Source organism: Hippopotamus amphibius, chromosome 9 (genome assembly GCF_030028045.1).
Source record: "Hippopotamus amphibius kiboko isolate mHipAmp2 chromosome 9, mHipAmp2.hap2, whole genome shotgun sequence".
NCBI lineage: Eukaryota > Metazoa > Chordata > Mammalia > Artiodactyla > Hippopotamidae > Hippopotamus > Hippopotamus amphibius.
Genome location: NC_080194.1, coordinates 112,897,659 through 113,003,049, shown reverse-complemented (window position 1 = coordinate 113,003,049; position 105,391 = coordinate 112,897,659). Strand labels below are relative to the sequence as shown.

At 49.4% G+C, this 105,391-nt stretch overlaps 6 protein-coding genes, 2 long non-coding RNA genes and 1 other non-coding gene across 25 annotated transcripts; 7 read left to right on the top strand and 2 right to left on the bottom strand.

The window, feature by feature from the left end:
* Positions 1-3,798: 3,798 nt before the first annotated feature.
* Positions 3,799-36,193, top strand: SRCAP (Snf2 related CREBBP activator protein). 10 transcript variants are annotated; one of them, XR_009047463.1, is made up of 37 exons: positions 3,799-4,103; positions 5,538-5,611; positions 6,170-6,432; positions 7,832-8,083; positions 9,494-9,679; positions 9,917-10,057; positions 10,839-11,061; positions 11,177-11,454; positions 12,097-12,190; positions 12,333-12,422; positions 12,903-13,091; positions 13,181-13,509; positions 13,612-13,789; positions 14,695-14,831; positions 15,062-15,231; positions 15,356-15,548; positions 17,218-17,354; positions 17,443-17,629; positions 19,264-19,433; positions 19,826-20,091; positions 20,307-20,594; positions 21,113-21,277; positions 21,553-21,738; positions 21,957-22,223; positions 22,569-24,076; positions 27,104-27,369; positions 27,505-27,707; positions 29,868-30,037; positions 30,187-30,383; positions 30,480-30,594; positions 30,789-30,908; positions 32,005-32,199; positions 32,354-32,437; positions 32,547-32,594; positions 33,365-33,456; positions 35,790-35,832; positions 36,056-36,132. XR_009047463.1 is itself a non-coding variant. In XM_057695374.1 (37 exons), exons 3-36 carry the CDS (start codon positions 6,379-6,381, stop codon positions 35,826-35,828), a joined length of 7,305 nt encoding a protein of 2,434 aa, XP_057551357.1. In that variant the 5' UTR covers positions 3,799-4,103; positions 5,538-5,611; positions 6,170-6,378; the 3' UTR covers positions 35,829-35,832; positions 36,056-36,193. The 10 variants fall into 10 exon arrangements, 9 of the variants coding, with proteins under 9 accessions (XP_057551357.1, XP_057551359.1, XP_057551358.1 ...); XM_057695374.1 differs by having other exon boundaries at positions 32,547-32,682; positions 36,056-36,193; XM_057695376.1 differs by lacking the exon at positions 33,365-33,456 and having other exon boundaries at positions 36,056-36,193.
* On the top strand, positions 11,876-12,006 carry LOC130829565 (small nucleolar RNA SNORA30/SNORA37 family). The gene has a single exon (XR_009047589.1). It is a non-coding gene; the product is annotated as a small nucleolar RNA SNORA30/SNORA37 family (small nucleolar RNA).
* On the top strand, positions 36,102-39,244 carry TMEM265 (transmembrane protein 265). Its single transcript, XM_057695383.1, has 3 exons — positions 36,102-36,237; positions 37,296-37,466; positions 38,757-39,244. The coding sequence occupies exons 2-3, from the start codon at positions 37,299-37,301 to the stop codon at positions 38,916-38,918; spliced, it is 330 nt and encodes a 109-aa protein (XP_057551366.1). The 5' UTR covers positions 36,102-36,237; positions 37,296-37,298; the 3' UTR covers positions 38,919-39,244.
* PHKG2 (phosphorylase kinase catalytic subunit gamma 2) lies at positions 37,329-53,840 on the top strand. The gene is made up of 11 exons (XM_057695382.1): positions 37,329-37,466; positions 42,798-43,144; positions 43,476-43,588; positions 49,031-49,206; positions 49,462-49,516; positions 50,536-50,601; positions 50,685-50,848; positions 52,639-52,729; positions 52,828-52,981; positions 53,054-53,179; positions 53,278-53,840. Exons 3-11 carry the CDS (start codon positions 43,494-43,496, stop codon positions 53,569-53,571), a joined length of 1,221 nt encoding a protein of 406 aa, XP_057551365.1. The 5' UTR covers positions 37,329-37,466; positions 42,798-43,144; positions 43,476-43,493; the 3' UTR covers positions 53,572-53,840.
* A 72-nt stretch (positions 53,841-53,912) lies between these two features.
* Positions 53,913-57,741, bottom strand: CFAP119 (cilia and flagella associated protein 119). Of its 5 annotated transcripts, XM_057695380.1 has the most exons (9): positions 57,481-57,741; positions 57,118-57,149; positions 56,482-56,547; positions 56,146-56,315; positions 55,522-55,592; positions 55,222-55,338; positions 55,071-55,140; positions 54,904-54,993; positions 53,913-54,140 (listed from the first exon to the last, which is right to left on the bottom strand). In XM_057695380.1, exons 1-9 carry the CDS (start codon positions 57,682-57,684, stop codon positions 53,962-53,964), a joined length of 999 nt encoding a protein of 332 aa, XP_057551363.1. In that variant the 5' UTR covers positions 57,685-57,741; the 3' UTR covers positions 53,913-53,961. The 5 variants fall into 5 exon arrangements, with proteins under 5 accessions (XP_057551363.1, XP_057551361.1, XP_057551360.1 ...); XM_057695378.1 differs by having other exon boundaries at positions 55,222-55,592; XM_057695377.1 differs by having other exon boundaries at positions 55,071-55,592.
* A 428-nt stretch (positions 57,742-58,169) lies between these two features.
* On the top strand, positions 58,170-71,343 carry RNF40 (ring finger protein 40). Of its 2 annotated transcripts, none has more exons than XM_057749715.1 (20): positions 58,170-58,268; positions 58,370-58,573; positions 58,999-59,166; positions 59,301-59,442; positions 60,126-60,332; positions 60,892-61,013; positions 61,135-61,281; positions 61,382-61,456; positions 62,162-62,281; positions 62,379-62,558; positions 62,761-62,896; positions 63,734-63,855; positions 63,942-64,369; positions 64,455-64,572; positions 64,695-64,844; positions 65,023-65,235; positions 65,316-65,441; positions 66,657-66,797; positions 66,878-66,979; positions 70,650-71,343. In XM_057749715.1, the coding sequence occupies exons 2-20, from the start codon at positions 58,442-58,444 to the stop codon at positions 70,884-70,886; spliced, it is 3,066 nt and encodes a 1,021-aa protein (XP_057605698.1). In that variant the 5' UTR covers positions 58,170-58,268; positions 58,370-58,441; the 3' UTR covers positions 70,887-71,343. The 2 variants fall into 2 exon arrangements, with proteins under 2 accessions (XP_057605698.1, XP_057605699.1); XM_057749716.1 differs by lacking the exon at positions 70,650-71,343 and adding an exon at positions 68,920-70,189.
* Positions 71,344-73,554: 2,211 nt separating this feature from the next.
* ZNF629 (zinc finger protein 629) lies at positions 73,555-98,358 on the bottom strand. 3 transcript variants are annotated; one of them, XM_057748045.1, is made up of 5 exons: positions 98,160-98,358; positions 97,622-97,733; positions 96,514-96,793; positions 79,601-79,708; positions 73,555-79,447 (listed from the first exon to the last, which is right to left on the bottom strand). In XM_057748045.1, the coding sequence occupies exons 4-5, from the start codon at positions 79,671-79,673 to the stop codon at positions 76,914-76,916; spliced, it is 2,607 nt and encodes an 868-aa protein (XP_057604028.1). In that variant the 5' UTR covers positions 79,674-79,708; positions 96,514-96,793; positions 97,622-97,733; positions 98,160-98,358; the 3' UTR covers positions 73,555-76,913. The 3 variants fall into 3 exon arrangements, with proteins under 3 accessions (XP_057604028.1, XP_057604027.1, XP_057604029.1); XM_057748044.1 differs by lacking the exons at positions 96,514-96,793; positions 97,622-97,733; positions 98,160-98,358 and adding an exon at positions 82,178-82,331; XM_057748046.1 differs by lacking the exons at positions 96,514-96,793; positions 97,622-97,733; positions 98,160-98,358 and adding an exon at positions 81,495-81,936.
* On the top strand, positions 86,988-88,645 carry LOC130860193 (uncharacterized). The gene is made up of 3 exons (XR_009055382.1): positions 86,988-87,061; positions 87,216-87,557; positions 88,528-88,645. It is a non-coding gene; the product is annotated as an uncharacterized LOC130860193 (long non-coding RNA).
* LOC130860191 (uncharacterized) lies at positions 93,050-96,522 on the top strand. The gene is made up of 3 exons (XR_009055380.1): positions 93,050-93,444; positions 94,817-95,017; positions 95,945-96,522. It is a non-coding gene; the product is annotated as an uncharacterized LOC130860191 (long non-coding RNA).
* Positions 98,359-105,391: the final 7,033 nt, after the last annotated feature.

Genomic DNA, 105,391 nt, shown 5'->3' with positions numbered 1-105,391 from the left:
CCAACACAGGCAATAATAATAATAATAATAATAATAATAATAATAATAATAATAACTTAAAAAAATAAAAAAGAGTTCTTTGTATATTTTGGATAACAATCCTTTATCAAATGGATCTTTTGCAAATATTTTCCCTCTGTCTCTGGCTTATCTTTTCATTCCCTTGACATTGTCTTTCACAGAGCAGTTTTCCATTTCAATGACGTCCGGTTTATCAATCATTTCTTTCATGGATCATACCTTTGCTCTTGCATCTAAAAAGTCATCATTGCCACATACGAGGTCATCTAGATTTTCTCCTGTTATCCTCTAGAAGTTTTATAGTTTTGTGCTTTACATTTACATGTATGATCCATTTTGAGTTAAGTTTTGTGAAGGGTATAAGATCTATGTCCAGATTAATTTTTTTTTTGCATGTGGATGTCCAGTTGTTCCAGCGCCATTTGTTGAAAAGATTGTCTTTGTTCTATTGTATTGCCTTTGCTCCTTTGTCAAAGATCAGTAGACTATATTTACATGGGTCTATTTCTGGGCTCTCTACTCTGTTCCATTGATTTGTGTCTATTTTTTTGCCAATGCCACACTGTCTTGATTACTGCAGCTTTATAGTAAGGCTTGAAGTCTGATAGTGTCAGTCTTCCAATTTTGTTCTCCTTCAGTACTGCTTTGGCTATTCTGATCTTTTGCCTCTCCATACAAACTTTAGAATCAGATTGTTGATATCCACAAAATAATACTTGCTTGGATTTTGATTGGGATTGCATTGAATCTACAGATCAAGTTGGGAAGAACTGACATTTGACAATATTGAGTCTTCATCATTCACTTTTCACTCAACCAAAATTTCATTTGTCTAATGGAACAATCTCTTCTTCACAGGGTTGTTTGAAATGTTTTTCATATATTAATTGTCTAGAGATACTGTGAACCCTGTGACAATGTCCCTGCTCTCAAGGAGTTTATCTTCTAGTGGAAAGGGGGCAGAAAATAAACAAGCTTACAAATAAATTAATAATTTCATGTAAGTGTTGTGAAAAAGGCATGTGATAAAGAGTGACAGGCAGTGAAGGGCTATTTAATGTCAGGGAACTTCTCTCAAGAGGCAACATTTGAACTAAGACCTTCATGAAAAGGGAGAGCTGGCCATGAGAAACATTATTATTATTATTATTATTATTATTTTTTGGCCTCACTGCATGGCTTGTGGGATCTTAGTCCCCTGATCAGGGATTGAACCTGGGCCCATGGCAGTAAAAGGGCCAAGTTTTAACCACTGGACCGCCAAGAAATTCCAAGGGAAATTTTTATTATTTATTTATTTTTTAAATTTATTTACTTATTTATTGGCTGTATTGGGTCTTTGTTGTTGCATGCGGGCTTTCTCTAGTTGCAGCAAGTGGGGGCTACTCTTTGCTGCAGTGTGTGGGCTTCTCATTGCAGTGGCTTCTCTTGTTGCAGAGCACAGGCTCTAGGTGAGCAGGCTTCAGTAGTTGTGGCCCATGGGCTCAATAGTTGTGGCTCACGGTCTCCAGGGCACAGGCTCAGTAGTTGTGGCACATGGGCTTAGCTGCTCCGAGGCACGTGGGATCTTCCCAGACCAAGGCTCAAACCCATGTCCCCTGCATTGGCGGGTGGATTCTTAACCTCTGTGCCACCAGGGAAGCCCCTCTGATACATTTCTAGGATCCCCCTTGTGCATCTTCCCAGTTAAAACCCTTCTCCCTCAATGGTTATTGTTCTGGTTTTTATCACCATCAATTAATTTTGCCTGCTCTTGAACTTTATATAATTGGAATCACATGCATTTACTCTTGTTTCTGGCTTCTTCAGCTCAATATAATGTCTGTCCTATGGGAATTTTAAGCCATGATACATAATTGTCACTTAAGAGGACTAAGGTGCCATTTGGGGAACTTTAGTGTGAGAGCATCATGATGTGACTTTATATGAAAGGTCACTCTGGCTGCTGGGTGGAGAATGGAGTAAATGGAAACAGGAGTGGAAGTGGGAGGCCCAGTCAGGAGTAATCCAAGCCAAGACATAATGGTGGCTGGACCAGGGTTATGGTCATAGACACAGAAGACAGATTTTAGACTTATCTTGAGTTTGAGCTCACATATCCAATACCAGTTATTTTTGTTTTTAATAAGGTGTGATAATACTAATAAATTTCTTGAATAATCTGAGACTGGCATGATGAGTTGTCATGTATAAACCATGTTCCTACCCTCAGGGGGTTAACAATGGTTTTGGGGGTGGGGTGGACAGACCATGAATCCAGATACAATGCAATCAGTGCTTTATGAAGGAGGCTATGGGAGCCAGCAGGGGTATTAAACCAGCCTGACAGGGCTTCCTAGGTGGCGCAGTGGTTGAGAATCCGCCTGCCAATGCAGGGAACACGGGTTCGATTCCTGCTCCAGGAAGATCCCACATGCCACGGAGCAACTAAGCCTGTGCACCACAACTACTGAGCTTATGCTCTTAAGGAAAACAAACAAACAAACAAACAAACAGCCTGACGGTGGTCAAGAGAGATCGCCTGCGGGTTGTGGCCCTTGAGCTAAATTCTGAAGGAAAAGTATTGAAAAAGGATGAAAAATGTACATGGCAAGGCCAAGAAATGTGAGATCTCTTGGGAGCTCAGTGTGGGGAGCTCAGTGTGGTTCTATGATGGGAGTCTCAGAAATATGGAAAGCTTGGCCTGGAAAAAAAGACATTGAAATGGATGGGTCTTTATCCACTTTTTCAATCAATCTATCCTGGATGCTTCTGTGTGTGCCCTGAGGCTCCAGCATAGGAGAGCGGTAGCAAACTGACAGCCTGTGACTGAATCTGATGTATTTCGGCCCACATTCTTGTAGGGAGACCACAGGAACAGTGGTATGAACAGTGGCTATTCCTTTTGCACAGAGCACATCGTCTCCTGTTCCTCACATTCCTCATCTGCCCCTGCTTTATTTACACTACCTTCCTGGTCCTTCTAAGCTTTTGAGTTTTCAATTCCTGGTCTTTGCTGTAAGAAAAATAGGACTTCAAATCATGGACACACAGAGAGAATAATCAACTCTTTTGAGTAAATGGGTAAGAGCTAAACTGAGTGGATGAAGAGGAGCTGATTGCGAGCTTTATCTGGGATTCCTAACCTGGCTCCTAGGGTGGGCTTTAGGTGGTCAACTTTGTGACAGTGTTTGTATCCTTGTGACTTAGACTGCTTGGCTATAAATCTTGGTTTGAGGCTCTGTCACTGGTTAATCTTTGAGCCTCAAATCATTTGTAAAATGGAGCATTGTTGGGATTAAAAGAGATAATCAGTGCACAAAGTGGCCTCGGTAGAAGGTATGTTATTATTCTTCTTCTATTCCGGGGTGAAGGTATCAGATTCTTAAAGGGGTTCTTAACCTAAAAAGTTGGCGAATATACGGCATAAGTTCTTAGGAGCTGTTGGGAATACCACCTTTGTGTAAAACGAAGCAGCTCTACATAAGTTGACTGCCATGGGAATCCAGAGGCCCAGGTTCCACTGTTAACTTGCCGAAAGTACGTGAGAAATTGCTTCCGCTCTCCGGGTGATCAAAAAAAAGTGGGGGGACTGATGCGACTTGGCAGCCGCAATGCAGCTCCAGTGGCAGCTTCCGTGATGGAGGATTAAAAACTCTGCCGCGGGGCAAGCGCGGAGCCTCCCTGCAAACTACATCTCCCAGCATGCCTTCCGCTTCGGGCAGCGCCCTACGCTAGCACGCGAGCCTCCCCACTCCCCCAACCTCCAGTTACTGTATCTCGCGAGAGGACGGGCCGCGCCGGCGGTAGCGATAGTGAGCTGTGGTGGTGGCGGTGGTGTTGGTGGTGGCGGCCGAGACGGCGGCGGCCATTTTGGTGAGGCCTCGGAAGCGGCGGCGGCGGTTCGCTGCGAGTAGCGTCTCCTATTTTTCCCACCCACCGCCTGCATCTCTGTGCCGCGAGAGGAAGCAGTGGAAGCAAGGCGGTGGCAGTAGCCGCGGGCCCCAGGGGAATTTAAAGGCCGCAAAGGCGGCGGCCAAGAGGGGGCCCTCCCCCCTCCTCGGCGGGAGGGGGGGGTGGTGCGCACGCCCCCGAGGACGCAGGTAAGGAGAGGAAGACAAGATGGCGGACGCCCCAAAGTTCCCCCTCCCCTGACGGGTGACTGCGCGCGCATCTTTCCGCCACCGCCTCCCCTCCCACCTTCCCGGGGTGCTGCGCGCGCACCTTCGGCCGGGGCCCCGGGGCCGGTGTGCGAGGCTGTCGGCGCGCGCCCATAGAGACAGGCTGAGGGGGGCCAGGCCGGCCGGCTCTGGGCCCGGGCGCGTCTCCTCTCCTCTCCCGCCCGTCTGCGCACGCGTGCCTGAGCGAGCGAGCCCTGAGAGGACGGACCCAGGTGCGCTCCTGCCCGCCCACCAACCCCAGCCCCCCCTCAGGGGCGCGCGAGAAGAGGAAGGGGGGCGTGGGACGAGTAGTCGGGGCGCGCGCCCACCACATCCAGTCAGCAGCCAGGACCTGGCGGCACGAGCCCTCCCTTATCTCAGCCTTTTGCGGTCTGGTGGTGGGGGGCTCCCTGTCGGGCAGGGATGAGAGACTTCCTAGCCCTGCGACCCTCGTGTGCGTGGGTTTGGGTTCTGGCGGGAGCCCCCGGGCGGTGCGCGCAGCCGGCTCTCTCCGCCTCCAGGCGCGCACGCGCGGGCCCCTCCCCCAGCCGCGCACGTTGGGTGGGGTGGGAGTCTAGGAGTAGGCGGGGCTATCTTAGGGCTAGTGGCAAGTTGGGGCAGAGGTCAGGGGTCACGCTGGGTCAGGCTGTTGGGACGGGTTGGGAGACGGTGATGAAGCCGGGGGTCGAGAGTTCAAGCTTCTTGGATTTTGGTTAGCTGGATCCCAGTGATTCTGTTGTGGAAGATGGAGTGAATCGAAGGCTGCACCGTGGTTAAGGAATTTCCTTAAACACTGGGAAACACTTCCGGGCCTTGTGTGGGTTTATCCTGCCTGTTTCCGGGGTATGGTTCTTAGCCGATCCGCCTTCCTGACCTCTGCTCCTCTAAGGTCTGCTGCTCTAGTTCTGGTGTTTGGGGAAGTGTCTTATGGAGCAGGTATAGGAGTTGCAGGGCCTGCCCTGAGGAAGGGTGGATTCTCCTGTGTTCAGCCCTTTGGAAAGGAGAGCGGGCTGCCAGGCAGCCAGCCCCTTTTGAGCTTCTGGATGTGACAGCTTTTTTGGCTTTGTTAATTTGCCCTCCATTCAGCGGTTGGAGCCTTTTACCCTTAAGCATCTTAAACTTTTTTGGGGGGCTTCACTTCCCTGCTTCTCCCGAGCCAGAATCTCATGTCCCTAGGGAAGTCTGTTTTCACAAAACATGGTTTTTATTTTTCTGAAACGTGATCTTTTTCTACTACTGTAGTTCTCTTCAGCCTTTGAACCGATTTGGGTATATTTAAAAGCCTCAAAAGTTGATGCAAAGAAAACTTTGATGGGTGTTGGTAAATGTGAATTAGTTGTTCCTCACTCCTGTTTTCTTCCCTGTTTGATGTTTCAGGCGTGATTCCCCTCAGTACGGCGACACCGTGGAAGTACAGACTTTCACAGGGGGTGTGGTCTCAGCTCACACAGGTGAGGGCTCAGATACCATTTTGTATAATGATACTAATGCGAGAGATGTTTGAATTAATGGTTATGGTGCAACAACAGATCTGGGACTATGGTTAGAGAAAGATCTGATCACCCTGGCACTACCAAGGAGAGTAGCATGTTCTCTGTTTTTGGCATCAGACTACCTAGGTTTGTCCTTCTCCTACTTCTTTACTGTGTGACCTTATGCAAGTCATTTGGTTTCTTTGTGTTCTAATTTCTTAACTTACAAAATAGAGGAAATAGTAGAGTATAAGCTCCATTTAGGTCAGAGGTCTTTTCTGCATAGCTCTGTTTTCAGTATGTAGCAGGAACTAAATGAGCATTTATTATGGTATCTGGTTTATAAGGTAGATGTTAGGGTTATAGAACTCATGAAGTAAGTACTCAGTAAAGTATTTGTCAGGTAGTAGATGCTCAAGAAACGTAATCTATAATCACTGTGTTCTGTTATCTTTATCTATTACTGTTGTTCCTCGTTTTTAAAAAGACTCTTTAATCTTTCTAAATCCCACCTCTACTCTTTTTACCCTACTTTAGGTGCTCCAGAGGCCGGTGGACCTGAGCGGAGGCTGGGACGCCCTAGTGGGCCCCGGGCCCTGGAAGGCGGGTCCCGGTGGCCGGTGGCCCAGAATGAGGCCAGCTCCCAGCATGCCCTGCAGCCGGACGCCAGCCCCTCGGCCAGCAGCAGTGGTGATAACGACCCAGTCGTTCTTCAGGCATCCAAAGAGGAGCCTGGGAGAGGGACCATGCAGAGCAGCCCCTCCCCTGCTCACCCTCAGCTCCCAATCTTGCAAACACAGGTTTGAAAGTGGGGAGGGTTCCTTCTCTGCTTCTGCTTTGTGGACTGCTGGCTTTGAGGCAGAAGAAATGTGGAAGGTCTTAGTCATGTTTCCATGATACTAGCTACCTGAGTAGCTGAGTTCAGGAAATCTTTGATGCTCAGGGGGGCTGTCGAGCCTGTTGGATACTCATATTCTACTTGACATTTGTGTAATGTTGATCTCTTAAGAGCATGGAAACTCCTCATTACGTGAAAAAGATTGAATTAGGCCAGGTTGGAAATGGAGTTTGCAACAAAATGCTTTTAAGACTGTGTGCTTTGAGAATAGCTCAGTTTCGTTTGGAACTAGAACGAGGTAAGCCTTAATGGATGGTGTGTAGTAGTCATTCATTTTTTTTTAATGTTTATTTTTATTTACTTATTTGGTTGCACCAGGTCTTAGTTGCGGCAGGCAGCCTCCTTAGTTGTAGCCCACGAACTCTTAGTTGCTGCATGTATGTGGGATCTAGGGATCGAACCTGGGCCCCCTGCATTGGGAGTGCGGAGTCTTATCCACTGCACCACCAGGGATGTTCTGTGTAGTATTCATTCTCTTCTTATACTGAGGGAGTGCTGGAGGTAGGGGAAAAAATCATGACTTTTAGAACTGGACAAACCTAGGGTTCTGTACAGTAGGCTTTTGATGGTTATGTGTTTGATATTTGTAATTTTCCTGAGCAAGTTGGAAGTTCTCTGACATAATGTCTTTCTTCATTCAGTTGAGGTAGGAATTTGAGTGGCACACTGTGAAGCTTGTGTGCTAGAGTGAATTTCATGAGTTCCCTCAATATCCACATTTAAGTAGGACTTTGTTCTCTACTTATTATTGCTTGTGCAGTATCTTGTAATAGGTGGATGTTTAAGAACAGTGACCAACCCTCCCTTTTCCTCTTCTTCCTCTCCTGTAAAGGAAACTACCAAGACTGCTGATGAGCATAAAGAGGTTTAGGTGATCTTGGGCTTTTTTGATGCCTTTTGAATTTGGTGATAGCTCACATTTATTTGTGTGGGTGAATCTGCCATACTTGCTGTGAAAAGGAGGGGAAAATAGGGAGTTATTTATGTGAGTGAAATCATTGAGGTTCTGAAAAGACCATAAAATTTGAAATCATTTGCTATAGTGGTATTCTTGAATTTGGGAATTGTGTAAATGTCAGGTATAATTCTGTACTCTTGCATGCCCAGTGTTTACTGGAAACTTGGCCTTGCTATCTTGAGTACCTTATTAAAACTTTATCCCAAATGCTGTGTTTATAAAAATGAGATTGATACCTTACTCCAGAGCTTTTTCTTGTGAAGATAGAATGAAGTAATGTACTTAAAATCCTGGTAAAGTGCTGCTAAGTATTCATTTCGTCTATCATTTACTCCTTTTCTAGATGGTGTCGGACGGCATGACAGGCAGCAATCCCGTGTCACCTGCCTCATCCAGTTCCCCAGCTTCTAGTGGGGCAGGTGGCATCTCCCCCCAGCATATAGCTCAAGATTCCTCTTTGGATGGACCTCCAGGGCCCCCAGATGGTGCCACAGTGCCCCTGGAAGGGCTCAGCTTACCCCAGGCTGCTGACCTGGTTAACAAGGGCCCAAAGTGGGAGAAGAGCCACGCTGAGATTGCAGAGCAGGCCAAGCATGTACGTATTGGGAAGGCCCCTGAGGGTTCTTGGGAGTCTTCTTCCCTGAACTATGTCCCATGGATGTTTTACATTTCTTGCCTTGTCTTTGATTTAGAATATAGGCTCTGCTTTGACTTACGTGATCTTGAGCAAGTTGCTTGAACTCTAAGCCTCATTTTCTTTTCTATAAAAGAGGGTTGGTGTAATAGTCAATAGGCTGTTCAAAGGTTTTAAGTTAAAGGAGAAAATAGACACGAAAGTGCTTTGTAAGCTATGAGGCTCCTAAGACTTACTGGTTTCTACTTCACATTTCTCTCCTGTAGTCTTTGTTACACTGATCAGAGGTAAATGTGGTCTCTGGGTCAGCAACATCAGCACTACTTGGAAACTTATTAGAAATGCAAATTATTTGTATCCTTTTTCTACCTACGATTTAAAACTCTAGGCATGGGGTCCAGCACTGTCTTGAAAAGTGCTACAGTGCTGCAGATGATTCTGATGCATGCTTAAATTTGAGAGCCATTGGTGTAATATCCATGTTTTTCTTGGTGTTTCCTTGGTGACCATCAGGCCATTTAGTTTCCTGTCTCATCTGTGGCTGTTAGTTCTTTTGATTTAGTTTTTGTCAGAAGAGGACAAAAATAATGAGGGCAATTGTCCTGAGTTTTTTTTTTTTTTTTTTTTATTTTATTATATTTTTTTTGTGTCCTGAGTTTTTAAGTCACTTCTGTTACGTAAAAATTTCGAGTGTGTCCATTTTTCTTCTTATGAGATATAATCAGTGTAGAAACAGTGTTATCTTTTTGTTATACTAACCACTGTTAATCTTTTTGTGTATAACTTTTCAATATTTTCCATTAAAAAGTACATTTTTATAACAATAGGTTTTTAAAACAAACAGGATCATGTAAATTGGATTTTGTAGCATGTTTCTAAGTATGAACATACTCTTGTGTAAGTAGAATTCTACAGCAATGAAGATCCCTTGTATCTTGAGTTAGTAAGGAAACATGCTTTCCCTGCTTCTCTGGGAAGCTCTCCTTGGGATATATTTTTCTGGGTCTTGCCTGTATTCATAAGGTATGGAGTGTGAAATAATGGAAAGAGCATGAAATCTGGTGTCTGGAGTCATTAGACCTAATTTTTTTTTAAGAACTTCTATTGAGATACAGTTGACATATAATAAACTGCATAATTCCCAGTCCTTATCACTTCCTACCTGTGTAATCTCAGGTAAATCAATTTTCCTGATCTTTTTTTACTCACCTGAAGAGTGTGTAATATCAACTCATAGGATTGGTATGTGGACTCAGGACAAGCATATAACACTCAGTCCAGTCAGTGCCTATATGTAGTCAGGGATTCAGCCATGGTCATGAGGTGTAGTATATGTCCAGTAACTTGATTGACCTAGCTCTCCCTCATTAGGAGGCTGAGATTGAGACTCGGATTGCTGAGCTGCGGAAGGAGGGTTTCTGGTCACTGAAGAGGCTGCCTAAAGTGCCCGAGCCTCCCCGCCCCAAGGGCCATTGGGACTATCTCTGTGAGGAGATGCAGTGGCTCTCTGCCGACTTTGCTCAGGAGCGCCGTTGGAAACGGGGTGTGGCCCGTAAGGTATGTCCTTAACCGGGCCTACTACCTTCCATTTCGTTTTCAGGTTTGCTCTTCCTTTATGGGTAGGTTGGTTGGAAGGGAACCAGACATAACAGTGTAGGGTGCTTGTAAATGCCCCTCATCTCAAGAGGCAAGCTCTGACTTCCCAGGTTTCTTGGCTTTGATTTTTCTCTTTGCTCTTGACTTGGGGAGGAGCCAGTGGTCTGGCCTTGGAGTGTTTTCACCTCATTCCCACAGGTGGTGCGAATGGTGATCCGGCACCATGAGGAGCAGCGGCAGAAAGAGGAACGGGCCCGGAGGGAGGAGCAGGCCAAGCTGCGCCGAATCGCCTCCACCATGGCCAAGGACGTTAGGCAGTTTTGGAGCAATGTGGAGAAGGTATGCAGCAGAAATTGGGAAAAGCAGATGCCTTGGGGTTGATTGGTGCGGAGCATGGTAGCAGTAATGATCAACAAGTTCTCCTTGAAAGAGTGTATAATTATGATTTCATGCAACTCTAATGACATTTCTGTTGTGTGTTGGACCTTTCAAGCATTGACTGTTATGAGGAAGAGAAAAGTACAGTGGAAAAATACAGGCCCTGACTTTGCGGATTGTTAATAGGACTTCTTGACTCCTTTACACCATTTGTCCTTTGCAGGGCATTCAGCATGCTTTTTCTAAAACCTGTCTTTGCCATTTATCTGTTTAAGTACCATCGAAGTTCTCATTAATTTAATTGTTCCTATATATTAAGCTATAATTGTTTCTTAAGTATTACCTGGCTCCTGTCTATATTTTCATTCTTTTATCCTGCCAGTTCCTTTCCTTTTTTGCACTTCAAACATTCTCTTGTTACATCCGTGGCTGTTTACACATGCTTTTTCTGCTGCTGGGAATGCCTTCCTCCTCATTTTCACTTAGGGAACACCTACTTAATCTTTAAGATTCAGCTCCAGATACACTTGTAAGTCTTTTCCCACTGCCTGAGACTAAGCTGACCCTTCTCTCTCCTGTGCTTCCTTTCTGCTTTCCTCAGAAGCACCCTTAAGGTCATGTAGCTCTTGCTCCTGGAAAGCCAGCCCAGGGTCTAGCATAGAGGAAATGTCCCTAAATGTTGAGTAAGAGTTCATGAGTAGAAGATTATCTTGGTGACCCCTTCATTGCATCCTTGTGGCAGGTGGTGCAATTCAAACAACAGTCACGGCTTGAGGAAAAGCGGAAAAAAGCCCTGGACCTGCACTTGGACTTCATCGTGGGGCAAACTGAAAAGTACTCAGACCTTCTGTCTCAGAGCCTCAACCAGCCACTAGCCTCCAGCAAAGCTGGTTCCTCCCCTTGCCTTGGCTCTTCCTCAGCTGCCTCTAGTCCTCCACCCCCAGTTTCCCGGATGGATGACGAAGGTGTGTGTCCTCTTTAGCTCTATTACTCTTCCTCATGTACCCTTTCCAGAGCTGAAAACCCACCCTGTGGCTTGCAGGGCCCCGTGGACTTTGTGACCTTGTTCTCCTGCTATAGATGGGGACTTCCAACCCCAAGAGGAGGAGGAAGAGGATGATGAGGAGACGATTGAGGTTGAAGAACAACAGGAAGGCAATGATGCAGAGACCCAGAGGCGTGAGATTGAGCTACTTCGACGTGAGGGAGAACTGCCACTGGAAGAGCTGCTCCTTTCCCTCCCCCCTCAGCTGCTAGGAGGGCCTTCCAGCCCCTCAAGAACCCCCTCATCTCGTGATAGTGACACCCGAGATGGGCCTGAAGAAGGTGGTGAAGAAGAGCCCTCTCAGGTGTTGAAGGTATGGGCAGAAGGGGATAGAAGATGGGTTCAGAGTGGGAGCAGAGGGAGAGCCTCAAGGACTGAGTTCTTTGGTCTGTAAGGTTGGTTGTGGTTTTCAGGAGTTCTCTCTGGTCTGAGCAGTTGGGCTCTCGTTTGAGGATGGATAGGAAAGAACCTGGGTTTGGGGCAAGTTACAGTCTGAGGTAGGCAGATTTCTGATGCGTGGAAGAGTATACTGTACTCTACTCTTTGAGTTGCTGCTATAACCTTGCAAAAAGACTTCCTTTGGCCCTTGTCGCTTGTAGGAAATGGCCTAATACTTACTTGCTGGTTTGTAGGTTTGGAGCTGGGATAGTAACCTTGAAGTCTCTTTTGGACCTAAGCTCTCTGTTTCTCCATGTGTCTGAGTGCATGGGGTTGGTGTTGGGGGCCTGTATTTTCTAGCACTTTCGCAGGTCCTCCCCTAGGCAGTGGGGCCAGGATTTGGTAGCTGGTGCTAAAATTGAAAACCCTTGATTGTTTTCTTGCCCTGAGACTGTGTCAGTGGCAACTGTCACTCAATGGGACAGAGAAGCTATTCTGTGACATCTTATTCAGTGTGGTGTCTTTCTCTTGCCATTCTAACCGTAGGTCTTCTGTTTTTCCATCCTCTGCCGTACAGGAAAAGCCCCCCACCCCCGCTGTCACCCAGCGCAGCAAGCAGCCTTGGCTTCCAGATGAGGAGGATGAAGAGTTTACTGCCGATGAGGAGGAAGGTCAGGCCTGTTCTCAGTCCTGTTGCCTCTTAACCCTTGAATTGTCTGGACCTGATGTTTCAGGCTTCCTCAACTCTTCCACTTGGACTGACTGTGCCCTGAGCCTCTGTCCCCACTGATCTTGCTTCATTCTCTTTCCTAGCGGAGGATGAAGAGGATACCATAGCAGCTGAGGAGCAGTTGGAAGGGGAGGTGGATCATGCCATGGAGCTGAGCGAGTTGGCTCGAGAAGGTGACACCAGACATTCTACTGAGTATCCACTTGGTGTCTCTGTGCAGAATGCCAGAGATAAAGAGATGAAGAAGACACTTTTAAGCCTCCTGGAGGAATTCCAGATCTAATGACAGAGATAGATTTATAAATGAGTAGTTATAAATAGAAAATTGTGACAGGTTATGATGGAAGTTTGAACAAAGTGATGTGAGAGTTAAGTGGAGGGAAGAGCTATTGGAAGAGGATAGTGGCCATGTTTGACCTGAACCTCAAAGGGGAGGTTCCTCAGATTGATACTGTCCTTCCCAACAGAAGGCAGCGCCATCCACGGTTCTAGCCCATGTTACAGGGCTTGGCTGAAAGTAAACTCTTTTGCCTCCCCTCAGACCTGAGCCTAGCAGTGTCTGCAGAGCCTGAGGTAAAATGAACTGGCACCGCCCAGACCTCCCTTTTTTCCCCATGAAGCATCTAAAGGCTTACCCTTCGCTTCTCTTCCAGGTGAGCTGTCCATGGAGGAACTACTGCAGCAGTATGCAGGAGCCTATGCCTCTGATGCCTCTGCCCCAGGTTCTGGGAGTAGTGAAGAAGAAGATGAGGATGAAGTTGAGGCCAACAGCTCTGACTGTGAACCAGAAGGGGCCACAGAAGCTGAAGAGGCTCCTCAAGAGGATAGTAGCAGTGAATCAGGTGAATGTGTGGTCATATGGCAAGAGCTAGGGAGGGCAGGACTGGAGGAGCAGGTGTGGTCAACACTAAGCGTTGATCTTGTGCTTTAGACTCTGCTGAGGAACAGAGTGAGGAGGAGGAAGATGAGCATTCAGAAGAGGAAGAAACAAGCGGGAGTTCAGAATCAGAGGAATCTGAGTCTGAGGTATCTGAGGAGTCCCAATCACAGAGCCCAGCAGACGAGGAAGAGGAAGAAGATGATGACTTTGGGGTGGAGTACTTGCTTGCCCGGGACGAAGAGCGGAGTGAGGCAGAAGGGGGCAGTGGACCTCCCACCCCAGGGCCCACCACCACTCTAGGCCCTAAGAAAGAAATTACTGACATCGCTGCAGCAGCTGAAAGTCTCCAGCCCAAGGGTTATACCTTGGCCACTACGCAGGTATTTCAGGCCTGAGCTTCTGCTTTCTTATATCTTGACTTCCCTGTTTCTCAGTGACAGATGCCTCAATTCCATTGTGATACCTCTCTTCCTCCCTTCTAGGTGAAGACACCCATCCCCCTGCTCCTGCGGGGCCAGCTCCGGGAGTACCAACACATTGGACTGGACTGGCTGGTTACTATGTATGAGAAGAAGCTTAATGGCATTCTTGCTGATGAGATGGGGCTAGGCAAGACGATCCAGACCATTTCCCTGCTTGCCCACTTGGCCTGTGAGAAAGGTAACTAGGCAGGGCCCTTCTTGGGTCTCCCTGGCCAATTTCCTGGGAAGCTTGTTTAATGACTTCAGCTGCAGCATGGTAAAATACTCTTGCTGCTAAGTAGCTTCATTGACTCTGGTCAGTAACTGTATAGAGGTCAGTGTAGACACTAGGATTTTCCCCACTCTACCCCAAATTTTGATTTAGTTGATTTACAGTTTTGGGTTAGTTTCAGGTGTACAGCAAAGTAATTTGGTTATACGTGTGTATGTATATATTCTTTTTCAGATTTTCTTTCCTTTAGCTTATAAGATACTGAGTGTTATTCCTTGTGCTGTGTGGTAAATCCTTTTTGTTTATCTATTTTACATACAGTAGTGTGTATTTGTTAATCCCATACTCCTAATTTATCCCTCCTCCCCTTTTCTTTTTGGTAACCATAATTTTGTTTTCTGTGTCTGTGAGTCTGTTTCTGTTTTGTAAATAAGTTTATTGGTATTATGGTGCTAGGATTCTTAGGAAGGGCCATTAGGACAGAATGGTCAGGGTTTATATGTGAGGAACAGAACCCCGAAGTTTGTATTTCTTTACTATCTCTCATCTTTTTAAAAATTCCTCTGCCCCAAATCTCTCTGAATCTTATTTTTAAAAACTGAGATATAAGTAACGTGTAACATTATATTAGTTTCAGGTGTACAACATAATGATTCAGTATTTGTAACATAATGATTCAGTATTTGTATACACTGCAAAATGATCATCATAGTAAGACTAGTTAACATCCATCATCATACCTAGTTACAAAACATTTTTTTTCTTGTGATGAGAACTTTTAAGCTCTACTCTGTTAACAATTTCAAATATACTATACAGTATTACTAACACTAGTCACCGTGCTGTTTATCTCTCATTCTTTCGCTAAACAGGTAACTGGGGTCCCCATTTGATCATTGTCCCCACCAGTGTGATGTTGAACTGGGAGATGGAGCTGAAACGTTGGTGCCCCAGCTTTAAAATCCTTACTTACTATGGAGCCCAGAAAGAGAGGAAGCTCAAGCGGCAGGTTTGCTCCACCATGTGATTGCTTCCCTCCCCTGTTGATGCCTCCTACACTTTTAGGCCCTTTCCTCAAATGAGTTCTATTCCCTTCCCTTTCTGTTACCCCATTCTGCTCCTAGGGCTTTTCTCTTTTCTCTCAACCTGATTTCTGTCCCTTGAAGACCTTAGGATGTTTTTTTTTCCTCTTTCTTTTCTTTTCACCCCACTTTCTGCTACTTTCTCCTGATACTGCAGGGCTGGACCAAGCCCAATGCCTTCCATGTGTGCATCACATCTTACAAGCTGGTGCTGCAGGACCACCAGGCCTTCCGCCGTAAGAACTGGCGCTATCTCATTCTGGATGAGGCTCAGAACATCAAGAACTTCAAGTCGCAGCGCTGGCAGTCACTGCTCAACTTCAACAGGTGGAGATGGAGATGGAGATATCCAGGATTCATGGGAGGGTTGACTTGACCTGAAGGGTGGGATGCATAGACGATTGGGACTTTGCTGACCATCTTCCCTCTAATTCCTTCTGTCTCTCCGCAGCCAGAGACGCCTGCTCCTGACAGGAACACCCTTGCAGAACAGCCTCATGGAACTGTGGTCCTTGATGCACTTTTTGATGCCCCATGTCTTCCAGTCTCATCGCGAGTTTAAAGAATGGTTCTCTAACCCCCTAACTGGCATGATTGAGGGCAGCCAAGAGTACAATGAAGGTCTAGTCAAACGCCTTCACAAGGTAGGGCCTGTACCAGTTTGTCAAGGGCATTGGGAATGGCAAGGAACTAAGGGCAATACCCAGAAAACCCTTAGGGAGAGGGAAGTCAGTGCTAGGCTGAATTTACCCAGTTGTCAAGCTGCAGTGTTTCAGTGACTAACTCATTGCCGAATTGAGTGACCTCATCTTAGTCATCATTCTGCTTGTTTTCTTTAATGGTAGCATTTCTGTTTTTATTCCTTGCATAGAATGATAATGCTGATCAGTTCCTGGTTTGGATTTCTCTTTACCTGACTTTCCACAAGTTCATATTTTTGTTGTGTTCTCTTTTTCTTTTCTTTTATTTTTTTTCTTGGTCTTCCCTGGCTCCTCTTCCTTTGTCCAGCATCCAGCTTTTAAATAACATCTCTCAGCATTCTGATCTTTTTTGTCTCTCAGTTTACTTATCGGCATACTCAATTGTAATTCTTTAACTCTCTAGACCACTCAACTTACGTTTATATTTCTGATGTCTTTAATTGAAAGTTCCTCTTTTTTAAAAATTTTATTTATTTTGTTACCTGCCCCCAACCGCTTTGACCCCCGTTTGATGGACATTTTTATACAGAAAACAATAAAGATTTCTCTCTCAGCTTAGCTTTCAGCCTGACATTTTTGGAGTGCATGAGGCACTCCCCTCTCTCCTTAGCCCCTGGGGCTCAGCCCCGCCTTGGCAGCTCTTGCCCACCCTGCCAGAAAGTTCCTCTTGAACTCACTCTGTTATAAGCCAAACATGTCAAGACTTGTAGCCTATTATTTCTACTCCATTTTGGTCAATCATAGCATCATTTTGGTAAATCAAACTAGAAACCAAGAAGTCTTCCTTGGGACTTCCCTGGCAGTCCAGTGGTTAAGATTCCACACTTCACTGCAGGGTGCGTGAGTTCGATCTCTGGTCGGGGAACCAAGATCTCACATGCCACATGGCACAGCCAAGAAAAAAAAATTAATAAAAATAAATAAAATAAAAAGAACTCTTCCTTAACTATACCTCCATCTTTTTAAAATTTTGAAATATCTTTAAATTATTTATTCCTGTTTTATTGAGATATAATTGACATAAAGCGCTGTGTAAGTTTAGGGTGTACAACATAATGATTTGACTGCTGTACATCATGAAATGATTACCGCACTAGGTGCAGGGAAACTATACCTCTTCCTTCGTTTTCTCTCTTTTCTGTAACTTCAGCCATGTCAGCTTGATGACTGTGTTCTATCAGATTTTACCTCCTGAGATCTCAGATTTGCCTTTTGTTTTCTGTGTTGCTGTCATTGCCACAAGTTTGTTCTCAGCTTCTCGGCTGGATTTACTTTCATAATCTTGTGAATTTACAGTTACTCCTTGGAAATGTAGTTTGACTCATCCCTTCTGCGTAGTTAGTTGCTCTGTCCTAAGGCTTCCTATATCACTTCTTATGTTGTGGTATTATCTTTATGTCTCTTTCATTATAGTGAATTCCTTGAGAGGAGGGCTTGTATCTGACTCATCTTTGTGTGATTGGTTTCCGGCTTGCTGCATGGCTCCATGAGTGTTTATTGATGGGCTAAGCCAGCGCTCCACTGGTCATCAGGCCAAGACCCAGGTAGAGGGTCTAGGCTGGGGCATAGTGCCCGCTGTTCTCCTGTCAGCCTCCTGCTTATTTGCTTTTAGGTTTTGCGGCCTTTTTTGCTGCGCCGAGTTAAGGTGGATGTTGAGAAGCAGATGCCTAAAAAGTATGAGCATGTTATCCGCTGCCGGCTCTCCAAGCGCCAGCGCTGTCTCTATGATGACTTCATGGCACAGACCACGTAAGGGAGGACTGAGGGTGGGCCTCGGACCCTAAACTGGAGCAGAGGTGACTATCAAGATGCCCCATTTGTTTCTCCTTTCTCCTAGAACGAAGGAGACACTAGCCACGGGCCATTTCATGAGCGTCATCAACATTTTGATGCAGCTGCGAAAAGTCTGCAATCACCCAAACCTGTTTGACCCTCGACCCGTTACCTCCCCCTTCATCACTCCAGGCATCTGTTTCAGCACCGCCTCTCTGGTGCTAAGGGCCACTGATGTCCACCCTCTGCAGGTAAGCAGTTGCCCCCAAGGTTATTGGCCCTACCCAACCCTGCACCTGTTTTCTTTAGGCTGAAGTCTGACCTTATGCATCCTTACTTCCCCTGTCACCTCAGCACAATTCCAGTTTCATTGTTTTCTGTGTCATTTTGGGCAAACTAATTACTAACCTCGAATTCTAGGTTTGCTTGCCCTTCAAAATTGGGGTTATAAGGCCTATTCTGCAGTATGTTTGTGAGAATTGTGTTACTATTTTTAGAAGTGCCTTGCATGTTAATAGTACTTAAATGTTAGTTTGTTTTCCTACTCCTCTCTTTTTGGCCACTTCCCCCCCCCCCCCCGCAAATTTTGTTTTTATTGTGGTAAAATACACATAACAGATTTTACCGTTTAACCATTTCTAAGCATATGGTACAGTGGCAGTAAGTACATTTACATAGTTGTGCAGCCATCACTATCATCCATCTTCAGAAATTTTTTCATCTTTCTAAACTGAAACTCCACACTCATTGAATCATAACCCCCCATCCTCCCTCTCTTCCCAGCACCTGGCAGCCACCATTCTACTTTCTGTCTCTATAAATTTACTCTTCTAGGTACTTCATACATGTGGACTCATACTGTATTTGTCCTTTTGTGATTGGCATATTTCACTTAGTAGAACGTCTTCAAACGTGTCCGAATTTCCTTCTTTTTTAAAGTTGAGTAATGTTTTCTTATATGTGTTTTTGTGTATGTGTATACACGTGTCTGTGTATATGTGTATTTATGCACACGTATACATATACATACATGTAGACACAAGTATATACCATATTTTGTTTATCTTTTCATCCATCAGTAGACACTGGAGTTATTTCCACCTTTTGGCTACTGTGAGTAATGCTTTTATGAGCATAAGTGTTCAAATATGTGCTCAAGTCCCTACTTTCAATTCTTTTTGGTGTATACCCAGATATGGAATTGCTGGATCATATGATAATTCTGTTTTTAATTTTTTGAGGAACTGCGATACTCTTTTCCATAGCAGCTACACTATTTTACATTCCCACCAGCAGTTTGCAAAGGTTCTGAGTTCTCCACATCATTGCCAACACCTGTTATCTGTTTTTATGATAATGGCTATCTCAGTAGGTGAGGTGGTATCTCGTGATTTTGATTTTGATTTCTCTAATGAGTAGTGATGTTGAACATTTTTTCATGTGCTTATTGTATATTTTTTTTGGAGAAATGTGTGTCAAGACCCTTTGCCTTTTTTTTTTTTTTTTTTTTTTTGCCACACCATGTGGCTTGTGGGATCTTAGTTCCCTAACTGGGGATCAAACCTGAGCTCTCGCGAAAGTGGAGTCCTAACCACTGGACCGCCAGGGAATTCCTAACAATTTTTTAATTGGGTCATTTGGTTTTTTGTTGAGTTGTAGGACTTTGTGTGTTCTGGATGTTAGCCTCTTATCAGATACATGATTTGCAAATAATTTTGGTCCCATGCTATGGGTTACCTTTTCACTTTATTAATAGTGTCCTTTGATGCAGTCCAGTTTATCAGTTTTTTTTCTTTTGTTGTCTCTGCTTTTGGTGTGATATCCAAGAAATCATTGCCAAATTGGCTCCTTTGACACTATGCTTTTGTGTTCCTTCTTACGTCAGCGCATAGACATGGGTCGATTTGATCTCATTGGCCTGGAGGGTCGTGTCTCTAGATATGAGGCTGACACATTTCTACCCCAGCACCGCCTTTCCCGCCGGGTTCTGCTAGAGGTGGCTACTGCTCCTGACCCCCCGCCCCGGCCCAAGCCTGTCAAGATGAAGGTCAACAGGTACCAGGGCTGAGGAATAAGGGGATGGGTTCCCAGAAGAAAGTGGCTACAGCTGGCTGGGGGGGAATTGGGGTGGAAAGGAAAGAGTTGGAGGCTAGGATAGAATGTTTCTATGGATGGATGAAAAATACTTGGAGGGATTGGGGGAGAGAAGAACCAGAAGATGGTCCTGCAGAGGCCCTTGTGTTGTCATTGATTTTTTGTCTTTTCCCCTGCCTGTGCTTGGTGCTTTTTGGTTATCGGATTTCTTTCCCTCTTTCTCCTTTGGGTCTTACCTTTCCCTCCTTTGCTTTTATAATGTCTGTTTTTCTGCCTCATCTTCCTTATTTATTTCTTTTCCTACTCCTTACTCTCCCTCCTTCCTTACCCATCCCCTTGTTTTTACCTCATAGGATGCTGCAGCCAGTGCCCAAGCAAGAAGGCCGGACAGTGGTGGTGGTGAACAGTCCACGGACCCCCCTGGGCCCTGTCCCAGTCCGACCCCCTCCAGGCCCTGAGCTCTCAGCCCAGCCCACCCCTGGCCCAACCCCCCCAGTACTGCCAGCACCACTGATGGTGTCGGCCTCGCCTTCCGGGCCCCCACTTATTCCAGCATCCCGGCCTCCTGGCCCTGTTCTTTTGCCCCCACTACAGCCAAACAGTGGGCCTCTCCCCCAGGGTGAGTTGCAAGGGAGTCAGGATGCTGGGGGGTACTAGAGGCAGATTGTTCAGGTTGGGGGGAGAAGTAATGAGCTGGGAGAAGTGTTTGAGGAGCTGGGTTGGAGACGGGTGTGGTGTGTAATGGGCTACAAGGGATTATGTATGGAAGCTTCTAGGAGCAGGCTAAAGTTTTAGTCAAGGTGTATCTGACAGGTGTTTGCTTTGTGTTTGCAGTGTTGCCATCCCCTCTGGGGGTCTTGAGTGGGACCTCACGGCCTCCCACGCCAACCCTGTCCTTGAAGCCAGCCCCACCTGCCCCTGTTCGCCTGAGCCCTGCCCCACCCCCAGGCTCCTCCAGCCTGTTGAAGCCCCTTACAGTGCCACCAGGCTATACCTTCCCTTCTGCTGCTGTCACCACCGCCTCTACCACCACAGCCACTGCTCCCACCACGGCAGTGCCAGCTCCTGCTGCTGCACCACAGCGCCTCATCCTGTCTCCTGATATGCAAGCTCGCCTGCCCTGTAAGTTCCCAAGGCTCTGTAAGGGAGAAGGACTTGAGATGGGAGAAAGGCCTTTATGCCATGGAGCTGGAGAAGAAAAGCTTGGGACCACGAGTGTATCAAATTCTAGGTAGCTAACATAGGTATTTTGCCAGGCATTGGTAATTCATAATCAAGTAAGAGCCCTCAAGGAATTCACAGTCTCTGGTTGGGGAGATGACCCAAGATGAGTAAATATGGTAAGCCTAGCAGTAGAAAATTATTTGGGGTAAAGGGCAGCGTAGAGGAGGGGGGTGGTGACTAGCTCAGTAGGGTGGAAGGCTTTTAGAGGATGCAAAGGAGATTGCAAAGCAAACAAGTCGGATTGGAAGGAGTAACATGTCAAAAGCTCAGAGGCTTTAGGTGGAGGCTGAGCATATCGGAGCATGGTACATTGAGGGGAGGGTTGGGAAGCTGGAGGCTTGTGCCTTATGGAAATCTGTGACGTGATGTTAAGCAGAAAGAGCCCCATGTACATTAAGCCTTTTCTTTCTTCATAGCAGGTGAAGTGGTCAGCATCGGGCAGTTGGCCTCACTGGCACAACGTCCAGTGGCTAGTACAGGGGGAAGCAAACCTCTCACCTTCCAAATCCAGGGCAACAAGCTGACTTTGACTGGTGCCCAGGTGCGCCAGCTTGCTGTGGGGCAGCCCCGCCCGCTGCAAAGTAGGTAAAACCCACCCCCTGTCCTGCCTTTTTCCTCCTCTTCCTTGTCCCTTTGTTTTTGTGGCTGTTTTCAGATGTCAGCCTGTATGTTTCTTTCCCTAGCTTTTGGCGGGTAGGGCCAAGGGGAATGGTTGGAGGGGGTCTTTTTGATTAAGCTAGGTATGAGGTTATTCTGGAGAAGTTACTCCCTCTCTGTTCTTTCTCTCTTCTCTTGCCTCTGCCCTCCTCCGGCTGATAGCTGCTTCTTTCTCTCTTTCTCTCTTCCCTTAACCCAGGGAATGTGGTGCACCTGGTGTCAGCAGGGGGGCAGCACCACCTCATCAGCCAGCCTGCCCATGTGGCCCTCATCCAGGCCGTGGCCCCGACCCCTGGCCCCACCCCTGTCTCTGTGCTGCCTTCTTCGACCCCCAGCACCACCCCTGCCCCCACTGGCCTCAGCCTTCCGCTTGCTGCTAACCAGGGTGAGGCTTCTGGCCTTCCTACTTACTTAGCCCTTGCTGGCCTTGGTCCTTCCAGCCATGCCCTGGGCTTCTGTCTGTCTAGCCTTCCCTCAGTGTTGTTTTCCTTTGCCAGTATCTCTGATATCTGTCTGCTACCCTCTCCTGCCCTTGGACTTCTTCCATCCTTTGGGTCTCTTGTTTCTTTTCTACCTTCCCCTCAATGTAGCTTCCTCTTGCAGTGCCACCAACCATGGTGAATAATACGGGCGTGGTGAAGATTGTAGTGAGACAGGCACCTCGGGATGGACTGACTCCTGTTCCTCCATTGGCCCCAGCACCCCGACCTCCGAGCTCTGGGCTTCCAGCTGTGTTGACTCCACGCCCCACGTTAACCCCTGGTCGGCTGCCCACACCTACTCTGGGTACTGCCCGGGCCCCCATACCCACATCCACTCTGGTGAGGCCACTTCTCAAGCTGGTCCACAGTCCTTCGCCTGAAGTCAGTGGTGAGTCCAGGTGGCTGAGACCAAAGATTTTTGCCAGGATTGGAGATAGGGTGGCCCAGAGGGTTTCTAAGTCACAACAGATCCTTTTATTATCGGTATACTAATTTGCATTGCCCCCCAAAATGGGCTGCTGAGCCCTTGCCTAATTCCAAGATACATTAGTTGGAACCTTGGAGGGAAAGGAAATGTTAAATTGTTAGATTCCTTGAATCTTTGATCTCATGGTTGGGAGTGAAGGTCCTCTGGGAAACAGGTGAAGCTTGAGGGTAAGGGCAGGGGCGGGACAGGTTAATAGAAGGAGCAAAAAAAAGAATTTTGGAGCTAACTTATCCTCTGTCTCCACAGTTTCAGCGCCCGGAGCTGTTCCCTTGACCATCTCTTCTCCTCTCCCAGTGCCATCCTCACTCCCTGGGCCAGCCTCTTCTCCAATGCCAGTTCCCAACTCCTCTCCCCTTGCTAGTCCTGTGTCTTCTACAGTTTCAGTTCCGGTGTCATCTTCACTCCCCGTCTCTGTCTCCACAACACTTCCTTCCCCAGCCTCAGCTCCACTCACCATCCCTATCTCAGCCCCCTTGCCTGTTTCGGCTTCGGGCCCAGCTCTATTGACTAATGTGACTCCAACACTGGCACCTGTTGTCTCAGCGGCTCCTGGACCTCCCTCTTTGGCACCAGTTGGGGCTTCTCCATCAGCGTCAGCCTTGACTCTAGGTTTGGCCACAACTCCATCCCTGTCTCCATCTCAGGCACCTGGTCACCCTGTGTTGTTGGCTCCAGCTTCTTCACATGTTCCAGGGTTGAACTCAGCTGTGGCCCCAGCATGTTCACCCGTCCTGGTGCCAGCTTCTGCTCTGGCCAATCCTTTTCCGGCAGCACCAAATCCAGCTCCAGCTCAGGCTTCCCTTTTGGCTCCAGCACCTACTGCATCTCAGGCTCTAGCCACCTCTCTGGCTCCCATGGTGGCTCCACAGACAGCAATCCTGGCTCCTTCTCCAGCTTCTTCTCTGGCTCCTCTTCCAGTCCTGGCTGCATCACCAGGTCCTACTCCTGTCCTGGCTCCATCGCAGGCTTCGGTTCCAGTTCTGGCTTCATCATCTACTCCAGGAACTCCTTTAGCCTCAGCTTCCTCACTGGTGCCAGCCCCAGCTCCTGCGTTGGCCCCATCATCAGCTCAAACTATGGTACCAGCCCCAGTTCCGTCACCTCTCCCGAGTCCAGCTTCTACGCAGACACTGGCTTTACCCCCAGCTTTAGCATCCACTCTTGGCGGCTCATCTCCATCACAGACACTCTCTTTGGGAACTGGGAATCCCCAAGGTCCCTTTCCAGCTCAGACGTTGTCATTGACTCCAGCATCATCCCTAGTACCAGCTCCAGCCCAGACACTGTCTTTGGCACCAGGACCACCACTGGGTCCATCTCAGACGCTATCTTTGGCTCCAGCACCCTCTCTGGCTCCAGTTTCTCCGATGGGCCCGGCCCCAGCTCACACGCTGACTTTGGCCCCGGTATCGTCAACTGCTTCACTCCTGGCCCCAGCTTCAGTGCAAACACTGACCTTGAGCCCTGCCCCAGTTCCAGTGCCCACCTTGGGCCCAGCGGCAGCTCAGACTCTGGCGCTGGCCCCAGCCTCAACACAGGCCCCAGCTTCCCAGGCATCTTCCCTTGTGGTTTCGGCATCTGGCGCCGCTCCCTTACCCGTTACCATGGTATCCCGGCTGCCTGTTTCGAAGGATGAGCCTGAGACACTGACATTACGCTCTGGTCCCCCCAGCCCTCCCTCCACTGCTACCTCGTTCAGTGGTCCCCGACCTCGACGCCAGCCCCCACCACCACCTCGTTCCCCTTTCTATCTGGTAAGTTTTACTGCCTCAAAGGAGAGGGAACAGGAAATTGAATTTCTTAGGAATGTTGCTGTGGAGTGGATGGAACAAAATAATGTCACTTTTATCTTGGTAAATTACAAAGCCCAGTTTTGCGAACCTAATACTTGAATGCCATTGGACAAAGCCCTTCCCTGGGCCTTTATTTTAATCTGTAAAATGGAAATAATTATTCATGTTCTACTTTTCACAGAGAAGTAATTGAGGGCATAATGTGCTTTTAAAACTATTAATTACTGATGTGTTCTAGGCTTGCTTGTTAACATTTGATCTCTCTGGTTCATGGTTACTCTTTTTGAGTTAGTGTTGGCATCTAATTGCCCCATTTTACAGATGAAACTAACCCACTAAATGATGTTTTAAAATCTACACAACTTGTGAGAACAGATGTGCTGACTCCATTGCTTTCTCCTCTTCCCCACAAGAGGCAGTCCTCAGAGAGGAAGATTTTTCTCAGTTACTAAAACCATCACCATCAACTATTTGAACTTCTAAGGGAGAAAGGACACCATGGAATACAGTTCCCTAAAGATCATGAGCCTTTGACTTTGACAGTCATCTGCTGTAGCTTTTTACCTCCATGATGATTAAGTGGGCAGTAAAAAGAACTTTTCTCGGTCCCTTCATGAGCTTTCTGGTAGCCATTTTTTTCTGTCATATATATAGTTCCATATATGTTTGGTTAAGTTTAAAGTTGCAACTCAGAGTAAGTAAGCCAGGATCTCATAAGGAGAAAGATCTAGTGAGTCCTTCCAGGCCCTCTTTGTCTTTTTCTCACTCTGATAATAGAGCTGCTGCTTATTCTTTGCCTCAGCCCTAGTCCCCCACCTTACGTCAGTGCCGCTGACTACATCTTTGGTCTTTCTCTAATGCTGCCAGGTTGGTCTAGCTTTTTGGAAGTATAGAGAGCCTAGATCCTAGCCCAAGGGTGCAACCCCATGGTCTGTGTTAAATTTTCATTGCTCTGCAAATAGATAGCAGCTTTTTGACACTTCTTCGTTAAACAGTTTGAGATATAAATCACACACCATACAGTTCACCTGTTTAAATCGTACATTTCGTTGGCTTTTAGTATATTCATAGAGTTGTGCAACCATGACCACAATCAACTTTAGAACATTTTCATGGGCCTAAAAAGAAACCCCACACCCTTAGCCATCATCCCTGAACCTTTCCATCCCTCCTAGCTCTAAGTAACTACTAATCTGCTTTTTGTCTGTATTGATTTACTCATGGAGGCGTATATATGGTCTTTTGTGACTGGCTTCTTTCACTTAGTTGAATATTTTTGATTCATCCGTGTTATATATAACTGCTGTATATATATAGAAATATATATATAATCAGTATTTCATTTTTTGTGTGTATATTTTTTTGTTTGTTTTTGTCATGCCATGCAAGATCTTAGTTCCCCTACCAGGGACTGAACCCATGCCCCCTGCATTGGGAGCATGGAGACTTAACCACTGGACTGCCAGGGAAGTCCTAGTACTTCATTTTTTAAAAAAATTGTTGAATAATATTCCATTGTATGGATATACCACATTTTACATATCTATTTGTCAGTTGTTTGGGGGACGTTTGATTTGTTTCTTTTTGGCTGTTATGAATAAGGCTGCTATGAACATTCATGTACAAGATTTTGTTATCTTTTCATATGTTTTCAATTATATTGGAATTGCTGGGTTATGGTAATTATGTATGACTGTTTAAGGAACTGACAAACTGTTTTCCAAAGTTGCTATACCATTTTACGTTCCCACTAGAGCTTGTGGGGGTTCTGGGTTATCTATGTCTTTGCCCAAAAACTTATTATTTGTCTTTTTGATTATAGCCATCCTGGTGGGTTTGAAGTGGTATCTTGTGGTTTTGATTTGCATTTTCCTGATGGCTAATAATGTTAAGCATCTTTTCAGTGGTTGTTAGCCATTTGTATATCTTTTTTGAAGAAATGTGTTCAGATCCTTTCCCTTTTTTAATTGGGTTATTTTATTCCTTTTTGTTATTGAGTTGTTAGAGTTCCTTATATATTCTGGATACGAGTCCTTTTTCAGATGATTTGCAAATATTTTCTTTTTTGCTACTACTTTTGAGAGCTGGCCTTAATGGTTTTTCCCTCTGCTAGGATGCTTTCCTTCCTCACTTAGACCACCAGGAGCAAAGAGGTCAAGCTTAAGGTAGCAGGCAGGTAGGGAGATTTGGGACACTGCTTTTTTTCAGGACCGTCTTGTAGGGTCCAGTCTCTTTCATTATTTGTTCATTCTAATAACAGATACTATTGAGCACCTACTTTGTGCCGGATACTGAGCTGGATACTGGATGATTACAGTTTAGTGGGTAGAAGATGTTAATCAAAGAATCATACACATGTAAAACTACATGTGATAAGTGCTACAAAAGAGGTAGTTTTATAGCCTGTGAAACTGGAAGCACAAAGATGGGAAAGGATTGGGTCAAAGTCATACAGTTATCCTGTCAGTCTGGGCACACCTCTTTTCTCTCTCAGGGTGATGGTACCTAGATGTCTGCTTAGCTGTTCCCATCCCACCCCATTCCAGTCTGACCTTTGACAGAAACCTCCCATGGATTTGATTAGCCTCTCTGTATCCTGGTCAGTGATTTGAGGAGGGATTTTAATAATTGTTTTGGATCTACTGCAAGAAGATAAATTAACTTGGATATTCTGGGGTTAAGTGTTGTATGGGAAAATTCACACAAATCATCCGTTCTGTAAGTTTGTCAAAGGTATGGATCTTAATTTTGAATATTCAGGCATCTGCTTTGGTAGTGTACAGGGAAGGTCAGTTTTCTCTTGCAGAGAAGTTATTTTATTTAACACTGAAAAGAATAACTTCCATTATTGACAACTTGGAAGAACTAAAATAGTGTATTTTTGAATCTTACGGTTTCTATAGATTACATTTAATTCTGGAAGGAACTGCCACATTTCCTATAAGGACACTGATTACTTTTTCTGTGTTTTTCTCCTCTTATCCTCAGGACTCTCTGGAGGAAAAGCGGAAGCGGCAACGGTCTGAACGCCTGGAACGGATATTCCAACTTAGTGAGGCTCATGGGGCCCTGGCACCCGTGTATGGGACTGAAGTCTTGGATTTCTGTACCCTGCCCCAACCTGTTGCCAGCCCCATCGGCCCTCGTTCTCCTGGCCCCAGCCACCCCACCTTTTGGACTTATACTGAGGCTGCCCACCAGGCTGTACTGTTTCCCCAGCAACGACTAGACCAGCTGTCAGAAATCATTGAGAGGTTGGCAGGGCTAAGTGCTAATGGGAAGTGGGTCTTGGGGCCTCTGAGTGGATGTAGTGGTTAGGGCTGGTAAAGGTGCTGACTTTGGGACCATTCAGAGTTCCATAGTTTATACTGCTTGCCTTCTTTTTACAGGTTCATCTTTGTCATGCCTCCTGTGGAGGCACCTCCCCCTTCCTTGCACGCCTGCCACCCACCTCCTTGGCTGGCCCCACGTCAGGCAGCCTTCCAGGAGCAATTGGCTCGTGAGCTCTGGCCCCGGGCTCGTCCTTTGCATCGTATTGTGTGTAACATGCGTACCCAGTTTCCTGACTTGAGGCTTATCCAGTATGATTGCGGTGAGTTCATTGGCCAGGGAGGGTCCCTTGACCTCTTTTCTTGTCTTAGCCTAAAGACTGTTCTATCAAAGGGATGCTGTATGTAAGGTCTCTGTGGATTTCATTAAACATTAGTCTTTTAGGTTATGCTTATGGATGAGATGAAGAAATGTAAGCCTTATGATGGATTCTTGGCATTCATGAATTTGACTTTGATGAAAGTTGAAAATGTTTGCTAACTCATTTATTCAGTGATTATTTTGTGAACATCTGTTATACAATTTGAGATGCAACGGCAAATGAGATAGCATAGCGTGGAGTTTTCAGATTTATGGGGAAAGGTGTGTGGTGGTACAAGACTGCACAGTAAATAATAGATTTGGGGGAATTCCCTGGTGGTCAGTGGTTAGGACTCTGTACTTTCACTGCCGAGGATGCAGGTTCGATCCCTGGTCGGGGAACTAAAATCTCGTAAGCAATAAGCTGCATGGCCAAGAAAAAAAGGTGAATAGTAGATTTTGTTTTGGGGAAAGATTTGGACAGGGATCCTTATTTTTTGGTTAGATTCTTATTGGTTAGAAGGAATTGGGCTGCAAAGAACAAAAAACCAACCAACAGTGGGATAAATCACAAGATCATTTATTGTTTTCTAAATGAGAATGGTGGTGTATGGCTGGTTCAGCAGTTTAGTGATGTCTTCATGGACCCAGGACTTTACCTACCATCCTTAGCTTTTTTTTTTTAAAATTTTTTTAATAACTATTTATTTACTTATTGGCTGTGTTGGGTCTTCGTTGCTGCACATGAGCTTTCTCTAGCTGCAGCGAGCAGGGGCTACTCTTTGTTGTGGTGCACGGACTTCTCATTGCCTTCTCATTGCCGTGGCTTCTCTTGTTGCGGAGCTTGGGCTCTAGGTGTGTGGGCTTCAGTAGTTGCGGCACACGGCTCAATAGTTGTGGCTCATGGGCTCTAAAGCACAGGCTCAATAGGTGTGGCACACAGGCTTGGTTGCTCCGCGGAATGTGGGATCTTCCTGGAGCAGGGATCGAACCCGTGTGCCCTGCATTGGCAGGCGGATTCTTAACCACTGCGCTACCTGGGAAGCCCCACCATCCTTAGCTTTTATCTTTTTATTCTCATGGTTATTTCCTCATGGTCTTAAGATGGCTGCTGTAACTCCAGGGAGCACACCAATGCTCCAAGCAGGAAGCAAGGGGTTGAGACAAAACACTCCTAGCAAGTCTTTCATTTTTTTTCTGGCAAAGAAAGCCCTCCCAGTTGACTTTGACTCCGAATTCATTGGCTAAGATTGGCCCATATGCCCATCCCTAGAGTAATCACTGACAAAGGGAAAAGGCAAAGATGAACTGTGGCTTATTTAGACCAATAGTGATTCATCTTCTGGGGTTGGTTTGGGGTGTGCCTTCCTTGGGATTCAAGGGATCTCTGCTAGGTATCCACAGGATTAATTGGGTTCTGTTAACTGAGAATGGCTGTTGGACAGTAGTGAAATAGTTTCTGCCACAACTCTGCACAGATATTTCTATAGTAACTTCTATAGTTGTCTTAAATGTCTTAGAAAATAAGAAGCCAGCAGAATTTTCATTAATATATGTTCGATAAATATTTTAGTAAAATAATTTTATAACATTTTAAACCATTCAGAATAGGTGAATTGAAAGTCTTTGTTAAAAGTGTTCCAACTGATTGAATCAGAAGTTATTTTTGTGTTTGATGGGAAGTTAAACTAGATAACCTCATAAGATCCTACCTCTATGGTTCTGATCTCAGTGACCTTCCATCCTCATGAGCTGTGACATCAACGGATTTGTTAATGTTCATCTTGTGAATTGCTTGTGCTTCAGCTGGTATAATTCAGTGTAGTACTTGAAGGTCCCTTGCTCATACACCATTGAGGATTTCTTTCTTTTCCCTCGAGGATCTGGGGATCCTACCCTACCTCTAGTTAGACCAAAAGAAGTCAGATCCAAGACAGGAGCAGACTGAAGAGAAAGAACCCGTAAGGGAAGAAAATATATAAAGTTAAATATTTTTGATCCCCTGGGTTAATTGAAACCCTGGCATAAAACTCTCTTTCAACTACACAGGCTTCCAGTGCTGTGTTCTTCCCACTCCAGCTTATAGCCAGCTAGCTCCCTGTACCCCTTCATATCTCTTTAGGAAAGTTGCAAACGTTGGCAGTGCTGTTGCGACAGCTCAAGGCGGAGGGCCACCGGGTGCTCATATTCACCCAGATGACCCGAATGCTGGATGTGTTGGAGCAGTTTCTCACCTACCATGGCCACCTCTACTTGCGTCTGGATGGGTCTACTAGAGTTGAACAGAGACAGGTAACCCAGGCATCTGCAGCCCTTAGAGGCTCGCCTCAGCTCTGTCTCCTTTTTCCAGAGCTCAGAGTCCCAGGAGGGGCCCCACTAAACCTTGGTCTGTTTTGGGGGATGTGTCTCCCAATACTATCTTTTTTTTCCTTTTCCTCTAGGCCTTGATGGAACGATTCAATGCAGACAAACGCATATTCTGCTTCATCCTTTCAACTCGGAGTGGGGGTGTGGGCGTGAACCTGACGGGGGCAGACACTGTTGTTTTTTATGACAGCGACTGGAATCCTACCATGGATGCTCAGGCCCAGGATCGCTGCCACCGAATTGGCCAGACCCGAGATGTCCACATATATAGGTATTGGCTAGTCTCCCTTTACCTTACTTTCCCTTTGCTTAGTAGGGTTTTACTGGTGTATTTGACTGTTTATATTTGTCCTTCATCACCCCCTAGGCTTATCAGTGAACGGACAGTGGAAGAGAACATCCTAAAAAAGGCAAATCAGAAGAGAATGTTGGGAGACATGGCGATTGAGGGAGGCAACTTCACCACAGCCTATTTTAAGCAGGTACTAAGATCTTCCAGTCTGTGCGGGAGAGAACTGCTGTGCCTGTAGGAGTTTACTACTGCTTATTAAAAAGGACCCTTTGGCCTCCACAGATCTGCCTCTTCAACCACTGGTGCTTCTGATACTATTCATAGCTGTAGACCTGGGACCAACATTCCAATGGCTCTGACACTTTTCATATGTTCTTTCTAAAGCAGACCATCCGAGAGCTATTTGATATGCCTCTGGAGGAGCCATCTGGCTCATCTGTACCCTCTGCCCCTGAAGATGAGGAAGAGACTGTGGCCAGCAAGCAGACCCATATCCTGGAGCAGGTGAAAAGAGTGGGCAGGGGCTTCACTGGCAGACCAGTGGTTAAGACTCTGTCCTTCCATTGCAGGGGGGCACGTTCGATCCCAGGTCAGAGAGCTAAGATCCTGCTGCAAAAAAAGAGTGGGCAATCCCTAGGGTAGAGCTAATGTTACAACATGTGTCGTTTCTCAGTCTCTTAAGTTTGTCTAAGGGGAAGGAGCTATTTCTGCTGCTTCCAAGATTACAGTTGGCCTTTGATAGTTGTGTGTAGATTGCTTATTTGTTCACGTGATTTCATAGTTAAAATACAGGATCTGAAGTCCACGGTTCTAGGTTTGAATTCCAGCAGCGCTTCTTAATAGTGTTTGTTAAGCCACATCCATTTAATCTTCTGAGCCTCATTTTCTGAAATGCTACATTAGAAGGAATTAACTGAGGGTTAAATGGCATAGTGGATGTAAGAAGTGCTTCATATATTGTGTAAAACTCATTTCCCAAACATTAATGCATACTAGAATCACTTGCAAGGCTTTGAAAAAGATTGATTGCTGGGCTCCATCTCAGAATCTACTTAAATCATGATTTTGAGAGGTGAAGTCTGGACATTTGTATTTTTTCAGAAGTAGATATTTAGGAACTACAGGTGTGGATTATCATGGAGAAATTTTCCAAGTGCCTTCCTCTCATGCTCCATCCAGGCTGCTTCCCTCAGTGACTTTGGTGTGATCTCCCTTGGTATTCATCTCAGGGGAATGATCAGATGTTAGTCTACTTTCATGAGGCTTCTCAGTGCAAAAAAAAAATTGTGGATTATTTTGCATTCAAAAGTTTTGCGATTGCTTTTTTAAAGAGATTTGAGGCTGACTTCATGAATGGAAAGTATGCGGAACTAGAGGCCTCTAAAACAGTTATTTTGTCCCTGGTGGGACTCCTGGTTGAATTCGTTCCCATCCTATGTGGACCACTTGTTGCTTTGACAATTTTGGGGGCCCATAAGAGAGTTGAGTTCTGATGTAAATCTGGTTTGGTGTAAATGTGACCTCAAATATTTGTCAGAATCAAATCACAGGTTGTAAAGCTCTCTAATTCTCATGATTTTTCTTCTCCACACCCTCATAGGCATTGTGTCGGGCAGAGGATGAAGAGGATATCCGTGCAGCCACCCAGGCTAAGGCTGAACAGGTGGCTGAGCTTGCAGAATTCAATGAGAATGATGGGTTTCCTGCTGGTGAGGGAGAGGAGGCTGGTCGGCCTGGGGCTGAAGATGAGGAGATGTCCCGGGCTGAGCAGGAAATTGCTGCTCTTGTAGAACAGGTCAGTGTTGAATCCACTAGTTCTCAACCTCACCCTCCACAGCTCCTTCCTCTGGACTCTGACCGTCTTTCTATCTTCTCTGGTGAAAATAATCAAGGGTGATGGCCCCTGGGCACCAGGTCCCCATGTTCAGCACCACTGCTCTTCCCCACAGCTGACCCCCATTGAGCGCTATGCCATGAAATTCCTGGAAGCCTCACTGGAGGAGGTGAGCCGAGAGGAGCTCAAGCAGGCAGAAGTGAGTACTTCTCAGGGGTGGGGTTAAAAGTGGAAAGTGGCTGTTTTCCACCTACTCCCTGTGCTGCTTGCCTCCCTCTGACCACTCCTTGGGCTCTGTTTTTGGTTAGGAGCAAGTGGAAGCTGCCCGCAAGGACCTGGACCAAGCCAAGGAGGAGGTGTTCCGCCTACCCCAAGAGGAGGAGGAGGGGCCAGGGGCTGGGGATGAGGTTTCCTGTGGGACTGGTGGAGGCAGCCACCGGCGCAGTAAGAAGGCCAAGGCCCCCGAAAGGCCAGGGACTCGCGTCAGTGAGCGTCTTCGTGGAGCCCGGGCTGAAACTCAAGGGGCAAACCACACTCCTGTCACATCCACCAATCAAACCCGCAGCACCTCCACACCCCCCCGCTGCAGCCCTGCCAGGGAACGAGTTCCCCGGCCAGCGCCTAGGCCTCGACCCACTCCAGCTTCAGCTCCTGCTGCAATTCCTGCCCCAATCCCTGTCCCAATCTCTGCCCCAATTCCTGTTTCAGCCCCAAATCCAATAACCGTTCTTCCTGTCCATATCTTGCCTTCTCCCCCTCTTCCTTCTGCACAGATTCCTCCCTCTTGTTCTTCTGCCTGTACCCCTCCTCCTGCCTGTACCCCTCCACCAGCTCATACCCCACCTCCAGCCCAAACTTCTCTCTTAACTCCTTCCTCCCCTCTCCTGCTTGGTCTACCGTCTGTGCCCATTTCCCCACCAGTCACCAACCTCCCCTTGGGCATGGGGCCTGAGGCAGAGCTGTGTCCACAAGCAATGGCATCTACTGAGTCCCTGGAGCTGGCTAATATGGCCAGTTCCGAGACTTCCCCAGTTACTCTTGTGCCCCCTAAGGATCTGTTGCCAGTTGCTGTTGAGATCCTGCCTATGTCAGAGAAGAACCTTTCTCTCACCTCTTCTGCACCTAGCCCAACCCTGGCGGCTGGCAGCGTCCCCAACGGTCAAGAGCAGGAGGTGCCCGAGCCTGCTGAGGCGACCACCCTCTCAGTGCTGCCTGATGGTGAGGAAGTGCCCACGTGTCTGAGTGAGAGTAATAGGCTGGAGCTCCCACCCTCAGCAGCATCTGATGAGCTACTTCAGGAGTCACTGGAGGCTGACAAGAACTCAGAAGAATTGGTGGAGGCCCAGACCCCAACCTCTACCCCAGAGAAACCACAGGAACTTGTTTCAGCTGAGGTCACAGCCCCATCAACCTCATCCTCGGCCACCTCCACACCTGACGGTCCTTCACCTGCCCGGCCCCCTCGGCGTCGCACCAGTGCTGATGTAGAAATTAGGGGTCAGGGGGCTGGTCGGCCAGGGCAGCCTCCAGGTCCTAAAGTGCTTCGCAAGCTGCCAGGACGGCTAGTGACTGTGGTAGAGGAGAAGGAACTGGTGAGGCGACGGCGACAGCAGCGGGGAACTGCCAGCACCCTAGTGCCTGGGGTCTCTGAGACTGGTGCCAGCCCGGGAAGCCCATCTACCCGCAGCATGTCGGGGCCAGAATCCTCACCTCCCGTCAGTGGTCCCTGTGAAGCTGCTCCCCCATCCACACTGCCCACCCCAACCCAGCAGCCCTTCATAGCTCGCCGTCGCATTGAGCTGGGGGTGACTGGCGGGGGCAGCCCGGAAAATGGAGAAGGGGCGCTGCTTGCCATCACCCCTCCTGCTGTGAAACGTCGGAGGGGGAGGCCCCCCAAGAAGAACAGGTCTCCAGCAGATGCTGGGCAAGGGGTCGATGAAGCACCTTCATCCACCTCTAAGGGAAAAACCAATGGGGCTGACCCAGTCCCTGGGGCTGAGACCCTTATTGTTGCGGAGCCTGTCCTGGCACCCCAGCTTATTCCTGGGCCCCAGCCTCTTGGACCCCAGCCAATTCATAGACCCGAGCCCATCATCCTATCACCTGTGGAGAAGAGAAGGCGTGGGCGGCCCCCTAAGGCCCGAGATTTGCCCATTCCTGGGACCATTTCCTCTTCAGGGGATGGCAACTTAGAGAGCCGGACACAGCCACTCCCGCTACTGCCACCCCTGCCACCACTCCCACCACTCCTAGCCTGTCCCACTGCTACTGTCGCCAACACTGTCACCACTCTCACCATTTCAACATCCCCACCCAAGCGGAAGCGGGGCCGACCTCCCAAGAATCCACCGTCACCTCGGCCCAGCCAGCTCCCTGTCTTGGACCGTGACAGCTCTTCTGTCCTCGAGAGCTGTGGATTGGGGAAGCAGCGGCAACCCCAGGGCCAGGGGGAGAGTGAGGGTAGTTCATCTGATGAGGATGGAAGCCGCCCCCTCACCCGCCTGGCCCGCTTACGTCTTGAAGCAGAGGGAATGCGGGGACGAAAGAGTGAAGGGTCTATGGTGGTGGCTGTAATTCAGGATGACCTGGATTTAGCAGATAGTGGGCCAGGCGGGTTAGAATTGACACCTCCGGTGGTCTCATTAGCTCCAAAACTGCGCTCGACCCGGCTGCGTCCAGGGTCTCTAGTTCCCCCACTAGAGACTGAGAAGGTGCCTCGCAAACGGGCAGGGGCCCCAGTTGGCGGTGGTCCTGGGCTGGCAAAGCGAAGCCGCCTGCAGCCCCCAAGTCCCCTGGGGCCTGAGGGTTCAGTAGAGGAGTCTGAGGCTGAAGCCTCAGGTGAGGAGGAGGAAGGGGATGGGACCCCACGGCGCCGGCCTGGCCCCCGCCGGCTTGGTGGGGCTACCAACCCAGGGGACCAGCGTATCTTGCGCAGCAGCGCCCCTCCCCACTTGGCTGGCCCTACCATTAGTCACAGAGGCCGTAAGGCCAAGACGTGAGTGGGCTGCCCCCTTCACCTAGGCTTTCTGCCATGGCCCCTTTCCCTCCATGACCAGGCCTGACTCTGTTAACCACTACTTGAAGTCTTTTGAGGGGGGATTCCTCCAGGGAGACATAGGGGCCTTCTCCCTTCTTTCCACCAAAGTAGGGGGTAGGCAACTGGTTGTCATGGAAATGGGGCTCTTCACATATCCCCTTCCCTTCCACCCCATGTGGCTGGGCAGTGTTAAGGGTGGTAAGATAGTCTCTGTCCCCACCCCCTTGTACTTGATTTCCCCAGCTGTCTTTCACAGCCCCCCACCCTTAGGGGAAGGGGGAGGGGCTTCTCTCTACAATGAGTTTTTTTTTGCTTTTTTTTTTTTTTTTTTTTTTTTTAAGAAGAAAAAAATAATAAACTTAGTTTCTGTATGAGCATCCGCGTAAGGAGGCTTCTGATTTTCTGGTCTGGTGGAGGGTCGGGTGGGAACTTGGGTGTCGTTTTTCTTTTCTCTCGCTCTTGCTAAGACCCTAGTACCTGATCTCTAACCGAGGATTATGTATCTTTGAGGCAGAAGTCTCCACCCAAGAAGAGAGAAGAATGGCAAATCTGATCTGGTAGGGTACCTTTCTCTAAAGTTTCAATTTTAAGTCATTCAGACTCATACTTCTCTCCTCCTCTCTATTCCTTTGGTTCCTGGACTTTCTTTGGGAGCTGATGCCTCAGACTTTTCCCTGCTTTGATCCCTCTTGCTCAGGTGCTTTCACTCCCTTTCCAGAAGGCAGGCGTCCTACCTCCAGTTATTCCATCCTTTGCCTTCCCTTGCTTTCCTCCATCTAGCCAGACTGGTTTGAATCAGCCACACCCCCTTCTGAGCTCCTGGGGCTCTTCAGATGGTGGCTGGCCACCCAACCCCACCCCTGGGCTTGGCTTGGAGCCCTGAGTCAGCTCCATCTCCACCCAAGCCAAATCAAACCTGAGGCAGGAGCCGAAACTCACAGTTCCTCAAGGCCTATAGCCAGGTAAGAGTCCCTGTTTGTTTTTACATTTCTCTGGCCTCAATTTCCTGGACCCTCTCCTTGTGTTCTCCCCCTGATGATTGTACCTGTGTTTATGTCATCTCAGTTCTCTCGTGTCTATTCTCCTGCAGCTTTGTGGCACATACCATTCTTGGCTCTTTGCTTGTCTTGCCTCTTCTCTTTCACCCTTCCTATCCTTTGTTACTTGTGTTCAGAGAACTGCAAATGTTTTCATTTTGTCTAGGGTGTAGGGGAATGGTTGGGGATGAAGGTAGAAAGGTGGTTTGATGCCAGAGCTCTGAGGGCTTGGGAAATAGGAGATGAGAAATGATTAAATAGGGCATCATTATGCAGGTTTCTGTGTGGCTTATGAGGTCATTTGGACTGGGTGTTAATCTGATTGTGTTGTATTACCTGGGTTAAAATGGAGAGAGGTGGTGGAAGGGAGTCTGCATAGCAAGGGAGGCTCTGATTTGGGGAGGTGAGGTCTTTCTGATGTTGAGTTTCCTTAGCTATAAAGAGAGCTTAGATGGGTACTTTTCCCCTATCCCCAGGACTATGTTTTCACATGAAATGGCTGATTTCCTTGAAGCGGAGTACAAGGCCTGGGGTGCCATTCTCTGATTCCTCCTTAATATTTGGGGGCAGCCTGTAAGGAACTTCAGGGCCCTTTGAAATACCGTTTAAAATCACTGACTTGGGTAGCCTCAGACTTCTAGCAATTTTTGAGATTCTCTGTCTCTCTTTCATCTCATTGTGCACCTGTCATTTTGCTTTCCTCATTTGTCAAAACAGTAAGTAATACAGATAATGCTATGTTCACACCAGTTTGACCTTAAAGACTTGGAACCTTAGGCTGAGGAAAAAGGATTTCAGACACACATTTCCTCTCTCGGTCTGTGAGTCACTAGGGGACTTCCCCAAGTAAGGCAGCAAGCATTCCTGAGAGTTTGACATGAGAGTAGGCCATGACATGATGAGAGAGAAGGGTAGAGTCTGAGCAAGGTAGACCAAGGGTTCAGTTGTTGGGCTTACAAGTATCCTGACTGTATCCCCTACAGGTGATGGAGGATGAGGAGAAGGCAGTGGAGAGCTTGGTGAGCAACATGGAAGCTGCTCGTTCTCCATCCCCAATTCGCTGCTGCTGGCTCCGCCTCCGCTACTTGGCAGCTACTAGCATTGTATGTGGCTGCTCTTGCCTGGGAGTCGTGGCCCTTGTGTTTGCCATCAAGGTGAGGAATGCAGTTCCTATGGGAGCAGGGCTGTGGGTGTGGTAAGAGTGGATTCGTATACCTGTTCTATCTACGTTGATCTGTCAATAAGTAGCTGCCAGAGCTTGGCTGTGGGCCGGGTGCCAGAAATAAGAATAAGTTATGGTTTCTGCCGTCAAAGGGCCCACAGTCTAGCAAAAGATATGGCTGTGAAAATGAGTAATTATTAATGAAATGCATCTCATCTGTACTATGCTAGAGGAAGCACAGGGTATTCTGGGAGCTAGGAGAATATATGTATGTGATTACGTGTACATGTATAATAGAGTAGGTGACAGGAAAGGCATCCTAAGGGAGTGAAAAGAAAGTAATCTTAAAGGATGAGTGAGTAAAAGGGCATTCCAGGTGAAGGGAGCACAGGCAGCCTACACAAAGGCAACATGGACTATTAGTTCAGCATGACTGAACCAGTAAGGAATAGTGAGAGATGAAGCCAGAGGATCCAGATTTCCAAGAGCCTCCAGTGCTGTGCTTAGGAGTTTCAGCTTTATCTGGGAAGTACTGGGGAGCCTTTCAAGGATTTTTACAAAGGAGGAGGACGTGGTCAGATGTGTGTTGCAGTAAGATCCACTCTCAAGGCCTATAAAGAGGATGAACTGGAAGGGGCAAGACTCAGGGCAGCTGAGCAGTAATTAGAACAATCTGTAGGAGTTCGGAAGCAGCTATGAAGTTTTTGCGAGGGCTTCACCATTTCAAAACATCTAACAGAAGCTGCACGTGTACCTTTTGAAAGGCCACACAGGCTGACCTAAACATCATACTGGAATCTCCTCAACCCTAGTGTTTTTATCAGAAACTGTTTTCTTATCATCCTAATTTCTGGGTTTCAATTGAGCAAAATCATAAAAACCCATAATGAAAAAGATAAGGCCCAGTGGGCTAATGAGAATGGAGTGTTGTTTGATTGGACATGAGTGAAATACTCCAAGATTGCTCACGGTTTCTTGCCAAGAATTCCAAATTCTGAATGAATCTGAAATGAGTAGAAAAGGATGAGGAATAAAATGATTGAAAAGTATATGATCCCATATGTAATCTTCTGAGCTAAACAACAGCCATCCTGAAAAGGAGGCAGAGCAGAGTGGGTACCTTACTTTGCAGTTGAGACATGAGCGAGAGAAACTGGAAAGGGAGGTGGTGGGTTTGGGTGTGAGATTTTGAGCCATGATGAGGGTGTAGGATTGGAGTGGGGCAGTGGGCATTTTGGGGCAGAAGCAGGGGGAGAACCTAACCAAAAACCTGCCCCCACAGGCGGAAGAGCGGCATAAGGCAGGCCGGTTGGAGGAGGCAGTGCACTGGGGGGCCCGGGCCCGGAGGTTCATCCTGGCCAGCTTTGCCGTCTGGCTTGCTGTCCTCGTTCTGGGCCCCCTGCTTCTATGGCTGCTCTCCTACGCCATCGCCCAGGCTGAGTGACCCTGGCTGGCCTTTGCTGAGAGTCAGCCGAGACATCCTGGATCCTGCAGTGCGGCATTGTTAGGGTCTGGTGCCAACAAAGGTACTTCCTGGCTGGAAGGATGGTGCCTCTCTCAAAGGGCTTTGGAAGAGGTCTTTAGCCCTTTATAAAAGGCAGCAGCTGAGACTCATGAGGGGCGGTCAGCCTGCTCTGTTCTTTCAGTGCCCACCATCCCCTATTCTCCCCAATCTACTCCATCCTAGGGGTCTCTAGGAGGTGGGGTTGCAGCCCAGGCCTGATTTTATTAGTGTTTGTTTTGTAATAAAAATCTTTTTTAGTGGTGAAATGCTCCTGTCTAATTGTTCTTCCCCTGCTTTTCCCTGGGCCCTTGGTGAGAGCCAGACTGGACATCTGACTGATAGCAGAAGCCTGCATCTCCCTTTACCTAGGAGTTTCAAGAGGAGGAAAGGATTTTCCCCCTCTTTTCCCTCCTTCTGGAAGTCTCCCTTCTTGGAAAGACCCAAGCTTCTCCCTCACCTATCAACGGAGACCCTGAGGCCAGAGAGGAAGAGTCATAGCAGCAGCTACTATTTATTGAGTGCTTACTATAGTCCAGGCTGTGTTCTAAGTGTTTTAACTTCTTCAGTCCTCAAAATCACTCAATAGTAGGTACTATTCTTATTTTATAGTTGAGGAAACAGGCACAGATTATCCAAGGTCACACAGTTAGTAAGTGGCAGATCTGGAATTCAACCTAGACAGTTTAGTTCCAGAGCTGAGAGAGGAGTGAAAGGATTGGATAATAGCAACCACCACCCTGTATGTGGAAACTTGTATGATTATAATGGGTTTTCATATCCTTTTTCTTGGGCCTTGTGATAATATTTTAATCATTTTAAAAATTGCAAGGTACATAAAGCAAAATATCCACAACAAATACACAGCTCAATAAGTTAACACAAAGAAAGCATCTGAAAAACCACCATTCAGTCAAGAATTTAACATTGCCAGCACTCCAAAGCCTCCTTTATACCCCTCCCAATCGCAATACCTTCCTTTCTTCCCACAGGTAACTTTCTGTTTGTTACCCACAGGTATTCTGACTTCTAACAATGTAGTTTAATTTTGCCTGCATTTGAACACTATATAAATGGAATCATGTATTCTTTTTATGTCTTGCTTCTTTTATTTAACATTGCCTGTGAGATTCATCAATATTTGGGGTAGCTGTGGTTTTCATTACTGTGTAGTATTCCTGTGTGACTATATTACTATTTACCCATTTTCTGTTAGTGGACTTGTGGAATGTTTCCCATTTTAGGATATTATGAATCATGCTACTGTGGACATTCTTGTACATGTCTTTTGAAGTACATGTACCCTGGGGATGAAATTTTGGGGTTATTTCACCAACAGAGAGACCAACAGAGCACCTAAAAGAATTAGATGTTGCACACTGAAGAGAGAAGATTAAAGGGGCAGGAGAGAGGGGCACATGATGGTTGTTTTCAGTGTTCCAGACTGTTTCAGGAAGGAAAAGTGAAGGGAATCCATTGTTGGTCCAGAGGTTAGAACTACAACAACGGGTAGAAGCCATATGGACAGCAGTGGTTCTGAACCCTGACTTCACAGTGGAACCTCCTGAGAAGCCTTAAAAAGTAACTTATGACTGAGCTTTACCCCCACCAGAGACTCTGATTTAATTCGTGTGAGGTGCTTTCTGGGCATCAGGATAACTCATCTTAGAGAGACTTTTTACAAAACAAAATTTAAAGCTAATATTTGATTAATTAGCAGCTACAGTTTACTAGAATATCTCATTTCCCCAAACTGATTACATGAGGTCTTGCTGTTTTTAACTATTTTGAAAAGCTTTCAAATATTTAGAACAATAAAAGAATAGTACAATGAACTCGTGTACTCTTAACCTAGATTTATAATTTTTAACACTTTACCACATTTGCTTTATATCTTTCTAAATATACATAACTGTTATTGCTGAACCATTTGTGGGTAAGCTGAAGGCCCTTCATCTCTAAATACATCATGATCTATATCTCCTAAGAACAAGGATATTCTCTCCCATAACTATAGTACAATTATATAATTCAGAGAAGTTGACATCAGTACAATATTATCTTCTAATATACAGTCCATATCCAAACTTGCCAGTTATCCCAATAGTGTCCTTTATAGCAATTTCTGCTTTAGGGTCCGGTGTGGGAACACTTACTGCATTTAGTTTGTCATATCTCTTTAGCATTCTTCAATTTTTAGTCCTCATCCTTTCTTTTTTTGTCTTTCATGATATTTTTGAGGTGAGGCCAGTTTGTAGAATGTCTCTCAGTTTGGGTTCTTATGATTGAATTCAGGTTATGCATTTTTGGCTGAAATAATTACATGAGTTGTATGTCCTGAGTACATCACATCAAGAGGCATATGCCAAAAAAAAAAAAAAAAGGCATATGCCAATTTGCCCTTTTATTGGTGGAAGTTTTAAGATAGTGTCTGTCAGATTTCTGCAAGGTAAAGATACTTTTTTTCCTTTGTAATTAAAAAGTTATCTGTATAAATCCTCAGCGAACTTTCACCACTAACTTTAATGCCTATTTTGGCCAAGTCAGTTATTACGAGGCTTGCAAAATGTTGATGTTTTAACTTTGCCATTCTTTTTACACTTATTAGTTGGCATTCTACTATAAAGATCTTTTCCTCCATTTATTTACTTATAATTTTTAGTGTCAGTATGGTCTCAGATTGTTTTAAAATTCAATTTGTTATACCCATTACTGTCATTAGCCTTCTTAAATTGTTATATTGAGGTACAATTTACCTGCAGTAAAGTACACAGATCTTATGTGCCGCCAACTGGTGAGTGTTTTTACAAGAACACATGTGTAATCACCACCTAGATGAACAGAACATTTCTAGCACATCAAAAGTCTCCCCCATAGACCTCTCAGTCTCATTATTCTTTTTGTCCCTGATTTCAACATGGTTCTTGTGTCTTAAGACCCCATCTTTCTTCAGTTACTTTCTGGCACAAATTATTCCAGGCTCATCTTGTACTTTCTCTGTTCCAGCCAGGGAATTGGCCATCTCCCAAGGAGCCCTGGTTCCTTTTACTGAGGACTGTTACTTTGAAGTCAGTATCTAGACACTAGCTATGCTCACTCTACTGGGGACATTACTGCTTCTAGGCCCTTTCAGAGGTTAAAGCTAGAAAATATCTAATTTTATCTGAAATCATTCTTAAAATCATACCTCCAATTTCAATCATAAGGTTCTCTCCTTTCCCCATTCCAAATTCCGTATTTCCACAGTAAGAACCTAGGCTGCCAACGACATCAATATGTTTATTCACTTGCTCAATTTCAGATTGTACTCATTATGCTATCATTAAGTGGATGCCAGGGTTGAGCTGTGCCCTGAGCTTTCGGAAGTATGTCGCTCCTGGCAGAATTTCATAACTTGGTAGGCTTAAAACAGAGTGTGGTATTCCCCAAGGCTTTTGGGAGGTGGTGGTGGAAGACTTGGAAAACGTATAACCCCAGATGATGAGCACTAGGGCTTTGGAGGTATTCAAGAGTTCAGAGCAGCCACAAGACAAGAAAGCCGCTTCTGGTTGACGGGCCATGGCTCACACAAGTTCGCACCAAGTGGCCAAGCTGAGGGCCAACCTGCGTGCTCCGCGCGTTTTAAGGGCTGGAGTCTGCCCCTCAAATCAGGCGCTTTGGACCAGCCTGCCAATGTTTTTAAAAGCCGAATTCTGATAGGGATTCTGAGAGACTGAGGGGACCATGCCCAAGGTTCGGGAGTCGGAGGCGCAACGAGTCCCACGTCTCAGCTACCCAGAGGTCACACTTACCTGTAAACCTAACTTCCGGGTCCCGTTCCAGGCCTCCAGCCCCACTGGTCAACAAGCTCCGCCCTCTGCTGGCCTCAGCAGATTCCGTGCTCTGATTGGCCATAGCTGAAGCCCCGCCTCAGCATCGCAACCTTAGGTGACTCGGAGCTCCAACTCCCGCGCCAGCCTCGGGACTCTCGGCTTCTTATTGGACTACCAGTTTCCAATCGGAAGGATTTTTGAACCTCAGTCTGGGTGGCGCTGGCCATTGGCGGACAGAATGGGGGCGGGGCTTGAGGTCGTCGCCGGCACAGCCTGTGGATGCCGTAAGGAGCTAGAGGAGAACCCCGGGACAGGGCTACCTCGCGTCGACTGTGGCTTGTCTCCCCGCCCGCGTGGGTGAGCCAGCGCGAGACCCCGCGCCCCATCCCCGCGCTCGCCCAAGTGCGCCTGCGCATCAACAGCCGCCCGCCCGAATGTCCCTTCCCCTCTTCCTCCGCACCTTTTCCCGTTCCCTCCCCTGCCCCCCTCCCTGCCTTACCACCCTGTCCCGACCCCTAAGGCCCTTTCGTGGGGTCTCCGCAGTCCCAATCCGTCCCCCACCCCGTCCCCATCCCCTAGGATCCTGGCTCCCCAGCCGCAAGGCCTGCGCCTCCGCGAGCCGCGATGTGCGTCCTCTCAGAGCCTGTGGGCCTCCCTGCCCTCATTGCCTTCCGTTTCCTCCACGCAGGCCCCCACCTCCTTCAGAATGACGCTGGACGTGGGGCCTGAGGATGAGCTGCCCGACTGGGCTGCGGCCAAGGAGTTTTACCAGAAGTACGACCCTAAGGACATCATTGGCAGGTGAGGCCATGGCAGGGAAACAGAAGTCCAGAGAAGTTGGGTCCTAGTCAGGATACGCAGTTCCCTCGGAGGGCTGGAGAGTTCTAAATGGGAAGGGTCAGTGGTGAGTGGAGGAACATTTGGTGACTAGACTCTGATTCTGGGTCAGCCCCCATTTTTCACAAATTAATTCGTTTATGTGTTCAACAAACATAATTCAAGCACATACTGTGTTCCAGCCATAGAGGTAAACATGAGGAGGATAGAAGAGATGTTTGTTTATGTCCTGGAGGTACTCCAGGTGAAGTGACTGAAAGAGACACACGAACATTCAAAAAGTATCAGGCTGTGTAAAAAGTATGTTGAGTCTCAGAAAAGCACAGCTTCCCAGAAGGGGTGGTATTTGCTCCTTGATGGAGGAATAGGAGTTCAGCATGCACCAAATAGAAAGAAGGCCTCACCTATAGAGGCAGGGGCCGACACATTTATTCATCGAGGTTTCCTAAGCATGTACGGTGTGCTGGGTGCACTGTGCTAGTCACTGGGGATGTAAGACCCACGTCTTACATCTTACAAAGTTTCTGTTCTCCTGGAGTTTATATTCTAGTGGTAGAGAGAGACAATAAACATGAAAACAAGTTAAAGTTCAGTGTAAATGCTAGGGAGGAAATAAATAAGGTTATGGAACAAGAGAATGGAGCTGAGACCTGAGGATGAGAATGAACAGGTCATGAGCTGAGGCAGGATATATTCTGGGCAGAGGGAATGGCAGTACAAAGGCTCAACACAGGAAAGGGTCTATTCAAGCAATGGAAGATCACAGTGGCTAGGATGTGGGAAGAGTGGGGGAAATTAAGTTGGAGAGGTAAATAGAGGTTGGATTATGTAGAGCCTTGGGCCAGGATAGGGATGTTTTTGACGTAGGCCATATTTTAAAATTTATTTATTCATTTTTTTATTGCCTGCGTTGGGTCTTTGTTGCTGCGTGCGGGCTTTCTCTAATTGTGGAGACTGGGGGCTACTCTTTATTGGTGCGCAGGCTTCTCATTGCGGTGGCTTCTCTTGTTGCAGAGCACAGGCTCTAAGTGCATGGGCTTCAGTAGTTGTGGCACACGGGCTTAGTTGTTTTGAGGCATGTGGGATCTTCCTGGACCAGGGATTGAACTCACATTCCCTGCATTGGCAGGAGGATTCTTAACAACTGAGCCACCAGGGAAGTCCCCTGATGGGGACCATTTTTAAAGTCTTTATTGAATTTGTTACAATATTACTTCTGTTTTATGTTTTGGTTTTTTGGTCACGAGGCATGTGGACTCTTAGCTCCCTGACTAGGGATCGAACCCACACCCCCTGCATTGGAAGGTGAAGTCTTAACCACTGGAACGCTAGGGAAGTTCCCTGGATAAGGAATTTAAAGTTTATTCTGGTGACACTGGTGATTTCAGACAAGGGTAGTAATACGATCTGATTTACGTTTCTGTGATTTGGGGCCTAGGAACTTAACTTTTCTATGCCTCAGTTTCTCCATTATAAATGGGAGAATAAAAGAAGATCCTACCTTGTTAGGTTGCTTTGAGGATGGAAAGAATTAATATGATACTGTTAGGACACATCCTGGCACATGGTGAGTGCCCAATACAGGTGTGTTATTACATTTAAAAAAGGTTATTCTGGCTCTTATGTGGAGAATAGGTATGAGAGGGGCAAGAATGGAAGCATAGAGACCAGCTAGGAAGCTTTTGATTCATTCAGGCTAAGGATGGTGATGGTTTAGACTAGAGTGGTAGTGGTAGAGTTGGAAACAAGTGGATAATTTAGGTTATGGTTTGAACAGAGACTTGATACAGTTTCCTGAAGGATTGAGTATGGTCCACTAGGGAAAGGGAAGAAAACAAGAATAAATTCTAAGGTTTGGATCTGAGTCCTTGAGTACCATTTACTGAAATGGAGAAGACTGGGGAGGATCAGTCTGCAGGGAGGGGTGCGCAAGTCAAGAGTTCCACCAACTAGAGCTGTCCAGTGGGCATGTGAGTCTGGAACTCAGGTGAGAGCGCTGTGCTAGAGGCATCAGCATATAGATAGTGGTTGGCAGGAGAAATGCAGAGATGTGAAAGAGGCCTAGGCTCAGGCCCTGGGGCATGTCACCATTAAGGGGTTAGAGAAGGAGGAGCCAGCAAGGAGACTACAGCGATGCCATCTGTGAGAAAGAAAAACACAAGGAGAATATGTTTCTGGAAGGTTGGCATGGTCTGCTGTGACACATCCCCCTTAGGCCAGGAAATCCAATGCGGGTGTGACCATTAGATTTATTCAGACTCCTTTTATTTTTTTTCTTTTTTCCTTTCCCAGTTTTATTGAGCTATAATTGACATACAGCACTGTAGATGTTTAAGGTGTACAGCATGATGATTTGACTTGCATATATCATGAAATGATTACTACAGTAAATTTAGTGAACATCCATTATCTCATATAGATACAAAACTAAAGAAATACAAAAATGCTTTTCTCCTTGTGATGAGAACTCAGGGTTTACTCTCTTAACCACTTTAATATATAATGTACAGCAGTGTTAGTTATATTTATCATGTACATTACATGTTGTACATCCCCTCCTGCTACCCCTCACTTCTGGTAACCACAAGTCTAATCTCTTTTTCTCTGTTTGCTTTAGAAGTACAGTTGACCTACAACACTTTGTTAGTTCCTGGTAGACAACATAGTGATTTGATATTCCTATGCATTTTTTTATCAGACTCCTTTCAGATAGCATATGGAGATGTCAGGAAGGTTTTTGGAATCAGGAATTCGGGAGAGGAATCAAGGCTTGAGACAGTGTAGCAGGAGGCATTTGCACATAGTTGGTATTTAAAGCCCCTTGGGGGGAGTTCCCTGCAGTGCAGTGGTTAGGACTCTGCGATTCTGCTGCAGGGGGCACGGGTTCCATCCCTGGTCAGGGAACTAAGATCCGGCGTGCTGCTCGAGGTATGGCCAAAATTAAAAAAAAAAAAAAAGCCTCTGGTTCTGAATGGAGGTCACAGGGAAGAGAGAATATCAGGAAAAAAAGAGAACTGAGATCCAAGTCCTGAGATGCTGCAGGGTTTCAGGACCAGGTGAGGGAAGATGCACTGAGGCTAGGAGGAGCCCTTAGGTGAAATTTCACTGCCAAGAAGGGGTACAGAAAGATGAGTTTTGAAGAATCAGAGGGTAGGGTCCTTATCATTTCATTCCAAGATTACTGTGTTAGCATCATCCCTTGTCTCTCTCTTCTATCCTTTCACTCTTGGTTTTTCTGCACAGTAAATTACCTGCACACGCTACCTAAATTACTTTTCCCAGTGTACCAATTTCTTCATGTATAAAGGCCTGAAGCTTTGAAAGAGCTTGGCACATTCTGATAATCTGTGATAAGTTGTAAGTCAGTGAAACAAAGGTTGAAGAGCAGGGTTATAGCGAGGGATGAGGCTGAGAAGAGACTAAGAAGATGGTGAAGGCCTTGAGTGACAGATGAAGGAATTAGGATTTGATTTTTATCTTGTAAGTAATAGGGAGACAGTATGGAAAGAAAACAAGAATTTTGAGTGCATTCCACAGATAACTATAACGTTGCAAGTATTAGGTATCATTTAAAAAGAGGACAGTTGCTCTAGGGGTACTGCTGAGAAATGAGGGGGCACTTAGAACTTAGTAGAGAATTTATTTTTTTATTTTTAATTTTTTAAATTAATTTTTATTGGAGTATAGTTGCTTTACAATGTTGTGTTATTAGTAGAGAATTTAAACTGGCAAGTTTTTAAGCAGCGAATGATATGACTGGGGCTGTTTTAAGAAGCTAATTCTTGAAGCAGTGTGGTAGATGGGTAGCAGTGGTTGAGATCAGCAGCAGGGAGATCAGTTAGGAGGCCATGGTGGTTGTGGGGGTAGAGTACTAGGAAACAGATTTGAGAGATACACAGAATGGGCTGGACTGGTTAGATGTGGTAGATTGTGAGGGAGAGGGCGAAGCCAAGAATGGCACCAGGGTTTCTAGTTTGGGAGTCGGATTAAATGGCATTGCTATTAATTGAGATCAGGAATTGAGGAGCTAGTGACAGGGGAAGATGAAGTGTTCAGTGGTCATGATGACAGTGTGATGTCTCTAGGACCGTTGGGAAGCAGTTCATTCAGTAAGACGTGTTGGCCTGACACTTAAGGGAGACATCTAGGAGTTCCCTGGTGGCCTGGTGATTAGAATTCTGGGCGTTCACTGCTGTGGCCTGGGTTCAATCGCTGGTCAAAATCCTGCAAGCTGCGTGGTGTGGGCAAAAAAAAAAGAGAGGAGGGTGTGGCGACATCTGGGCATGAATGTTGAAGTCATGGAGGTGGATAAGGTTACTGAGAGTGTATATAGCCTGAGAATAGGGCCAAGGATGCGATCCTGGGGAAGTCTTAACATTTAAGGGGTGGACAGAGAACAAGGTGGGTGTCAGACATTTCAAACAAAAGGAGGAGTTACATGAAGGCAAGGAGGCCTTGGGAGCACAGCAGCGAGGTTATGTGAAAGGCGGCCAGGGAACCAGCATGCGAAATGTGGTATGCGGTCAGATCCTAGAGAGATTTGCACGTTAACCGGAAGTACTTGTAGGGTCTTACGGACATACTGGTCCAGAGCCCAAGGAAGGAAATCCCGGTCTAGGACTTTATCTCTTTTTCTCTTTTTTCGGCCGCGCCAGGTGGCTTGCGAGATCTTAGTTCCCTGACCAGGGATCGAACACAAGCCCCCTGCCATGGAAGCGTGGAGTCCTAACCACTGAACCACCATGGAATTCCTTAGGACTTTGTCTTTACAAAGCCAAATGGACTTTCCTGTCTCTACCTCATTAATGCCCTTCAGCATCCCTTCAAGATATTGTTGGCTACATTTCAGAACAGGTGAAATGGAAGCCCAGAGACCTTGTGTCAGTGGGTCACTTGGAGGTTAATTAGTGGCAAATTTGGGGCCTAAACCAAGACTTACTTCTCAACTTTGGTCTTGTCCCAATATTTATTTGAAGCCTTCTTCACTTGAGGTGTTGTAGGGGAGCTTTGGGATTTAGATGGGGTAACCATAGAAGTGGGTAAAATCTGGAGGGAGCGTTAAGTCATTTCTTCCCACTTTCTCCTTGTGGGGTTCCAGGGCAAGGGGCAGCTTCTGGGGCTCAGTGCCTAGGCTCACCCATGGAGGGTGTGTCAGAGACTGGAACCCAGGACCCCTGCCTGCCTGCCTGCCCTGTGAGCTTTATGTTGCACCTTGCTGGGTGCCCAGGTTGGTTTCTGAGGCTGCTGCGAAGCTCCTGTAGGCCAGGGTGAGCTCCTCGGGAGGTCGCCCTTTTGTCTAGATGGGTTTCTAGAGTCTGGCACAGTGGGTGTGAGGCTGCCGAGGCTCCACTCCGTGTGGAAACGAGAGCAGGAGGCCCTGACTCGTGCACTGTCTGACTGTGGCAGAGGAGTGAGCTCTGTGGTCCGCCGTTGCGTGCATCGAGCTACTGGCCACGAGTTTGCGGTGAAGATCATGGAGGTGACAGCCGAGCGGCTGAGTCCTGAGCAGCTGGAGGAGGTGCGAGAAGCCACGCGGCGAGAGACACACATCCTTCGCCAGGTCGCTGGCCACCCCCACATCAGTGAGGCTGCCCTCCCCACTCCTGTTAGCCCTGCCCACAGCCCACTTTCCCCGGCACTGCCTCCACGCCTCTGCTCCCTGCTTCCTGGCTCCGCTGCACCTCAAAGTGTGGCCAGCCTCTGGGTCCCTACTGCCTCCTTTGGTTCTCCTTCCTTCCCAGTAACAGCCCACTGCTGCCTCAGGGTGGAAAAGGCCCTTTAATGTGCATCTGCTCCTTTCCATCTCTGTCTCTCTGCCTTTCTGCCTCTTTCCCCAGTCACTCTCATCGATTCCTACGAGTCTTCTAGCTTCATGTTCCTGGTGTTTGACCTGTGAGTATCTCCCAGCCCCGGTCCTCCTCCTCACCTCCATGCATGGCCCCAGCCTTACAGCACAGTGGGCTGAAGACCACCCTGCTCACACCTTCCTCTGCTCTAGCTCAGGCCTGCCTGCCAGTCCAGGGCTCTGGCCCTTCTCCCTAGGTGCCCTGATTGAGGCAAGTTCTTTAAGAGTTACAGTGACCAGCTAAATACAAAGGGTTTTCATGAGACCCTGTTTTAAGAGGAGAGTGTTCATCTGTGAGCTGACCACGTATAAACAGACTCTCACTCACCAGTCTCCCGGTGTTTAACACCTTCCACTGGAATCTCTCTCTGCCCATCAGTTCTTTTTCTGGTTGGTCTGAATCTGAATGTCAGATATTATACAGTGCTATAATGCAAACCAGTTGCAAAGGTACTTCAAAAGAGAATGGTTTGGGTACCAGATGTTTAAGACAGGCCCTTGGAAGAAATTTGCAAAGTCTCTAGATGGAAATGACCCTCTGCAAAAGTCAAGGGGAAGTCGGAAGTGTCTGTTACACCACCATGCAACTTTGCAGAACCTAATGTGTTCTTTATGTCAAGGATTGATGCAGAATTGCAATTACAACCTCAGTTTTTAAAGACAAGATAAAATAAGCAATATTCAAAATAAAGTCCTATTCAACTTTCTTACTACTATTAACTGTGAAATTTTGATCTGTGGTCTAAATAGATTCACTTCAAAAGGCCTATTTTGAGTGTATTCTCAGATAAGAAGGACTTCCTCTAAATGATTATCACAAGGCACTTGTGCTTGCTAAAATAGCCCCCTTGTGGCACAGTGCAGATATTTCGACCACCAACCCATTGGGCCAAAGTGCCCCTGACATCGGGTTCACTCTTAGAACGCTCTGTCTCGAGACCCTTTCATTTGTCTACAGAGGGATCTCTTTACTGGCCTCTTCCGCGGTATTTTCTGTGAGCACTGGCTTATTTTCTCAGCCACCACTGTGAGGTGCACCTATCTCCCAACCCCTCCTATCCCTTAGGATGCGGAAGGGAGAGCTGTTTGACTATCTCACAGAGAAGGTGGCCCTCTCAGAAAAGGAAACCAGGTAATGGCTGAGCCTGCAGCCCCTGGGGTGAGCAGGGGGTGGGGCAGGGCAGGGAGAAGCAGAGGAGACTGCACCTCCCCCAGGTCCATCATGAGGTCTCTGCTGGAAGCAGTGAGCTTTCTCCACGCCAACAACATTGTACACCGAGACCTGAAGCCCGAGAATATTCTCCTAGATGACAATATGCAGATCCGACTTTCAGATTTTGGGTTCTCCTGCCACTTGGAACCTGGCGAGAAGCTTCGAGGTGAGGGGACCTGGTGCCCTGAGAGGCTTGGGAGGGAAGGAGGCTCAGGCCTGGGGCTGGTTGGCTGGCTCTGAGAACTGGGTCCAAGTACCGAGGAAAGGAAAATCAGTGAGCACTTGCCAGGTACCCTCTGAGTGCACAGCCTAGTGTGCAAATCAAAGTGGGCTTCCTGACCTGGGGAGGATGGAGGCAGACAAGTGAGCAGATCATGGCACACGGCAGGCAAGGGCTCATGTCAGGAAAGCCAGCAGGAAGGAGCACCTGATTCAGCTATAGGGACCCACAGAGGAAGGGGCTCGGGCCTGGGCCTGGGGAGGCTGGGCTTGTCACAGGAGGGAAAAAAAGGGCTTAGCTGTGCCTTTGGGATCTGGTGGAGACAGGTCCACAGTGTGATGCTTGGGTGCTATGAGGAGCCTGGTGTGGCCCGACAGCACTTCTCACCTGGTGTCCTGGGACTCAGGGTCCCCTAATGTTAACACATTTGTTGTGACAACCATTTCTAGTGCAAGTGGAAAACTAAACAAGGTTCAACTGTGGGACTCCTCAGAGCCTTTAATATGCTACTTCCGCTCCTTCAGTGGCTCTGCACTGGACTTACTAATAGCTAACATTCACTGAGCACTTATTGTGAGTAAGGTACCACACTGATTTTTTTACATGGCTTGTTTCTCTATATCCTCTCAACAACTCTGAAATAGTATTTGTATCTCTATACATGGGCTTAATGAGGTGAGGTGACTCGCCCAAGGTCCTGTTAAGTGTGATTTGAACTAGAACAGTCTGACTCCAGAGTTCATGCTCTTAATCTGTGGATTGACATATCTACCAGATGCTGTGCTTTGTTTCCCTTTGGGCAGCCACACACACGTCCCCATTCAGAATCATTTTTGCCCCTGCCCACTCCACCGTCCCTTGGCTTGGATAATTCAGCTTTTACTTTTACTTCAGGTTAGAGCCCCTGCTTTTTGCTCTTATATCTCCTGCACTTCATGATACACGTCTTACTCTGTTATTTGTTTGCTTTCTGGTAGATGGTGAGCTTGGTAAGGGCACATAGAATTCACCACTGTGTCTGGTGTGGTGCTTGGCATGTGGTAGGCATTCAGTACATAGTTTGCATAGGAATGAATTTCCCAAGAGAAATTCAGTTTCTCAGTTCAGGCCTATTAAGAGCTCTTGGAAGCCTGCCATGGATCACAGTGTGGAAATTGCTGGGATGGAAGGACTGGTGCCAGAAGTGGTAGAAGAAACTAAAAATATAGGCTTAGATCAAGTCATGGAGAGCTCCAGACTTGATCCTGAGGCCATGGTGGGAAGCTAGGGAAGGGTGTTAAACAAAGGCCTTACCCAGAATGTGCCTTAAGAAATCCCAGTGGTGGTTCCACTAACCGTAGTAGAGATTATAGGAAGAGGCATAGATTTGGGCAGAAAGGAACACAGAAAAGATTTAAGTTTTGTTTTCTATGTGTGTATGTATGTTAAAACTTGGTAATAAGTTGTGTGAGGAGTGGGTTGGCTGGAGGGTTGGGGGAGGCAAATGATACAGTTGGATAGCACCTCGAAGTCAATCTAAAAATCACGTTTTCCCAGGAAGGCCACCAGGAGCCTTAGTGGGTTCTTGAATTGTTCAGCTGGGCTTAGGTCTAATACCGAGACTTGGCAGAAGGCAGGCAGGAGCAGACTGGGAACACTTGTGGCCCTGGCAGTGTTAAGGCTCCAGCAGAGGTCTGGGGTTAAGGGTCCTTGAGGGGGCTGGTGACATCCCATCAATCTCAGGCCTCTCTCCCCAGAGCTGTGTGGGACTCCAGGGTATCTAGCACCAGAGATCCTTAAGTGCTCCATGGATGAAACCCACCCAGGCTATGGCAAGGAGGTCGATCTGTGAGTTTCTGGCCTCCCCCTTCCCTCCTCCTTTGTGAACTGTCATTTAACACATTTGCTCATCCCCTAGTCCCCCCTGACTCTGGTCTCTTTCTCAGTTGGGCCTGCGGGGTGATCCTGTTCACACTCCTGGCTGGCTCACCACCATTCTGGCACCGACGCCAGATCCTGATGTTACGCATGATCATGGAGGGCCAGTACCAGTTTAGTTCACCTGAGTGGGACGACCGTTCCGACACTGTGAAAGACCTGGTGAGCTGGGGCCGTGAGAGGGCAAGGAGGGAGGCCCAGGAGCTGCCCCTCATGCTCTGGGGTCTCCCCTAGATCTCGAGGCTGCTGCAGGTAGATCCGGAGGAGCGCCTGACAGCTGAGCAAGCCCTACAGCACCCATTCTTTGAGCGCTGTGAAGGCAGCCAACCCTGGAACCTCACCCCCCGCCAGCGGTTCCGGGTAAGCCTGAGTGTGTCAGGGTCTGGGCCTGTTCCTCTGACCCGTGATTTTTTTTGTGGTGGATGCACCAGTGGAGCTCACACTGCCTCCCTTCCCAGGTGGCAGTGTGGACAGTGCTGGCTGCTGGACGGGTGGCCTTAAGCACCCACCGAGTGCGGCCGCTGACCAGGAGTGCACTGTTGAGGGACCCTTATGCACTGAGGCCAGTGCGGCGCCTCATTGACGGCTGTGCCTTCCGGCTCTATGGACACTGGGTGAAGAAGGGTGAGCAGCAGAACCGGGCAGCCCTCTTCCAGCACCGGCCCCCGGGGCCTTTTCCCATGATGGGCCCTGAAGAGGAGGGGGACTCAGCTACTGTCACCGAGGACAAGGCCACACTGGTGCTGAGCTAGCACTTCAGCCCTGAGGAATCCCAGGAAGCAAAACTCTCCAAGAGGAGGATTTTTATCATTCCAGCCCTTCTGGGCTCTGGCCTCAGGCCCCCAGGCCTAGCCAGACCCACCACTGATCATGCTATCATAAAGACCAGCCCCGTACACCTACCCCCACTGGCCAGGGCTTTGAGATCAGAGCTGAGGTGGAAGAGAGCCACCCAGAGTGCCACACCTGGCCTTATCTGTGCTGCCTGTGCCACGTATGCAATAAAATCTGCTACACGCCAGGGAGAGCCAGCGCCCTGTGTCTGGTGTCTGGCTTCGGCAGGGAACCTCGGAAGGTGCTCAGGAAGGGGGACGGGGTGGGGCCACTTTGGCCCAGTCCTTTATTGGGGAAGATGCTGGGGGTCACTTGGTCTTGTTCTTGCCTTTGCCTGGTGGTAGCTGGAGGGGCCGCTCAAGTGCAGTTAGCTTACTGCTGAGCCTTTCCTCGCTGGCCTTGAGCCGCTCCTCCACCAGTTGTTGGAGCTGCTGCAGCTCCTTGTTCATCTGGGTCTTGATGTAGGCTCGGAGGATGGAGACCTGACCTGCAAGGGCAGGGAAGAAGGGGCGGGTCAGGAGTGATGCTGTCCAGGGCTGAGGGATTACCCCTAGCCAGGCAAACAACCATCCAGGGTGCCCCTGGGGGCTACATGGGTGGCAGTGTTTCTTCAGGAAATGTCAGCCAGCCCTTCTATGAAAGAAAGATGGGCAGAGTGGCTATGCTGCATTTTCCGCATTGCTACTTAGTAGCTGTGTGACCTTAGGCAGGTGATTTAACCTTTCCATGCCTCAGTTTCCTCCTCTGTAAAATGCAGATAGTGATAGCACCTAGCAAGTAGGATTGAGAGAGGATTAAATGGGTTAATATATGTAAAATGTGGGAATTCCCTGGCAGTTACACTCCACAGTAGGGGGCACGGGTTCAATTCCTGGTCAGGGAGCTAAGATCCTGCAAGCCACGCAGCACAGGCAAAAAAATAAATAAATAATTATATATATACACACACACACACACACACACACACACACACACGGAAAATGCTTAAAATAGGGCCAGCTTGGCACATCGTATTGCCAAATGTGTGCTGGCTATTATTGACATTGGTTTTATAATCCTTTTCTGGAGCTCCTGCCTCATCCCAGCAGCTGTGCTTTTATCCATTTGCTATCTTGGACTTCTGCATGGGAATCATTTGGAGAAAGGACACCATGACTAAAACAAAAAGTCTGAAGTCCTGGTGTGGTCTAAACCCTTCATTTTACACCTGCCCAAAGTCACAGGGAACCCTAACCCCTCCTGGTCCTCACTTGGCTCTGGCTCTGGCTGGACCACTGTTTCTGGCTCCTCCTCCTGTGGCGTAACTGTCTGCTCCTCCACCTCTTCGTGCTCTTCTTTCTCTGCAAGCCAGAAGCAGGAGGAGGCTTCAGCCCCAGTCCCAGCACAGTCCAGCCCTCGCCCCGGCATTCTCCCATACCCATCTCATCCTCTGGCCAGAGCCTGGGTGGCTGTAGCCCCATGTAGGTCAAAGATAGATCCAGCCGCACCTGGGAATAAGGAGGAAGACATCTGCACCGAGGGAAAGGGGGGAGATGAGGGGTGGCCTCTTGTAGCCCATGGCCCAGTACCTGGGGTGTGAAGACATATTTGTAGAGCTTGAAGTGGCGGAAGTAGGTGTTGACCACATAATCTGCCAGGGCCAGCAGCTGTTCCTCCTTAAAGAGGTTGATACTGAAGGGGGGCCGCTGTGGGGATGATTGGGAGTTAGAGGACTGACCAGTTCCTGAAGCCCTCACCTTTTCTCCAAGTGCCCAGCAATCCAGGAGCAGGAAGAGCCCACTGTGGCCTTCAGCGGAAGATGAGGGTGATAAGTGTGAGAGAGGGTGGGAGGCTGGGCTAGACCTTATCTGAGGGAGAGTGAAACTGACCCTGACTCCATGGCAAAAAAGAACACTGGTGAAGTAGCGGTAACATTCCTCCATGTTGCCCAAGGGGGTTGCTGGGAGGGAAAGCAAGATGTGACAGTAAGTCCCCTCCCTGATAATCAGCATTCATTTTACTCACTCAACAGCTAATAACTGAGCATGAGCTTTAGAAGTTGACAGATCTAGGCAACAAATATTGAGTACCCACTATGCACTGTTCCAGGCACTCAACGAGACAGACCGACAAGGTCCTGCCCTTAAGAAACATATATTCTAGTGGAAGTGGCAGACAATAAACAAAGAAATACATAATTTAGCTCTCGTTAAACATTCTGTAGGAAATCGGTTCCAGGAATAAAGCAAGAACTGTTTTATTGAGCACTGTGTATCTATCTACATATATTACATATATTTCTCAGAACAGTTTCATAACCTTAGTGCTATAGCCTTACTATAGATAAGGAAAGAGAGGATTTCAAAGGTGAAATAACTTGTGTGTGATACTACTGCCAGTGATGACAGAACACAGATTTCAGGGGCTAATCCTGCTTTTACTTCCCCTGGTCACTTGTGCCAGCCTCCTCCTCTCCCTTGGACTCAAACCCCCGGGGTGCTTACTCCTCTTACCAATACAGGCCTTGTGGAGATCTTGGAGCAGGGCACAAGCCGTTGATGTCTGCTCCAGGGAGAAGCCTTGCTGGCGGCAGAAGATGAGTGCATGGGAGAAGAGGTCCAGGGTGATGGCGTCCCGCAGGCTCTGCTCAGGAGAGCCTAGCCCCAACAGCTCTGCCAGCACCCTTGGGAGGGAGAGAGGAAGGAATGAGGGACAACCGGAGCCTCCCTTCACTTCCCCACACTAGTGCACAGGCTTTGGAGCCAGGCATTCCTCATGCCTTCCCAGACCACCCCACTCAGCCTTCCCCAAGAGCTAGCTTTCCTTCTCCTCTCTGCTCCCCTCCATACTCCCTCATCTCCTCAACGTTGGCTGTCTTCTCCAGCCTGAGCATGGAATGGATGTCCAGGTACTTCCTGTCACAGGAAAAGAGGGAAAAGGTGTTGGTGGCCATTATGCATTAGTCTCATGATGGCTACGATGGCTAGAGCATTGGACTGGGAACCAAAAGACCTGAGTTAGAGGTTTGGCCCTTCCACTAACTTGCTGTGTAACCTTAGGCAGGTTGCTTCCCTCTCTGGGCCTCACTTTCTCCATCTGTAAATAGAGGGTATGGCCAAAATGAACTCTTATGATCCTCTTCATTTCTAAAGCCTAGGGTTAGGAAACGAGTTCTGGTCTTTGCCACTCCCTTGCTGTACAACAACTGGGCAAGTCTGCCTCTATGAACCTCAGTGTCCCCATTTATGTAGTATCATGTTCCATAGAGGCACTGATACTACATTTACATGTTCTTCTCACACTCTCTCTTTGAAATGGGGCAGCAGAAGACCTGGCTTATAGTCATTTTGGGTAATCGCATCTCGGCCTCAGTCTCCTCATCTGTAAAATGGGGATACCGTCGCTGTTTGACAGGATTGTTGGGAAGCCCTAAAGGAATAATACAAGTGTAAAGGGTAACTTTCCCCAAAGCTCTTCACACTCACCATATACAGATCCGGGGCTGGGGCAGCGGCGGCTGCGGAGAGAAAGCGGAATGGGAAAGGCAGAGCTGTGCTGTTCCTGGCCCCTAGTTCTTGACGCGCTGCCAAGCTCTAGCGGGCCTAAGAACGCGCTAACTTGCCTTCTCATCTTAAAGATTAGCTACGAACAATGCTGGAGGGCTAGGCTTCAGCGATCCCTAAGTACTATTCATGAGCGTATTAACAAGCGGGCTCACACACCCCTGCCTCTTCATCAGGGCAGCCCGGGAAACGTCTTAAACTTTAGTAAGCATAACAACGGGTGACGCCCTGCTGGGGGGCCCTTTTATAAACATTCATGAACGGACCACTCTGTCCAGTCCTCACCGGGAGCAAGTTGGCTGCAGGATCTTCATCCGCATCCACCGAGGCCACGGTCCCCGACTCGGTGCGCACACCTGTTCCCATCCGCGTGGCCGATTGATCCAATGAGCTGAGGTTTTTCTCCGGTTCCCGACGCAGTTCGCAGTGCTTTTCAAGCTCCGACTGCATTTTCAGTCCCTGGAATTGGCTGGACTTCCGGCGGATCATCTTTTCGCTCCTCTGTGCCGCGGGTCACCACAGGCTCTGTCCTGCCTCCGTTCTGGGACAGCCGGTTCTCGGGCAGCGACTGCCAAGGCCTGGCCCTCTATCGACGCTTCAGCCAATCTACGCTGCCGAGAGGCCCTGTGCAGCCAATCCGCTGGCGGCGTCTCCCTCCGTCTCAACGGTGACCGTTGCTAAGGGGGCTCTCGGAGCAAGGGAGAAAGTGTACAGCGCTCCCCAATCAGTGAGAAGGGAGTGCGCGTGCGTAATAAGCTGCAAGTCCCGCGTTCGTGCCCTCGCTTCAAAGTTGCGAATCGGCGGCAGGCGCTGCCTTTAGGACTGGAGAGTGGAAGTGTGTTGTCGGTTGCCATGGGAACTGTGTACTGGCCAATCACCGAGAGAAAGAGGAGGTGTTCAGAAAGAAACCAAACAGGACCCGAGAGGCGGGACAAAGTGCGACCAATAGAAACAGGAAATGGAGAAGAGTTCGGCACATCCGGCACTGCCTCTGGCGCCTGCGCTCTGTGCTGGGGAGGCCAGTGACGTCCGGTGGAGTCCAAGATGGCGGCGCGGGGCTGATTCTGCTGCCGGTGAGGGGCCCGGGGCGGGGTCCAGCAGGTGGGTGCGGGGCAGGCTCGGGGCCGCGGAGCTCCGGCCGCTTCCACATCTCTCTACTCTCTGTCTTCTGCAGGTGACGGAAGTGCCGCTTCCGCCTGCCTCTCGTCCCTCGGGAGACCCTGCGCCGCTTCTCGCTGCCGCGGCCATGTCTGGGCCCGGCAATAAACGCGCCGCCGGCGACGGGGGCTCGGGGCCCCCAGAGAAGAAGCTGAGCCGCGAGGAGAAGACCACAACCACACTTATAGAACCCATTCGTCTTGGGGGCATCTCTTCCACGGTTCGTGGGCTCCTGCCTCAGCCCTTACAACTTGCCAGAACTCCCATCTCTGTTCTCCGTCCACATCATCCAGAACCTTACTCCCAGTTCCCCAAGTTTAGCAAGATCCACTTTACAGAACACTGTTGAAGCCGACCGAGAACACGACGTCTGCTTTCCCTTTACAGATAGGAAGACAGGTTCCCAGTGGGCGCGTGATTTGTCAAAAACTTCCGAGTTAGAAAGTGGCAGAAGCAGAACATGATCCTCTTCACAACCGAGACGCTTTCTCTGTGGATGTCTGAGCTTCTTTACATCCTGATAGCAGTTAGTCTGGGGACACTCCCCTCTCCCATCCATTCCATTTGCTTTTCTTTGTCTCTCTCTATGATTGGATTCTTGGGCTCTGCTTGACCCTCTCCTTGGCCCTTTTGTTTCCTTGGTAGGAGGAGATGGACCTGAAGGTTCTGCAGTTTAAGAACAAGAAACTAGCAGAGCGGTTGGAACAGAGACAGGCTTGTGAAGATGAACTCCGAGAACGGATCGAGAAGCTGGAGAAGCGGCAGGCCACAGATGATGCCACACTCCTCATTGTCAATCGCTACTGGGCCCAGGTGGATGCCCCTCTGCTTTCCAAGACCTGGCCTTGATCCCGCCGCCAGTCCTCAGACTCCGCTGCTAGGAAAGGAGTATCATACTGGGAAGCACCTGAGGGATTCATAACATTTTTGGTGCTTTCTCCCTTCAGCTGGATGAAACTGTGGAAGCCCTTCTCCGACACCACGAGAGCCAGGGGGAGCTGTCTTCAGGGACAGAGGCGCCTGGGACCCAGGAGGGGCCGACCCGTGATGAGACCCCTCTCACAGAGCCAGGGACATCGGAGCTGAGGGGTAGGGCCAGAGCCCTTGGATCCGGGAAGCTTAATTAAGTTCTGGGAAAGGTCTTGGGAGGAGGGGACTTTGATATGAGGCTGCTGAATTCCCGGCCTACATACACATGCGCACGCGCGCGCGCGCACACACACACACACACACACACACACACACAGAAAATTGATTTCATATCTGGGCAGCAAAGACCAATGGGTAAGAACACGGGCTTTGGGATCTGAGTGACTGGTTAGGAGTGCAATTCATGTTTTAACACTGTCAGTTCAAAAAAGTACTAAATGTCAACTGTGTACTTGGCATTTTTGTAGACATGGAGGAGACAAAGATAATAAAGAAATACTTAGTGCCCCAACCATTAGGGAGGAAGTGATTATAAACTATAAGGAAAAAGTGTAGGGGCCCCTGAATGGGAGTTAGTGTGTGTGCATATTAGGTTGGATTGGGAAGGCAGAGAAGGCTTCCCTGAGGAAGAGATTTGGTAGCTCTTTGGCCTTGAGGAAATTACTTTTATCTCCTTGAACTTTAGTTATTTCACTTTTAACATGGGGATAGTGTGGTGCTGCACGTATTGGTTATATTGGTTCAGTGAGCCATAGAGAGCTGAAGGAGTCGATCTGGAACTTGGTACAGAGTGGTGATAACTGTTGCCGTTATCCTCATGAGGGTCTGTCCGTCCCTTCCAGAGCCCCTGCCAATGCAGCTGCGGCCCCCTCTCAGCGAGCCAGCCTTGGCTTTTGTGGTGGCCCTGGGTGCGAGCAGTAGTGAGGAAGTGGAGCTGCAGCTTCAGGGCCGCATGGAGTTCTCCAAGGCAGCTGTGTCCCGTGTCGTGGAGGCCTCGGACCGCCTACAGCGTCGGGTGGAGGAACTCTGTCAGCGAGTATACAGCCGAGGTTAGTTCTTTGTGTCCCCACCCCGGGGGTGTCCAACTCCATTTGCATCTTTACGGTATCCCCTCCTCAATGCTCCTAGCCCAGAGGCAGCCACAGTTCCCCAGGGAATAAATCAGCCATGTTCTTAGGGGAAGGGTTAGGCTATGGATCGATGGGGGCTCTGGCTTTGATTCCTGGAGCTGAGGTCTAGAGAGATGGGTGGGAAGATGCTGGGGTGGCCTCCCCCTTGTGTCTGGAGACCTCTTGGGAGTACTATGCACATATGTTGTTGGCAGTTGCTGATTCACAAGGCATAGCAGCAAGTGCCCGGGCTTTGTAGGCAGACTGACTTCTCCCAGCCTTAGTTCTGTCAGTCCAGCCTGGGCGTTCTGGGCAAGCGTCTCTCCTCTCTGAGCTGATTTCCTCCTTTGTAGAGTGGGGATAAAGACTCCTGGCTTTGTCATGAGAAAATGGCAAGACAGCTGGTGGATCACACTGGGCACATAGCAGACTCCAGAATGAGTTAGTACTTTGATCCATTGCTCTGGACTTGGCTCTTACCTGAGCCCTGCCTTCCCAGGGGACAGTGAGCCCCCCGGTGAGGCGGCTCGGGCACGCACCCGGGAGCTGGGCCGTGAGAACCGGCGGCTACAGGACTTGGCCACTCAGCTACAGGAGAAGCACCACCGCATCTCGTTGGAGGTGGGAGTTGGGCTTTTGGGGTGGGATTAAAACCAGGGCAGGGTTTGGATTAGATGGGCACTCAAGGATCTCAGGGAGCCAAGTCTCTCATCTAAGCATCTGTCCCCTTCATCATCTCCAGTACTCTGAGCTCCAGGATAAAGTGACATCTGCAGAGACCAAAGTGCTGGAGATGGAGACGACAGTGGAGGACCTACAGTGGGACATTGAGAAGTTGCGGAAGCGTGAGCAAAAGCTCAATAAGCACCTGGCGGAGGCCTTGGAGCAGGTGGGGCTCAGGCACTGGGTCAGATGGAGCCAGAGCAGGGTACTTGGGGCCCTCGCTTCTCTCCTCCACACCCATCTGTCCGTGTCTCTTCTCTCCACAGCTCAACTCTGGCTACTACGTGTCGGGGAGCTCCTCGGGCTTCCAGGGAGGCCAGATCACACTCAGCATGCAGAAGGTGAGCAGCAGCGTCGTCCTGGTCCCTCCCTACCCTGCCCTTGAACTTCCCCTCAGAATTATGGACAGACACCTAACTGTTGTCTTGGAGGTCTTTCTCTGTCACTCACAGTGCTCTTCATTTCATTCTTTCATGTGTGTGTTCGGTAAATAATGGCTATAGGGAGCAGGCATTTTGGAGAAAACAGACCGAAATTAAACTTGGCATGGAACTTAAGTTCTCGCTGGGGCACTAACAAGAAATAGGTAAAATCGTACATCAGTTGGTTAAAAGTACCGCTTGGAAAAGAGATGTTGGGGTATGCTGGAGTCATCTGGCATTCTCAGCTGTGTAGTGAGAATGGGCCTTGCTGCCACTATCTCCTTCCCTGTCCTGCTTTTGCTCTTTCTTCTTCTTGTTGCACACTTTTTTGGTGCTTCGGGGTCGCTGTGCCCCGTCTCCCTTTACTGGGCTTGCTCCTCAGGTCTTCCAGGAAGGCTTCTTTGACGCTGTCAGTTACAGGCCTTGGTTCTCAGCATTGACAGTGCAGTGTTGAGTTTTCTCCTACTTGCCTGGGAGCCCTTAGGAAAGTGCCTGGGTCTGGCTTGTCCCTGGGCCTTCAGAATACATCACTGCTCCACATAGGGGAGCTTGGGCATGTGGTGGGGCTGTGAGGGAAGCATGCCTCCTGGCCTGGCCCTGCCTCCCACTGCCCTTCCATTCCAGTTTGAGATGCTGAATGCAGAGTTGGAGGAAAACCAGGAATTGGCCAATAGCCGCATGGCAGAGCTGGAGAAGCTACAGGCCGAACTTCAGGGGGCTGTGAGGACCAATGAGCGCCTCAAGGTGAGCTGTGTTTGGAGCTGGGAGGGCCTGAGCCTGCACGGTAGGAGCTGAGCTCTGAATCCTCTTGCTGATTGCCTTTGGACATCCCTGCCGCTAGGTAGCCCTGCGGAGCCTCCCTGAGGAGGTGGTACGGGAGACAGGGGAGTACCGAATGCTTCAGGCACAGTTCTCCCTGCTCTACAATGAGTCTCTGCAAGTGAAGACCCAGCTGGATGAGGCCCGCGGGCTGCTGCTGGCCACCAAGAATTCCCACCTGAGGCACATCGAGCACATGGAGGTATGCCCTCGGAGCAGGGGTAGGGAACAGAGGTAAGGGCCAGACCCTTAGGGTTGAGATGTTCCTGGGTCAAGGGTGTCAGAGGCCCTGTGTGCCTGCTGGGGGTCCCTTGGGAATAAATTCTTCCTTAGCCAGGGTCTGAGGAGGGGGGACTTGCCGGGAGCTGAGGGGTTGTGTGGGTCCTTAATGTCTCAACCCACAGAGTGATGAGCTGGGGCTGCAGAAGAAGCTACGCACAGAGGTTATCCAGCTGGAGGACACGCTGGCCCAGGTACGCAAGGAGTACGAGATGCTGCGCATCGAGTTTGAACAGAACCTGGCGGCCAACGAGCAGGCGGGTATGTGGTGAGGACAAGGTTGAGGTGGGGACTTATCTGGGATTGCTGGGCCCGGGTGTGGCCAGATGCTCATCCAGATGTCAGAGGTTAAGTCTTTTCCATTCACAGAGCCTCATCTCCCTGTGGAAAACAGGGACCACACCACCTGGCTCAAAGGCGCAGTGAGGCTTACAGACAGCCGAGGTAGCTGATGAAGTGGACTGAGCACAGGAGCTGTCAGCCCCATCCATGGCTCTCTGGCCTTATGTTGCCTCTCTGAGATACTAATTTATTTTACAAGGATTTATTGAATCCCTCCTGTGATCCAGGCTTAGTACTAGGCTTTGGGATTATACCGGTGAACAAAACACAAAGAATCCGTGCTGTTGTGGAGCGATGTTGTAAGTGAGGAAAGACAGACAACAAAGGAGGAAAAAATTGAACGTCGTGTGTGTTAGGTAGTGACAAATATACCAAGAAAAATAAAGTAGGGAGGGGAGGTAGGAAGTATCCCTAGAAAAATGCCAGGAAAATGTAACTGAGACGATGACATTTGCTTAAAAAGCTAAAAGAAGTGGACCAGCTTATTTTTGTGAATGTACAGTTAGTTATGTGTTCCGTTGAAGGAAGTTTAGAAACATTTGAAAAATCTGCATTAGCGGAAGTAATACAGGCAGTGTCGAGTTATGTTTAGGTGAATTTTCTCCATTTATTTGATGAGATCACACTTTATTTAAGGCTTCAGTTGTCCTCTCCTTTGTAATGAGAGTGATGGCTCTGGCCCTGCCTCTTCCCCCACTGAGGGGGTGGGCCCCTGACCCTGGGACCAGTCCAGCCCTGGTTCCTGTACTCTTCTAGGGCCCATCAACCGGGAGATGCGCCACCTGATCAGCAGCCTCCAGAACCACAACCACCAGCTAAAGGGGGATGCCCAGCGGTACAAGCGGAAGCTGCGGGAAGTGCAGGCTGAGATTGCCAAGGTGTGGAGAGGGCTGCCTGGGGAAGGCCACGGCTAGACCCCAGTGAGCGCGTCTCACTTCACCCCTCTTCTCTCTCTGCTTTGTAGCTCCGGGCCCAGGCCAGTGGCTCTACCCACTCTATCCCCAACCTGGGCCACCCAGAGGACTCTGGCCTTAGTGCTCCAGCCCCAGGGAAAGAAGAGGGGGGGCCAGGCCCTGTTGGTGCCCCTGATGCCAGAAAGGAGATGGCTTCAGTGCCTGGTGCTGCCATTACTACCTCCTCGGTGAAGAAGGAAGACCTGGTCCCCTCTGAGGAAGAGGCCCAGGCCCTGACCCCTGGGGCCCAGGGCCCCTCCTCCCGGGGTCGAGAACCTGAGGCCAGACCCAAACGGGAGCTTCGGGAGCGGGAAGGGCCTGGCCTGGGACCCCCATCTGTAGCCTCTGCTCTGTCAAGGGCTGATCGGGAGAAGGCCAAGGTGGAGGAGGCCAAGAGGAAGGAGTCAGAGCTCCTCAAAGGTCTCCGAGCAGAGCTCAAGTGAGGCCCTGTTCCTTTCTCCTTCCCATCCCTACCAAGTGGCCTCCACCCTGCTCACCAAGCCTTCCTTCTGTGCCTCCCCCAGGAAAGCCCAGGAAAGTCAGAAGGAGATGAAACTGCTGCTGGACATGTATAAGTCCGCACCCAAGGAGCAGCGGGATAAGGTGCAGCTTATGGCAGCGGAACGCAAGGCCAAAGCTGAGGTGAGGGCAGGTGGGGCCTGTGGGATGTGCAGAGAGGCCACCCCAGGGGGTTCTGACTAGAGTAGAGTCCTGGGTCAGCAGGAAGCAGTGACAAGAGAGCACCCTCCTTCTGGTGGTTATAGGTCGATGAGCTACGGAGCCGCATCCGGGAACTGGAGGAGAGAGATCGGAGGGAGAGCAAGAAGATCGCTGATGAAGATGCCCTGCGTCGCATTCGTCAGGCAGAGGAGCAGATAGAACACTTGCAGCGCAAGTTGGGTGCCACCAAGCAGGTGCGACCCCCTTCTGGTCCCCTTCCTTCTGAATGTTGGAATTCCCTAAACCTCCTGTTCTAGCACATGGCCTGTGTCCACTCTGTGGTTCTTTGTTCAGCCGTGTCTTCCTGTGGTTTCCCCGCTGTTGTCTCACCCATCTGCTACGTTCTGTCTTGTCCCTGCCCACTTGCTTCAGGAGGAGGAGGCTCTGCTGTCAGAGATGGATGTCACAGGCCAGGCTTTTGAGGACATGCAAGAGCAGAATGGGCGGCTGCTACAGCAGTTGCGGGAAAAGGACGATGCCAACTTTAAGCTGATGTCAGAGCGGATCAAGGCCAACCAGATTCATAAGCTACTGCGGGAGGAGAAGGATGAGCTGGGCGAACAGGTTCTTGGCCTCAAGTCCCAGGTATGGCTGCCCTGGGCTTGTTAGGGTGGGACTGGAGAGGCAGGGGCTCCCCAGCACTGAGTCCCCACCGTTGTCCTCAGGTGGATGCCCAGCTGCTGACTGTGCAGAAGCTGGAGGAAAAGGAGCGGGCTTTGCAGGGCAGCCTCGGGGGTGTGGAGAAGGAGCTGACACTGCGCAGCCAGGCCCTGGAGCTCAACAAGAGGAAGGTGAGGCCAGACGTACCTGAGGGGACAACAACCTGGGATGTTGGCTCACAGCCTACTTTGTGACCCTGCCTAGAGAACTTGAAGCAGATGACCTGCCAAAGCCTGGCTCTGCTTCGTCTCACAGCCCAGCTCAGGAACACTTAATGTGTTCCAGACCGTGTGCTGGAGGACTTTCCATGCTTGGTCATATTTCAGTCTCAAAATAATCCTACAACAGTTTTTGTTGTTATCCACCTTTCGTAAATGAGAAGACTGAGGCTCAGGGAGATAGTTGACTTGCTCAAGAAAGAGCAGAACTGGAATTTGGGTCTGGGTCTCCTCGGCTCCACAGCCCACATTGGTTAGCTGTGCAATAGGCTTGGTGGTCTCTGTCACGTAGCTGTATTAAACCTAAGAAATGTCTAGGTCATGGTAGCTGTTCTCCTGAGAGGAACAGAGTCAGGAATAACCTGTGGCGCCCTGACTGTAACTCCTCTAGCTTATGGTAAAGGCTTACGGTTAATGTTGACTTTCATCTTTTTTCTTCTCCTGGATTTTTTTCTCCTCCATTTAGTTCATTCATTTAAGCAGTATTAGACATGTGCTTGCTGTATACCAGCACCTGCACTGAGTGCTGGGGAGATCAAGGGAAAAAGCCCTGCTGGAAGTGGGAACTTCCAGTTTTGAGGGGCAGCTAGCAAGCCAGTAATGCCACAGATAAAATAACGTCATTACGAATCACAGCATGTCTTTGGGGAAGGGGGGTAGTCGGGGGGGGGGGGGTGCATGCTGTGCGGCTTGTGGGCCACAGCAGTGAAAGCCTGGAATCCTAGCCACTAGGGAACTCACAGCATGTCTTATGAAGGAAATAGAGGTAGATAAAAGAAAAATAGGAGAGCTTCTCTCAGCAGGTGACATTTGAGCTGAGGCCTCAGGGAGTTGCAGGAAAAAAGTATGTGTGTTGAGGGAGTTAGGGGGTCAGAAGAGCCCTGTGGAGGCTCAAAGACAGGAGAGAGCATTGTGCAGGTGAGGAACTGAAAGTGTTGGGACTGAGAGAGAGTAGGAGGAGGTGGGGGTTCTGAGGCCAGGAGACAGGACCAGTGAAGATACTGGACTCATCCCAAGAGCAGGAGTCACTGGACGGTGGACACAAGCACCTGTGGGCCAAGACTCCACATGCCTGACGCCCCAGGCTCAGGGAAACTGTGCCCCTCCTCCCCATTCCACCCACCTCAGGCTGTGGAGGCAGCTCAGCTGGCTGAGGACCTGAAGGTGCAGCTGGAGCATGTGCAGACACGGCTGCGAGAGATCCAGCCTTGCCTGGCAGAGAGCCGGGCCGCCCGTGAGAAAGAGAGCTTCAACCTCAAGAGGGCACAGGTGTGTGTGGTGGGGGGTGGCGGGGCGGGAGGTTCAGATAGAGCACCCGTGCACTCAGCCTAGCCCCTCTCCTGCCCCAGGAGGACATCTCACGGCTGCGGCGCAAGCTGGAGAAGCAGAGGAAGGTGGAAGTTTACGCGGATGCTGATGAAATCCTCCAGGAGGAGATCAAGGAGTACAAGGTGGGGCTGTGGGGCTGGGGTGTGCTCTGCTGACCTAGGAATCTTTGATGGGGGGTTGGTGAGCGCTCCAGTGGGTAGTCTTGGGAGCCCAGAAATAGGATGGCAAAACCTGGGCAGAACCCTTTGTGGAGAATCAACGGTCGAGTGTGGTCCACATACTATGTGCCAGGCAGAGTGCCTGACTAGGTGTGGGAGGGCGAGAAACTGGACCTGGTCTCAGATTTCTTGAAACTGACAGTCTGTTGGAGGAGGCAGCCAAGTAATTCTCCCATCGGAGTGATGAGCAGTGTGATGGCAGAGCCCAGAGGGGCTGTGGGAAGTCGGGGAGGCCCTTAACAGCCCTGGTGGTCTGCAGGCTTCCTGGAAGGGATATCACCCACAGGAAAGCTGAGCGAGTCAGGGCTGGCTGTGAGGAATGGGGATGAAAGGGTTCTAGCAAAGGAAAGGCAGTGGTGGAGGCCCCTAGTTGAGAAAGGCCTGCTGAAGAACAGTGCTGGACAGCTGTAGTTGGAGGACAGAACCTGGGTTTTGTGGTGAGTGACAGACCTGGAGGGGATTGGGCAGTGTCAGACCCTGAAGGGTTTGTAAGCCAGGTTGAGATGCTTGGCATATCTGGTGGTCAGTGTGGAGACATCCGAGGATTTTAAACCAGAGAGCAGTGTCTCAAGGATGTTGAGAATGAGGTGCCCATGGGACTTCTTGGGAGGCTGTCTGGGAAGGCACTCAAAGCAAAAAGGCTGTTCTGGGGGACAGGGGTTTGGGGGATTGTCAGCAGAGGCAAAGGTAGAAGCCACGTATAACTGTGGTCACCCAGGGAGGGCCTGTGGCATGAGACAGAACAGGGGTCACTCTCCCAGAGGAACCTCAAAGCTTAAATGATGGACAGAGGAAGAGAAGCCTATAGCTTAGGAGGGAGGAGAGTGATCTAGAGGGAGTTGATTGGGGAAGAGTTTCAAGGAGGCACAGGTGAGCTGAGTCCGAGCTGCCAAGAAGGCAGATGAAGCAAGTGATGAGAGATGCCTCTTGGACTTGGTAGTCTTGGTGGGAATGGTTCTTAGGTGGAGGTGGTCAGATCACCTGGACTCTTACCTACTGGAGTAAGGAAAGGGTGGAGGGTGAGTCAGTGAATAGACAGCCTTTTGAAGGAGTTTGGTCAGAGGCAGCTGGAGGCGCAGCTGTGGGGGAGAAGGGAAGGGTTTTTGGAGAGGCAGCAGACTTTGGAGCCTATCAGATGCTGATGGGTAGGGCTCTGAAAGCTGGGGGAGAGGTGATGCTTGTGGGAGGTTGCTGAGGGCGGGCTGGGCTGGGATGTCAGGCCGGGCAGAGGATGAGTGTTGGGAATGCCGAGTTGAGGGAATCTCCTGTGTGGAGTTGGAAGTGAGACCTGGTAGCAGGTGGGAAGTTTCAGGATAGGAGAGGAGATTTGTAAAACCTCCATAGAGAAACATGAATCCAGGGACCCACAGCAGGATCTCTGGGCAGCACCAGGGCTGGGCCCCGTTAAGGGCTGAGAACAGCAGATTTCTAGTGGCACTGGCATGCCCAGCTGTGACATAGCAGGTGCAGGTGGAGAGAAGGGAGACAGTCAGCTTAAGCCAGGATTGGGATTTTGCCAGAGGGACACGAGCTGAAGCCCCAGGGCAGAAGAGCTCAGTCTGGAGCCTGTGGGTCATTGACCTTTAGAGGGGACATTTGACCATTGGCCGTCACCAGCCAGGTTAGAGTCTAGATGGTGCTACTTTCTAGTTTTGAAACCTGGGCTTCTGAGCCGCAGTTTCCTCACCTGGAGAGTGCTTATCCCCACCTCCCAGGGCTATGGTGAGCGTAAGGTGCAGTTTGCTGTGTGGTGGCCTTAGTCTGTGTGGACCACTTCTTGCTGTCAGCTTGGGATTTGGGCACTGTCAGGATTGTTCCCGAGCTGATGCCTTTGCCTGGCCCAGGCGCGGTTGACCTGCCCCTGCTGTAACACCCGCAAGAAGGATGCAGTCCTTACCAAGTGCTTCCACGTTTTCTGCTTCGAGTGCGTGCGGGGCCGCTATGAGGCCCGCCAGAGGAAGTGTCCCAAGTGCAACGCGGCCTTTGGTGCCCACGACTTCCACCGTGTCTACATCAGCTGAACCCGTAATTCAGGGGACTTTGGAACAACCGTGGACCCTGGGGGCTGTGCCTCCAGTCCCTCCCCACCCCACATCCAGTGGCCCCCACCCTCCATTCCGGACTCTGTGGGCCCAGTCCCTCCCCATGTAGTTGGTTCAGGGGCCCCAGTGCATGCTCGTGGGAGTGGGGTTAGCCAAGCTCAGTTTCACCTTTTCCCCAAGGTCAGAGCTACAGCCTAGGGGGCACTTCCCCTGTAGGAAAGGTCTACTATGAGAGGCCTGAGGGGCCCAGAGCACTCAACGGAACTTCCTAGAAGCTGGCGCTAAACCTTCTTCAGCTGTCTCCACAGGCCCATCCCAGCCCTAAAGGGGAAATTCCCCAGGCCGTGACCTCCCACACAAGCGGAGGCTCACTACCTCCTTACACACCCACAAGTGAGGACCAGGGGTGGGTCAGGTAGGTCCCTAGCTCCTTGCTCTGAGGCTGGGCCTTGGAGCCCAAGGAAACTTTCTTTACTCTCTGCTCCCCAGACCTGGGCAAACCTTCCCACCTGTGGTGTTCTTTGGGCTCTTTGGTCTGGTCTCATGCTAAGAGCACCCCCTGTCCTCTTCTGAGAAGCTCTAAGGTTGCTGCAGTCACCTGGCACTCATCTTCAGTGCTGAACCAAGATCATCACTTTGTATTCTAATCGAACCCCCCCCCCCCAATCTCTGCTTCGCTCTCAGGCCCCACTTACACCCACCTCATGCTTCCCAGGGCTCTGCTGGGTCCCTAGCCCTGACCCTGTTTTCAACCTGGTGGCCTTAACTTTAGTGGAGGCAGAACTTCCCAGAGGGATAGGGACAGACTAGCCCGCTGGGCTGACTTCCAATCATTCCAGGTAGAAGAGCTTCATCTAACACCCTGTGACTGAGCCTGTTACCCACAATGCTTCCTGTGCTGCCTGCCCAAGCAAACTCTATGGGCTGTGAGGGCAGTATGGGGGGTGCAGGGCGGGGAGCCTGGAAGGTGGAGCTGCTGACAGGTGCAAGGGTCCGCCTGGACCCACAGCCCCTGCTCTGGAGATGTCTTGTATAGGCTGTTGTTTCGAATAAACGTCCAACCCTCAGCCTATAGGCCGAGTAGTCAGGCTTCCTGCCCTAAATGTGGTCCAGGCTGTTACCCTTGTTCTGAGCGCTGCCCTGGCTGGCGTGTGAACCTGGAGGGCCTGCACAGATGAGACCCCAACTCCTGCCCGCTCCCCACACCTGGTTATACTGTCGTCCGGTATCCCCGACTGGGCCTGTCGGAGGGGCGTGTCTGCAGGGAGAAAGCGTCGTGGTCAGCACTCTGTCACCAGCCTTGCCCCTCCTGTTCCCACGGGGAACGGCTGACACTGCGCAGCTCCGCCCCCTCGCTCGCCACGCCCCCCGCAGTCATTGGCGGCTGGGATGCTGGGAACCTCGAGCTGCTTCTGGGACATGTAGTCTGGTATTGGCACCTGGCGGCAAGATCCTCGGAGGGGAGCAGTGTGTCCCCGGTTGTGCTGCCCAGAGGCGCACTTGGACCCAATCTGTGGGTCCTCTTTCCCCAGTGGCTTCACCCACCCTTTCCCCTCGGACGGACAGACAGGACACCTCAGCGGGTGACTTTCTTCATTGCGACTTTGCAGTGGCCACCGGCCATATTTTCGGGAGCCGTGTGTCGAGCGGCGCCTGTGGGTTCAGCGTGCTGTCGGGTCCGCGGCCGGAGCCTTCACCAAGGCTGTACTGGTGCTCGCGCTCGGGCCGGTGCTGGCCCGGCGTGGTGCCGGAGCCGGAGCTGGAGTTAGAGCCATGGCCACGGGAGCGGCCGCTGGCTTGTCGGCAGTCCCGCCCTTGCGCGACCCCGCGGCCTTATCGGAGGTCGCACCTTCGCTGGGGCTCGCGGCCTTGTCCGCCTTCGGGCTCCACCCGGCGCCCAAGGTTTCGGCGGGACTGCAGCGGCTGGACCAGGTCGGACCTGAGACGGAGACGCGGGCTGCAGTGACTTCCGGCGCAGGGCTGGCGGCAGTGGGCGCGCTCGCCGAGGCACGAGCCGTGGCGGGGGATGGCATCGGGCAGCCGAGGAAGTGTCCGCGGCCCCCCGCAGTAGTGGCCAGGGTGGGGAAAAAACGCAGCATATTGCATCATAGAGATGTCCGGCTCTGAGAGGAGCGCTGCGCCCTGCAGCAGGCGGGGATCAGCCAATCCTCTGTGAGCTCTACTCTCTTTCCCAGGAGTCACCTCCACGTGGTCTCCGTAACAAATACAAGTGACTGCTACACCACCCCAAATATCTCTTTTAGACTCGTCTCCATATCCAGAAGAGCTAAAAACTCATGCCTAATAGTGCAGGCACTTTCTCAAGCCCTGACCCAAGGGAGTGGGATAAAAATACCAGAATTTGTGGGAGGAGCAAGCACTAATTCTGCAGAAAGAACAGAGTCCATTCGCCGTAAATGTTGATTTGCGATGAGCCTGCCCAGTGCTGGGAGGATCTGCTTTAGGGGCTGCTCAGGCCCTTCCGCCCAGAGTTGTTTGATTCCTTACAACCCCAGTAACCTTAGTGGCAGTGATAACCTGGGTCTTTGGGATGAGCAGGCCAAAGCTTCTGGACCAATCCTGACCTTGGCTGGCCTCTGGGGGTGAGCAGATGTTGGCCTCAGTGGCAAAGGCTCCTGTTTTAGCCGGAATTAAGCCTACTGTCTGTGATAGGCCACGGGGACCAGTGGAGCATTTGATGTTAACCACTCTCTTTAAAACTTCCCTTGGGCCCTGTGGTGCTACAATCTCCTGGTTTTCCTAATACTTCTTATCTTCTGCTGGTCCTCCTCCTCTACCTATGAGCTAGAGCCTCTTCTCTCCACTCTGCCGCACTCTGGTCGTGTCTGTCCAGGACCATGGCTGTAGCTAGGCTGCTAAGTTAGACCCAGCTCCTCCAGCCCAGTTGTCTTTCCTAAGCTCCAGACCTGGTAAATCACCACCATTCTTGGCCAGGGTTGGGGGAGGTGAGTAACATCATGTCCCTATCCTTGAAACCCGTGCAATGGTGCACTTATCCCCAAGTTACTCAAACAGTATGCTCTACACTCCAGCCTCTGCTCTCTAGCTTTTCTCAATCCCTACCCCTCTCTGTTCTAAGCCTACACCTAACTGTTATGCATTCTCTATCCCCTACCCCACCCCTGTCCCCTACACTTACTATTTCCTACTCCTGCAGCCTTCATCCTTCAGATCACTTCCTCTGCCAGTTTCTTGACCCTCTGCTATGGCAGGTACCGTGTCTGCATCCACAGTCCCCCCCCCCCCCACTTTTTTTTTCCCACAGCCCCTTTTATTAAGTATGAACCAATGTGCTCCAGTGTCTGTTCTCCCCCTGTAGTCCCCTCACTTTACTGAGGAGCCTCCTGTGCTGATGTACCTCAGTGTCCCCAGGGAATACAGAATAGCCTACATTACCCACTTCTACACGGAACACAATTCCCTCCTCTCTTTCCCCCTTCCCCACACCTTGCTTTCCAGATGGAAAAGGGGAAGGAAAGAGCTGTCTTGGGAATCTGGGTCAGAGAGGCACAGGGAAGGTGGGGAGACAGCTTCCTGGCTGGGGCGGGAGGCCTCTGGGAGACTGGGGCAGAGGCAGGCAGCAGATCAGAGCAAGCGTTGACCTCAAGTAGCCACTCAGGGGCCATGGCCAGGTCTGGGCCATGGCCAGGTCTAGGCCCAGGAGAGAGCGCTGAGGCAAGCCCGCAAGGAGGATTCAGGAGAGCAGCCCTGCCTGGCCCAGACAGTGTGGAGCCCAGGCCAGGCCCCGGCAGGCCCCACAGTGCAGGAGGAGAGCCTGCCTGGGTGCAGTGCTTGCTCCTGGCCATTCTGGTTTCCCTCACCACCTTGCAGTAGATCTTTGGCAAATGGCCGCCTTCTGTTAGCCTCAGCCTCTCCACGTGTTGGGGGCTCATGGACTACATCCTGAGAGCGAGATGACAAGCCAGGTCTCCACCCACCTCTCCTCGGGGTCTAGGAGGCTCTGGTCCAGAGAAGGGCTGGGCCAGGTCCAGGACCCAGGCGAACCAGGGCAAGTGGCTGCCAGCTTCTGGAACTAGATCTTAGGCGCTTTGCCTTGTGGCAGTGTGGGGAGGGTGTGGGTGTTGTGGCCAGAGAGGCCTCCCTGGGGCAGCACAGCTGGACCTGAGCCAGCCAGTGCCACAGTCACCGGGCTGCCACCCAGAAGTCAGCATGTCGTGCTGTTTGGCTCTGCCACCTTCACAGCATATTTCCCCCCGTCTCCCAAGGGGACAGATTTTAAAACTCCATAAACCCTCAGGCTCCCACCAGCAAGCAATGGATGGGGGTTTTAGGCCTCTGGGAGCAGGGTTGCAAGGGCTGCCTGGGGCTGGGCTGAGCTTTTGAGGTTACACGTGGAGTCCACCCAGGGAGAGAGAGGCGCTCTCAGCTTGCGCCAGGCTTGAAAGAGAAGACAGAAAACACCTGGGAAATCTTATTCCCTTTATTCACTTCAACTAATCAACATGACCACCGGTGACACAACACTGCTATTGACACACAACACTCAAAAGTGGGGCCTCTCTTCACTCCAGGGGGACAAGTCAGGTGAGTGGGGCTTCCCTCATGGGGGCAAAGGAGTCGAGGCTGCTCACCTGAGGGGCAGGTGTCATGGAACCTCACCTCTTGGTTACGATGATGTTGAGTTTCCCCACCATTCAGGATTCATGCCCAGTTCTCCTGGGCTCCCTTCTGACCTCCATATCCATAGCAGTTTCAAGTTTCACCCTAAGCTCAGATCAGTTTCTACTCTCCCCTCTGTTTTCACCAACGACGCTGTGACCCTATGTCGCGCTCCTCCAAGAGGGCACTTCCGAAGAGTCAGGCTTGTGTGGAGTTGGACAAGAGGGTTTGGCTACACTCTGCCTTCCAGAGTCAGTGCCGGTGGGAAAGTGCTGTGACCCCTGGGCCTTGGCCTGAGCTGATCAGAGGGACTCTGGACACTGCCACCTCCCCCAGCATGCTCCCTGCTTAGTTCCTCCCAAGATGCAGCTTGCTCTGGGAGGAAAGCACCTGGCTAAAGGAGTTTGGGGAGGTGGGCAATGGTCTCTGACTCTGCCCCCTTTCTTGCTATGAAACTCCAGACCCCCGCTAATTGTGTCCAACATCATCCATTCAGTACCGGAGCCAAGACCCCTGGCCCTCACCCTACAGCATGCGTGCATCCTACTACGTATGCTACACCCTAGTCCTCAATAGGCCTTCAGTTGGCCTTTGACCACACTGACCATCTCCCCCTGCCCCGGACTGCCCCTGGAGCCCCAAAGGCTGCTCTCCAGGACCCTTCTGGAGACAGATTTCTCAGACCTGTTTCCGAGAGGTTTTCTGCTTCTAGTTTTACAAGGGGTTTGTCTCTACAATTGAAGTTTCTTTCTTTTGCCATCTTAGAGGGGAAAAACCCTGCTTGGAGAATCATCTCCTATTCCTCAGTCTCAGAAGGACACCCCCTTGGTCCATGCTGTCGGTAGAGGCAGGCAGTCTCCTTCTCCCCTCTTGGTGGTGCTTTCTGACCTGGCACTTGGATGGCATGGGGCTTTGTGCAGATGTTAACCAGGGTCTCCCCGTAGCCATCCAAGGCCTGCCTTTTCCTTCTCCCCAGCAGGCCTAGGTTTTTCCTCCTACAGAGTTCTAGATTTTGATCTTTGAATTTGAGGGTCATCCCTTTGTGAACAGGATAAACGAAGGGTGAAGGACTTTCACCTTTTGAACTTTCAGGTGATGGAATTGGAGGTCTCTTCCACAGGTTTGTACGAAGCTGGGTCACCCTCTCCATGGATGACTCCTCATCTGGCATCTCAGTTCTCTTACTTCAGGACCACAGTGTGTTACTGGGGCCAGCGTGGGGTCAGTGGGCACTTCCTTTGGACCCAGCACTGAATGGAGTCCTCTCCTTCTTCAAGAGTCTCCAGGATTAGGAGATGGGGTTCTTGTTACAGATGTTTCAAGACTTTTCTCTTTTCAGCCATCTTAGAGGAAAACAGTCTGTTTCCCCTGCCACACACTCCCAGTCATGTGAGCGGGTTTGGCTGGGTTAATGAAAGTATGTCACTATGTGTGGTGTGTGAGGACAGGAGATGGGCCTGGCCAGGAGTGTGTTTCTTGTCCTTCCATTTCCCTCTGAAGGTTTCTGGCTAAGAAGAGGAGCCAAGTGGGTGGAATCTGTCCCTTTGCAAGACCACAATCGGGCTGGGTTGTTACGACCTCAGAGGACTACAGACACCAGGGTGAGGAAGGTGGTCAGGTGTCCGTATACTCTTCAGGGACCCATGTCCAGTGTGTGGGGTGTTTGGACACCCATCACTACGTGCAGGCTGGCTTGTCCTGCCAGCAGCCTTGCTAACAGCTCAGATGAAAGAGTGAGGTTTAAAATCAGGTTGCTGGCTAATCAAAGCTCTCTATTCTGCCAACTTGCTGTCCCTCATTGCCACAGAGAACCCACATATGGCTCTCCTGACTTGGAGAAGAGAGGTCTGGGGAGGATTTAACCACACACAGGCTTGAGTCTCTGAAGGGCTTTATTCTTTGGAGGTCGACTAGCAGCGGTTCTCCCTCTCCGACTGAGGACAGAATTTGAGGAAACAGGCTGCCACTGCAGCAGGACTGGTGGCAATTAGACTTCAGGAGAAGCCTCCTGATAGTGAGACCTGAGAACGTGGCAGAAGGGACCTTCCATCCTGGAGGCCTCTCAGAGTAGACGTCCCCAGCTGGGCTGGGGAGCAGGGAGTCGTGCCTGGCTCGGGGGTGGGGGGAACCCTGGTGGCCTGAGCTGGGATCTGCTTGTACTTGCAGTTTAACAAGCTCCCGGAGACAGGGAGGATGGGGCAGCATGAAGTTTGCTGGGTTCCATCGGAACACAGTTTCTCTACCTTGGTTTGCTTTTCTCAAAGCGCTCTAACAAATTCCCCTACTCTTCCCCCTTAATTTTTGTGGTCTCCTTACACTTAAAGCTTTTATGCACCCCAAACTTCAGCCTTTAAAAAGGCTTGACATTTTTCTCCTTCCCCATTTTTTGGGTTCTTTCTGATCAGGAATTCCACGGGCCTCTTCCTCACACACACAATCATCGGAGCCTGCCCTCGTACCCCGAGGACCCTCCGGTGCCATGAGCTAGACCTTCCCTTCCTAGTTCCTGGGTCATTTCTCCCCTGTGGATCCGAGGGCTCCTCGTCACTTGTTTTTCTCCTGTTTTCTTCCTTGGCCGGTTCCACCCCATTCCCACGGTCCTCCCCAGCTGAGCGTCTTCCTCAGTGTAACAGTCCACAGCTCTGGGACGAGGCTCCCTCCCATACTCCAGGGGCAGAGAACACTGTGGAGCAAGTTCATGGGAGTTTCTTCTACACCTTCTAAGGGTCACTCCTCCCAAGTCAATGCCATTGTCACATTCCCTGCACTTCCTCGACCCTATAGTTTCACAAGGATTTCGAGAGTTTTATAGGGTTGTCTAGAGACATACTGGGATCTCTTCCTACAATTAATAGGGCTTTTATCCACTATGGTTTATAGGGTTTTTCTGCTACAGACTTAAAGGGCTTTTTTTTTTTCCTACATATTTATAGGGTTTCTAACCCAACAGTTTTTCTCTACTGCCTTATAAGTGGTTCCCACCAACAATTTTTAAAGGTTTCTCATCACTGATGTAAAAGCACTATTTTTACCCACAATTCTTTATCCTCTGCTTCTCTACAACCTGATAGGGTTTTCCTCCTTTCCCCACATAATTCTTGGGGAGATCCAGTGTTCCTCTCAGAAGAGAGAAGCCCCTGGTCTCCAGAACCATGTCACAGGGTGACCCCTGGGTGGCAGCTCCTATGGAGGAGGAGGGCTGCGACTTCTGTGAAGCCGTCTCCACACTCAGGGCACAAGTAGGGCTTTTCTTCCAAGAGGGTTTTGGGGCTTCCCCGTTCCCCATGGCCGCTGCTCTCTGGGGGGGTGGGGGCCTCTCCCTCACTTTCCTGGCTTGTGGACAGGGTGGCTGGCTCTGGGAGGGGGTCCTCGGGTCTGGGGGACTTTTCTTGGGTATGGGTCTCCTGGTGCCGGATGAGGGCTAGGCGATCGAGGAAGGAGGCCCCACAATCTGAGCAGCTGTAGGGTCTGGCCCCCAGAGGGCTCCTGAGGTGCTCCAGGAGGACGGAAGAGCTCTTCCCCAGCTCCAGATTCTTCTGGGATTTCCCGCCGGCGTGGACTTTCTGGTGCAGCAGCAGCTCGGAGCTGAGGCCAAAGCTTTTTTTGCATTCGGGGCATTTAAAGGGCTTTCCACTTAGAAAGGGACTGGGCCCTGCCCCTTCCCCTAGGCCAATCCTATAATCCGGAAAGAGAAAGGGCTTTTCGTTGCCGTGGGTGAGCTGATGTTGGAGGAGCACAGCCCGATCCAAAAAGCTTTCTCCACAGTGGGAACAGATGTAGGACTTGGAGGACAGCAGCCCCAGCCTTTGGCTGAAGCTTTCCTGCCCGTCAGGCATTTTAAAGGGCTGTCCTGGGGGGTCAGCTCTGCCCTCTGCAGCACCTGGATAGGAATTTCCTCCAAAAGGGAGCCTGGGGGATCGGAACTGAGGCGGCTTGGGGGCGGGGTGTGCGGGGAGGCCATCTGAATTTTTGTAGGGGTTTTCCCCAATATGGATCCTCTGATGCTGCAGGAAAATGCCCTCGTCATTGAACCCCTTTCCGCAGACGAGACACTTGTGTGGTTTGGCTCCGGGGGGTGGGGTCAGCAGGGCAGGGTCCCCGAGCCCCAGGAGGCTGTCGCCCTGAGCTCTTCGGGCTGGGGTCTTGCCCCTTTCGTGGATCACCCGATGCTGCTCCAGCTCGTGCGCCTCCAAGAAGGCCTTCCCGCAGTCGGAGCACACGAAGAGGTTCTCATCCATGTGGGTGCGCACGTGCGTGATGAGGTTGGAGCTCTGGCTGAAGCTCTTGCCGCACTCGGGGCACTTGTAGGGCTTCTCGCCCGTGTGCGTGCGCCGGTGCTGGATGAGGTGGGAGCTGCGGATGAAGCTCTTGCCGCAGTCGGAGCACTTGTAGGGCTTCTCGCCCGTGTGGATGCGCTGGTGGCGGATGAGGGTGGAGCTCATGATGAAGCTCTTGCCGCAGTCGGCACAGATGTAGGGCCGTTCGCCGCGGTGGATGCGCTGGTGATTGATGAGGTTGGAACTGACGCTGAAGCTCTTGCCACACTCGGGGCACTTGTAGGGCCGCTCGCCCGTGTGCGTGCGCTGGTGCCGCAGCAGCGTGGCACTCAGCGTGAAGGTCTTGCCGCACACTGGGCACTTGAACGGGTCCTCGCGCAGGTGAGTCCGCTGGTGCTTGATGAGGGTGGAGCTGTGGCCGAAGCTCTTGCCGCACTCCAGGCATTCGTAGGGCTTCTCGCCGGTGTGCGTGCGCTGGTGCTGGGTGAGCTCCGAGCTCTGGATGAAGCTCTTGCCGCACTCGGTGCAGCGGTACGGCTTCTCGCCCGCGTGGATCTTCTGGTGCTTGAGGAGGTTGTGGTTCTGGCCGAAGCGCTTGCCACACTCAGGGCACTTGTAGGGCTTCTCGCCCGTGTGGGTGGCCTGGTGCTGGATGAGGTCCGAGCTGCGGTAGAAGGCCCGCCGGCACTCGCCGCACTTGTACGGCTTCTCGCCCGTGTGCGAGCGCTGGTGCTTGATGAGGTTGGTGCTCTGCGTGAACGCCTTCTCGCACTCGGTGCACTTGTAGGGCTTCTCGCCCGTGTGCGTGCGCTGGTGCTGCACCAGGTTGGAGCTCCAGCTGAAGCACTTGCCGCAGTCGGGGCACTTGTAGGGCTTCTCGCCTGTGTGTGTGCGCTGGTGCTGCACCAGGTGCGAGCTCTGCGTGAAGCTCTTGCCGCACTCAGAGCAGGTGTTGGGCCGCTCGCCCGTGTGGATGCGCTGGTGCCGCAGCAGCTTGGACCACTGGCTGAAGCTCTTGCCGCACTCGTTGCAGATGTAGGGCTTCTCCGCCGCGGAAGGGCGGCCTTGCACCAGCTCCCGCAGGCTGGGCTCGTTGGCCGGGACCACTGGGGGGCTGTTCCAGGTGGTCAGAGTCCCCCACTGCCAACTGGCCTCACAGGCCTTGGTCCAGTCAGATGGGGTCGGGACTGCCTCGGGGGTGGGTGGGTCCAGAGAGGTCTGGTGGTCTGAGGGGTTGGAGTGACCCAGCAGGGCTGGGGGGTCCTGGGGGGCTGAGGAATCCTGGGAGGATGTCTCCAGGGGCATCTCTGATGGGTCCTTGAATTCTGGACTCTGAGATGGATCTCCCAAGATGACCTCCTCCCCAGAACTTTCCTGCTGAGGGCTCTCCTCTTCATTCCCACTGTCGGCACCTACAGAGAGAAAGGGAGTCTCCAGCCCCCATTTCCTTTCAGAACACTGCCGAGCCTCTCTTCCCTCCCCTGGGTTTCCCCCAGAGTCTGCGCCCCTCCCTGAGCTGGGGCCACTGTCTTGTCAGGACCACGGTCCCTGCTTGTGTCCCTCACCTTGGTGAGCATCGTCGGGGCTCTGTTCAGGACCGTGCAGATCTGGGCCCCACAGCGCTGTCTCAGGCTCCATGCCAGAACTCAGGACTGCCCAGTGCTCCAGGGACCCTGGGGGGTGGGGAGAGACAGCACACTGTGGGAGCTGATCTCCCGCCTTCCTTTACTTCCCCAGCCCCACTCCCTGCCCACCTTCCAGCCCTTATTCCTCCTAATGTGAACTGCGGTCTCCTACCTCCCTATTTTTCTGGGCATCATTTCTCACCGCAGTCCCCCTCCCCCCACAGGCCAAATTCTTGCTCCAGATCTTAAGATCACAAGTAAGCAAGTAGGTGAATTGAAGAGTGTAATTAAAAGCTCATCAGTCATAACCCTTTGAACCCAGCCTAGGGGCTGGAGAGGTATCTGACACCCACAGGGGAAGCAGGCTCTCAACCCACCCCTCTGATGCCCAGAGGCTGGGAAACCTGTTATTTTGCTAATCAGAGGAAGCTCATTAAGACTCTAATTTTCCTCCTTAATGGGGCTGCTAATTGGGACCAATAAACTTTCCTTACGGGCCCCACAGACAACCAAGACTGCCTGGAACACTTAAAGAGTTTAAAAAAAAAAAATGTAACCACCCTGATTTCCCTGAGGGTACAGGGCCCTCCGAAAGACTGGGGCATTTTCCCCGTTATCCAAGCACAGAAAGAAGGTTGGAGCTCGAGCCAGAGGTAGGGAGAGGGGACAGTTTAAAGCCATCAGGGGCTTCTGCAGGAATTACCTTGAGAGGGAATTGGAAAGGAAAAGAGATGGGATGAGTGTGTGGAGACCACCTGACAGCTGACAGCCGGCACAGTGCCTGCTGTGCTGTCCTCATCGTCTCACCCAATCCTCCCCACAGTCCTGTGAGGAGACCCAGGAATCAGGTTGTCCATTTTCCAGATTAGGAAATCAATGCCCAGGGAGATTTCTCCAAGGTCACAGGCTGGGAAGTGGCAGAGCTAAGACCAGAAATGCAAGGCTCTGTGTCTGGCTTGCCCCGGCCTCAGAGAGAGAGAGAGAGAGAGAGATGACCTTGAAAGTCATGTGAAACTCATAAACGTGGGCAGCTGGGGAAAGCAAGCTCAGACAGAGCCTGCTGGCCATGGGAAAGGGATGGAGAGATTCCTGGGACCAAGAGGTTTCCCTGGCTGTAAAAGGAGGGGTTGGATCCTGACACTCTGTAGCTGTGAACTCAAAACAGAGTACTCCCCACTGAAGCCTTCCACTCGCACTCCCATCCTGGTACCCCTTCTTCTAATCCATTTTTTCTTTTGTTGCTGCTGTAGCCCATCCCTGACATGTAATAGGTGCTCAATAAATTTTGAATGAATGAAAGATGAATGAATGAGATGCCCCTTGCTTCTAGAAAGCCTGTTTGGTCCACTGCCTTTAAAGGCGATGGCGGTAGAAGAGCTGGAGTTTGGAGTAAAACATAGGCAGCGATATGACTGCAAGATGAGGGAACAGGGCCACAGGAACTAAGTGCTAGGAGGAGAACTCCCCATAATGTTTGCACCCTTAAGAGAGACCCTGGGGAGGGCCTGGGCTTTGAGTGGCCATGTGGGATGACCACTGTGTGTATGGGGGCAGTGGTACAAGGACTCCTGAGGAGGCAGCGGGGTGGTGACCAAAGTGAAGCAGGAGCTAGCTGGACCCTGCCAAACAGCAGCCAGGAGAGCTAGGGATTCGATTTTAGGAAGTAAATGAATTGCTCCATCTCCGTAGCCCCTTAGGTTATGAGGACCCCTCCACCCCCATCTGTAAGTGTCTTTGGGGCAGGGAAGGCAGGGACCTCTGCCAAGCTGGGGGCTGCCTGACTATTGTGAAGAGGCCTGCTGTGTTTGCTGAGGACAGGTAAGAATTTATGTACCTTGATCATCTCCTGAGAAATTCAAACTCAGCGGTCCAGGGTAGAAGGGAAGGGGTTAATGACAAGGCCGACATGGAGTCTGAAAGTGGGGAGACCGAGGGAGGCAAGAAGTGCTTGGGCCTGCACCTGGCCCTCGACCTCAGGCCAGCCCCACTGAGGAGGGAGGGAGAGAGGGAAAGAGAGGAGGAGGCTGCCTCACGGAGGTGTGGAGAGCGGCCCAGGGTGACCCTGACATGGAGGCAGCTGCGGGAATGCAGCCACCCTGGCCCCGGCCCCCCCATGCCCGCACCGGCCCAGACCCTGGACTTCTGCTGCAGCCGTCCCCGCGACCCTCCTTCCGGCTCCCAACCCCGAGCCCGGCATCCTCCCCTCCCCCGCCCCCCAGGGCACCCAGGATTCCCGGCTCTCCCGCGGCGCCCCGGCCCCCGGCCCGCCAGGCCGAATTCCCTCTTCCCAGAATGCTCACGCCCTCCCCTCCCCCACAGCCAGACCCTCGCGCTCTTCCCAGAATCCTCGGCCCTCGCGGCCCCTGCCCGGCTCCCACCCCTACCCCGGGCTGCCCGGGGGCGGGGGAGGGGGCTCAGGCCCGGGCCCGGCCCCCGCCTCCCGCGCCCCATTGTTCCCCGGCGGCCGTCCCGGGCCCTCCGGGCCACCCCCTGGGAACCCAGGCGTCCCCAACTCACGGCTCTGGGGTCTGGGAAAGGCCGGAAGGCAGAATCCAGCCCCAGGGGACTTAACCCCTTGAATGCCCTGCCTCGGGGGGCGGGCTAGATGCCGAGGACTCTGGGGTCCTTCTCAAGGGGTGATCCCAGGCTGAGGACCCGGGGACCAGTTCAGGGTGACTGGGACGGAGCAGGAAGTGACCCCAGCTTCCCGGGCCCCTCTAGCCTGGAGTCAGAGCATCAGCTCTATGGGATTTAACCCTTTGCCTCCCACAGCCTGGGAAAAAAAAGAGGACAGGGAAGCAGGGAGGTGGCTGAGACGACACCCCTCTCTCCGTCTCCAGTGGGAGCCAGTTCTCGGGGGAACCCAGATACCAGTGAGGGGCCCAGGATTTCTGGCCACCCTCCATTTCACAGGGGCTCCACCTGCTGCTCCGGGAAAGCCCTCTCTCTGATTTGGTGGCTGCTGGCCCCCTGGGGCCTGCCTTTGTTGGGACTCAGACCCAGGGATGGGGCTTGGATGCCTGGCTTGTGGGGTGGGAGCAGGGACTGGCAGGGCAGACCTGGAGACGGAACATCCTACAGACAAAAAATGGCTTAGGTGAAATAAGAAGTCACAGCCACAAGCATTTGGGCTGAGGGGACCAGCGCAGCCAGGAGGGATTTGTGGCAGCCTGTGCGCCTGGCCCTAGCCTCACTGGGGAAATGTGTGCTCTTCCCCAGTTATCTCCACCCAGAGGAGGAAACTGAGGCCCTGTTGTGGCAGGAGGGAGGAGGGCCAGAACCTTTCCCAGTAGCTCCAGGGACACCCAGCTCAGGGCAAGAGAAAAACCCTGGTGGCCTCCCAAGGCCGGGTTCTCTGGGCTCCCAGTTTCGATAGCCTTTCTCTCTTTTCCTCCTCACCGCAATCCATGATTACCCCCATTTTCCAGGAGAGGAAACCAAGGTGTGAGAAGTAAGGTCACTTGCCCAAGGCCATGCCTTTATTTCCATTTAATGTATTGGTATATGGAAGCCTGTTATTTCTGGGCACCGAGGGGAACAAAAAGGCAGGGAGACCTCAGAGTTGAACAAAAATCGGGCTTTCTACCCTCAAGAACTCCAGGTTTGAGTGTGTGTGTGTGTGTGTGTGTGTGTGTGTGTGTGTGTGTGTGTGTGTGCCTTAAACACAAAGGAATTAGATGAGAATGTGGAAAGGGCTATCTGTCCAGAGTTGTGAGGGAGCGAGGGGAAGAACAAACTGTCAGAAATTGCTGAAGAAGACACCAGTCCTCTGGCCCTGCACCTGCGGTTTGGAGAGTGTGGCTGGCAGGAGAGGGGGCCCCGCTGGCCCTGCCTCTGCTGCTTATCAGCACCGAAACTTCCACCTTCCTAGCAGGCATATCTCCATCTTATCCTTGGCTGCTGTCACTTTGACACCTCCCTCTCACCTCAGGGCCTTTGCTTCTCCTGGTCCCCTTCCCCTGCTGTGTTTCTCAAAGCACGTATCACCCTTGACACTACCGGCCCCTCCTGCACACACAGAGGTTAAGATCAGCTCCATCAGGGCAGGGGCCTAACCTCTTGCAGTCACTGCAGTCTTCACTGCGCCTAGATCAGGAACTGGTGGGTAGTAGGCACTCAATGCATGAAATGAAGTCATCCTCCTGCCTCTTCCATCTGTTTCTGGATCGATCCTCAGGCTGGACAGATGGGGCAGAGTTGGGCAGAGCCTCCACTGCACAATCACATTCATTCACAGACATCCCCTCTCTCACCCCTTTGCTCTGACAGACAGGTGAGGAGGAGGCCGACTTGGAATCCAAGAGGCTTGCAGACAGATCGGCCCTCAAGGCTCTCTCCTGCGCTCCCAGCGCTGCAAAAGCCTGACCTGGCCCTGAGATAGGGAGTCGACAGGAAAGCTGCGCCCTGGAGGTCCACAGAAGAGTTGAATTTGGCCTACAAGCCTTTTGGGTTTTTTTAAACTGAATTAATTGCCACATTGAAATATTGGTACATTTCATATTAAAATCCACATTTTGGAAAATCCAAAGATGTGGCAACATCACCCAGATTTTCACATGGCAACAACCGGCTGGGCGGTAGCTTCCCTCTCTAGAGGGGTACTGGCTTTCCAGGTTTTCACAGTCCCTGTCACTCCTGTTGTGTCCCCAACTGTGAGGCTGAAAGGTGGCTTCAGGAGATTCACCCCCTTCCATTGCTGATGTTCTGGCACCCACTTAACTATAGCTATTGATTCTGTACCCCTTGGTGGATGATGTCTGCTGACGTCATTCCACTGATTATTTACTACATGCTTAGGCACTGTTCCAAGGGTTTACATGTAGTAACTCCATGAACCTTCACAGCAACTCATAAACCAATATTATTATTATTTGAGGATAGGGTAAGTCACTTGTACACAGCTTACTAGTGATAGAGAGGGATTCAAACCCAGGCATGCTGACTTCAGAACCATCGGGGCTCTTAACCATCACTCAGGTTGGCTGCATGTGTGTGGAGGGGAGAGGTGGACCACAGGGTAAGCCTCTCAGCCCCGCCATCCTCTCCTCATCTTGCTCCAGAAGTTGGAGGAATTGGGTGGGTGGGGGGTCGGGGGGGCGCTCTGGGTGGGCCAAGCCATTCTCCAGAAACAGTTTCCTGTCCTGCTTCTAGGGAGGCAAAGGGCACTCTGACTGTAGGCGACAGTGTGCTGTCCTGCTGCCTGTAGTCAGCTTGCACAGTGGCTGTGAAGGAGACCCTCCTGGCAGGGAAATTCCTGGAAGGATGAGGACTGACTCCCTGGCTTTCATGAACAACTCACTGGCATGTTCTTCTTGGTCACAGCTCACCTGCCTCCCACGTGGACTCTTAATACACAGCCTTGTGCCCCGAGGCCCAGGTTGCTGTGAGAGTAGTGAGGTCCTGGAGGTAGATCCTGGTCCAAACTCTGCTCCATCCTCACTACCAGTATGGTCTTGGGCAACTCACTTTGCCTCTTGGAGATTTAGCTTTCTCTTCTTTGGAAAGAGGATGAGCCTTGGTTTCCAAGGGATGGGAGGGTTAAATGAAATGATGCAGGAATTTGGAGCTGACCAACTCTAGCCAGGTTTGCCTCAGTCTTCCTCATCAGGGCCCACAGCCTTCAGCCTGGTGGCTCTCCTCGGGAGAGCCAGGAGTCTGGAAACCACGTGCTGAGTAATCTGGGAGGACTTGGGGCCACGACTAGACACTCCGATCCCCTGCTCTATGGATACGGACACTCGCAGGGCAGGATGCAAGGACAGGAAAGGTGAAGCCGGAGGAGCCACTCACCTTACCGCCCCAGGCACCTTGTCACCAGAACAGCTGTCTAACCACAGGCAGAAAGGCTGCCAGACGCTGCCACCAGGGAAGGATGGGGCCTTCTTCCCCAGAGATGTGCACGCCCACGGGGTATATTGGGAGCTGCTATTCAGGAATGTGGTCCTCAAATGTGTGACAAGAGCTGAGTCTGGGGACCTGGGAGGAGGTCCCTTCCACCTCTGCAAGTCTGAGAGTCCAGACTCAGGAACTGCTCAAGAGCTGATGGCGGCTCCTGAGGCTTCTCACATCAAGTCCTACCCTTCTGGTGCCTCCTGACCACCGTGTCCCCTAAGGCTAGAACCAAGTCCTTCCTTCACATTCTCTTCCTCAAAAATCTCCTGCTGGGACTTCCTAGGTGGCGCAGAGGTTGAGAATCCACCTGCCAATGCAGGGGACACGGGTTCAAGCCCTGCTCTGGGAAGATCCCACATGCTGCGGAGCATCTAAGCCCATGTGCCACAACTCTTGAGCCTGTGCTCTAGAGCCTGTGAGCCACAACTATTGAGCCTGTGTGCCACAACTACTGACACCCACACCTGTAGAGCCCACGCGCTGCAATAAGAAAAGCCACCACAATGAAGAGTAGCCCCGCTCTCAGCAACTAGAGAAAGCCCATGTGCAGCAACAAAGACCCAACGCGGCCAATAAATAATTAATTAAAAAAAAAAAATCTCCTGCTGCGCATGGTCGGTTCCAAATCCTTAGCTGTTAGCTGCCCAGCCCTGCCCCATCCTTAAGGCCTTGCTCTTTCTCTCCATTTGCCGAACAGAGCCGTCCATTCACCCTCATCCCAGTTTCACCAGCTTCTTTTCCCTACACGATACCTAGTCATCCTGCTCCCTAAGCCTGGGGATACCATTTTGTCCCCTGTCCCCCCAGTAGTCAGTAGGTCCTCAGGCCTATGGCACCCTGGCTCAGTCCATCCATCTCTTCCGTCCCCCTGCCCCAGGCCACTGTAGCCCCCTGGCTCTCATTCCTGGATGACCACAGTGACTTTCCAACGGGTTGTCCTGCCTCCAGCCTCCTTCGCTTCTCCCCACCCATCTGGTGCCCATGGGTCTCCCCAAAAGCATCACATTGTTTGCCCTCAGCATGACTCCATGGCCTTCATTCCCAACAGAGAGGGTTTTTTGTTTTTGTTTTTGTTTTAGTTTTTGGAAATTACAGAACTTTTCTATTTTTATAAAGTTAAAATAACTTTGATTAAGCTATTGAAGACCACATATCATTACGTAAATAAAAGTAACATATATTAAGTAAATGTGTATATTATATATATATATGTGTGTATAACACATATATATATATATACACACACACAAATGAAAACAAATAAAGTCTGTGTATACTGTTTTGAAACCAAATGTTGGCATTAAGGTATGATCTGAACTAACTCTGGTCGCTAACCTTTCAGGGCCTCAGTTACCTCCTCTGCAAAATGACAGGGTCCATCAGATGTTCTCCAACCACAAGAGTCTGACTCTATGAATAACTTTTGTGTATATCTTGACTATTCTGGGGAGTTTACATAAGTGCCTGGAAACAACATTTGCTGCTGGGGAGGAGAACCAAGAATCTGGGGTAAGAGGGAGACAACTTTTTAAACTTTTGTTCTGTTTGATGATTTCCAATTTAGAAAAACAAAACAAAACACTTCTTAAATGGCAAATATGTAGAGCATAAGGTTAAGAGTGGAGATTGTGGAATTAAAAGAACATTTTGATTTCCTTTTCAGGTTTGTACTAATCCAAATCAGATTAAATTGATTCAGCTGACTTCCTACCTATATGTGACACATGGACTAACCTTCTGGAGAGATTCCCATCAGCCCTGGGAACAAATGCTCTACTGTGGCCTAAGCATGGGAAAGGAGGATGAAGACAGATGGAGGAGAGTATTATATTGTCACACACATTACAATGCTTTTTAAAAAATCAGTAGACTCTCAAAAGCTCGAAGCCTGATTCCACCGTTGACATCCACCAAAGAACCTGTAATTGTGCCTGTAGAACAGTGAAGTTCAAAACCCCAAAGGGCCTGGCCCCATCTGAAGGCAGCCTTTCTGCCTCCCTCCCAGGTAATCCTCAACTTCACATGTGCCATGCGCTCCACCCCAACCATCCCCTACACAGTAAGAGCTGTCCTGCTTCTGGGCCTTTCACCAAGCCCTGACTCCCTCCACCTGCTCTAAAGCACTTCCCCTCTCCAGTCCACATCCACATAGGTGGGTCTGGTCTGTATGCAGGGTCCTGATCAAATATCAGCCAACTTAAATCTAGGCCCTGATAGTAGCTCACATTGAGTAAGCATTTTACAACTTATACTTTCATTCACATGAGGGCATTTATTTCTATTAATACCTTTGAGAGGCAAGTATTATCATCCTCTTTTTTACTCACGAGGGAATGGGACTTCAAACAAGTCAGATAACATGTTCTAGGCCACAGAGAAACTGTGAAATCTTGGGATCTGGGGGTCTTGGATTTTCCAACTTTAAGACTGGGGCTTCCAGAACTTCCCTGGTGGCGCAGTGGTTAAGAATCCACCTGCCAATGCAGGGGACACGGGTTCGGATCTCTGGTCCGGGAAGATCCCACATGTCGCAGAGCAACTAAGCCCGTGCGCCACAACTACTGAGCCTGCGCTCTAGAGCCCATGAGCCACAACAAGAGAAGCCACTGCAATGAGAAGCCTGCGCACGGCAATGAAGAGTAGCCCCCGCTCACCACAACTAGAGAAAGCCTGTGCGCAGCAACAAAGACCTAACGCAGCCAAAAATAAATTAAAAAAAAAAAAAGAAAGACTGGGGCATCCCTCCTTCGAAATCCAGCTAAATTCCACCTATTCCTTCCCTGACTACAATATTTCCTAGATAACTGCCCTCACCTTTGTCTGGGTCTGACTTCAGGGATTCCTAAGTTCTACTTAATATCTTTGCCACATCTGGGTACCCACTGTACTATTACTTATTTGATATTTTTTCTTTAATTTGACTCATTTTCCTTTTTTCTTTCCTTTTTTTTTTTTTTTTTTTTTTTTGGCCGCAGTGGGTAGCTTGTGGGATCTTAGTTCCCGGACCAGGGATTGAACCCAGGCCCCCTGCCGTGGAAGCATGGAGTCCTAACCACCACGCCGCCACGGAATTCCCTGACAGATGGCTTCTGACTGCTGAGAGGTTCTTGTTTTGCTTTGTAGGTCTGTTTATTTCCAAATACAGGTTCGTAAGCAGAACTATGGAGTCAAAGATATGCAGCCTTTCTCTAAGATTTATGGCCTCAGATATTAAAACGACACCTTTAAAAGCTGGTACCATAAGGCAGATGAGGGAATCTGGCAGTTGTGTTTGTTTCTTTATTTGTACCTTGCTTGCTTTCAAAAAGGACTTGAAGCATTACAACAGGTGCCTGGCATCTGGTAAGCCTCACAGCCGCTGAAATGCTGGCCATCATTACCCACAATAGCAGTAGTAGTAGAGTATCATGATCCAGATAAAAATAAAATGCCAAAGGGAAAATAAGGGGGGAAATGATAATATGAATCCAGGGTTGGTATACAATACACACCTATAAAGCTCTGTTTGTACAATTGCTAAAAGTGGGTTACAGATTTGCTGAGTTTTCTAGAGGCCCAAGCAAATATTGGTTACAAAATTCACGTGAGGCTTGGGAAGAAGTTCTCCTGTGAGTCCTCATCAAGATGACATTTTGTGATGCTGAGGGCCATGTCTTCAACCCATCCCCTAATTCTGGATCCAGTCCAACACAGAGACAGATGGCAAATAAAGCCCCAACAGGGCACCATAAGCAGCATGGCTGCCATAAATTCAGCCAGTTTTCAAGACACTGTTACAAATGACACACCCCAGTCATAAACAATCGAATAAGGGGATTAGCTACAACATGCATCTATAGGCTCTTTGGGGGTTGGTAGCTTAGATACACAGTATCTCTTCCTTGTCAGCTCCAGGGGCCATTACACAAAGAATGAAACACGGTGGCCCTAGAAATACCCAACTGATAAGATGGTTTGGGGACTTCCCTCGTGGTCCAGTGGTTAAGACTCCATGCTCCCAATGGAGGGAGCCCGGTTTGACTTCTGGTCAGGGAACTAGTGCCTACGGGCCACAGCTAAGAGTCCGCGTGCCACAACTGAAGACCCTGAGTGACACAACGAAGATCCTGCATGCCACAACTAAGACCTGGTGCAGCTAAATTCATAAATAAATAAGTTGTGGGGCTTTTTGGTTTTTGTTTTTAAAGAAGAAGATGGTTTTGTTTCAAGCTGTAAGGGAGGTTTTGTTTGTCTGGTTTTTCACCCTTGAGATCTGATCACTAGATTTGAAAAAAGACTGCCTTTTACAGGGGCAATCAAGCTGCTCTGGCTTCCAGCTGTTCTATCTCCAGATCATCTGTCCAGCTTTCTTCCCCTTTTCTCAGATATCTAGAGCCTATAACCCCAGAGGGCTCAGGTTTGACCTCCTTCCTTCCATTTTAACTAAGATCTTTTCAAGGCTTACAGGATCTTTCCTGACCAGGGATTGAAGGCAGGCCCACAGCAGTGAAAGCATCAAGTCCTAACCACTGGATTGCCGGGGAACTCCCACTAATATTTTTTGTGCCAAGCATTTTCCATGAGTTATTTTAGTTTTTGCCATAACTCTGGCACGAGGCTATTACTGCTCCTATTTTATGCTGAAGATGTTGAAGTTCAGAGATATGTGAAGTAGCTTGCCCAAGGTCACCCTGTTAGGTAAAAGCTGTGATTACTGCAGTCTGATCGGACTCAATGTCCTTCCTTTTCCCTACACTGTGCCATCGTACTCACAAATCATCCATTTGATGGTCTGGTTTAGAATTCCAGTTAAACATCAAGATTCCTGGCCTTTGGTTTGTATTGCTAATATCTTTCCCTTTTTTAAAAAAAAATGTGATTTCATTAGTCTGTCTTTTGTACCTCTTCTCCAAGGGGTCAGGTGGCTTACAGCTCATTGGCAAATTTTCTCATCTTTCTCATCCAAGTCAGATCAGAAGATGTGACTTAGTTCAAAGCAACACAATGCTTTCTTAAAATCTCACACTTCCAATGTCAGGTTTCAATGTTCTCTCACCAGTGTTGGTTATAAAACAAACCTCGTAATGCAAATAAAAACAACCACGAAACACTATTTTTAACTGAAGAAGTTATCAAATATAAATCGTTTGATTATATACTTTGTGGGGAAACAGACATTCTCAAACATTAGTAAGAGGATACATCTGCACTGCCTCTTTGGAGGAAGGAAAAATTGGCTACACTGATCAAAATGTCCACACCTTTTGACCCAACAATTTCATTTCTAGATCCTACAGGCTTGGCAGCACGTGCACCCAAAGATGTATGCACAATCATAGGCACTGAAATGTTGTTTATAGCAAAAGACTGTAAATAACCGACATGTCCACCAATAGGGGAGCCAATTAAATAACTTGTGGCATATCTGTATAATGGAATACTCAGCAGCTGTGAAAAGAAATGAAGTAGCTGTGTACAAACTGATGCGATAGTCTCCAAAAGATGTTGCTATGTGAAAAAAGCCAGGGGAAAAGCAAGTATCTACAGTGTGCTATCATTTTTTTGTTTTTCTAAAAGGAGATGCTTCCATATGCATCGACTATCTCTAGAAAGATTCATAAGAAGTTGGTAACATGCTGACCTCAGCAGATGCTGATAGCGGATGGGGCAGCCAGAGGTGGGAGTCTGGCTGGTTTTGCACTTTTATCTTTTTACACCACTTGAAATTTTTTTTCAAAATATAAAAAGAAGTGAAAAAGAAAAATGTAAAAGAAATCTTATTAGAAAACATCCACCATGTCTCGTATGGACGTGATTTTCCTTACTGGAGAAAGTGTGTATGGTCTTTGAACCAGTGTGGCCTGACACTCCTCTTCCTGCCTTGGGTACGTTAAATGAGATAGTCATGTCCTAAACAGTCCTGACTAAACGATTAATTTGTGGAGAGATCCTGGGAAAGCCCCACACTTTCACGCAGAAGCAACAAGATGGACAATGTCTGGCCCTCTCAAATCTTCAACCAGGCAGAGGGAGAAGCGTGGCTGAGGACGTGGGGAGGGGGAGGGGAGAAAAGTTGGTCTCCACCAACTCCGGTTCCTCATCTCCCATCACCTTTCACCCCTTTCACTCACAGCTTCCAGGCCCATCCTCTCCTGGGCTGCTCTCCTGCAGGACTGGCTAGTTGCTAAATCCCTAGGGAATGAAAGGAAGCAATGACAGCCTCCCACGTTCTCCAGGCTTCCACACACTCTAAAGACCTTTAGTAGTACTAAGTACTGGAGCCCAGTGAAAACTGCCCAGAGGGACCCTGAGGAGTCAAAGCAGGAAGAAATGGCCAGTCAGACTGGCCCCTGAGGTTTCCACAGGGTATGTGAAAGGTCGGGCTGGATAGTAATTGTTTTTGCACATAAAAACATGGTTTTAATTTACCCTTAAAATGTATACTCAATGCCTTTCTCTCTTTGGATGTCTGCAACTTGCTTTTTTTTTTTTTTTTTTCCTATTTTTTGGCCACACCACATGGTATGCAGGATCTTAGTTCCTGCATCAGGGATCGAACCCACATCCCTTGCAGTGGACCACCAGGGACGTCTGTGCAACGTGCTTTTTTTTAAGGTCACAAGATCCTTTTCTTTAGGCAAGGATGGTGTCCATCCTGGGGCAGTACCCTTCATTACGGACTTTTGCCCTGTTGGAGGAATTAGGTGATTTTGCACAGCCTCCTCAGCTCTGAACTAACTAGACATCCACGTCCATGACATCACTGTGGGTTTTGATGCTTTAGTTTGGAATTTCCAGAAAACGTTTTCAAAATCATAGATGCAGTGTGGAGGAGGAGAAGAGCATGTGCCCTGGAATCAGAGGGCTCTGAGTTCAAATCAGACTCTGACATACACTCCATCACCTATAAAATGGGAAGAAGAATAATACTCCCTTCACAGAATTGCCCTAAGGCCATAGAGATAAGATCTGTAAGGAGCCGAACAAGAAGATCCTCAATCAATAGCAGCCCTTACTATCGTCTCCACTGTGTTCCTTATGCTCGTCACAAAACTGACCCTCTACCAACAGCCCTTTCTAAAAAGGTAGCAGTAATAATAACAGCAACAGCTACTAGCATTTATTGAGCACTTATTATGTCAAGCACACTTTTAAGTGCTTACATGTATTTATTCATTGAATCCTTAACAGCAAGCCACTGAGCTAGCTTGGTTATGTTTGCAGATAAGAAAGCCAAGCCTCAGAGAGGTGAAATAACCTCAGCCGAGCTGGGAGAGAAGCCCAGGCATTTGGGCTCTACCCTCCTGATCCAGGCACCAGAATCATCAAAACGGCCCGCAGAGTGAGCAGCAGACAACTCAGCCCTTCTCAGGGAGCAAAGTGAAGCCATTCCTCCAGCTGCAGGTTTCGCTTGCCGGGGCCGAAGGGGTTATTCCCACTGAGACGCCCGAACCTCGGGCTCCTAGAGAGGCCGCGCTGGGGGCGGGAGGAAGATGCGCTTCCGGCTGTGTCGGGACTCCGGACTGGGGACTCGGGAATCCCGCGGGCTGATTCCGCGCTGCGGCGCTCGGGCTCCGCCTCGGCCTGGGGCTCCCCGCGGGGAGGATGAGCCGGGAACGGGCGGAGGGGCAGGGCTCCCCGAAAGGCATCCCTCTCCCCCCGGGTTCCAGAAAAGGGGGCTGTGAGCTGGGGAGGGGAGGGCCGGCCCGCGCAGACCTGGAGCCCCCTGGGGTGCGGGGAGGAGGTGTCCCTGAACTTGGCCGCCCCGGAGGCTTCTGGTTTCTCCCCCGCAGGCTGGTCCGGGGAGGCGCGGGGCGGGCGGCCGTTTCTCCTGGAAGGGCCAGCAGCCTGGTCCCCCGCCGAGGCCCTCGCCGGCCCCTTCCCGAGACCTCGAAACTTCCAGAGCCCAGGGGGTAAGAAAGCGCTCGCTCGTTCTTCCCGTCTCCCAAGTGCGGGCCCTTCCGACCCCTCCTTAACCCTGGCAACCGCCCTGAGGAGCCGGTGGCATCACCCCCATTTTGTAGGCGACTGGTTTATAAAGTCAGTTTCTAAACGGGCTTGTCCCAGACCCTCACGGGGCCAGGAGCGGAGCCAGGACCGCGCCGCGCTGCTCAGGCCCGCGGACCCCTTACCGGGTCAGCACTGGGCTGGGGGGTTAGCATTAGGCTAACTTCTCTCCACTCAGCAGGCCTGAAACCAATCTGGGTGGCCTTTCTCTTTGCGAGAGAGCTGGTTCATTCTAAGGCGAGTTGGAAGCCCCAGTTATCTTTTCTCCTGCCACACCCCTCTGCTTCCATCTTCTTACCATCTTTTAGTCTGTATCTTCCTTTTTTTTTGTCCAGCCTATTTTTCCAGTCCCACTGCCACCATCTTTCAGCGTTCATTATTGCAAACCTGCCTTATTGCAGTAACCTTCAACCCTGACTGCTTCCCCTCTTATTTCATAGGCCACACCTCCTCACTTTACTCCACGGGTCCCCACACCCTTGCATCAAGCCACCCCCCTGTTCAAAGAACCTTTTTAGTCTATTAAACTAAAGCCGTCTATAGGCTCAAGTCAGATCTCTATAAGCGTGGCATTCAAGGCCATTTGAAACTTGGCTTCAGCCCCTCTTTCCAACCTGATCTCTCTTGGTTCCCTAAATACAGGTTATAGACTGATAGCTACAGTTGGAAAATCTGTTTCAATGGTGGCAAGAGGTTCTTTTCAAAATTCAAATTGGGACTTACCTGGTGGTCCAGGGGTGAAGACTCCCTGCCTCGAATGCAGAGGGCACACGTTTGATCCCTGGCTGGGGAGCTAGAATCTCATGTGCCACGTGGTGCAGCCAACAAAATTTAAAAAAATAAACAAAATTTGAATTGATATTTACTGTAACATTGGGAGATTCCATTGAAAAAATCAAAAGCCAAAAATACAGATTTCCAGCTTTTGATCCATCAGTAGAGCTGGAAACAGTCAGCCCAGGTTCTTGCTTCCAGCAATCTAGTTTGAACCCCCTGTTAGACAGGGCTGTGTTTCCCAGTTCACCCCAGTCCCATCCACTCCCGAATCCATCCTGTCTGAGCCCGAGGAATCAGCTGTTGTGTTGCACTGATGTTTTTCCTAGAATAGAGAAGCAGGTTTTTGGCTCCTGGGTCTCTATTAAAAGGACTCAAATGGAAGTAAACCCAGAGGGACCTATGTGTAGAGACAACAGAGAGAGTAAGCTCCCAGCCTCCTTCATGCTTTTCCTTTCCTTTCTTGGACCCCATTCCCATTTGAATTCTCCACTTGCCCTCCAGGAATCCTCACATCCAGCTAGATTGCCTCCCAGCCTCTCAGATGATCCTGAGAACCGTATCTTTGCAGCATCTTCTCCAGTGAGGAGAGTCCACTCAGCAGTGTCCTGGGCTTGTTCTGCTATTCTGTGAAACCTGCCCTGACAACCAAACATTCAACCAGCTCCATCCATCTCAGCAGCATTTCTGGAGGCCAGGCACTGGGTTAGATTTCTCCCTCCTCTGGATTTCTGTGGCTGTACCTGAATCACTATCTTATACAGCATCTTGCACATGGTCGGCAGGCAGTAAATCATTATCAGCTGGTAAATGGCCTAATCACACATGTCTTATCCTCCTGGTTGAACTGTAAGATCTTGGAGGATGCGGTCCAAATTGGATCTGTCTTTGCGCTGCCCTAGCAACCATCACAATGCCTGACACTTGGCAGACATGTGGTAATGGCTGGGGACATGTGTGCCATAAGGAGGTACCCCAGACAAGCAATAAATACCGAGTTGCGGTCCAGCCCCATGGCTGGAAACAGCACCCCTTGCTCCCCCAAGCCCCAGAGGGATGGAGAGGCAGCCCCAGAGAAGGGAGAGCAGAGAGGCTTACTCAGTCCTGAAAGCCAGGAGCACTTCACAGACCCCTCAACCTGGAGGCTCTGCTCAGGATTCAGTTAAAGCTACATCTGGGACCGAGCTGTATCCATGTGACCTTGTGAGCGAAACCCAACCTGATTCTCATTCTGAATTCTAAGCTCTAGAATAACAACAATGGTTAACATGTACTGAGGCTCCCTCTGAGGCAAGCACTGCCCAGTGCTTCACACCCGTGGCCTTCTAGCCTCACCAGGGCCATGGCGTCAGTACTGTATCTCCTCTTTGTAAAGAGAAAGCCAAGGCTCTAATGCCTGCCTGACTCACCTAAGGCCACACAGTAACAAGCTGAGCCAGGAGCTAAGTTTATGTGGGTTGATTCCAGGGCTTCTGAGCTTAGCACTGTGCTCCTTCCAAATACCTGAGGCTCTATTTAATACCACAGAACTGCCCACTTCAGAATGGTTAAGATGGTAAATTGTATGTTATATGTATTTTAACTCAATTTTTTTCTTTCTTCTTTTTTTCTCCTTGGGCTGCACCACGGCAGGTGGGATCAAACCCATGCCCCCTGCAATGGAAGTGTGGAGTCTTAACCACTGGACCTCCAGGGAAGTCCATTAACTCAATTTTTTAAAAGAAAAAAAATCTGAGACTGAAGGAGGACATTGGGCCAGACCTTGGGACTCAAACGGATAAAACAAACAAACAAACAAAAAAGTCTTGCCCTCACAGAGGTTACATTCTAAGGAAGACAGACAACAAACAAAATCACAAAGTTGGAAGGGGGCTAGGAAGTGTCGGGGCCAGGGAAGTTGCTGCAGTTTTGGAGAGGGAGGCCAGGGGGCACTTCTCTGAGAAGATAAGCTTTTCTGTAAAAGACTGACAGGAAGCAGATGTGTAACTGCCTGTCGGCTGCTCCCCCCAAGAACTCCAGAAAGAAGACAGCCTAGACCGGGGAAAGCGACTCAGGTGCTATCTGCCATCCTTGAAGTATTCCAGGAGGGGAGAAAAACACAAAAAGTGAAGTTGATTCTTTTCCTTCTCAACATTCCTTTCTGTTCTTTCTGATTTTGCCCTAGGCCGTTTCTCACTTCTCCAATCTCCTGCAAGACTCACCTCTCTTCTGCCTTGTCTGTCCTTCCCTTCTTTATCCCAAGTCCATCCAGAGTGGCCAAGCAGTGAGGTGGCCGAGGAGGCAGGTGAGCCGGTGGTCAGGGGAACTAGCCTGCTTCCTTCCATTACGTGGAGCCGTGCAGTGTATCAAGGGGCAGTGGGAGCAGGAGGCGGGCAACCCTGGAGGTGCCACACTGGGAGATGCAGGAAACATCTGCAGGGGCAGAGGGCCCGGAACAGTGGCCCAGATCTCCTAAGAATGAGAGGATTAAACACAGAGAACCTAGGGAAGAAGCAAAGGCACATGGCGGTTTGTTTTGGTTTTGCTTTTTGCTATGTCTGTTTTGTTATAACAGCTTAATTGAGATGGAATTCACATACTGTATACCTCCCTTAAAGTGGACAATTTTGTGATTTTTAGAGTTGTGCAACCATCACCATAATTTTAGAACATTTTCATCACTCCCCAAATAAATTTCATGTCTATCAGGAGTCACTTCTTGTTTCCCACCCCTCCCACCCCAATCGTCCCCCTGCCCTTTCACCATCACCCCTCACACCACTCTAGGCAACCACTAATGTACTTTCTGTCTCTGTAGATTTGTCTAGTCTGCACATTTTGTATAAATGGCCCACTTCGGGGTTTTTTTAGTTAGCTTTTTTTTCCTCCTTTTTTTTGGAAGGTGGGTGGGTGAACACTGAAGAGTTTTACAAATGCGGGTTTGGAACATTAGAAGTTGAGAAGCTCTTCCAAGGAGACAAAGGTGACAGAGAGGAAAAGCAGAAGAGGGGAATAACTTGCATCTGTTATATTTTTTATTGAGCTATTTCTTCTTTGTAAGTCACCCAGATGTCAGGAGGAGAGAAATCCTAAGTAAATGAACATGGGATGTACTACAGATTACATTGTCTGCTTTCATTTCTGTGAACAGTTTTTAAAACCTGTTTTAACACAATTATGCCTTCTCTTTACCAGCGCTGTAAAGCGTAAAGGGACCAATCATGGAGTCAAGTCAGGAAACCTGGTTCATGCCATTAGCAGCCTGACTCAGCTACTCTCAAAAAGTTCTCTCTTCTGTAAAATGAGGGGGTTAAAGATTATTCCACCCACCTCTCCAGGACTATCCCTTGAGCGGCAGGCAATCAGCCTTTTCGGTATCTGTTGACAGTCTGTATTTTATTTTTAGGTGCCACCCTAGACTTTTCCTCCATTCCTGGAACTTCTGGGTACAGAAAGTAAGGAGGATGAGAAGATAGCAATGTAAATTGCTCACAATCTGTAAAACAGGTCAAATAATTATGAAGAACCTTTACGCATGTTACCTGGGCTGTTTCACAGCTAGGAAGGAATACTAGAAGGGACCTTAGAGAACATTTAGTCCAATCCCTTCACGTCAGGATGAGGAAACAGGCCTAGAAACAGGATATAACTTGTCTAAAGCCAAACAGCGAGGGCCACAGCGGGGCCAAGTTCTGGGCTTCCCGATGCCTATTCATTTACACGTGAGGAAGCCGAAGCCCAGAGACTTCCATGAAGAATAGGGCCTGTCAGTTGGGGAAGGCTCCTTGGAGGTTACCTAAAGCCCAATTCTTCTTTTAGCAACGGTTCAGAAGAGGTGCCGGCCCCGGCCAGGTTTCTCGGAACTTACTGGACCTGGATCCAGACTGCCGAGCTCGCACTGTAGCATGAATGAATGTGATCTTAGGGTTTCCTGCCGGCAGAGGCGCCTCTACCTGCGTCGGGGCGGGGCGGTTACTCGGGGGCGGGGCTCAGGTGTCCTGGTTTGAAGTCCCCTTCCCAGGGTCTCCTCGTAACCCGGCAGGTAGCAGCCGACCGCTGGTGGCACTGCGCGACCCCGGGTTGGGGGCGTGGCCCGCAAGTGGCGAACCAATCCCAAGCCACATCGTGAATAGGGGCGGGATGTCCGCTCCCTGCCCCGCCCATTTTCCCATCTCTGCTTCTGGAAAGCGGGGAGGTGACCTAGGCAACCGCCGCAGCGTAAAACCCACCTGCCAAATTTGCTTCGTCCCGCCCCTCTTGGCACAACCAATCGGAAAGCGAAGTCCTTGACGGCGCAAAAGAAAAAAAAGGGGGGGGGGACGGCGATTTTGATTGGTCGGTTGGACGAGTCGGGTACAATCACTGGGGTGACCCTGGAGCTGAGGACACCTACCTCGCCCGGGTTGGAATCGGTGAGCCTGGGACATACACTTTCGAGAAGCTGAGGAGAGGAAGAGCTTTGGTGAACTGAAAATTCGGTGTTTCCAATTCGAAGTTGCTGCTCTCCTAGGTGTGGGCGAAAGTAGAGGGAGTCCAAGAACCGCTTGATATTGTTAGTTATACTTCTCGGTAGTAGTAGTATTGCGAGGAATACAGGCATCTAATGTTTAAATTTAAAATTTATTGATCACATGCCAGGTGCCAGACACTGGTCTAAGTGCTTGGGCTCAGTGAACAAACCTGATTCCCGCCTTCTTGGAGGTTGTATTCTAACGAGGGGAGATCATACCTTACGTAATGTGTTAGAAGATGGGACAAGGCTACGGGGAGGGGAAAAAAAAGTAGAGCAAGGTAAGATGGAGCAGGTTGCATCATTAATGAGGTGGCCAGGTTGGACACCAGTGCGAAAGTGAGATCTGAGTAAAGAACTGAAGGAGGCGAGAAGGTTTGCCAATGGGCTATCTGGGAGAACATCCAAGTCAAGAGGGAACATCTGACTAGTGTTACTGAAAAACCTGAAAAATGACGAGGAGAAAAGTGTGGCTGGAACGTGTGAGTGAAGGGAGAGTGGTGGGAAATGATTGAGGGGAGAGGGAGTGCAGATCTTATAGGGTCTTTTATGTTTGGCTTTTGCTTTGAAATAGGGAGCCATTGCAGGGTTTCTAGCAGAAGAGTGACATCGTGTGACATATTTCAAATAACCCTTCTGAGACTTCCCTGGTGGCACAGTGGTTAAGAATCCGCCTGCCAATGCAAGGGACACGGGTTCCTATCCCTGGTGCGGGAAGATCCCACATGCAGGCGCAGCTAAGCCCGTGTGCCACAATGACTGAGTCTGCGCTCTAGAGCCTGCAAGCCACAGCTACTGAAGCCCGCACGCCTAGAGCCTGTGCTTGGCAAGGAGAAGCCACTGCACTGAGAAGCCCGCGCACCGCAGTGAAGAGTAGCCCCCGCTGGTTGCAACTAGAGAAAGCCCGCGTGCAGCAACGAAGACCCAACGCAGCCAATAAATAAATAAACTAATTAATTAAAAAAAAGAAGTACTTGGGATTACAGCAATTGTATTTCAAAAGACCTCAGAGCCTGAGGTCTAAACTCTGAAGGGAAGGATTGATAAAAATATGATATAAAAAGTTAAAAAAAAAAACCCTTCTGGCTGCTGTGTAGGTAATTAATGGAAGGGGCAAGGATGGAAGCAATAAGTCTGCTAGGTGGTAATTGCAATAATGCATGTTAGGGAATTCCCCAGTGGTCCAGCGGTTAGGACTCCACACTTTCCCTGTGGAGGGTCCAGGTTCCATCCCTGGTGGAGGAACTAAGATCCTGAAAGCTGCGAGGCTCAGCCAAGAAATAAAATATGGGACTTCTCTGGTGGTGCAGTGGCTAAGACTCTGCGCTTCCAATGCAGGGGGCGCAGGTTCGATCCCTGGTCAGGGACCTAGATCCCGCATGCCGCAACTAAAGATCCTGCATGCCACAACTAAAGATCCCACATGCCACAACTAAGACCCAGTGCAGCCAAATAAATAAATAAATATTTGAAGAATAAAATAAAATAAAAACAGCTTGGTTAAAAAAAAAAAAAGCATGTTATTGTGTAAGAGGAGATGGTAGTTTGGACCAGGGTGGTGGTGATGTAGATGGTGAAAAGTGATCAGATTCTGGATATATTTTGAAGGCAGAGCCCAAAAGATTTCCCCTCAAATTGGAAATGGGATATGAGATAAAGACAGGAATTAAGAATCACTCTAAGGATTTTGGCCTGAACAACTGAAGGGGGAGTTGCCATCAGTTGACATTGAAAAGGCTGGGGATGGAGGAGATTTGGGATCTTGGGAAAATCAGTACTTACAGGTGGAGTTTTTCAATCAGAGAAACACAGCGGTGACGAGAGCACATAACAGGGTTCGGTTAACTCAGTCAAGGGTCAAGAAATCTTCCTTTCACCTGTGTAAGGGTGAAGAGCTACGCTAGTGATTCTCTAATGAATGATGAGGTCATATCAGAATCACTTGAGAAATCTTTTCAATCTAAACCACAGAGGCAATCTTTATTCCCCCAAATCTTGATTATGGTGAGGGGCGGGCGAAGGAGTGGTAGAAGCAGTGGTGTGTGCAGTCAGTTCAGCAAGGAAGACTGAGGCTGATAAGACAGAGGGAGGGAAGAATATCTACTCTCTAGTAAAGGGCTCATCTTGTGGAATAACTATTTCCTTCCCCACGTTGAAATTTAGTCATCAGGTGACAGGACCAGAGAGAACCATGCTGTCCAGCCTCTAGAATTTTATAATTTTATTTCTAAAAATGATATAACAATGACATTAATAGGAGACTTCTGGTTAAATATGGTGGTCTGGAGGCACTTTATCTCTGACTTTTCTTAAAACTCGTTTAAAATGAAAGTAAAGGCATTTTCAACAGATTTAAGTACACAAGACAAAGAACTAGAGAGAAAATGAGAGCAGATAAGAGATAAATAATATTTTTTGAAGCTTGAAAGCATAGAACACTTTCTGGTAAATATGGTAGGCTATTCAGAGCAATCTGTTCACTGAAAACAATAAAAATGTGGGATAATAAATAAGAATAATAATAATAATAAACTTCTTAAAAGTACCAAAGAACAAAGAAGGAATGATCAGGCTAAAATGTAGCTGTAAGTGTGAACACAGAGAGGAACTTGGAAACTGAAATTGCTTTTACCCTGAAAGCATTTGTCAAACTACATGAACTTGAGCAGGCTTCACAGAACAGAAATTCAAGCCCTGGGTCTGCCCAGTGATTAAGGAGAGATACCCCCTGCCTCGACTGAATAGGAGGAAACCAGGAGCTGGGGGAAGAAACTGTTTCTGAGAAGTTGTGATGACAAGCCAGCCCTGGGGTGGACATGTAGCTCCAAATCACCTTAGTTGTGTGGTCAAAAGCAAAAACATCAAGCCGTAAATTTAAAGTGGCTGTTGACTGGGTGGGTTTAGGCACCAGCAGAAGCAAATACAAATTCCCCCAAATTAGTTTTCAAGGAGAGTGTACTGTTAGAAATATCTAAGGATACAGAGAAATAACCAAAAGCAGAAACCAACCTGCAAACATTTCCTATATTGTAATTCTCACACCCAAATTATAAAATATCTCTGATTATTATGTTTAAAGAAATAAAACATAGACAAAATATCTGCAAGGAGCAGGAATAACACCACCAAACGACCAAGCAGATTTGAAAAGAATCAAATAGAACTTTTAGAAATTAAGAGTACAATAACGAATTAAAAACTCTATAGAAGGGAACTTCATCTGATGAAAGACATATTACAAAAAAATCTACAGCCAAGATTCTAATTAAAAGTGAAATATTGAATATTGATTGTGAACAAGCCAAAAATGCCCACTTTCACCGCTTCTATTCAACCACCGGTGGTTGCAATAAGTCAAGAAAAAGGAAAGGTATAAGTATTAGAAAAGAAGTAAAATTGTCTCCATCTGTATGTGACATTGTTTACAAGGAATCTATAAAACAGCTACTAGAACTAATGAATCAATTTAGCTTTGTCTAGGGTACAAGGTCAATATACAAAAATCAGTTGTACATTATTTTCAGTTATAATTTTTGTATATCATTAGCAACAACTGGAAAATAAAATTTAAAGGATGTCTAGCTTCACCATCCTTATTTAAGAAAATGCTGGAAGTTCTAACTCATGCAATAGGGCAAGAAAATATAGAAGGCATACAGATAGTAAAGGAAGAAATAAAACAGTCACTAATTGCAGATAACACAATTGTCTGCAGAGGAAATGTCAAGGAATCTACCAAAAACTAGAACTAAGAAGTGATTTCAGCAAGTTCTCAGGATACAAGATAAACGTTGAAGAAAAATCTATTGTAGTTCTACATACTAGCAATGAACATGTGGACACAAATTAAAAATACAATACCGTTTATACTTCTGCAAAACAACAAAAATGAAACATGTAGGAAAAAAAAGAAATACTTAGGTTTAAATTTAATAAAGCATGTATAGGACTTCTATTATGAAAGAAATCCACAAAGATCTATGTAAACAGAGCAACATACTGTGTTCATGCATTAGAAGATTCAATATAGCAAAAGTATCAATTCTCTCTAAACTGATATACAGGTTTAATGGTATTCCTATCAAAGTCCCAGCAAGATTTATTGTAGATACAGATGAGATTATTCTAAAATTAATATGAAAGGACCAAAGGAAAAGGCATATGTGAAAGGGAAAGGATGGGACTTCCCTGGTGGTGCAGTGGTTAAGAATCTGCCTGCCAATGCAGGGGACACGGGCTCGATCCCTGGTCCGGGAAGATCCCACATGCCTCGAAACCAGTAAGCCCGTGCGCCACAACTACTGAGGCCATGTGCTGCAACTACTGAAGCCTGCATGCCTAGAGCCCATGCTCCGCAACAAGAGAAGCCACTGCACTGAGAAGTCCGTGCACTGCAATGAAGAGTAGCCCTGGCTCTCCACAATTAGAGAGAGCCAGCGTGCAGCAGTGAAGGCCCAATGCAGCCTAAATAAATAATTTTTTTAAGAAGTGCACTTAAGAGAAAAAAATAAAGTGAATCCTTATTTCTAAAGGTCTCTTTGTGTCCTTGTATCTAAAGTAAGTCTCTTGTAGACAGCATGTAGATGGATCCTTTTTTTTTTTTTAATCCAAGCTACTGATCTGTCTTTTAATAGGAGGGTTTGCATTTAGTGTGATTGCTGATAAAGAATTTGTCTGTCATTTAGCTATTTGTTTTATGTGTGTCTTGTATGTTTTTTTTTGTTCCTCAGTTCTTCCAGTCAGACTGGAACTTACACCACCAGCTCTCCTGGGTCTGATTCCTCACCCTCCGTAACTGCACGAGCCAATGCTGTATCATAAATCTCTTTATATGACTTATCTATCCTATTGGTTTGGTTTCTCTGGAGAACCCTGCCCAATACCTCACTTTAACCCTTTGCAAGTGCACAATTCATTAGCATGAAATATATTCACAGTGTTTGGCAACCATCACCACTAACCATTTTGAAACATTTTTTTTTTATCATCCCAAACAGAAATTCTGTCCTCATTAAATAATAACTCCCTATCCCCCTTCCCACTATCCCCTGGTAACCTTTATTCTACTTTCTACCTCTATGAATTTGCCTATTCTAGGTACTTCATATAAGTGGAATCATAACAAATATTTGTCCTTTTGTGTCTGACTTACTTCATTAACCTAATGTTTTCAAGGTTCGTTCATGTTGTAGCATGTTTCCCAATTTCCTTCCTTTGGAATAATATTCCGTGGTATGTATAGACCACATTCTGTCTATTCATTCATCTGTTGATGGACATTTGAGTTGTTTCCGCCTTTTGGTTTGTGAATAGTACTGCTGTGAACATGGGTGTACAAGTAAGCCATGCCTTTTTAACTTCATTGTTCTTCAAAAGAACTATATGGTGGGCAGCTAGTTTCTTTTTTTCCTGTCCAGCACCCCTCCTTCCTTCTGGTCACAGCCCCTCTTTCACTAGAAATACAGGAAATTCATGGGGACTGGTCAGGAATCACCCCAATTGTGCTAAATGACTCCTCATCCCCAATTGTGGCCATTTGGTACCATGCTGGACAAACCAGGGGCAGAACTGAGGAAAGGGAGGTGGAGACGCTCTTTGCAGCCTTGTTTCCAGCTATTTGGAAGTACAACTCTCAGGGAATAAAGCCAGACATGAGTAAAAGCACAAAAAAAGTTGGAGACAGGGGAATTCCCTGGTGGTCCAGTGGTTAGGGCTCCGCACTTTCACTGCTGAAGGCACGGGTTCAATCCCTGGTCAGGGAACTAAGATCCCACAGGCCATGTGGCACAGCCCCCTCCCCGCCACACACAAAAAAAAGTTGGGGAGAGAATGTCCTGATTCCAGATGCTTCTATAGCCCAGGTGTTCTCATTTCCTTCTTGTGATTCCTTAAGATATCCCAGGATCCTTCTAACCACACCCCCTCCCCCTGCCTTTGGTCTAAGTTAGTACCTTTGGGGTTCATGTCCCCTGCAACCAAAGGGACAAAAACTGACTACTATGTTCTCTCCACATCCAAATTCCTCCTGTCAGGAGGGAGTGAAGCAGTTTATCAGGTCAGATTCTCCCAGAAGCTTAACCTAGGCCAAGGATTAAAGTACGAGTCATTTATTAAGGAAGTGTTCCCAGGAAAAACCAGTGAGGTAGGCAGGTTAGCAAGTGTATTAGCAGCTATGGGATGTAAACAACAGCTTAGAGTTTGTCCTACTTCAGGCCAAGGAGCTGGGCTTTGGTCCTTCACACCAGTCTTTGGCTATAAGCCCTCTTGGGGGAGGGAAGGCATGGTGACGTGCAAGTTCCCGTGGGGAAAATGGCTCCAGCGTTGACGGCAAGGGATCTTAGTTCCCCCACCAGGGACTGAATCCTCGCCCTTGGCAGTGAAAGCACGGAGTCCTAACCACTAGACCGGCAGGGAATTCCCCATAGTGCCTTCTAAAGTTTTGCATGAAGAAGCATTCTGTTTACCAAATGTTTATTGGATAGAGAAAAAGAAAGAGGTTCCTAGAGAACTTTTCTCCACAACGGAGGCCTCGAATGCCAGGAACAGTCAGCCAGGCAACATAACAAATGATTATAACAGTGAATTCTGGC

What these genes read in the sequence shown, in the direction of transcription:
- SRCAP (XM_057695370.1), top strand. Translation starts at nt 6,379, where the DNA reads ATGCAGAGCAGCCCCTCCCCTGCTCACCCTCAGCTCCCAATCTTGCAA. An exon ending in TACTGCCGATGAGGAGGAAG is followed by an intron (nt 12,191 to 12,332) that starts GTCAGGCCTGTT and finishes TCTCTTTCCTAG; the next exon opens with CGGAGGATGAAGAGGATACC. An exon ending in ATACCTTGGCCACTACGCAG is followed by an intron (nt 13,510 to 13,611) that starts GTATTTCAGGCC and finishes CCTCCCTTCTAG; the next exon opens with GTGAAGACACCCATCCCCCT.
- TMEM265 (XM_057695383.1), top strand. Translation starts at nt 37,299, where the DNA reads ATGGAGGATGAGGAGAAGGCAGTGGAGAGCTTGGTGAGCAACATGGAA. An exon ending in CCCTTGTGTTTGCCATCAAG is followed by an intron (nt 37,467 to 38,756) that starts GTGAGGAATGCA and finishes CTGCCCCCACAG; the next exon opens with GCGGAAGAGCGGCATAAGGC.
- PHKG2 (XM_057695382.1), top strand. Translation starts at nt 43,494, where the DNA reads ATGACGCTGGACGTGGGGCCTGAGGATGAGCTGCCCGACTGGGCTGCG. An exon ending in CGCTGGCCACCCCCACATCA is followed by an intron (nt 49,207 to 49,461) that starts GTGAGGCTGCCC and finishes CTCTTTCCCCAG; the next exon opens with TCACTCTCATCGATTCCTAC. An exon ending in CCGACACTGTGAAAGACCTG is followed by an intron (nt 52,982 to 53,053) that starts GTGAGCTGGGGC and finishes GGTCTCCCCTAG; the next exon opens with ATCTCGAGGCTGCTGCAGGT.
- CFAP119 (XM_057695377.1), bottom strand. Translation starts at nt 57,684, where the DNA reads ATGATCCGCCGGAAGTCCAGCCAATTCCAGGGACTGAAAATGCAGTCG. An exon ending in CAGCCCCGGATCTGTATATG is followed by an intron (nt 56,548 to 57,117) that starts GTGAGTGTGAAG and finishes TTCCTGTGACAG; the next exon opens with GAAGTACCTGGACATCCATT. An exon ending in AACGTTGAGGAGATGAGGGA is followed by an intron (nt 56,316 to 56,481) that starts GTATGGAGGGGA and finishes CTCCCTCCCAAG; the next exon opens with GGTGCTGGCAGAGCTGTTGG.
- RNF40 (XM_057749715.1), top strand. Translation starts at nt 58,442, where the DNA reads ATGTCTGGGCCCGGCAATAAACGCGCCGCCGGCGACGGGGGCTCGGGG. An exon ending in TCAGCGAGTATACAGCCGAG is followed by an intron (nt 60,333 to 60,891) that starts GTTAGTTCTTTG and finishes CTGCCTTCCCAG; the next exon opens with GGGACAGTGAGCCCCCCGGT. An exon ending in AACGCAAGGCCAAAGCTGAG is followed by an intron (nt 64,573 to 64,694) that starts GTGAGGGCAGGT and finishes TGGTGGTTATAG; the next exon opens with GTCGATGAGCTACGGAGCCG.
- ZNF629 (XM_057748045.1), bottom strand. Translation starts at nt 79,673, where the DNA reads ATGGAGCCTGAGACAGCGCTGTGGGGCCCAGATCTGCACGGTCCTGAA. An exon ending in CCCCGACGATGCTCACCAAG is followed by an intron (nt 79,448 to 79,600) that starts GTGAGGGACACA and finishes TTCTCTCTGTAG; the next exon opens with GTGCCGACAGTGGGAATGAA.